General features: G+C 51.4%; 4 protein-coding genes across 6 annotated transcripts in view; 2 read left to right on the forward strand and 2 right to left on the reverse strand.

Moving 5' to 3' along the window:
- Positions 1-23240, forward strand: part of TSPEAR (thrombospondin type laminin G domain and EAR repeats) — an 87399-nt gene extending 64159 nt beyond the window's left edge. Inside the window, exons 8-12 of the mRNA XM_032772486.1 lie at positions 2503-2689; positions 11390-11619; positions 17397-17584; positions 21441-21542; positions 22976-23240. Of these exons, the coding sequence (XP_032628377.1) occupies positions 2503-2689; positions 11390-11619; positions 17397-17584; positions 21441-21542; positions 22976-23129 (861 nt within the window). The 3' untranslated portion in view covers positions 23130-23240. The remainder of the gene's footprint in view (positions 1-2502; positions 2690-11389; positions 11620-17396; positions 17585-21440; positions 21543-22975) is intronic.
- Positions 23241-37397: 14157 nt separating this feature from the next.
- On the reverse strand, positions 37398-41392 carry LRRC3 (leucine rich repeat containing 3). The gene is made up of 2 exons (XM_032772484.2): positions 41196-41392; positions 37398-38328 (listed from the first exon to the last, which is right to left on the reverse strand). The coding sequence occupies exon 2, from the start codon at positions 38184-38186 to the stop codon at positions 37404-37406; it is 783 nt and encodes a 260-aa protein (XP_032628375.1). The 5' UTR covers positions 38187-38328; positions 41196-41392; the 3' UTR covers positions 37398-37403.
- Positions 41393-49039: 7647 nt separating this feature from the next.
- On the reverse strand, positions 49040-109438 carry TRPM2 (transient receptor potential cation channel subfamily M member 2). 3 transcript variants are annotated; one of them, XM_032772462.1, is made up of 33 exons: positions 109302-109438; positions 99563-99811; positions 96865-96950; positions 94098-94266; positions 93170-93350; positions 87895-88061; positions 86350-86530; positions 85498-85559; positions 84891-85091; positions 84032-84134; positions 81908-82029; positions 77375-77725; positions 76101-76238; positions 74616-74745; positions 73512-73657; positions 72679-72791; positions 71276-71489; positions 68054-68172; positions 67559-67691; positions 67205-67376; positions 65415-65595; positions 64205-64386; positions 63850-63982; positions 59639-59726; positions 58911-58998; positions 57804-57955; positions 56726-56802; positions 56389-56490; positions 54397-54483; positions 53556-53661; positions 52762-52863; positions 51319-51435; positions 49040-49335 (listed from the first exon to the last, which is right to left on the reverse strand). In XM_032772462.1, exons 2-33 carry the CDS (start codon positions 99737-99739, stop codon positions 49210-49212), a joined length of 4506 nt encoding a protein of 1501 aa, XP_032628353.1. In that variant the 5' UTR covers positions 99740-99811; positions 109302-109438; the 3' UTR covers positions 49040-49209. The 3 variants fall into 3 exon arrangements, with proteins under 3 accessions (XP_032628353.1, XP_032628358.1, XP_032628357.1); XM_032772467.1 differs by lacking the exons at positions 73512-73657; positions 74616-74745; positions 76101-76238; positions 77375-77725; XM_032772466.1 differs by lacking the exons at positions 49040-49335; positions 51319-51435; positions 52762-52863; positions 53556-53661; positions 54397-54483 and adding an exon at positions 54496-54958.
- Positions 109439-129519: 20081 nt separating this feature from the next.
- On the forward strand, positions 129520-138445 carry CFAP410 (cilia and flagella associated protein 410; the record flags this gene model as incomplete). Its single annotated transcript, XM_032772461.2, has 7 exons — positions 129520-129563; positions 129648-129666; positions 130665-130711; positions 134540-134769; positions 135640-135811; positions 136305-136398; positions 137218-138445. Coding segments are annotated over 7 exons (735 nt in total), but the record flags the coding sequence as incomplete, so codon positions are not given.
- Between the last annotated feature and the right edge of the window lie 3272 nt (positions 138446-141717).

Raw genomic sequence — 141717 nt, forward strand, 5'->3', positions numbered from 1 at the left:
CAGTCCACAGACTATTGTTTAAAGAACAGGAGTACTTGTGGCTGTGACGAACTGGGAATGTTCTTAATGTTTTCTCTGAATACGGTGTTGGTGCCTCAGGTTCCCCCATGCAGTTCTTAATTATCTAGGTGGTGTGATAAGGGTGTATGGTTGCTACAGAGCAAAGGGACAGGGTACCTAAATGCCTGACACTCTGTCTCCTAGCAACTGATGGCCTGGGCCCCTCCTCTGCAAAGGTGCCAACTGAAGGTGTTGGAGACAAAGAGATCAGGTGACCTCCTGGCCTGGGAAAGAGAAAAAGCCCAGAGAAGCAGGGGCTAAAGAGGGGTTTCAGTTTTGAAGCTGGCTGGAAAATAGAGAGGGCTGCCCCGGCAGGGCTTGGGCTTCCCAACGGGGCTGTGGCCTCCCTGGGGGCCCCAGATGGACCTAACCTGCTGTCTGTGCCTGGAAGACCTGTCTTGGACTGTGTTCCTGTTGTCCAAATAAACCTTCTGCTTGACTGGCTGGCTGAGAGTCATGGTGAATCGCAGGAAGCTGAGGGTGCAGGGCCTTCTCTCCCCCAAACTCCGTGACAGTGGCACCTTAGAGACTAACACATTTATTTGAGCATAAGCTTTTGTGGGCTACACCCCACTTCATTGGATGCATAGAATGGAACATATATTGAGGAGATATACATACATACAGAACATGAAAAGGTGGAAGTAGCCATATCAACTCTAAGAGGCTAATTAATTAAGATGAGCTATAATCAGCAGGAGAAAAAAAACTTTAGTAGTGGTAATCATGATGGCCTATTTCAGACAGTTGACATGAGGCATGAGGATACTTAACATAGGGAAATAGATTCAATCTGTGTAATGACTCAGCCATTCCCAGTCTCTATTCAAACTTAAGTTAATGGTATCTAGTTTGCATATTAATTGGAGTTCAGCAGTCTCTCTTTGGAGTCTGTTTTTGAAGCTTTTCTGTTTCAAAATTGCCACCTTTAAGTCTGTTATTGAGTGACCAGAGAGGTTGACGTGTTCTCCTACTGGTTTTTGAATGTTATGATTCCTGATGTCAGATTTGTGTCCATTTATTCTTTTGCGTAGAGACTGTCCGGTTTGGCCAATGTACATGGCAGAGGGGCATTGCTGGCACATGATGGCATATATCATATTGGTGAAGGTGAATGAGCCCCTGATGGCGTGGCTGATGTGATTAGGTCCTATGGTGGTGTCACTTGAATAGATATGTGGACAGAGTTGGCATCGGGCTTTGTTGTAAGGATTGGTTCCTGGGTTAGTGTTTTTGTTGTGTGGTGTGTGATTGCTGGTGAGTATTTGCTTCAGGTTGGAGGACTGTCTGTGTTAATATTATTGTTTATTTTCATAAACATTTATACCATGGTAGCACCTTGAGGCTAACCAGGTTGGGCTACAGTGTGCGAGATATTGTGCAAAGAAATAGTAAATGACAGTTCCTGCCCCAAACTGCTTGCAGTCGGAAAGGATTTCCTGGGGACAATTCCATTAGCTCTGGTCGAGTTGCCCAGGACTGTGGGGAAAGCTTCTGTTGGAGCTGTGCTATGGCAGGCCGGGATGCTGGTGGCAATGCCGAGCGTTTGATCGGGCTGCTCCATGGCTTTGCCTGGTTTTGTAAAGCTAACCTCAGACAGCTTGGAGTTGGATATCAGCTAAGGTGAGTGCCAAAATGAAGGGAAGCTTCTCTGAGCTAGTGACAGATGTCTTGGGTCTGATTGGTCGAGCTAGAAGCTGAAGATTCAGAGGTGGAGGAAACCAGTGAACGTTGCTTTTCTGAACCTCAGAAAAAAAGCTTTATTTGAATTTGGGGTCAAGGCAGGGGGGCTCTTCTGTTACCCGGTAGAGCTCTGCAGAGCAGTCTCACCTTGCAAGGAATTTGGGGTGTCCTTCAGAGTGATACGGTGGTAACTGTTAACTAGAAGAACTCACTTCCCCTCCCCCCCCGTGGACCCAGTAGACATCAAAGATATCATTGACAAGGGCCAGTCTGAGGAAGGAAGGAAAGGTGGGCAGACAGACTAGGCCGACTCTGAATGCCTCCAGCTGGTGCCACATGGATCCATTGGGGCACAAAGCAGCCTTGGTAGAGTCTTTACAGGGGCCCAAACGCTCACCCGTTCTGCTCTGCCTTCCTAGCACTCTGAATGCCCTGTCCATTCTCTTCCACCCCTTCCCTCCATGGCTCTCCTCCCTCTCCCTCCCCTCTGATGCAGGGACAGGGAGAGGGAAGAGAGAGCTGCTCTATGTGGTCAGAAGGGGGTGCACTTTTGCTGCCCAGTCCTTCAGCACCCCTCCTCACCCCCACCCCCGGGAGCAATAGCAGCTCTGCTGCCAGGCCGTGCCGTGATCCAGTGGGAGGTGCCCATGTGCCACACCCAGCCCTGTGTTCCAAAGCGTGCCCCATTTTCACTGAGCCTGCGCTTGAACATTCCCTGTAAGGGGAGAAACTGAGATGTCCTGGCTTGTTATTTTTCAGATCTTCCTAGCAGTGGCTAATTTTGAGCAGAATGAAAGGGGTCAGCAGTTCTCTGTAATTTACAAGTGGAGCTACAGAACAGAGAAATTCTTCCCGTACCAGCGGATCGCCACGCACAGCGCTAGGGACTGGGAGGCCTTTGACATTGAGGGAGAGGCCTTCCTCGCGGTTGCCAACCACAGAGAAGGTACCTCGCCCTTATTCTTCCTGGCAGTGCTTGGTCCAGTGGTTTCCCCAGGAATTGAAATTAGGGAGGGTGTTTGAATTTACGGGGGGTGTCAGGACCAATGAGATATATAAAAGAGATATGAATAAACTAAATGTTTTGTTAGGATTATGCAAATTTAACATAAGGAAAATGCAAGTTACACGAAAACACATAACAGATCTAGATTTCTAAAAAAAAAAATAAAAAAATTGACTTTTGAAAAGTAAGCCATCATGGGATAAGAGGGCAGTCCTGTCATAGATCAGTAACTGGTTAAAAGATGGGAAACAAAGGGTAGGAATAAATTATCAGTTTTCAGAATGGAGAGAGATAAATAGTGGTATCCTTGAGGGGTCAGTACTAGGACCAGTACTGTTCAACATATTCATCTGGAAAAATGGGTAAACAGTGAGGTGGCAAAATTTGCAGATGATACAAAACTATTCAAGATAGTTAAGTCCCAGGCAAACTGCGACTAACCAAAAGGATTCACAAAACTGGGTGACTGGCCAACAAAAGCAAATTAAATTCAATGTGTAAATGCAAATGTATGCACATTGGAAAGCAATCTCAACTATACATACAAAATGATGGCATCTGAATTAGCTGTTAAAACTCATAAAAGAGATCTTGGAGTCATTGTGGATAGTTCTCTGAAACATCCACTCAATGTGCAACCAGCAGTCAAAAAAGCAAACAATGTGGGAATCATTAAGAAGGGATAGATAATAAGAACAGAAAATATCATATTGCTTCTAATAAATCCATGTGACGTGCACAACATTGATTAGTGTGTGCAGATCTGGTCACCCATCCTAAAAAATAATATGGAATTGGAAAAGTAAACAGAGATGGCAACTAAAATGATCAGGGTAATGAAACAGGAGGAGAAGATTAAAATGACTGGGAATTTTCAGCTTAGAAAGAAATGACTAATGGGGAATTATAGAGGTCATACAAATCTTGACTGGTGCAAAGAAAGTGAATGAGGAAATTTTATTAATCCTTAAGTAACAGAAGAACTAGCAGTCACCCAATGAAATTAATACAGCAGTTTAAAAAACAAAAGGAAGTACTTCTTCACACAATATAAAGTCAACCCAGAATCTTTGCCAGGGGATGCTGTGAAGACCAAAACTATAACAGGATTATAAAAAGAACTATAGAATTCCTGGAGAACAAATCATCTGGCTAATAGCCAGGATGGGAGGGATGCAACACCATGCTCTGAGTGTCCCTAGCCTGTTCCAGAAGACTGGAAATGGGCAACAGGGATGGTCACTTGATGACTTATCTGTTCTGTTCATTCCTCTAAAGCACTGGCCTAGACCACTGTTGTAAAACAGGGTACTGGGCTATATGGACCATTGGTCTGACCCACTATAACCATTCTATGTAAAATTAATTATAATATAAAAATGTTTTAGTACAGAAACTCCCACATAATGACCTCCCAAGATAGGAACAATGTGAGATAACAACCTGGCAAATAAATGCATTAAAAAATCTTGGCCATTAGGAAAAGTATTTATAATAAGTTTCCATTCCAGTCACAAATCTAGCATTCTGGAGCAATTGACTAAAATATAGTCCAACAACAAATGTTTACTTAACATGCCCCTCACTTTTCCCTCCACTGCACTCCACCACACACGTGTTGTCCTTTGTCAGTGGAGACTCAGAGTTCAGAGGTGCTTCGTGTGAGGGGACAAGAAGGCACTTTGCTTGTGCCTCCACTGCTCACTGTTCGCTCTGGCCACGTTGTTCATTGTGCCACCGTTCACTCCACTTCTGTTGCCAATGGCCCTGGGCAGTCACCTCTGCTGCACCTGCCACTGTGACCTCTGCGAGTTGGTCTCTGTTGAGTTCCACCAGCTCTCAGTTTATCAGTCTGAGCTCTCATGGCGGAACATCGTCGCTGCTGCAGTTCAGTCTGTGAGTCTCTTACACAAAAACACTGTACCCACAGGAACACTGTCCCCACAACAGGACTAAGCACTTAGACCTGATTGGCACTGATTTCAGCTGCAGTGGTCACTTAACAGAACAAAAGACTATCTATGGAGCCTAATCATCTCTGTCTTTAAACAGTGGAGAGGGACAGGTCCCCACCCTCTCTCTTGATGCCTATTGCAATGGATTCAATGGATGGGCTGCATTATGTGGCTCCTCAGAAGAGTTTTAAAAAACAGTACTTCTCCTGGGGAGCAGTGAAAACACACTTGATTTCCCAATGGGTTAAAGTAATCTCTGAAATTACATTTCCTCTTACACAGTCTGCATCTCCCGTAATAGCTTGCTAGGCTTTATACTGCACTTTTCATCAGTAGGTCTCAAAATGCTTTACAAAGGAAGTTGGTATCATTCTCCCCATTTTAAGGGTGGGGAAACCAAGGCCCAGAGAAGTGATCTCCCTTGTTTGGTTTTGGCAGAGCCAGGAATAGAAGTCAGTTCTTCCACTGAGTGCTGTAGCCCCCATTCTATGCCCTGTGTCTGACCACCAGGCAAGGACCGGTGGGGCCCTAAAATGAAAGCGCTGTAGTAAGAGACACCTGCCAGGTGAGAGAGAGCCCCACAATCCCAAAGTCTACAGGCTCTGTGGGCTGCAAGAGTAAAGACAGCAGTTGCCTATGGAAAACCTAGAGCTAGCAAATATGGGAGGGTGAATCTGAACGATGGATCCCGTGTTTGTAATGGGGAATCAGGGACGTTGAGGACTTGAAGGAGACCTTGGGAGCCATTCATTTCCAGGGAAAGCCTCTGTTTCCCAGCCGGACTCCTCAAGACCTCACATCATGGTCGTGATGTGAGGGAGGTGCAGGGTCTGGTAGTTAGGGTGTTAGACTGAGCTGTGGGAAATGTGGGGTCAGTTCCCTGCTGTCACAGACTGCCTTTTGGACTTTGGGCAAGTCATTTAGCCTCTCTGGGCCTCAGTTTCCCCACCTGTAAGGTGAGCATAACAGCCCTGCCCTACATATGTTAACTACTAGGAAGTGCTCAGGTGCTGTGATAATGGGAGCAGATAATTACCATAGGTAGACTCCAGCTGTCAATCATTCTCCTCCCCCGGGGAATGTCTCTAGGTATAATGCCTGTACACCCTTTCGCTCCTCAGAATGGGGGTTCCATGGGACTTGTGTGCCCAGACTTTGTGCTGGCTGTGCATGGGATGAACATCATTATTTACATATTATTTCCCCAAAGTGTTCATGTTCCTGTCACATCATCTCTTCTCCCTTGGCCTCTGAGAGCAGCCTGGTCTTTCCCCATGTGTCAGCCGCGTCTCCAGATGTCATCAGCTAAGGGCTAGTTTTCTCAAGCACTGGGCATGTTTGATACCGTGAGGTGCTGACCGCCAGCAAGCACTTAAACACGTGCTTACCTTTAAACTTCAATGGGACTGTGCCTGGGACTTGGCTTCAGTGACACTCCTCACAAATTTCAAGCCCCGCTGGACTGAGTCCCAAATGCTCAGCACCTTGCAGGATTGAGCACTGATGGTCTTCAGCTCCCACTGACTGCTAGCCTGTGTCCATACTAACAGGATGCAGGAGTTTGGACACATTCCACATGCTGAGGCTAGCCACAGAGTTGCAGTGCGCTGCCACCCAGAGGGGAATGTTAGTATAAAACCACAACACATCTAAATTATTTAACACAAAAGGGCTGCAAGTAATACAGTATCTCCTCGCTTAACGTTGTAATTATGTTCCTGAAAAATGTGACTTTAAGCAAAACAATGTTAAGCAAATCCAATTTCTCCCTAAGAATTAATGTTTTTAAGGTCAGGCTTGACAAAGTGCTGGCTTGGATGAATTATATGGTGATGGTCCTGCTTTGAGCAGGGGTTGGACTAGATGACCTCCTGAAGTCCCTTCCACCCTGATATTCTATGATTCTCTGATAAATTGGAGGGGTTAGGTTCCAGGGAAATTTTTTTCACCAGACAAAACTCTTATATATACACACACAGTATAAGTTTTAAACAAACAATTTAATACTGTACACAGCAATGATGATTGTGAAGCTTGGTTGAGGGGGTGGAGTCAGAGGGTGGGATATTTCCCAGGGAATGCCTTACTGCTGAATGATGAACTAGCACTCGGCTGAGCCCTCAAGGGTTAACCCGTTGTTAATGTAGCCTCACACTCTACAAGGCAGCACAAATGGAGGGAGGGGAGACAGCATGGCAGACAGAGACAGAGAAACTTGCCCTGTGTGTGAGAGAGAGAGAGAGAGATGCGCATTGTCCTTTTAAGTATGCTGACCCCACTCTAAGTACACTGCCTTTTTAAGTAGATCAGCAAGTTGAGACAGCAGCTGCTGCCAGTAAGCTCCCTCCATCCTGAGCCCTGTTGTGTCCCCCCCCCCGTTCTATGGAGATGGGGCAAAGGGGGGGCGGGGGAAGGGGGACACCCTGACATTAGCCCCCCCACTCACCCTCCAGCAAGCAGGAGGCTCCCAGGAGCAGCTACAAGGCAGAGGGCAGGAGCAGCACATTGCAATGGGGGGAGGGACAGCTGAACTGCTGGCAATTGATAGCCTGCTGGGCGGCTGCAGAACAGGGAACTTAGGGGAGTGGGGAGCTGACAGCTGGTCTGCTGGTCCACCCTGGTTCCAAGCCCCCACTAGCCAGCTGCAACGAGCTGTTCTTTCTGCAAGCAGTGGACAAAGCAGGCGGCTGCCAAACAACATTATAAGGGAGCATTGCACAACTTTAAACGAGCACATTCTCTAATTGATCAGCAACGTAACAATGAAACAGTGTTAACCAGGACGACTTTAAGTGAGGAGTTACTGTACTCAGAGGTTTGGCAAAGGTTTTGCATGTAAAGCAAAACGAGTGACTAGCCACTTGGTTACTGAGTTTCATGAAAATAGCTGAATCTGTCTGAAAAGCACATTGTTCTATTACTAGCGGCACAACCACAAAGAAAAGAGCAGGGTTTGTTAAAGGATTAGGGTGGTGTGAGGAAGTGGTTAATAAATTCATAGGCTGGAAGGCCAAAAGGAACTGTTAGACCATATAGTCCAGTACACCATAGCCCAGAGGCTTGCTCTTAGTGATTTCTGCATCCAGCCCATATCTTGTGGTTGAGCTAGAGCATATCATAGAATCATAGTATCAGAGGGGTAGCCGTGTTAGTCTGGATCTATGAAAGCAGCAAAGAGTCCTGTAGCACCTTATAAACTAACAGACGTATTGGAGCATGAGCATCTGACAAAGTGGGTATTCACCCACAAAAGCTCATGCTCCAATACATCTGTTAGTTTTTAAGGTGCCACAGGACTCTCTGCTGCTTTCATAGATTCATAGATTATCAGCGTTGAAAGGGACCTCAGAAGGTCATCTAATCCAACCCCCTGCTCAAAGCAGGGCCAAATCCCAAAATGGCTCCCCTCAAGGATTGAACTCACAACCCTGGGTTTAGCAGGCCAATGCTCAAACCACTGAGCTATCCCTCCCCCCATATTATTAGAAAGGCCTCCAGTCTTGATTTAAAATCTGATTTCCCCCTGAGACATGATCATGTCCATAACTGAAATCTCCTTGACATCTTTTTCTTGTATATCCGTCACTCTCTCTTTTTATGCTTCTGTAGTAAATAACCGGTACAGCCAACAACTCCAAAATGAGTGATAAAAAATGCGGGTTTAAACTGATGTGCCTGAGAAGGTGTGAATCACTGCACTGCTGCAAATATAAAGTGGAAAGATTTATTTCAGCCTTCAGCCAAGGAATGGAAAGGAGACTCAAAGAGCTTGGCTTGTTTAGCCTAACCAAAAGAAGGTTGATGGGGGATATGATTGCTCTTTATAAATATAACAGAGGGATAAATATTAGGGAGGGAGAGGAATTGTTTAAGCTTAGTACCAACGTGGACACAAGAACAAATGGATATAAACTGGACACTAGGAAGTTTAGACTTGAAATTAGACGAAGGTTTCTAACCATTAGAGGAGTGAAGTTCTGGAACAGTCTTCTAAGGGGAGTAGGGGGGGCAAAAGACATATCTGGCTTTAAGACTAAGCTTGATAAGTTTACGGAGGGGATGGTATGATGGGATAGCCTAATTTTGGCAATTAATTTGGAAATTGACCTTTGATTATCAGCAGGTAAGTAATCCCAGGGGTTTGTGATGGAATGGAATCTGAGTTACTACAGAGAATTCTTTCCTGGGCATCTGGCTGGTGAGTCTTGCCCACATGCTCAGGATTTAACTGATCACCATATTTGGAGTTGGGAAGGAATTTTCCTCCAGAGCAGATTGGCAGAGGCCTTGGAGGTTTTTTGCCTTCATCTGCAGCATGGGACACGGGTCACTTGCTGGAGGATTCTCTGCAGCTTGAGGTCTTCAAACCACAATTTGAGCACTTCAATAACTCAGATATAGGTCAGGGGTTTGTTACAGGAGTGTGTGGGTGAGATTCTGTGGCCTGCATTGTGCAGGAGGTCAGACTAGATGATCATAATGGTCCCTTCTGACCTGAAAGTCTATGAATCTATGAGTCAAACATCCAACCATCCTGTGTGACCAGCTGTGCAATAATTAGGCACAGAACCACAAGAAAAAGGAATCGGAGATATTGACTGGCCTATGAAAACTATCAGCCCTGTACTTGTAGGGGCCCTCCACTACCCACGTACTTGTAAGAAAAGAAAATTCAGGAAAGAGACTTGTTTTAGCTCAATGACAGTATGAAAATCAAAAGGATCAACTTGTATTTTCTATTATAATAGATCATATGATACAACATAAAGTCATTTCAAAAGTTAAAACTGAAAATGTTTCATTATGAAAATGCTGAGACAAACCACTGGGATTGCTGGAACTGTTTTCCCTCTGTCTCTGAAATGTTGGTGAAATCGACATGATTTTGTGACGTGTTTAGATTTTGATGGAACTGCATGTGCGATGAAACACTGTTAGGCTATATTTTTTCAGACCAGCTCTAGTCCTTACGCATGCATTAGTAAGCACTAGGCTGTGTCCTAGAGGCAGGCTGGAGTGACTCACACGTTCACCAGGAGACCCTGGGGGTGCGAGCTGAAAGGCAGGGCTGCCCAGATGATTCAGGGGATCTGGGGTCTTCGAATTGCCACGAAGACCGGGTCCCAGGGTGGAAGGACTCCTCACTGCGGGTCTTCGGGGCACTTTGGCGGTGAGTCCCGGAGCGGAAGGACCCCCCGCAGCCGAATTGCCACCGAAGATAAGGAGTGGAAGAAGCTCCAGAGGCCCTGGGCCTCGCAAGAGTTTTCTGGGGCCCCCAGAGTGAGTGAAGGACCCAGCTCCAGGAGCACCGAAAAACTCTCATGGGGGTTCCTGTGGGGCCTGGGGCAAATTGCCCCACTTGCCCCCTCCCACCCCAGGCGGTCCTGCTGAAAGGCGCGGGCTAACTCCACGGAGGAGAGATGAAATGGAAGTCCAAAAATCAGGCCACCCAGGATGTTCCTTTGGGAAGTGAGGAGGATGGAAGGGAGGGTAGAGAGCTCTATTCTCAAGTGTTTTGCTGGGAAAGGGAAAGCTGGCAATGCAGCCAGTGTTAGTGTTTGGGCCAAACAGCATTTCTCCATTGTGCACAGCTGTGTGTCACCTCCAATGCCTGGTCACAGCATTAGCACCTCTCACTTTTTCTCCTGCGCGGTGGGCTTTGGAACGGGATTTGGTATTTGGGAATGAAGTTCTCTTGCTTTTGCATGGGGCTAGTGCCATGGCTGCAGCCCAGAGGCACTTAGCACAGCTGAATCCAAAGGTCACTTTCAGCAAACTTTGCATCAGGATGGGGCTTGTCCAGCCCCTGGCATGACTCAGAGCAGACTCAGGGCTGCTCTGTGTTATGTCTATCTGCCCTCAGCCCTGAGGAGTTATTCAGTCAGTTAAGGAGTGCCATGGCATAGGGATAGCTTGGCATGAGCTGCACGACGGTCTAGCTGCGCCAAGTACATGACTAGGGTCTCAGATGGTGGATAGCCCTTCCCACAGCTCACGCTGCCGGGCTGCATTCTATTTTCAGTGCACTAGCTCAAGGAGAACTAGCAGAGTATGTCTCTGCGAGCTGGAAATCACACCCCAGCCCAAAGTGTAGCCACACCCTTAGATGTGAGAGCTGGTAAAGCCCATTGGGGGGGGGGAGGTGTGAGAGAGAGAGAGAACAGGCAGGGTTACACTGTAGTAACTGATTGCCTTTCTGTTGATCCATCCTGGGCAATCTTTCCTCAGGTCTCTCGGAAGCAGCAAGACTGGTCCAGTCTCACCCAGCAGTTATCCAGGGCGAATGGCACATCCCCAGCTGCCTGGAGTAGCTAGGACATTCCCTTTGAAGTGCAACATTTCAGTGGTGCCCACACACCAAACTCTGTAGCTGCACCCCTACTGAGCTGCAGAGGGCTCAAGGCACTGTTAGAATTGCCCCCACATGTCCAGGAGAGGTTTCCACTTAGGTATTACTCTTCGCTGGCCTTGCTGGGTTAACGCTGCCATTGGCTGAGGGGAACTGAATTGGTAACATCTACTCGTTTACTTCTTGGGAAGAAATTAGTCCCCAAGGGACAGACAGCTTAGTTGCTTTCCCTCATTTGTATATTTCCTCTGATCTGTCCTGTTTCTGTCTCATTTCTTTTGATCACCAGACTGCATTCCGTTTGCTAATGCCCTCTTCTTTTTCTGTCATTCCCAGGGGATAATCATAACATCAATAGTGTCATATATCGGTGGAACCCCAGGACTGGACTTTTCGAGGCTAACCAGACCATTCCTACCTCTGGAGCCTATGACTGGGAATTTTTTACTGTTGGACCTTACTCTTTCCTGGTCGTGGCCAACACATTTAATGGCACATCTACGAAGATTGACTCCCACATCTATATCTGGCTTGGTGGCTCGTTTCAGCTCTTCCAGTCAATCCTGGTAAAAAGTTGATATTAGTCAGATTTGACTTCCCTTTCACACTGAGTAGCTCCCAGCTAAGTGAGGCCAGCCGGATCTGGCTTCAGGAGGAAGTGCATGGCTCACGGGAGGCCAGTGGGATCTGGCTTTAGGAGGAGGTGCGGTTCATGCAGGCCAGTGGGATCTGGCTCTAGGAGGAGGTGCATCTTTTGGGGCCAGTGGGATCTGACAGTAGGAGGAGGCACAGTTGTTGGGACCAGTGGGATCTGGCTGTAGGAGGAGGCACGGCTCCTGGGGCCAGTGGGATCTGGTTGTAGGAGGGGGTGCGGTTGCTGAGGCCAGTGGAATCTGGCTGAAGGAGGATGCGCGGTTGCTGGGGCCAGTCAGATCTGGCTGTAGGAGGAGGCACGGCTCCTGGGGCCAGTGAGATCTGGCTGTAGGAGGAGGCATAGCTCCTGGAGCTAGTGGGATCTGGCTGTAGGAAAAAAACTGGTTACTGGGGCCAGTGGGATCTGGCTGTAGGAGGAGGCGCGGCTTCTGGGGCCAGTGGGATCTGGCTGTAAGAGGAGACATTTTTGCTGGGGACAGTGGGATCTGGCTGTAGCAGGAGGTGTTTTTGTTGGGACCAGTGGGATCTGGCTGTAGGAGGAGACGCGGTTGCTGGGGCCAGTGGGATCTGGCTGTAGGAGGAGGAGTGGTTGCTGGGGCCAGTGAAATCTGGCTGTGGGAGGAGACCCGGTTGCTGGGGCCGGTGAAATCTGGCTGTGGGAGGAGACCTGGTTGCTGGGGCCAGTGGGATCTGGCTGTAGGAGGAGGCACGGTTGCTGCCGCCAGTGGGATCTGGCTGTAGGAGGAGACACAGTTGCTGAGGCCAGTGGGATCTGGTTGTAGGAAGAGGCACGGTTCCTGGGGCCAGTGGGATCTGGCTGTAGGAGGAAGTACGGCTCCTGTGGCCAGTGGGATCTGGCTGTAGGAGGATGTGCGGTTGCTGGGGCCAGTGGGATCTGGTTGTAGGAGGAGGCGCGGTTGCTGGGGCCAGTGGGATCTGGCTGTAGGAGGAGACACAGTTGCTGAGGCCAGTGGGATCTGGTTGTAGGAAGAGGCACGGTTCCTGGGGCCAGTGGGATCTGGCTGTAGGAGGAAGTACGGCTCCTGTGGCCAGTGGGATCTGGCTGTAAGGAGGAGGTGCGGCTTGTGGGTGCACATGGGATCATGGCTGTAGAGAAGGTGCGGTTGCGGGGCCAGTGAGATCTGGCTGTAGGAGAGGTGCGCGGTCTTGCTGGGCCAGTGGAGATCTGGGTGTAGGAGATGGTGCGGTTGCTGGGCCAGTTGGATCGGTGTAGGAGGAGTGTGCGGTTGCGGGGCCAGTAGGGATACTGGCTGTCAGGAGGAAGGTGCGGTTGGGGGCCAGTGGGATCTGGTGTAGAGAGTGCGGGAATGGATCGGCTGAGGGTCATGCATCTCCTGGGGACAGACCAAGAGCCTCTTCTGTTTTGTGCGATGACTGGCGAAAGAGCGATGAGCGTGCTCGAGAGTGCCCCGTTTATTATCCTGAACTTCAGAAGTCCTTTCATGCCCACCAAAGACATCAATCAAGCATATAAGTAATTCAGTGCTTCTTCCTTCTAACAAACCTTATACCTTCCCTGGTTTGTCTCCCTGTCTTTTGCTACCTTGAGTTAATACCGAAGTCTTGTCTCCTGCTCCCCATCCTACCGAACTGTTGTCGGCTCACCTCTCTGCCCCTTCCTTATTCATACACACCTCTGCCTCTCAGCCTGGGGTGTTCCAGCCGTTAGGCCAAGCCAGGACCTGAACATCGATGGTGAATCTCAAGCCCCTGAAGTTATGAGAGTTTGAACATCTGACTTAGTCACCTCTCCCGTTGATGGAGCTCTCTGTTAAGTTGCTGGGTTTCTTCTATCTCAGGAGCTGCCTTCCACAGCAAGACCACAGAACACCGATAGTTGACCAGCTCCTGAAGCTTCATCTGCCAACCCAGTCCACTCGTTTTGAAAAGCATAGTTCCAGTGCTCGGGTGGTTCTCCTCACCCAGTTGAGCTGCAGCGCTGTAGCTCTCGCAAGGGTGACTGCCAGGACACAGCTACCAGGGCTAGCTGAGCTAGAGTAAAGTCTGCCTACTGCTATAATAGCCTGTAGTTCCTTAAATTGCACAGTGCCATAAGGTGCCAGAAAAAAAGACTTCACCTAAGGTACCTGCTTATCCTTCTGAGTTAACCTATCTGCCCTCTGAGTTGGACCAAGCACAGGGCAGGTTCAGTTCATCCAGGGGTTCCATTTCAATAACAAGATCCGACATTGGGGTGCATAACCTGGCTCGTGCCCACCACCAGTGACCTGGGACACTTACATACCACCCTCTGGCGCCTCTAGGAGGCAATACTATTCCCTGTCTCCAAGCACGGAGTTGAGTGTAGCGAAAGTCTTTTAATAAAAGAGGAATCAATGTGACATCCATTGGAAAACCACAACAAGTTATAACACTCAGACCAATACCACCTACCGCACCATAAGTACTTTTGGCAATGTCCTTTTCCCCTAGGTTATAGGGTCTTGATACTCCAACAGTCCCAAACTGTCACACCAAAGTCTCTGCATACTGCAACAACCAGCATTCAAAGTCTATCTGTAGAGGTCCTCCCCCCAGCATGGGTGAAAGGGCACCTTAATCTGATCGGGCAACTGCCCTGCCTCTCGTAGGGATTCTGCTTCCAGCCTTCTCGCACGAACTGGCTCCCTACCACGCTCCTCCAACTGTGCTACCTCGGGCGCCAGTCTCAAAACTGTCGCTGCTACCACTGCCTCGTGAGCTGCTCCGTCTTGTCTCCAGCAAAACTGCTTGGCTCCGCTCGCTCTGTGGGCTGCTCCACACACGCCCATCCAGCTACTTTCCGCTGCCGAGCCGCTCATGACCACCGTCTGTGACGCCGCTCCCATAAATCTGTCCACTCACCACGCTCTGGTTCCACAGTATAGCTTCAGGCTCCCCACTATTAGCACAGCACTCAGTGTCACCAGCTCAGTAATTTTCAGCTCTTTTGTGATTCAGCTCTTAGTGATCTAAGCATAGTAGGGGATAGCCCAGTGCTATTGCACCATTACCCAAAGTGATTCAGCTCAGCAAACCTGTCTAGAAGTCTTAAGGGAATAAAAAATCAACTCTGACATTCCACAGTGGAGAGAGGAGGAGGTGCAACTGATGCTTCTAGCTCCACAAGGAGCCTGCAGACCAGGCACAAATACTGTCCCAACCTCTCTCCCTTCACAGGGTTTTGGAACCCATGTCCTTTCTAGCAAGTACCACCAACTGAGGTTGAGTCATTCTGTCACACAAGCAGTCCCCAGCTTCGGCAGTCTGGGATGGGTTAGGCGTGCCTATGCAAATATTTGAGATTTTGCATTCCAGACATTCTTTCCACACTTCCCATACTTCACCACCAGATGTCAGGGTACAGCTCATCCTGACTCTGCTTACATGAGTAAACAACTGGCTGAAATCAGCAAATCACTCGCCTGGTGGCATTGCCACACCCCTGCACAAGGCTTCTTGGAAGGTTCATTATTTATACAGTTTTGCCTTCCCTCCCTTCTGGGTGACTTTTAAATCCACAATGACGGTGCTGAGGTTTCAGTCCCTGGAGGCCAGGGAAACGAGTGTTCTGAGAGGAAATCAGGGCTTGCTGGAACACTTTGCTCTGGGAAAGAGCCACTGGAGGATTCAGAAAGCTGCCGCTTTCTGCTAGTTACCAGCAGCAGGACTTGCTTCAGGCCATAACAGCCATTTCCTGTGTGGAAGTTGCTTTTGGCAGGGCACGATTGCCCTCTTGGGGTATGCGCTCTCTTTCATAGAGGAGTATTTAACAAGCTCCAGGTTGCAACCAGTGAAATGTGGCAGATACATTCCCACAAGTCAGAGATGCATTTCAGTCCTATTTCTGCTCCATGTCTGGAGAGCTTGGTTTCTTTTTAATGGGAAATTGCAAACTTCCCATTTGATTTTTAAATTTACCCTTAAGATTTGTGAAAATCCCTATCCTCCCTAAAGGAACAGAAAGTTCAGAACTGGAGCTAAGCAAACTATGGCCTCAAAATCATATTGCCTGGAAATTGATCTTCCTAAGCGTGTCGTTCTAACAGGTAGGGCTTCCTGTCTGTTTCATGTTGGGGGAAGGTTGTCACCCAGAGACTGTGCTAGTGTGGGGGAGGAGAACCTGTGTCCCAAAACCCTGTCCTGAAGCTGCCAAAATCTCTTCTCTTTCACAGCTTTGCTCAGATTATTTAGTGACAATTGTAGCCTCTGGATCACCAACTCTGAAATAGCGTGTACAACAACTGTTCCTGATACATGTATAATAGCATCACAGTGTGAAGCTGCTGGGGATGAGAGGTGATGCATTGTACAATGCTTTGGTCCTCCCATCAACACCATGCAGTTTCTCAAGCCTTAAAGTTCTGCATGCACTGGAAAGAGACTTAGCACATGCTCGAAGTAAAGCATGTGCTTAAATGCTCTGCTGAAATGTGGCCTAAAATGGGTATATGCACGCCTGTGTAATAGGTTTGAGACCTCCATTAAAAATTATTCATTGAATCATGGAAATGTCGGGCTGGAAGGGACCTCAAGAAGTCACCAAGTCCAGTCCCCTGTATTGTCACAGGACCAGCTAAACTTAGACCAGTCCTCACAGGTGTTTGTCCAACCTGTTCTTAAAAACCTCCAAGGATGGAGATTCCACACCCTCTCTTGGAAGCATATTCCAGAGTTAACTATCCTTGTAATTAGGAAGTTTTTCCTAATATCTAAATATCTAGTTTCCTAAATTTCTAAATCTCTTGCTGGAGATTAAGCCCATTACTTCTTGTCCTACCTTCAGTGAACATGGAGAACAATTGATTGCCTTCCTCTTTATAACAACCCTTAACATATCTGAAGACTTTTATCCAGTACCCCCTGAGCTGTCTTTTCTCAAGACTAAACATGCCCGTTTTTTTTAACCATTCTTCATAGTCCAGTTTCCTTAACTTTTTATCATTTTTGTTGCTTTCCTTTGGACTCTCTCCAATTGTCCACATCTTTCCTAAGTGTGGCACCCAGAATAGGACACAGTATCCAGCTGGGCCTCACCAGCGACAAGCAGAGCAAGACAATTACCTCCTGGGTCCTACATATGACGCTCGTGCTAATACATCTCAGAATGATATTAGTCTTTTTTGCAACTGCATCCGTTGTTGACTCATATTCAATTTGGGATCCACTATCAACCCCTAGTCCTTTTCAGCAATACTACCACCTGGCCAGTTATTCCCCAGTTTGTAGTTGTGCATTTGATCTTTCCTTCTTAAGCAAAGTATTTTGCACTTGTCTTTATTGAATTCCATCTTGCTGATTTCAGACCAATTCTCCAATTTGGCAAGGTCATTTTGAATTTGAATCCTGTCCTGCAAAGTGCTTGCAACCCCTCCCAGCTCGATGTCATCAGCAGATTTTATAAGCACACTCTCCAGTCCATTATCTGAAGTATTAATGAAAATATTGACTAATACCAGATGCAGGACTGGCCCCTGCAGGACCCCACTAGGCACACCCTCCATAGCAAACCATTGATAACTATTCCTTGAGTATGGTCTTCCAACTAGTTGGGCACCCACCTTATAGTAATTTCATCTAGACACCTTTTCCTTGGTTTGTTTATGAGAGTGTTATATAGGACAGTGTGAAAAGCCTGACTATGATCTAAAGAGATGTTACCCATGTTCACTTCTTCATTTCATTCTAGACTTTTGGTGCTGCCGACTGGGAGGTCTTTCACATTGGAGACAGAATCTTCCTTGCTGTGGCTAATAGTCACAGTTATGACAGTGGAACCGTAATGCCGAACAACTACTATGCCATCAACTCCTCCATCTATGAGCTGAACATCACGGCACAGATGTTTGTCAAGTTTCAGGATCTTCTCACCTACAGGTACCAACTCTTTTTTCAGTGCAAAAACATCTGTACTGGGTCCCAGAGAGTTCCCAATTCAATGTCCTTTCCAGTGATCACAGAGTCAGATATTCATAGATTTTTCAGACCAGAAGAGACCGTGACCTCCTGCATAGCACAGGGCAGAGAATTTAATCCAGGGATTCACATAATATCTGCATCTGCCAGGAATTGCACTCACAGATGTAGTTTGACTGCTATAGTTGGGGGGGGGGGGGCAAAGCGCACTCATGTACAGGCACACACATGTGCATGCTGAAGCCAGTCCCCTTGGTTCACTGGCTCTTCCCGCTCCCCCCAGTTGTACCTGGGCTGCTGGTGCTGGGGGGGACAGGACGGCATAATGGGAGAGCCCCAGTTGCTGCTGGCAGCCACTCTGGCACCGGCTGTTGCAGCTATTTCCCAGCTCTACTGCTGCTGCGATTGCCTCCTTGGTGGGGCTGCTGCTGCCCAGGGAACGCCACATGCTGGGCTCCTGCTTCCCCTTGTCCATTCCCATATCCCCTTTTCTTCCTCATCCCCTCCATCTTCCTCTCCTCTTCTCTTCCCCCTGCCCCATTCGACTTTCCTTTCCCACTGTATCTTCTCACCAAACACCCCTTGCTCGGTCCCCTGCCCCCCATGGGCACTCATGGTTGTAGAGGAGTCAGATTGGCGCTAGGACCCAGGAAAAGCTGCTCACTCAATCCTGCTCCATCCCTTCTGGGAGCTGAAATGAGGGCAATGACAAAGCCTCTTCTCTCCCTGGCCCCCAGGCTGAGCAGAGCAAGCCCTGCAGGGCAGCTCAGCACCCACAGAAATATGGGGGAAGGAATGGCATGTGACCCCTATGCCTCCCCTCTGTTTGTGGGGACAGTGTCCCCAGAGGCCCCCCCAAACTACACCTATGATTACGCTCCTCGTCCCCTTGGGAAGCATGACAAGAGGTGTCACTACGTAGGAACGCCAGGGTCTATACCCTGACCTAGCTTAAATCAGTCGACTTCCATGGACTTCAGTAGCTGTACTGATTTACACCAGCTGAGGATCAGGCCTCAGATTTGGAAATTGAGGTATGTTCCCACTCAAGCAAAGGAGGGAGACTGATGACTGGGGCTGGTTGGGGTGCTCAGAAGAAGCAGAGTCCTGTGTCTGTTAATGAAGATTCCACCAACGTGTCTGTTCCCATCCTGTTCCAATGAACCACATTGTGCAAGAGGAGGACATAGTTGGCTACAGTGGTTATCTGATGTTTAGCAGTTGGGAGTGTAGGCCGAACAGCTATCTAGATATTTACTCTCTTTGAGTTCTACTAGCATAGTTCTGGGAGAAGGTGGTTAGAGGAACCTCCCCCGCCCCCACTTTGGGCCCAGTTTTCCCCTCCCCACACTGGATTTCAGTGGCAGCATTATACGTCCCCTTTGCACTATGTAACTGGCTGCCCAAGGTGCAAGGCAGAGGAGAACCAGGCCCAGTGTCCTTTGCAGAGCTCAGTTACAAAGTCCGTATCACCAGCAAAGCCAGACAAGAAAAAAGAAACACCCCTTCATTGTCTCTGTCCATTCCCTCGGCCCTCTGGGCCCAGTGGGGACCCACCGTACCCAGGGCCCATCCAGATACAGGCACTTCACTCTGCTCCACACATTTCTCTGTGCTGAGGTGGATCTTTCTGGCTGGGCTAGTGGGGAGGCCCAGATCCTTCTGCTGGCAGGGTGTGGGTAGATTTCAGAGTGCTGATCCTGCCAGAAGCTGTGGATCAGGCAGACTCAAGGCCTGGCGCTGGAGCTTTGTGTGTGCTGAGAGTGGGTACAGAAGGGAGTGTCAAGAGGCTCTTTGTTGCTCAACGGAAAGGAAGCTTCTCCCCATTTGGTCTGAGTGCAGACCCTAGGGGGATGGATACATCATAAAGCCTGGTTGGCAATGTCAGAGCCCTGGGCCAGGCAGGACTGCTCTCCCCTCAGCCAGCTGCTTCCACATCAGAGTCTCTGCAATAAACTGAGCCCAAACAAGCCTCCCTCATGAGTACTGCCAACCCTCTGCATTGGCGTAACACCTGCGAGCCACCTGCACCTTGGCAGGTCTTTAACTGAACTCCTCCTCCTGTGGGAAATCAGCCTTTCCAAGCCACCAGCACCGTGGCATAGGTGAGCTACTTGGCTATCATTTGTCAGCCTGCTCAGACGGGGTCCTAGCCCAACAGGACCTCAGCTGCTCAAAGAGAAGCATGCCTCTTTTGGCCAAGACCAAAGCGAGGACATGTGTTTCAGGCCCCCACCGTAGCTGGCTGTATCCCGTTCCTTCTCACAACCAGCAGCCGTTACGGAAAAGGCAAGAGGGTGAGTCCTTGGTGCTTTGGCCTGTGCATGAGCAGCATCCTACTCTGTTCCCCAGAGCAAAGCACTCAGGTCAACTTCTCTGGAGCTGTCTGCAGGACAGGTGAGGTGCCTCATGAAATCTCTGCCAGCCAATCCCACTGCGGGTGGAGCTTGGAGCATGGCAATAACAAATAGTGCCAGTCTGGCTGTTCTCAGCCACTGGTTTCGAGCCACTTGGCTAAGGGCTTTAGCCCTCTTTACAGGTAGGGAAATGGCAGCAGCAAGCTTAGTGGCTTGATAGTCCAGGCTGCCCAGCACCCACAGAAGTCAACGGGAGAGGAGGTTGCTCAGCACTTCTTAAAATCAGGCCCAATACCAAGCACTAGCAATGTCTGTTGTGTTCTACCCATGCCCTGTCCCAGGGATAATCAATGGGCAGCCTGCAGGCCAAATCCAGACCTCCAGCTGCTTTTGAATGGACCCCAAAATCTTGTTATTTATTTCTTATCATTATTGTTTACGGTGTGAAAAATGTTTCTCTGGAGTCCGGACCTTGACTGTACCTTGGCTGAGAAATGTGGAGCTTGACAAAAAATAACTAGCTATCCCATTCCCTCTCCACTGACCCATGCTGGGAATTAGCTGAATGGTAGCTGGTTCTGGAACATGATAGTCAGGAACTAAAATGTGAGGCTCAATTGTTGAAAAGTTTCTTTTCAAAATGTCTTATAACTGAAGACAGCTTGGGGAAAACCTGCCTCTACGTGGGAATAGCTGCATTCCCCTCAGACTGACATAATTTTTGTAAGTCACTTTTAAGAGAGGGGTGATCTTGCCTCTTCTGTATACAGCATATGGGCCCAGTTCTGCCCTGTATCAGTTCCTCTGAGTCCGGACACTCCAGTGCAATTTGACCATGCTGAAAGGAGGTAAGATGTTGTCACTCATTCAACTCTTAACCTCCTGTAGTGCTAGATATCACAGTACAGCCGCAGCAATGACCCTTACCGTCTGTGTTTGCCAGGCTTGGTGTATGATGGCCTTCACCTGGCCAGGGCTGACATGACTCTGTGACATGTATAACTCATGCCCACATATGGACCGACCACAGCTGGCTGTTACTGGAGGTCAGGCTTGCTATGGATGAAGTGCTTGTGGAAAGGGTTGAATTAGCAGCTATTTATCCACAAAACAGGTGCATTCTGGGCAGTGGTACAGGAAACTGTCCCACCAATGTGCCTTCACCCTGACCTGGGGAGACCATCCCTGTTTGAAGGAGGGTACTTTATATCCATCATCCCCTTCCACTGCTGCGGCCACTCCACACCAGTTGTGGTCATGGCCTCTCTCCCGGGGACACTAGGAACTGGACTGGAGCCACCAGCTCATCACAAAGCCCAAGGAATGGCTAGCAGATGGTAACAAGCTTTGTGTTTCTGTGCTGTCCTGGGCCGGATGCAGGCTGGTGTCCCAAAGGGACCTGGTGAGCCTCTCTAGGGATGGTCCTAATGACCCATCTGTGTGCTTGATCCCTATCACAGTGCTCTGGACTGGGAGTTCTTCTCAGTGGGAGAAGATTATTTTCTGGTGGTAGCAAACTCCTTTGACGGATTCACCTTCTCTGTGAACAGTATTATATACAGGTAATGATGCCCATGCAGCGTGGCCACATCTTAGAGCCACAGGCAGTTGGAGAGGGACTGTCAATTATCTGCAGTCAAGGCCCAGAGGAAATGCAGACAGAGACGGCTCAGAAGGCTGGAGTGATTCACTTCAACCTGTCACCCTGCTCTGCCTCCTCAGGATTTGGGCTGCTCTGCATGGGGACAGGTGGCCCAGAAGCAGAGCAAGCAGGAAATGTACAGGGGAAGTTATTCCACCCTTTCCTTCTACTCTCACTACCCGACTGCAGATCCATACCTCTGAATGGGCCCTAGTGCAAAGCAAGCATCTTTCTAACCCATGCAGAGCTGGGCCATTTCAGCCAAAAGCAGCAAAACAAGGCAATGGATCCGAAGGAGGAGACAGGGAGAGAAGAAGCAACACAGCACCTTCCACTGCTCTCTTGTGGCCAATAGATGTGTTGGGTTCAGTGCCCATGGGCAGTGATTAGAGGGGACCACGCAGAGGCCTTTCCCCTCAGGCTTTTCACAGTGGATGCAGAACTGGTAAAATGTACCCGAGTGAGCATCCTGCAGGCCTCTGTTGGGCTGGGGACCAGTGCTGTGTGGGCAGCAGCCCCGTGATTTCTGTGTGCTGCCCCACTGCAATCTGATCGGGAGGTGCCACCGCCAGGGTGTGAGCCTCCATGGCTGGGCTGTCCATTGACCTTTGCTGAGCCTGCCCACCTGCTCTCAGTGACCTGGGGTGGTGCTGACCCTGTCCACTAGGGTCTAGACTGAGGTCACCAAATCCATTTCCCATAGGCCACCCCACCCAGCCATCAGGTGATCATTCTAGGTCACTACTGGGTGACTTTTCAGCCACCAGCCTAGAGGGAAAAGGTTCAGGATCTCATGACCAGTCATCAGTGCCTCATCGTCTGTAGGGGGGCAGAGCTATGAAGCTATTCAGACTGGGAATGAATCCAGTGTCTGCTTCTTTACAAAACATCCCTGATGGGAGAGGCCTACTATAGCACCTAGCCTCAAGCAGTGGGATCTTCCTCTAATTCTGTTCCAGTCACAGCCCTTCCAGATAAGGAAGCTTGCAATGGAGTGATGGGGGCTGGGAGGGGCATTTCTCTATCTAGCCAATGTATCTTTGCGGGACAACATTTCTATCAGTTTGAACTAGCAAGGGTCTGTCTAGGCTGCAGTCAGAGGTGTGACTGCAGCACGCATGGACATACCTGAGCTAGCTTTGATCTAGGTAACTTGGCCCATTCTGCAGTGGCTTCACTGCTGCTGTTATTGGAGCTAGCTAGGTCAGAGCTAGCTTGGGTGCGTCTACACCTGCTGCAGTCCCACCGCTGACTGCAGTGTAGACAGCCCTTCAAAGTCTCTAGTGTGGGGATGTGCCCCTTGGAGATGCAAGCCCATGCTGTGGGTATTAACGCATATCCTCTGTGCTGCAGGTGGCAAGGGTATGAAGGCTTCGTAGCGGTTCATCGTCTTCCGACGTTTGGCTGTCGAGACTGGGAAGCGTTTCACACAACGGCGGGCTCCTACCTCATGTACTCGAGTGCCAGGGAACCACTCTCCAAGGTGCTGAAGCTGAAAACCGTCTGATCAGCTATTCAGTGATGTCTGTTTGCTGCCAGGAGCGGGGCAAACCCAGGTAAAGAAGCAACTTGTCTGGCTCTGCCCGGGCTAGTTATCCCCCTGCAGGAAATACGCCAACTCAGGAATGCTGGGAAAGTCTGAAGCCAAGCCTCAGCGCCAAATCCCTGGGGTTGGTTGAGCTATGCTCTGTGCAGGACCAGGACAGACAGAGGAAAGTGGTTCTACGGCACCTTTCCCATTCCTCGATCCAGGAGCTGGCCAGGGCACCATGGAAGACCAGCTATGGCTTGAGCCAGATGGCAGCTGTCAAGCTGGTGCCGTTCTGAGCTCGGATAACAGGCAGCAGTGGAGTTGGTCTGAAGGCACCATCTAGACCTATGTTCAAACCAATCCTAGGCAGCCATCTCCTAGCTCACTCTGCAGCAGACCCCAGTGGGTGAGAACACCAGCTCTGAGGAGTGTCCAGCCTCCAGTGGATTGGTCTGATGCACAAGCCTTGCATAGTTATGTCCTCCGATAATGCTGCCCATGTCCTCCAAGACGTATTGATTCTTGTTTCCATGCCCACCTGCCTGTAATCCTGAGGCAGCGAGCAGTGTCCGTCTAACCTCCTCCCGTTATTGTCGCTGTTTCCAGTCATTTCCTGTAAGTGACGTGTTCATATTGCGGAAATCAATAGGTATATTTTACAACCACGCGGGGTAGATTGAAATGTAATGATTTTATCCTCTACAATGATGGAGGCAGTGGTGGCAGTTCCACAGTTACGTCTGCACTGAGATTTGCACTTAGAGAGATTTTAGTCATTAGAGTAGCAGGGCAGATCTTCAGCTGGTGGAAACCACCCTTGCAGCATTGGCCCCTCGCCCCCCAATCTAGTGAAGTCATTTTCCCATGGAATCATCTGTTTAATTGTTTTCGTAAGATATTCACTCACAGTCACAGAGGGAGTGTTGCAAAATGCTCTAGTTGCAATTTTGTCCTGTTTTTCTTGTCCTCCTTTGGGGTCCTCTGCTTAGCCAACCAGAGGCCTACCAAACTGTTGGCTCAGAGAGAGAGAGCCCCCTTTGAACCCTGAGCATGCATGGAGTTATCGCCAGTATTAATCACAGCCCTAGCCGGCCCGCCCCGGCTCCCTTGGTGCACCAAGCAGCAGCTCTGGGAGGCTGAGCACCAGGAGAGGCGGCATGCGGCACTAGGGGCTCTGGAACAGCCAGCCGGTTTCCTTCGGGGGGCGGGCTGCATGGAACCACCTGGGGATGATTTGGGAAGAAGCTGTGTATGAACATAAGACCAATGTCCTCCCCCACATTGGCAAGTGCTTCTGGGGGAGCCCCAGTGTGCTCCAAGGGGGGGATTCCCCTAAAGCAATGGGAGCACCAGGAACAGAGATTCTGATGAAGGAATCCTGACGAGGGGACAAATACTGCAGAGAAGATGGGGCAAGACTAAATAAGAAGGAGCCCCTGTACCTCTACTGCAGGGCAGAAGGGGCTGTGCCAGGCCCAGGCCCGCAGTGTGTGGGGAGAAGAGGCTGTGCCAGGCCCCGGCCCCCAGTGCATGGGGAGAAGGGGCTGTGCCAGGTCCCGGCCCCCAGTGCATGGGGAGAAGGGGCTGTGCCAGGTCCCGGCCCCCAGTGCGTGGGGAGAAGAGGCTGTGCCAGCTCCCGGCCCCCAGTGCGTGGGGAGAAGAGGCTGTGCCAGGCCCCGGCCCCCAGTGCGTGGGGAGAAGAGGCTGTGCCAGGCCCCGGCCCCCAGTGCGTGGGGAGAAGAGGCTGTGCCAGGCCCTGGCCCCCAGTGCGTGGGGAGAAGAGGCTGTGCCAGGTCCCGGCCCCCAGTGTGTGGGGAGAAGAGGCTGTGCCAGGCCCCGGCCCCCAGTGCGTGGGGAGAAGAGGCTGTGCCAGGCCCCGGCCCCCAGTGCGTGGGGAGAAGAGGCTGTGCCAGGCCCTGGCCCCCAGTGCGTGGGGAGAAGAGGCTGTGCCAGGTCCCGGCCCCCAGTGCGTGGGGAGAAGAGGCTGTGCCAGGCCCCGGGCCCCAGTGCGTGGGGAGAAGAGGCTGTGCCAGGCCCCGGCCCCCAGTGCGTGGGGAGAAGAGGCTGTGCCAGGCCCCGGCCCCCAGTGCGTGGGGAGAAGAGGCTGTGCCAGGCCCCGGCCCCCAGTGCGTGGGGAGAAGAGGCTGTGCCAGGCCCCGGCCCCCAGTGCGTGGGGAGAAGAGGCTGTGCCAGGCCCCGGCCCCCAGTGCGTGGGGAGAAGAGGCTGTGCCAGGCCCCGGCCCCCAGTGCGTGGGGAGAAGAGGCTGTGCCAGGCCCCGACCCCCAGTGCGTGGGGAGAAGAGGCTGTGCCAGGCCCTGGCCTCCAGTGCGTGGGGAGAAGAGGCTGTGCCAGGTCCCGGCCCCCAGTGCGTGGGGAGAAGAGGCTGTGCCAGGCCCCGGGCCCCAGTGCGTGGGGAGAAGAGGCTGTGCCAGGCCCCGGCCCCCAGTGCGTGGGGAGAAGAGGCTGTGCCAGGCCCCGACCCCCAGTGCGTGGGGAGAAGAGGCTGTGCCAGGCCCCGTGCCCCAGTGCGTGGGGAGAAGGGGCTGTGCCAGGCCCCGACCCCCAGTGTGTGGGGAGAAGGGGCTGTGCCAGGCCCCGGCCCCCTGTGTGTGGGCAGAAGGGGTGTGCCAGCCCCCGGACTCCTAATGCATGAACAGAAGAGATTGGACCAGACACCGGGCCCCCGATGGGGCAGAAGGGGCTGTGCCAGCCCCCAGGCCACCAATGCACAGGTGTGCACATTTGTGCTTCACAGCCAAACCCAGCCTTCCCCTTAGCTGCCCGCTTTGGAATCTAAACTGAAGCATGTATTTTGTGCTGCTGGGGCACAGTGGGGAGGTGAACGCGGCTTTTGGCTCAGACCCTGCCCCTGCCTTGCTCACATCACAAGTACAAACGCCTTCTCCTGTGCCTGCACCCAGCACCTGTGGACTGCAGGTGAGGCTGGAGGGCTCTTGGCAGGGTTACGTCTGGGCAGCCGGTGCAGCAGCTGCCTGTGCTTGGCCCATATTTTCACAGCTCCTCGTCCTGCCTGCAGCACTCAGCCGACAATGGCTGCGGGAAATCACGCTGAGAAAATAAGCCTTGACTAGCCCAGCTCTCCGCTCCAGATCTCTCGTGGTAGCCCCCGCCCTGTCCCAGCTGCCTGGCCTGCTCCAGAATACCTGTGATACCCATTCTACCCGGAGTGCAGGGTCTGTATAATGAGTGACAGGACCACTGCTGCTGGTTGCGCTGCTAGAACCTGGAAACCCACTGCCATCTTAGCTAGGGCCCCACTGCCAAGTGCCTGCCTTGCCTTCACGCGCTGCCACGTGATTCCACGCCTGCGAAAACTGACCCCACATTCATCCCTTTTCATTCCCCCTTCATATGCTCCAGCCCAGCCAGCGGGTGGTTCCCCCCTCTCCTGCCTGGAGCTGGGCTACATTTAGAAATGAAATCACCCTAGCTCCAGTTCGCAGGGCAGTGGAACGAGGTGTGCGGTAGTTCCAGTGACCTAGCCGCCGTTCAGCTGATGGAAGGATTCTTCCATTGACCTAGCTCCTGCCTCCCGGAGAGATGGAGTAACTGCATGGATGGGGATAGGACATGTCTGTGGTGCTATAACAGCACAGTCGCAGCACCAGAGCTGTGCTTAGCGGCTGTAGTGTGGACATGGCCTTAGCCTATAATCCTACCCTGTCTTCTTCCCAGGGGTCGGACACCCACCGACAAAGCTCGGATACCTCCCCAGTCTGCTCCTTTGAATGCTTCTCTGCCCGGAAACTCCAGCCTCCTAAGGGCTACCACATGAGGAGAGAGATCACTCCGGTTCAGTCCCTGAGCTGTATCTCTCCCTCAACTATGTCCCTATCGCCTGGGCAAGGGAGAAGAGCAGAAATGGCCAGGAGGGAGTCCAGGACTTTGGGTGAGGCTGGATCCCAATGTGTCACCGAGTGGCTGAGTCAGGCTTTCCTAAGCAGTAATGTCTGGTTTAGAGCCGTGCTTTTCAGCCAGCTGCAAAGAACATTTTGAATGCTCCAGCTGAGAAAGCACTGTCCTCAAAGCATGCAGCCCACTGTGCCCACCTCCCACTGCTCTCCACAGCACACTCCCCACTTGTCCTTCCCCCGCCTCCAATTACCATCCCAGAACAACTCATGCAACCATTTCAACTGGCGCCAAAGCTCAGTGCCCTGGTTATATTTCATCCTCCCTTCCCGCCCCTGACAAATGGGCAGACTGTATTTTACAATCCTGCCACAGGGACAAGACGATTCAATTAGCAGACGCAAATTGAATCCAAGGGAACGGTTTGGGTTCAGCTCACCATAAAAGCCTGATGCTTTTGCCTTGCTCAGACAGTGTAAAAAAAGCTCAGACATGTTTTCCCTTGGTTTTCCACTGATTATTTTCCCACCTCCTGGGTCATAGTGCCGCATGGGGCTATTTCATTGCTACATGTAAACTATGACTGTGACAAGCGACTGTGTCTGCAACTAGCAATTTGTCTGACTCCAGGTTTTAAAGTCTATTGCAATTAGATGCTGTGGATCCTGAAGATGAGTTGCCCGGAACATGCACTAGCTAAATTGTTACAGAGGCAGGGGTGTAACAAAGGGGTGGGGGTAGAGGGCTCAGGTCCCTCCGTTGACCCTGGACAGGAGCTGGAAATCTGGCTGGCCACTCGGGGCAGCTGGGCCAAAATTGAGTGGCATTGCACCCCCCCTTCTGCCTGCTTCCCTCACCTCTCTTTGCAGTCCTGGCACCTGTGGCAACTTCCAGACCCTGGGGAGAAGTGGGGCAGGGGGCACCAGGACCATCCAGCCCCTGAGAGGGGTGGGTCCAGCTTTTGGTGCTTCCTGGGGAAGCAGAGGTGCAGAAGGTGTCTGGGTTGGGGGCTCCCAGAACTGCCTGGCTGCTGGTGGGAGTGGTGCTCTTCAGGCTGACTGCCTCCCTTGTGCTCAGGTCTGGGCGTGGCACAGGGCTGGGTGCAGGGGGCGCTCAGAGCTGGGTGTGGGGCAGCAGGAGGGGAGTGGTTTTGGCTCTGGGGACGGGGCAGAGTGCTGGTCAGAGGGTGAGGGGAGGGGCTGGGAGAGAGTGTGGGGTGAGAGCTGGATCAGGGCAGGGGAGGGAGAGTCCTGAGCCCCCTCCATAGGAGCCTTCTGGTCGAGTCCCTGTCCAGAATCTATATGAGATGACATAGGATCCAGAACCTCAAGCCACCCCCTGAGCTGCAGCTGCCCCCCATTAATGCCCTCCAGCCTGAGGGGCTGATGGTCGAGCTGGCCCCGGAATGACGGGTGCAGAGGGATGGACAGAGGGGTGCTCTGCTCCAGGGGATTGGCACAGCTGGGACTAGAACGCAGCCCTTCAGGCTCCAGTCCTGTGCCCTCAGCACTAGGCCAGACTCCCTTTGCATGTACCTGTCACCAGCTGTTCCTGCCATCTCAGTGCTGCCTGGGGGTACTTTGGCCTAGAGCGTAGCATGCGGGGGCGGGGGGGGGTGGGCATGCCCACGTAGACCGAGAGCCGGCACTGCTACATTGCTTGGGCTGAATGGATAAGAGCGAGAACCCCTCCTGCTGCAGGCAGGCCCAGGGCAAAGAAATGTGGGGCCTTGTGTGCTATGAAAATTGGGGTCCCCACAAGGAAGGTCTAGGCAGAATGTCATCGGGATGCCCGTGCCAGCCCTCTACCAGTCGGTGTCAGCCTTTGGAGGTTAGTGCTTATGGTCAGGGAGGAGGGGGGCAAGCACCAGGGCACAGCACCACTCAGGTTTGGCCCAGCCACCCCTCTCTTGCACTCCTGTATGCCCTCCCAGGCCATATACCCCAACAACATCCCTCAGCCCCCCAACCCAACCCAACCCAATCCAGCAACCCAACACTGCAACCCCAGCCCGCAACCTCTTCCATTGCCCTCACAATACTCCGTCAGCCCCCAACATCCCAATTCTCCCCACAGCCCACAGAACTCACCCCATCAACCTTCTCTCACCCAGCCCCCGCTTCCACAGCCCCACAAAATCCCTCAGCCACCACTTCTCCAATCCCCACATCCCCCACTCACCCCTACCACTCCACCACCCTCTTGCACCTCCAAACCCCGACTCCACAGTCCCCCAACATCCCCACCCCACCATTCCTTCAATCCTCACTTCACAGCCCCCCAACATCCCCTCCACTCATTCCACCACCCCCTCACACCTCCAACCACACCCTCCACCGCCCCTCAATGACCCGCACCCACCACCCCTCACACAACAACCCTCCACTCCACAGCCTCCCAGTGTCTCCCAATCACCCCCACCATCCACTCACACCACAACCTTCCACTCCATAGCCCCCATCCCATCACTCCTCCAACCCCTCACACTACAGCCTCCCAATATCCCCCATTCACCCCCACCACCACTTCTGGCCATTCATCACTGCCTCAGCTCTCTGCTCCAGTCCCAGGCTGGGGCTGCCCCTGCCTGGCCCCCCTCCACTAGCACCCATGGCTCATCCCGCACTCCTACGGCCCTGCACCCACAGACCCCCGCACCACTCGTGGGCTACTGGGCCAAATTGTAGTGAGTGGCACCCTGGGGTCATAGCACCACTTGGGTTACTGTTTTTCCCCAGCAGTCTGGGGACATCAGATGGGAGCCCTGAGCATGGGCAGTGAGTGCCTGTTGATTAATCCAGGCCTGGTACCAGGTGAGAATACAGCCCCACGCTGGCTGAGGTCAGCAAGATGTTTGCTTACTGCTCAGGTTAGTCCCCAGTTAAAGTGGTTAATATATGGAGATGTACCTATCTCATAGAGCTGGAAGGGACCCTGAAAGGTCATCAAGTCCAGCCCCTGCCTTCACTAGCAGGACCAAGTACTGATTTTGCTGCAGAGCCCCAGGTGGCCCCCTCAAGGATTGAACTCAGGCCAGTGCTCAAACCACTGAGCTATCTCCTCCCCTGAAAAGGTTCTTGTGCCATCTTCAAATGCAGCTGGCACTGACCACCAGCACAGATGGGACACTGGCCTAAGGGGCCTTGAGCCTGAGCCGATTTGCAAGTCTTATGTGCCTGGCTCTGGCATGTTCTGCCCTGTGAGTGCGATGTGACGATGCTATTAAGTACTAGCCAGTAGTCTAGGCTTAGACCTGGAGGTCCCATGGTCCTTCCAAACACGGGATGCGTGCAAGGGGGGTCATTGCACAGTTCTGCCAGTTTCACACTTGAGTCGGATGCTGTGGTGACATGAGGGTTCCTGGCACCTCTGTAGTGGGTGGGAGTCCAGGGATAGCTGCTCCAACCTCACTGCCTCAACTGCGGGGCCAGGCTTAGCTCATTGCTCAGAACTGGCAACTCTCCAGTGGAACAGTTCTCAGCATGCCCCAGGGAGTGACCTCCAAATGGCTCCATCCCCGCTTCATAAGCCCCTGGTCTGTCTCTCCCAAGCAGAGTCTGAGGGAAGCCTAGGGAAGCTGACCACCCTTTGTCTCCATCCAGTGCCATATTTCCTGCAGCTGCTGGCAAAATAGTTAGTGTCCCCATTACCACGCCCACATAGGACACCATCCCTTCCCCCATGGGGGAACTGGTTCTTCCTTTCCCAGACTGGGACTACTCACACACCCGGAATTCTCTGCTGGAATGAGGGTTACGTACATACTTGGCGCACACAGCATGGTCCAGACCCATGGGCATACAGCACTGACCTGGCAGTCAGGGCACCGGGGTACTCTACAGGCACTACTGCTGATCTGCTTTGTGGACCTTGGGCAAACCATGTCCTGCCTCTCTGCCGGGACCATCTCTCGCTAGGTGTCTGTGCTGCCCCTAGCACAATGGGAACTGGATCTTAGCCAAGGCACTGGTGTAATGAAAAATGTAATGAACCTAGGCACTGCTGTAAGGAAAAACAACTCCTCCAGCAAACCTATTTCATACAATTTCTGTATGAAGCTGGAGTATTACAAAACTCCCAGCCCCCGGGGAGGCACTGCCGCAGTGATAACTGTGTGTGCGGGGGACATTTTGGAAATCCATGAAAACACCAGTTCCCTCTCTGTTAGAAATACAAGCCATTTCCACCTCACTTGCAGAAACAATGTATCTTAGCCTCCCTTTAGTATAGGGTTGCAGGTCTTGAAGCTTTCTGACCGGGACAGCGTTTGCAATATGTCAGAGAACAAACTGCCTTTGCAAAGCTGTAGATGGTATGTAAAGTGGGTTCAGCTGCCGGAGTTCACTGATTCCTCCATTTAATTTCCTCCTCTTGGTGGAAATAGACAATCTGATTTTCTCTCCATTACTACGAGTCAAGCACAACAGCCCTAAATCAGCCCCAAGTAGAAGGAAAGGCAAGATAAGGAAAATGGACAACTGCTGGGTAACGGCCTGGGAGTGAGATATGGAAATATGGTTTAACATGCAGAGAAAAATGTGCCTGATCCAGGATGTATTGATTATACCCCTTCGTACTCTGGGCACTAAAATCTCGGATGGATGGATAGATAGAAGAATGCAGAAGCTGTAATGTACTGGAACTACAGTTAATAAACTGATTAATCAACCACATTTGTGTCCTGCTCAGTCCTTGGGCTGTCTTGCTGCTTTTAGTCTAACATATTCTGTTCCTTCTCCCCTGATTTTGCTGTCTTGAAAACTCCCCCAGAGGGCCGTGCCCCCATATATCCTGGGTTAATGGCCTTGTGAAGGCAGGATGTTGCTATCCTCTCGACAAGCCTTTGAATCTTGCAGTGAAATGAGAAGGGGGTTTGTGCTGATGAATCCCTCAATGTGTATGAGACGCTCACACACTTCGGAGAGGGGCCATAGAAGGACCTACACAGCTAGACAGAGTAAGAGGCTAGCCAAGATGATCACTGGCCCAAACCAGAAGAAGGAGGGGCTAAAGCATTGCCTAGCAACACTGAGCTGCCAGAGAAATAGTCCGATTGTGGGGTCAGTGGCTTGCTGCCATGTGGGGAGAGCGGGCGGGGTTGGTGGTTGGCCTGCCTTGTGTATTCCCAGCTGGGGGTGCTGCGCTGAGCCACGGCTTGCTGGGATCGGGGAGAGGAAAGAGAATGTGTCTGGAGCTATAAAGCAATGCCCAGAACCGGCTGGGCCAGCAGCAGGCCCGTCCAGTGCACACTACCTCTGTGTGTCTCAAATGTCTCCTCTTGGGACCCCGTATTCAAAGCCCTGACCCCTTTACACCTACTATACAGTAAGAGTAAGGAAAGCGGCTGTGACTGGGTGTTAATATTCAAACTCCCAGTCTCCTTGTGCAGCCAGTCCCAGTTTCTCTCTCCCCCTCCAGTCCCAGTCTCACCAGACTTCTTGTCTCAAACTACTCTTCTCCCTTCCCCCGATCCGGCTTTTGTCCTTTCTGCATTCAAATCAGATGGCTTCCTCCACTTTGCCTGGGGGTTATTGGGGAGGTCACTGAGCGACTCCCTGCCCTCAGTTCCTATGCCCGGCCCCATCTTACTGTAGCTGGAAGCAGCAATGACAGGAAAAGGCCTATCTGCCCCGTAGCCGTAGGCTAAAGCACGCTCAGTCACTCTGTGAGGCTGGTGCACGCAGTGTGTGGTCAGCACTTTGAAACGCTAGAGTGGTTCCAAGAAAAGATCACCAGATTGCATTTAATATGAGCAAAACGATGCATTTTCCCCGAAGCTCATTCTTGGGAATGGCTGAACTGTTTTGGCTGAAATTTTCCAAAGAAATTCAGCCTGAGGCAGCCACGCGGCTGCCTTGGCAAGGAAGATTTCAGGCCTAACCACTGAAGTTTGGCAAAGTTATAAAGAAGTGAAAACAGGGTCTTGTAACGGGAAGTATCGGGCAACCTTAATCATTGGTAGCACTGCTTACATTTCCACAGACCCTTCTTTTATCATGCTTCAGTAACTTGCCTGCCCCATAATCAGTAGACACCCAGCTGCTCGGCACAGAGCATTTAATAGCAGGCTGATTTTTAGCTCCAGATCCAAAGCCCACTGGGCTGAATGGAAAGACTCCAGTGAGTTTTGGATCAGCCCCATAAGGAGATCTGAGCTTACAAAGCCTTAATCACTGTAGCAAAATAAAGCCTGACCAGCTTGCTGCTCTGTTGAGCTGCTCCTAGGTTTTTCTGGTAGTGCTATTCACACATAATGGAGGCGCGGAAGTGTTCTCAGCACAACTAAACTCCAGCTGGGGAATGAATGAAGCCGATGGTGTGAGGCAGCAGCAGTCGTTAGCTGTGTGTGTTGCTTTGCTCATTTAGCCAGTAAGCTCATTGAAGCTGGGAGTGTCTCGTCCATGTGTTTGCACAGTGCCTGGCCCAATGGGGCCCTGACCCAGGCTGAGGCCACTTGAGTCTCCTGCAGTAATCATATTTACAAATAAGCAAGGGGGGCTTGGGTGTGCGTACAAACTAGTGACGTTCTAATGCTCTGCGCAGCTAATCCCCATTATTAAAGGCCTTTATTTTACCTTCCATTTTTCTTCACAGTTCCTTTCCTTGGGTTTGCATTCTTGTTCCCACTTCCTCTTGCTTTTATTCCTTCCTCTTGTGCCACCAGCTCTTCTTTGCTCTCTCTCAACCATCATATTGGCTGGCAAGGCCAACTCTTTCTTTATGTGCCTTTCCGGGTCGCCCTTGTTAAGACAAAAGACTCTCTCTCCTCATGGCTTCATAAAATTTAACAAACACCATCATCAATTCTATTTGAAACCACGGCACCCGAACTGCAGCTGCCTGATGCTGAAAGGTCACTGTGCACGCTCACCTGGTGCTAACTATTGCTACGTGCAGCCATTGCCCAGGTTACAAATGCACACCATTGTACAGCGAAAACTCCTTTGTGAGCACTTCACGTTCCCTGTCCCAGGGATCGGTTCCAGGCTGAGCATGGGCCTTAGACTGAAGAAATGCACTTTCAGCTCTGCTCCATTGACCCAACTACACCTAGTGTCTGAGACACTTTAAAAGACACTGCACAGCAAACTTCAGGCTTTTTTGCTTTTACTGTACCCTTGGCCATTGTGTCCCATCCCTTCCACGTCCCACAAGGCCCCTCCTCATTCCTACACGTGACGTGACACGATGTGACCCAAGCAGCTTGGCAGTTCAGTATGACTTTATTGAGAAAGGAGAGGTTAGAAAAGCAACAGCATTTTGGTGCCTGCCTGAGGTGCTGTATGCAGAGCAGAGGAGGCACTTGGGTGGGAATGTAAGAGAATGGCCCCTTTTCCGCATGCTCTGCTCACTAACCAAAGCCATCCGTCATTGGAGTGGAGTGTGAACACCATCAGAACAGCCACCTTTCCATCAACAAAGGCAATGGAAGGGGATCAGGGGTTGCACCCTATTTCTGCAGCACGCATGCCCTTTGTTAGTTCGTTCCATCGTTAGTTCATTGGGGACGTAACTGAGAATCTAGTAAAACTGTAGGCAGGTGTGAGGGCCAGCTATTCCCTTTGTAGCCCAACCATCTCTCATTATCCATAGCTGCCTTGGGGAGAATCCTTCTCCCAGAGCCTCTCCTGGGACAGTGTCCAAAGGAGGGGATGAGCCGGCCTCCTGCACTGGCTCCCCATGCACAGCGCTGCTGGGGGAAAAAGAAAACTGCAAGTGTGGAAACAGGAACTTGCACATCCAGAGTGAAATCAAACAATGACAACACAGGTCCCCTATTGTACTTGACGTCCAGAAAGCCTGTACAGACAGTAACTAGCTAACCCACCCCCCAGACAGACAGACAGACAGACAGTAACTAGCTAACCCCCCCCCAGACAGACAGACAGTAACTAGCTAACCCACCCCCCTAGACAGACAGACAGTAACTAGCTAACAAACCCCCCCAGACAGACAGACAGTAACTAGCTAACCCAACCCCCCCGACAGACAGACAGTAACTAGCTAACAACCCCCCCCCAGACAGACAGTAACTAGCTAACCCACCCCCCAGACAGACAGTAATTCGCTAACCCCCTTCCACCCCCACGAGACAGACAGAAATTAGCTAACACTCCCAGACAGACATTAACCAGCTAACCTTCCATCCCCAGACAGACATTAACTAGCTCTAGGCATTTTGCTGCCCCAAGCACAGCAGGCAGGCTGCCTTTGGTGGCTTGCCTGCAGAGGGTCCACTGGTCCCGTGGCTTCAGGGGACCTCCTGCATGCCTGCGGTAGGTCTGCCGAAGGCAGCCTGCCTGCCGCCCTCGCGGCGCCGGCAGCACGTCCCCCCGCGGCTTGCTGGCCCAAGCACGTGCTTGGCATGCTGGGGCCTGGAGCTGCCCCTGCCACAGACAGACAGAAACTACCTTCCCCCAGCCCCAGACAGACAGACAGTAACTAGCTAAACTGTCCAGACAGACGGCTGGTCAATAACTTGCTATCCCCGCAGCCAGGTGGTCAGTAACTAGCTAACCTGCCCAGCCAGTACCTAGCTATCGCCCAGCAGTTCTGGCTCATCCCCTCCTGTGACCAATGCCCCATGGGGGGGCTCTGGGAGAAGGACTCTCACAAGGCTCTCCTCAGGGAGCTGCTCCCATTGGGGCAGGACTCTCTCTTTTACAGCCCTGCCCTCAGACTCAGTAGATCCCCAGGGAGTGCAGGTGTTGCTGTGCCACTCCATTGGGTCTGGTCCCCTTCCTGGTAGCATCCCCTGGCTGCAGCTGCTCCAGGGCCCTGAGAGGTTTAGGCAGGAGGTGGGAAGCAGTGCTGAGAGCTGCTGCAAGAGGCAGGCAGGGCTCTGCCCCCCTCCCCTTAGGAGCTAGAGGAGTCTTGGGCTGGGGCAGAGGCTGCCTCCCCCTGTGTGCTTGCACGCACACGCACACATACACGAGAGATGGCAGCACTGTAACTATCACACACACAGATACACACGCACACATACACATACACGCATGCCCACACAGAGATACACAAACACGGGCAAGTTGGCAGCACTGTAACTATCATGCAGACAGATACATGCACACGCAGACACACACACACACACACACACATACATGCATGCGCGCACACACAGATACACACACACACACGAGCTGGCAGCACTATAACTATCACACACACACACACACATACACACACACACACACACACACACGGAAGAGCTGGCAGCACTGATTGTCACACAATTTTTTTTTTTTCATAAATCCAAAACTAGCCCAAACCCATCCTTGCACTCTTTAAACCAAAACCCTCCTGATTTTGGGGCTGCTTTCATGATTGGTGGGGGGTCTGACTCGTGACTGGGGTGGGCAGGACTGGGAAGGGCTTGGGCAAACAGCTCGTTTTTATCCTCTCATCAGGGAACGTTGCCCAGGAACAGAAGGGGACAGGTGGGGGCAAGTCAACCCCATTGAATGGAGACCCAGGTAGGAAGCCCCAGGGCTGAGCGTGTGTCTCTCTGGCATGACAGAAACTGAGGATGACCCACTGATCTCCCACTTCTGGGGCGTTCTCCCTAGCTGAAGGAACCAATATGTGCTGGTTTGGCTTGTGCGCCCATCTAGCTACCTGACCATGGATGCTCCCAATGCAGGGCCCCATATCAGGGCCTTCCACCCAGAGCTGCCAGGCTCTTCTATATACCCCAACATGCTCGTGTGCAGAGCTCAACCAGTACATAGCATGAGCAGGCAGCTCCCCGGCCTGCCCCCTCAAGCCATTCTCGCCTGGGTGGGGCAAGGAGGGGCCGGCGCTGCAATGGTGGCTGACCCCCTCTATCAGTGCGGCGGGCTCCCTCTAGCAGGGAACTTGGGGTGAGGCAGGGGAAATGCAGCCTGGGGCAGTTACTGATGTCTTAGGCTCCAGGCCCACACGACTCTGTCAGTTGCAGACACAGCCCTGTGTGTTGGTCTCATGCTGATGGTGCTGAGCAGATGCTGACTGCTCAGCGGCACACCTTAGGATCCCTGCAATCGCTCCAGACGTTGGAGGCCTGTGATCTCTGGCTGCACATTCTACTCTCTGGAACACCACCCTCTGGAATGACAGAGGCAGACAAGACTAGGGGTTCTGCTTTCTACCTTCTGCAGCGGCCAGGACATATCCTGTTGTGTCTTAGTTAGCAATGAGTAACCCGCCACGGCATGGGATGTGACGTAAACAGGGGTACTGCTGTTTCCCTACAAGCTTGTGGCCACGGTTCAGTTAATAACAAAATACATTTTCATATTTCTATCAAATGTCACATAAAAACCTCATAGAAAAGCTTGTGCAAGCAGGTCAGAAGCAGATTGCTTCCCCCGAGGCGTTTCTTGACATGGTGCTTGGCATTACAGGACCGTGGTGATGGTCTCTTTGGGGACCTGGGTGCTAGGCAGTGATTTAAGGTACTCCAGGTGCTTCCTGGCATCTTCCTGGTTGTGTCGAACGTAATACACCACATAGGTGATGACCATGGTGAACCAGCCGAACATGGTGATGAACATGGCGACATCTGTGGTCTTTTGATGGATGTTACAGAAATTGACGCCAGAGTCCAAGACCTGGATCAAAGGTTTCCCGACATATTCTTCACGCACAGAGGTTTGGCAGGTGATCTCATTCACTGACTCAGGATCTAGCTTCACTTCCCAGAGCACCTCCTGCAGAGCGCACTCACAGTGCCACGGGTTATTAGACAGGCGGATCTTAGCATTCAGTTTGACTAAGGCTTCCTTGGGAATACTCTGAATAAGGTTATTGGAAAGATCCAGCGTCCGCAGCCCATCTGCCACACCTCTGAAAGCTGCCATGTCTATCTTCTCAATGGCGTTTCTGGAGAGGTCCAGCTCTTCCAAGTGGTTCAGGTGTTTGAATGCATTGTTGGGGATCTGGGTGATTTTATTTGCATCGAGCTTCACAAACACAGCATCTTTGGGAATGTCCTTTGGGATTTCATCCAAATGCTTTGAGCTGCACAGCACAGCCACGGCTCCCGAGTGGTCTGTGCATTGGCAGGACTGGGGGCAGGCGGGCCACGCAGGAGGGATGCACAGGAGGAGGCAGAAGAAAAAGCGGGTGGAGGACAGCTGTGCCAGTGAGGTTGCCGGGTGTGCCAGGAACATTCTGATCATCGTCTCAACGGGGCACACTTCTGCATGGCTGCTGGGGAAATGTTAGTCTTTGCCAGCTAACCTCTCCAGGTGTGCAACAGGACTAGCTGGAGGCAAGTCACGTACTCTCCTTTCTTGTCTTTCAAAGTGCGCTCTTTCCTTTCTGACAGCAAAAAGAGGGAGGGGAAATTGACATTATTTTTCTTGACACTATGAAACACTTAGATCTCTCAGTGTGTGATCTACATTAGCAAAGCAAGCACTGGGTTAATCTGCTAACTCTGTGCGCCAGCCCCTAACAAGGTCATCTACCATCTTCTCTGATAGGATCAATTCAGATGAAAGTTATTTCTCTGCATTTTTCAGATTTTTAAATGAAAGGGTCAGTTATTGAGGGCCAGAGTGTGACACAGATACACATTGGCACAGGGAAGTAATTCCCCACTCTATGCACCGCTGTGGAGCCTTCCTGGCCCTGGGGACCAGGTGCACAAGTGCAAGGATGTTGCCGCTAAGTAGTGAATGAAACAGGTGGAGCCCCATCACAGAGCTGATATTGTACGAGAGATGTTATAATCTGTTGCTGGGACAATCTTGCCAACCTCAAGCGTTAAAAAAAATTGTGAACCAGACCATCCAAATTTGTGAGATTGGCTTGCAAATCATGAGATTGTAACAAATAATCAAAGCAGGGTTGTTTTCATTTGCCCTCTAGTGTGTGAGCCTTTGGAGGTCACAATTTCAAGCTTTTCTTTGCAACCAGGACAATTAGAAAGTTACTTTAAAAAAAGGAAAGCCGACATTATGATGGGATAACATGACTCCAAGAGCTGGAGCTTTAAGGAAAAAACACTAAATATCACCTAGGATTGAGAGAGATGGCAACACTGAAATTAACACACACACACACATATATCTACATGCCTGTTCTCCAAACAAATGGTGATTTCATCAGTATGGGACTTGGGGATGGGAGTTAACACTAATCTGAAAACAAAATAAAGCCCAATATTAGGAAAGATGAGGAGAAACTGGAGAGAGTCCTGAGGAGAGCAAAAGATATGATAAATGATTTAGAAAACCTGCCCTGAGAGGAAAGGTAAAAAAACTGGACATGGTTAGTCTTGAGAAAAGGAGACTGAGGGGGAATCTGAGAACTGTCTTCAGATCTGCGAAGGGCTGTTACAGAGAGGATGGTGATCATGGATGGCATGTATAAGAGGCCAGGGGAGGCTGAGCCTCCCTCCAAAAGGCCAGCGATGCAGGGGGGAGAAATGCCGCAAATGTGGCGTGGGTCACCCCTCCAGAGGCGCACTGGCTCGCTGCTGCCTTTGGGCACCAGAAGCAAAGCCCCATAGAATTGGGGAGCCCCGCCCACGCTCTGCTCCATCTCTTCCCCTGATTCCCTGCTCTCACTCTGGCTCTTCCCACCTCCGCTTGGCCTTTTCCCCTGAGGCCCCGCCCTCTTCCTGTCCCTGCTCCGCCTCCTTCCCTGAGGACCCCCCCACTCACCTAAGGCAGAAAAAAGTGATGGTCCCTTGGTGGCCCACCCTTCTGGGAAGGGAGTGGAGAGGAGCAAGCAGCGGGTGAGGGGAGTATCCGGGGAAGAATCAGAGAGGAGTGAGCAGTGGGCAGTCAGAGCCTCAGGGTAGCGGGCATAAGAGCCAGTACAAGGGCAGGGCCTCGGGGGAAGAGAATGACTGGGCACGGGGCCTCAGTGGCAGGGCCACGGTCCAGGTGCAGGTGACCCCCCCGCCCCAACTTCTAGGGAGCTTCTGGCACTTGTGTGTGAGCCGCCCCAAACAGAAGACTCATGTGCCACCTCTGACAGTGATCAATGGTTCCATGTCCATTGAGGGTAGAACAAGAAGTAATGGGTTTAACTGCAGCCAGGGAGGTTTAGGTTAGAGATTAGGAAAAGCTGCCTAGCACTCCGGGTAGTTAACTCTGGAACAGGCTTCCAAACAGAAGTTGTGGAATCCCCATCACTGGAGGTTGCTAAGAACAGTTTGGACAAACACCTGCCAGGGCTCGTCTAGGTTTACTTGGTCCTGCCTCAGCGCAGGGGGTTCTGAGTGAGTTGGATTAATACACTAATTAGAAGGATTCCCTGCCCCAGGCTATGGGCATCCCTGCCACAAAGTACAAGAACAAACAACAGCATCGGTCCAGACCCAGCAGTGCTCAACCACAGCAACTCCCCAGCCTGCCCTGCCCAGCCTAGATCTAACCCCACACTTTCTGCAGCAGCCCCCGCACATAATGCAGTGTGTGCAGACTGGCAGCTCTGCAGGACCCTCACGGAATTCCTCTGTTGACCCCAGAACTGGCCATCCTGGCATGGCAAGAGAGGCAGGGTCTCCACTCAGCAGGTCTCAAAGCATTTAGGTCCCAATTCAGCCAAGCACTTTGTGCTTAAATACTCTCCTAAATAGGGATGGATTAAGCACATGCTTGAAGTTAAAGTATTATGCTGAATCAAGATCTTCTGGCTTTATAGGTCAAAGCCAACTCCTTCCATTCGATCCAGAAGCCATTTCTATGAATAGGGTTCCACAGGTGTAAGATCAGTGCAGAACTTAGCCTGATAAATCCATGTTAAACTGGCTTTCAAAAACTGAAGCGAGGCACTGAGCTGAAAGTTTGATTATCCAGTGGGGTCATGGCCATGCCAAGCAACAGGGAACAATGATTATGCCCAGCTTCATTTCACTAGGAAGCACAATTTTACTACCAGCCTGTCTGCATCTTCGTCAGCTGCCTGGCAATGTTTGGAGCAAGAGTTCTTTCGTTACAGTGAATGCCAGTGCGGCACGGCTTCCAATCGGACCCATTTGCAATATGCTCAGTCACCTAGGCTGGGCAGGGTACTTTGTAGCTAATAACTAGTGAAAGGGCATATTTCCTAACAGCCCGCTTTCCTCTCCCTGAATACAAGCCTGCTGCTTCGGTAGGGTGGGAGATCACTAGAACCCTGACCTGCTAATGGCACTTCTTGTTTGCTAAATCAGCAATGAAAAGGCACCTTACCTGAGTTGAGGTAAAACCATTTGGCTGCCGTTCAGGTTTTGTTATTCTCCTCCTTCAGCTGCCAAGCGTGTAACCAGTGCTGTCCCTGCAGCCCGGTATGCCTGAGTCTGGGTGAGATCTGGCAAGGCTAGCGGGGTTTAAACCCCATCCACCACTTGTTGCTGTCTGTTCAGTCTTCATGTCTCCATCTCTGTGGTCCTCTCCTTTGCCTCGGCATACACACAAGCCACACACCATGCAGATGGGCTGTAATTGGACAGCATCTGCCTGTCACTGACATCCTCGCTGCACATCCTTGGATTTTTTAAAGGGACAGCCTAGTAATAACTCAACCACATAAACAACCTCAATCTCTTCCCCACACGTCCTGTGTCATGCATGCTGGCAGGCGCGTATGGCGCAGTAGGTTCTGGGCATGATTACCAGGCAATCAGTAATAGATGGGGAGAGGTGGAGTAGCAGCTCTCTCACGAGTGCTTTCAAATTCCCTCTAAATTTCTCTCTTCAGCGCAGTGTCTTCTGCTGACAGGAGGGTTTTAAATTGCTCCCAAGATGCTGGATCTTAGCAGTCACTGGCGTTGGCTGTGGCTCTCCTTGTCCCAGGGATGGGCCAGCCCTTCCCGCTGGAGACACAGTGGCTGGCTGCATTGGGTTCTGTCCTTGAGGGGTGAGCGGACGAGTCCACCACTTGAAATGAATCCAGCAGCCTCACAGAAGGGCGACGCTCGCTCCATGTGTGGTGAGAGTTGGGGCAGGGTTGTGGTGCCAGCCCTGGCTGGCACTCAGCAGATCTGGGGTCTAGTCTCAGCCCCACTGTCACCTCTGGGGGTGAGCCATGGGGGTGTCTGTGGGTAGAACGTCCTTCCCTACCTCCCCTTGTCCCCACAAAGGGAGAGCTCCCCAAGTGCCACACTGGCTGGGCGAGGTTAGCTCTCTCCTGCATCTGACCCCGCGCACCCCCTCTAATGTGCCCTGCAGACTGAGCCCTCAGCTTACCTGCAGTGCTTCCCTGGGGAAACCTGTGCTGTGACTGCCCCATCCTGTGGCTGCATACAGGGTGTCTCCCCATCCCCCAGCTCCTAAGCGACCAGCTCCAGGCTCTGTGGGACAGGGGCTGTCTCTCAGGGGCTCTGAGCTTGGATGGAGCCTCAAGGTGCTGCCCTACTGGATAATCACATTGTTTTCTGGGTCTCCCATTAGCCCTGACCCACTAGCAGCCACTCAGGGAGCAGGGGCCAGGGAGACATCTCTGCTCCAAACAGCCCAGTAGATCAGGGCTGCCCAGGGGGGCAAGAGGGGCAATTTTCCCCAGGCCCCGCAGAGGCCCCCCACGAGAGTTTTTCGGGGCCCCTGGAGTGGGGTCCTTCACTCACTTTGGGGGCCCCGGAAAACTCTCGCGGGCCCCGGGCCCCCGGAGCTTCTTCTGCTCCGGGTCGTTGTCAGCAATTAAATGATGGGGGGTCCTTCTGCTCCAGGACCCGCTGCTGAAGTGCCCCAAAGATCTGCGGCGGGGGGTCTTTCCGCCCCGGGACCCACCGCCAAAGTGCTGGGTCTTCGGCAGCAATTCAGTGGCAGCGGGACCCCTGCCGCTGAAGACCCCAGGCCCTCTGAATCCTCTGGGTGGCCCTGCAGTAGCTTGCATGAAGGAAACCATTTTATTGACAGCAGGGTGATCCGCACTGCCTCAGGCCTGCCTCTTCCTGCCCAGGCTAGTCACTTTGCACTTGTGCCAACTGCGCAGCATTCGCCAAGGGAAGTGTGGCCCAGGAAGGGTTGTGGCCATGCTGGGGCCCGCCCTGGAGCTGTCACCCAATTCCTCGGGAGCCATCGCAAAGCGGGTGAGCTCTGCCCTGGTACTGACAGGCTCCCGGCTGGCCATTGCACGGCGCTGCCTCACTAGCCCAGCACGATCCAAAGCCCTTGTGCTCTCCCTGCTGAGGCCAGGCTCACTTGGGGCAAACTCAGCCCCCTAGCATGAGCCCTGCTGGAGGAGCATGCAGTGAAGGAGGCCAGGTCTCAGGGCTGCACAGCCAGACCATCTCCTGCAAGCAGGGGCCCTGGCCTGCCAGCAGCTCCGTGGCTTTCACAGAGGAAGAAGCCTGTTACACTCATCAGTTTAAAGCTGCACCTTCGGCTCCCTCTGAGGGAATGTGGAGAGTCAAACCCATCGGGATTGCACTGGTCCCCATCACAACTGCTCAGAGGCTCCTGGTACTGAAATGTTGCTGAGCGGTTGGAGCCAGCACAGGGACCAGCCAACTGCTGTTTCCGTGGCATTGTACCGTTTCTGCAGGGTATGTTGGGGGGGGGGTTAATAACTGCATTGCTGATGTGCCCAATGAGCTGTGTGACTGTACACCCCCCCAAGCACTCATGTGCCCCCGAGGACACCCCCAGCCATTCAGCTTCCCTGTAGGGACAGGACGGGCTTAGCATCTGTGATACTACTTGCCCCAGTGTCAATGCCATGGCCCTGTCTCAGGAGCTGCAGAGTGGCTGGGTGATGGGCAGATACAGAGAATACAGTTACTTCACTGGGAGCTGCTGATACTTGTGAGAATATTAACAGCTTCGACACGGGAATGCGCTAGCCCTGGGATGGCCAGAGGGCTAATTCCATTGTTAATTATGCTCTGTGGGTCAGCGTATTAATTTAGGACTAAACACTCCCCTCAGCCTGCAGAACTCCCAAAGATCAAGGTTAGAATGTGGCATTTACGTAGCAACTAAACATCTAGTTATTATCCCTTAGTTGTTCAGTACCTTTGTGTCACAATCAGTGGGAGATATGCTCGTAAGGTTTACAGCACTAATTCTGCCTCTGTTCTCTCCCCCTTTCCTGTCTGTTCCTCCGTCTGCTGTTCCTTCCCTGCAGCAACACCCCCTCACCTTGCACCAGATATAGCGATGAAGTAGTTAATGACAGGGGAAGTGTCATCACTGGGTTGTAAGGGTCTCACTCCAATTAGATGACTAGCGGATGGGAGAGGTCACAGCTCAGAGCTGTTGTTTCAGGCTCTCTGCAGACTCAGGCAGAGAGCACTGCAGTGGTTTATACTCGATCCATGTTCAAATGTTTTTCTTTACAAGTGCCAGGGCTAGAAATGGACTTGTTGGTTTCAAACAAAAGCTGAGCTTCTGTACAAGCCAACCTGTCTTGTGATGCATTCAAATGCCTCAGCTGGGCCGGATCTGGGACACCCCTGCTCTAGGCTCAGACACGCATTTCTGTCTTTTTAGCCTAAGCTGGACATTATTTACCAGTCAACACCCCCAGATACAGGCAGAGGAGTCCAAAGGTCAGGCAGAGGATGGTGGCATCACTTCTAGGGGGAATGCTGTACAGACAGTGTACTTTCCCACATGGCCTGCAGGCCTTCAGCCCAGACACGGAGAAGGAGACGGGGCAGTAGATGAGCAAGGCCTATGTGTCAAAGCATGACTTCATGCCAGGGAGGCTGGGGTGAGTTCCCTCTAACTTATAATGATGTAAATCAGGAGTAGCTCCACAGAGGGCCATGGAATTACACCTGTGCAAAACCTGTGTATGTGCAAGCAGAACCAGTCCCATTCTGCACATGGCAGATAACGGGCCAGATCCTGAACTGGCAGAAATGACCACTAGCTATGCCAGTTTCTACCAGCTGAGGATCTGGCCTAAAGCATATTGCATGGGTAAAGCCATCCCTTGAGTGCTCAGTGGCCTGGTGGCTACTAAGGACTAATTTCCCCCCAGACACAGGTATTTATTACAAATGTATCAATGGCATGAGAGGACACTTACTGAATTAATTCTCTATGTCCTTGTTAAGTGTGCTGGGATCTCCTCAAATGCCAAGAAATCCCAGGCCGATGTGGAAAGGCTCCGCTCCAGGCAGAAGGGAAGAAATACGATCAAATGGTGGTTGTAGGGAAAGCCATTCCAGATCGGTAGCAAGCCAAATAAAGCAGTGGTCTGACAATGCTAATCTCGTCTAAATACGGTCTCAGATTTGCTGCAAACTTGCCCAACCATTTCTGTACTGGAGTAAGCTAGGGGCTGTGGCCTAGGAATTTGTCCACAAATTGTTTGGGTATTGGGGCGTTTATGTTTATGACTAAATTAGGCTTAAAATGGAAAGCCAGCTTCTAGCACAACAACTATGCAGAGCTAATATGACTGGCCCTAATGCAACTCATGCCATTAATGCTGGCCTAGTCACTGCTATGTGGAGGCGAAGCAAAGCTGTTTATTTTGGAAGCTGCAGCCCTTCATCTCGGATCCCATTAACATCCAGAACTCTTGCGGTGTATTTTTATTCGGTGCAGCTGTCTAAATCAATGAATTCCAACATTCTGAGTGTGTAATTACACATGGGAACAGATGCGGCCCTAGCGCGGAGGGAGTTAAGTTCCGTAGTGACCATTTACTAAAAGGACATCATATGCAATTGGTCTGTATTGTTAGAATTACTGAGTTAAGAGAGGCATTAAATAAAACATCATTCCGTCCCCTTATGCAAACACTGACGCCCACTTTGGTGTGTCATTGCAGGCAAGATGCTGTTGTTCTCCCTACACTGCTCAGTGTATTAATGTGGAAGGAATAGTTTGATTGGGCAAAGACTGACTAAATGACAGGAAAAAATCCCACTGAGACCAGCCATGGTCATCAAGGCCTAGCTTCACAAAGGGACTTAGGTGGTGGGACTCTGAGTATTACCGCACTCATCGGGGATGGGGAGAGTCCGTGCTTCACATTTCCCCTATGCCTGAGGAGGAGGAGGGTTCTGAACAGCGACCTGTCACCTCATAGGTGCTGGGCTGTGGGGTTCCCTCAGCCTCTCTGGTTAAAGCTGTCCTACAGCGGAGAAGTGAGGAAAGAGCACATGAGAATGATTGTATAGCCTGCTGGTTAGAGCACTTACCCAGAAACTGAGACTCCCAGGTGCCAGTCACCCTGCTCCAATGACACTAAGTATTTATCCACAATTCAACAGCGTCAACTGGAGAGACTGAGGGAAGAAGGTCACTGCAGAATAGCTAGAAATCCCTTCTTTTCATCGGATGGAGGGGGGGACACGAATGGGGGTCTCCTACATCCCAGATGAGTCCCCAAATCACTGGGCTAAAACATAGGAGGGAGATCCTCCTCCCTCAGCTGTTCTGTGTAAACTCACATGTGGCGCCTGACCCAGTAAGCATGCTTAGGACGCACCCACTGGATTCAGTCCCACATGCAACTTAGGTGGGCAAACACCTATCCCCTCCTCATCCACGAGTCATGCCGGGGCTTAGGTGGGAGACAGGCAGCTGGACACCATGCTGGAGGCAGCCGGGCACATGCTCAGAGGCAGAAACTTTGGTACCCATGGAACATTTTACTGCAAAAAAGGTGACTTGAGGCAGCCACAGGCTTCGGAGGGCGTTTTGTGGAGCCTACAGCTGGGACTTAGATGCCTAAATCCCTTTGTGAACCGAGGCCAAAGTGCTAGAGTCTGGACCTCTTCCTGCCCCATAGCTAGCTAATAGACTGAGGGGGCTCGACAGATGTTCTCGCTAAGCAGGTTTATATGCAAACTTTTTCGTAGCTTGTTTTGAACTGTTTTTGATCTGGAGATCCTGGTTGGCTTTCCTGGGAGCTACATGTGACTGGCTGGTGAGACCATGCTGTTCATTTCTAGCGATGAATTGTGTCAGGGTTGGAAATCAAGGATCTGTGTCCAGTGGTTTCGTAAGGAATGGGAACCCCGAGGTGGATGTTTGGGGGCTGTACAGGAATCCAAAGGAAGAATGACTGGAAAAGGGATCTGCAGTCTATCTTCCATGGTACTACTTCCCTCACAATGCCTGGTCCAGACGTGCCTATTTGCGACGCTGACACTTTAACAGCAGCTATTTCAAATTCAAACCCAAATATGCAACCTCACTCACCTTGTCTCCATAACCTGGCTTTCCTGAGTCATCCCCCTTGTCCTCTAGAACCACCCACCAGCCGTGTTTTACTGCTCTGACCCTGGAGGGGATGGCAATGGCTGGGGGCACAATTTAGGCCCTGACGGCTTGGTGCTTTCTGCCCAGGCCGCTGGCATGCTAGCAGCTAAGGAAGGTGCCCAGAGCTGGTTCAAGGAATAAGCTCAGATACAATATAGTTCCCAGCATATTCAGGGCCAAATATGAGGACTCTGGGCTTTAACGGGGGTGCCAGGGACACAACCTAAGAAACAGAGCAAGAAATAAATAATAGCAGTGGATGCTCAGCCTAGTTTGGGGTTAATTCCTTTATAACATGCTGTCCCATAACCCCACTTGGGAGTCAACATTTTTACGTCAAACCCAGTGAGAGGGCAACAAGACTGAGTAGCTCGCACACACAGTATAGACACTTCTAGTCCAAAAGATCCCAAAGCACTTTACAAATAAGTTTGTAGAGGAGCCACAGCATTCAGCATCCTCTGGATCTAAGGTGAGTGACGTGAGTGTGATCGGGTGCAAGGGAGGGGTCTGACAGCCAGGTCGGTGCCTCTGGCAGAAGTAGAGTAATGACATGAGCTCTGGGAAACCCTGGGCTCCGGAGTGTCTTCCAGGCACATGCCCTTCAGGATGTCTCAGCTCAGGGCTACGAGTGAGACACATGAACTGGCTGATAGGGGGAAGGGAGACATCTCCTGCTCCGTATTCCTTGAAGCAGAACCAGTGCCAGCCTAGAGAAAGATCCCTGCTGTTCTCCAAGCCCCAGGAGAGCATGACCATGGCTGACATACACAAGAGCAGCCAAGATTCAGAATAGGAATCAAGAGAAAAACGGAGGGTACCTGGAACGAAAGGGAGGGGGCAGTGGGAAGACCCCGTATGGACTGGCCTAGGAGTGAGGTGCTGGGCTAAATCCAAGCTCAGGTGCCCCTAGGAGTGGGGCGAGTGTGGTGGATGGAACAATGCCACTTAGCTAGAGGCTGTATGGTAGCCCAGACGCATCAGCAGCAGAGTGAGGGCAGCCATGGGATCTGCTGCCCCTTCCCGTTAGTGTTAGCTTATGCCATGATAGTGGGGACTGGGGGCCCCAGCAAAGATGAGGCACCCATTGCGCTAGGCGCTGTACATAACACAGGGAGAGACAGCCTCTGCTGTGCAGAGCCTACAAGCCCCACAGGCGAGCCAGAGGAGCCATGGTACCGACAGGAAACTGAGGCCTAAAGCAACTCGGGCCCGGAGTCACAAAGGGACTTAGGCGACGTGATGTTGGGTGTTGCGGAGCCTACCAAATCACAGGCTCACACTGGGATCCACAAAGCTGCGTTCGGTGCCTAGGGTCCCTATACAATGCATGGGGAGAGATGGGCCTGAGACTGTGCCCCGCAAAGCTGGCACACTAGGTGGGACCTGCCTAAACCAGCCAAGGGGAGGTGCTGATACCTAAGAGAGGGGCTCCTCTACCTATGAGACTTTGAACTTTTGTGAGTCCCTCCCTAAGTGATGGGCCCAAGCTCCCCCAGGGAGTCTGTGGCAGAGCAAGGAACTGAATGCAAGTGTCCTGGCCTGATACTAGGTGGCACCACACATCAGCAGCCTTTCACCTGTACAGACGTGGGTGGAAAAACTGGCCTATGAGTTAAGTCTCTTTCCAGGTCCCACTTGTGCACATCCCAAACCCACTGCTAACTCAGCCAAAGCGTCAGGCTCTGCCCAGGAGAAAGCCAAGGCCACAACAAAAGGGGAAGTTGCCAGCTAAATTTCTTGTGCGTTGGCAGAGCTGTGTGGGGAAGCTCCTGCAAGGAGGAGGGCCTGGCACAAGCTGCTGCCATCTGTGACTCACGAGAGTGTAACCTTCACTCGCAAGTAATGACACAAGAGAGTGAGAAGGAGAGTCATGTAGCATGGCGTGTTATCCACGGTCTCGCTGAGCCTGGAGGGTTAAGCCAAGGTACACACCCAAAGCCCCAGTCTAGAGCAACAGGAGATAAGGGGACCGGGCAAGCAGATCTCCATGATGCTTCTCCCAGCTCCGGAAAATCCATCCCAGGTGGCAGCCATAATATCAGTAATAGGCCCCCAAAAGAGTAGTCACCTTCTGCAGCAGTTCCTTGTGGTTTGTGTACAGTGGAATTCTGTTGTCCGCCAGCTGCCACCGGACACACGGCTCTGGGTCCCTGCCCTGGAGAAACTGGGAGCGGAAATCCAAGATGTTACACTCAGGCTGACATTGCCACAGAGGGTGTGTTTCCAGCTGCACTCCGCACGTGGCTGGCACAGCAAAGCCTAGGATGGGATGGCTCAGGGGCGGAGGAGCTGTTTTCCCCAAGCCTTGATTACCTGACACTAGCACAAGCACTAACTACTGGTGTTTTAACAATTGGACTCCAACGGCGTTGAATAAAAGCTAGTTCCCGGGGCTATGTCCTCCCCACTGATGAGATGCCGTTCCTCCCCCAGGACACAGCAATGGCCCGGCTGCTCTCCCTCAGTGCTGAGCGGAGGCGAGCATCAGGCAGGTAACAGATTTCAAATGAAGGAAGTCATTGAATTTTCCTGGGGCTTGGTCTCATGGTGCCTGCTGGTGCATGTACAGTCCTTCCACACTAAACTTAACAGCATGCCCTGCTCCACCACTGTGCTTCTCCCTGGCCTAGGGTTGCCAACTGTCTAATCACACAAACCCAAACACCCTAGCCTCGCCCCCTGCCCTGCCCCTTTCCCAAGGCCCCGCACCTGCGCTACCCCTTCTCCGAGGCCCCACTCTCCTGCTTACTCCAGCCCCCCTGCCTCCATTGCTCGATCTCCCCCACCCTCACCTGCTTTCACTGGGCTGGGGCAGGGGGATGGGGTGCAGGCTTTGGGCTGGGGGATGGGGCCGAGGGGTTCAGAGTATGGGAGAGGGCTCCAGGCTGAGCCTGGGGCAGGGGGTTGGGGTGCAGGCGAGGGTTTGAGGTGTGAGCTCTTGGATGGATCTTGAGTGTAGGAGGAGGCTCAGATCTGGGACAGGGGGTTGGGGGGCAGGAGGAGGCTGGGGGTGTGGGCTTTGGGAGGCAGTTTGGGGGTAGGAGGGGATTCTGACCTGGAGCAGGGGTTTCAGGGTGCAGGCTCTGAGAGGGAGTTTGGATGCAGGAGGGAGCTCAGGGCTGGGGTGCAGGAGGGGTTCAGGGTGTGAGCTCTGGGAGGGAGTTTGGGTTCAGAAGGGGGCTCAGGGCTGGGACAGAGGGTTGGGGTGTGTCAGGAGGTTCGGGGTGCGGGCTTTGGGAGGGAGTTTGGGTGCGGGAGTGGGCTGGGTCAGAGGGTTGTGGTGCAGTAAGGGTTCAGGGTGCAGGCTCCAGCCAGGCGGTGCTTATTTTGGGTGGCTCCCACAAGCAGCAGCATGTCCATCAGCTGCTCCTAGGCTCATGGGCAGCCAGGTGGTTCTGTGTGCTGCCCTGCCTATAAGTACCGCCCCCACAGCTCCCTTGGCCACAGTTCCACGTTCCCAGCCAATGGGAGCTGCGGAGTTGGCACTTGGGACAGGAACAGCACGTAGAGACCCCCCCCTGCCCCGGCCGTGCCTCTTCCTAGGAACCGCTGCCGGACATATCACTGCTTCTTGGGAGTGGCGCAGAGCCAGGGCAGATAGGTAGCCTGACTTAGCCCCTCTGCGCCACTGGACTTTTAGTTCCCTAAGATCTCCTGGATTGGCTTCAGTAGCCTCCAGGAGATCGAGCCCGATTCCAGGAAACTCCCAGCCAAACCAGGAGGGTTAGCAACCCTACCCTGGCCTCTCCTCTCTCCCCTCTTTCTCTCCTCTTGCAGCCCCTTTCACTCTGTCTCTCCTCTGCCTAGCTCCATTTCTACACCACCCCCATTGCTATCCAGGAGGCCTCTCTCACCTGCTCCTTTTCTGCATTGTCCAGGCTGGGTCCCCCCCACCTGCAGGCAGAGAAGCAGGATGGAATGGGACCACAAGACATGTGAGCACACCACCACGCTGCTGAGATCTGGGCCATTCCCCGGGCTCTGCAGCTTGATCCCACACCCACTGAAGTTGGCACGAGGCTCTTCATTGACTTCAGTGAATGCTGGCTCAGGCCCTGCAGAGATACCTGCTCAGCCCTGTCTCAGGGCTGAGGCCTTTCCGCATGGAAGTTAGTGCTTTGTGGGACAGAAGGCAAAAGGCATTTACCAAGTTCTGCCGCTTCATCTGCACGTCGTTCTGATCTTCAAAGTGCACGTTGATGGCCACTGTCTCGATCCAGGCATTGTCCGTGTTCCTGGGGTCATCAACGTAGCCTTTGTATACCTGAGAGATAGAGAGGGCAGTGGGGAAGGGTTCCCTTTGGGTTTCAGTATATTAGCAAAAGGTCAGCTGTCACCTGGCTCAGGAGTGCCAGAACAGGAAGGCCAGGGGGCCATGGCACCCCCACTTTTTACTCCCATTAGCAGGGCAGATGCAAGGAAGTTTCACGTCCTAGCCAAAACTTCCACCTTGCACCACCCCCGCACCCTGCCCCCTTGTGGCAGCTAACCCAGCCCCCCCCCCCAGGGGATCCCGCCACTTCTCCCCATGTGGGGGAGCCCCCCCACAGCAGCTACCCCTTCCTCTGCAGCTAATCCCACCCGGGGAGACCCCCCTGGGGCAGCTAACCCCCCCTAGGGAACCCCCCCCCCCCCGCGGAAGCTAACCCCGCCTGGGGAGACCCCCTCTGTGGCAGCTAACACTGCCTGGGGAGCCCCCCCAGCTCACTTCGGCACCTCTTCCTCCTCCACTGAGCACGCTGGTGTTGCTCTAATTCTCCTCCCCACCCAGGCTTGCGGTGCCGATTGGAGAAGACTTAGAGCTGGGCAGTGTGCTCAGCGGAGGAGGCAGCGTGGAGGTGATCTAGGGCAGGGAGCAGTTCCCCTGTGCGCCCCGCCCCCCCCCTCGCCCCAGCGCACCTCCACTCCACTTCCTCACCTGAGCGGGCTTTTAGGTGCCCCCAATCACTAGGTGCCCTAGGCGGCTGCCTAGTTCGCCTAAATGGTTGCACCGGCCCTGCCCGTTAGGGTGAGAGAGAAGGGGAGAGGGTGGAGAGGAGTGAGCAGGAGATGGGTGTTGCGAGGAAAGAGATGGCATGGAGGCAGGGCCTCAGAGAAGGGGTGGCATGAGTGTGGGGCTTCTAGGAGTAGGGGTGGTGTGGGGGTCGGGTTTCTGGGAGAAGGGGCAGCATGGGGGACAGGGACAGGGTTTGGGCACTGGTGGTCCCGCCCACGCATAGAGAACTTCTGCCACTCCTGGTGACAGAGTGGGGGCTGTGGAAAAGTCCTGCTTTCACATACACCATCCTGGTCATGGGATGGTACTGCAGCCAGTGGTGTCCCAAGGGAACTCTGGCACTTTGCCTGGGAACTCTGCTTAACCACAGCAAGTCCCACACGATGGTGGTTGTGACTGGCAGGACAATCCCGGCTTGTTCTACCATTCCTCCGCAGACCACACCAGTGTCATATACACAGAACTGCCGCCCGGGCCCATTCTGGGGCCACCCTGTCCTGCATGGGAGGAACTGGCATGTTATCATCATGGGAACGTGCGGCTGACTCTTGTCGTGCTTCCCAAACATGGTGCCATGCGGCGTGCCCAGCATACCTCTGCACCTTGATTCAGCAGGTTCTGGAACTGTGGCCAGAACTCCCTCCTCAGGACCCGCTTCAGCTTCAGTGGCAGTGATTCCCCTGGCTCCAGTGATCCCTGCACAGAACCAGACCATCACAACCGGGCACTGTTTGCACAGACAGCTGGGACTTCTCCCTGACTGTAGCAAAGAGAGCAGGCCCCATGCTTGCTACTAAGGGAGCAGGAGTTCCCAAACTATACACTGCCCCAGACGGGGGAACAAGCATGGAGCATCCCACAGGTCTGCTCTGGGCAAGGAGTGAAGGGACACCCATGGCAGAAACTCCTTAGGTGTGCGTGAAAATACAGTTTTGCACATAACTTAATTCACCTCTGGAACTCACTGCCACATGATATTTCTGAGGCCAGGCTTTGAGCAGACACTCTTGAGTCAGAACTGGCTGTTAAACTAACAAGGAGGAAAATGATACAGACTTTTAATCACCTGCTAGGCTGGGGGACGATGAAATGCCACTTGTAGTATCGTATTGCATTATAAGGTGCATTCTGCACTGGACAGGCTAAGGCCAGATGGACAACTGGGCTGTTCTGGCAGAATTATGAGACCTCTGGGCATGGGGGGATAAGATGCACTGAGTCCCAGTTGAGGGCAGATTGTATCTCCCTCCTGCAGTGACCCACAGGGCCTGTCTATGTTTTACATTTTGGCAACATGGGTATAGCTTGTGATGCCAATAACATCTCTCTACCTACATTTTCTGAGCCTTTGAAACCTAGGTCAGGTCGATGGGCTCCTTAGCACTTACCCCTGGCAGAGCCCAGTGATCTGACACAGGAGACTTGACAACTAAGACCTCCAGCATTTTCTTTAGGCTCTTTCTATAAATGGATCCATCCATATTCCTTCTCCAGCTACAAAAGAGAAATGTGTCATGCTGTCCTGGGAGCTGGCTCCTCCGGTACCTCCCCGTGGCACGACAGTGAAGATCAGTTTCAGTGCTCAGGGAGGGCCATGATGGACTTTGCTGGAGACCCCGGGCTCTCATGAACGTCACTAAGGAGATTGCACACTCCTAGCCTTTACATCTGTTAGAAAACAAGCCAGTTTCCCAAGATCCCCCAGCCCTGTTTCCAGGACGACAAGGGGAAAGCACGGCTCCTGAGACAAGTGGTTAAGCGTGGTCGTGGGCCAGACAGACACCAGGGACTTCTGGAGTCTAATCCTTTCTCTGCTCCCAATTCACCATGTGGCCTTGGGCTAGTCATTTACCTTCTCCAGGGATCTAATACTTCCTATCTGGGTGCAGTGAGCATCAGTTAGCTAATGACTCTAAAGTGCTTTGAAAGCATTAAGTGGTGTTTACTGTAAGTGCTAAGAAATAACAGACAATTATCAAAGATATAATTGCTACACAATAGCACCATGGTCTATGAAATAAGAACAGGCTGCTCTTTATCTAAAACAAAGAACAGGAATCGTTTTAGCAATACATTTCCTTCTGTATGACAGAGGCCTCTGCCCCGTGCGTTACAGACATAACGTTCCTAGCTCATCCAGTAGAGGGTGCTGCTCTAGTCCAATAACTGCCACGTGCCAGGACAATGGTCCCCAGACGTGCAAGCCAAGATCTCACTCACTGTACTCACCATGTCACTATGGGGTGCAGCGCATGGTTCGGTCCAAAGAAGCGTAGGCTTCCTCGGCCTCGTAACCCCGTCCTGCCCATAGGATTCCTAGCACAGAAAGAGCCAGAGAGGCATTGGTATTCCTTCACCAGGATTATTGGCTTGTTCAATCACGCCGTCGCTCATGGAACTCAACGGCCAATGTCACAGCGTGATGCTGTGTTTGTGCAAACAACAAAGGTGCTGGAAATGTTTCGGCACAGCCCTGGAGGAAGACACATTTCCACTCCCGTTTTCGCTTCTTGGAGCTTCGGAAAATTCCAACCATCAAAGGATAATTGCTCAACTCAGTTTCAGGAAATGAACATAAACGAACATTCCAGACGCCTTCACCAGGATGGGAGAAGTCACAGTGGCTTCTAGTTATGAGTGCACAGTGGAGTTACCTAGAGCAGTAGGGGGCGCACTGGAAGGTGGGAATGCTTCCACCAGGATAGAAAGGGCCATGTCTCTTGGTTCATGTTCACCATCCCATTTCCCTGGGAGCCATTGGCTGTTTCCATTTCACTTTGTCATGAGGCTTCTAGGCGACAATTGCATGGACCTTTGATTGGTTTAGGATCAAAGGCACTATTTTCCGCAGTGTCAGAGGCACCATCAGACACATAGTCTGGTCCCCATCCATGGAGAGAAGTTTACAGAGTGACATTGGGTGAAATGTTTGCTCCTGTAGAACCTGCTTTGACACATTAGAGTTTCTTTCCCTGGACTTTCCCCACACCTCAACCAGCTGACGGCTTGGGCTGGCTGGTGAACCAGGGTGGCCGGCGGCCAGGAATAGCTTAAGCCGGCCAATGGCCAGGGACGGCTTGGGCTGGCCGGTGGCCTACGGGTTGGGCTGGTGCTTGGGCCAGCCACAGCCTGGGATTCTGGGTGGTTCAGCCAGGGCTCCTCTGGCCACAGGGGGACGGGAGCTCAGGGCTCTGGTGGGGGAGGGGGCGTGGCCTTGGGCAGAAGGGGCAGGGCTGGGGGCTACCAGGGCCGCCCAGAGGATTCAGGGGACCTGGGGCAAAACAGGGCAGTGGACATAAAAAAAGGCACTACCTGCTGCGGCGTTGTACTCACTGGGTGGCGCTCTGAGTCTTCAGCGGCGGCAGGACCTTCACTTGCTCCGTGTCTTCCGCAGCACTGAAGGACCTGCTGCCAAAGTGCCGCCGAAGACCCAGAGTGAGTGAAGGGTCCGCCGCTGAAGACCCGGACCGCCGCCGGTTGAGTAAAAATTAAAAAGGCGCCTCTAGCCAGGGAAGGGATTCTCGGCCAGGGCTCACAGGGCCTGGGGCAAACTGCCCCACTTGCCACCCCCTCTGGGTGGCCCTGGACTAGCTCCCCAGTGGGGGTGTTCACATGCTGCCCATGAGATCTGAGTGACTGTGCACTGCACTATGAGACCACAGGAGGCACATGTGGCTTGTGACTGGTCTGAAGTTGGGCTGCCCTCTTCTTCCCTACCCCTGGGAGCAGAGGCGGCTCTATGGTTTTTGCCGCCCCAAGCACGGTAGGCAAGTGGCTTTCAGTGGCGCGCCTGCGGGCAGTGCGCTGGTCACGGGGATTCGGTGGTGTGCCTGCGGGTGGTGTGCTGGTCATGCAGATTCGGCAGCGTGCCTGCGGGCGGTGTGCTGGTCACGTGGATTCGGTGGCATGCCTGCGGGAGGTCCGCCGATGCCGCGCCATCGGCGTCCCCACTGGCGAATTGCCATCGAAGCCATGGGGCTGGCGGACCTCCCGCAGGCGCGATGCCGAAAGCCGCCTGCCTGCCGCCCTCACAGCTACCGGGCAGGCAGCCCCTGTGGCTTGCCGCTCCAGGCACACGCTTGCTGTGCTGGTGCCTGGAGTCACCCCTGCCTGGGAAAACGGTATCACTAAGCTGGAGCCAGAGCACCAAGGCACCAGAGCCAGTTTGCTTTGGCAGCGTTTGTGTGAGAAGCCCACCCCTCCACTCCCTGTCTCACTCACAGCGGCAGCCTGTTCTGGATGGCGTACGTGCCATGGAAGCTCTGCCGGTTGATCAGTCCGTCCATCGCATTGTAGTTTATCTTCGAAAGAGACTCCAGGGAGCTGGAAGACAGAACAGAGCCCCTGTCTTCTTCAGCTCACGGCACTGGGGAGCAGCTGCAAACACCAACGGAGCCAGCCAGTCGGCCTGGGAGAGAACCGGGGCTGGGCAGAGAGCAGGAGAGTGCCAGCCAATGGGGGAGATGGATACACAAAGGCAGGGGGCTGGAATTGAGGTCGGGGGTTCAGAGAATGAGACAGAGAGAGAGAGAGAGAGACTATCTGGTCCCACACTCACTCTCTGAGAGGATCCAACGCAGCCACCTCCTTCCTGTCTGCAGTGTAGAAGGGAGGGTCATAGATCTGGAACTCCACCTGTAGAGCACACAAACCACTTCACACACGTCCTGCCGGCCCAGGGGCACAGCGCTCCCGCCAATGGCTCCAGGACGGCACAACCCCCTCCCTCCAGAGAGCTGGCAAACCCTAAGGTGGCCCAGAGAAACTACCCTCCGAGGAAGATAAAGACTGGCCTCCTTGGTATCCTATCGGAGCCCAGCCCTGGAGCACTGACACTGAGGAATTCTGCTGAAATTGATGAGGGTGGGGAGAACCACATGCCAAGTGAAAGATGGGCTCTCAGAGGAGAGGATTCATTGAAGGCCTGATCCTGGGCTGCTGAAGCCACGGCTCCCCTGAGCCCCTCTCTGCCCTCCCCATTTCACTGAGCCTCACATGGTGTCTGTTCTTGGCACAGCTGGTCCCTGAGCTCCGAGTTTAGTTCAGCCTTCCCTGGGATCCCCAGGGAGCGGGCCGGCCTCCCAATGGGATGGGGCAGCCCCAGGCCCAGCACCGCTAAGGCAGTACAGCCCAGCCAGCGCCCTCTGGGGAACGTCCTCAAGTGCACCCAGTGCCGCAGGAGTCTCACCTGTCTCCAGGAGGGATGCTGGCATGGGGGTGGAACCTGCAATGAATACCCGACTCACTGCTGGAAACGTGACTCAGGACAGCACAGACATGGGCACGGCAAGGGAGAGCCCGTCATCCTCCGTGGGAAGTGCCCAAAGTGCAGTGTTTAATTCCGCAGGTAGGTTCGTACTCCCCTTGGCCTGCTGTGCCAAGCTGCTGAGCTCCCTCCCCAGGCCACGTGGCCTAACGATGGCTGGAGCCCCCTCGCTTGACATCTTAGGCTTAGGGTCACCGAATGAGGCAGCATCAGAGCTGGGCACAGGGGTTCCTGGCTCTCAGCTCTGTGCTCTGCCCACTGGACCTGCATGCTTCCATCAACACACCCCAAGCGTCACAGGCTACAGCCCCTCTCCTCCGGGCAGGTCTCCCATCCACAGGCCCTGCTCCCTGCAGCAGTGCTCTCCTACCTCCCAGGGCACCTTCTCGTCCGGCACTGGGAAACGCACTGTGGAGGAGCTGGGATAGAGGAGGTTGCGGGCGCTCACATGGTACGGAGCTGTCGTCTCCTCGGGCTTCTCCTCCGAGCAGTACTCCGTCAGCTTCGGGGCTTTGCTGGGGACTGGGAGACAAATGCAAAGAGCCGAGACCCCCATGGAGCAGAAGAACGTGATCTCTGAGAAGAGTTGGGGTGAAAGCAATGGGGTTCGTGCCACCTGCTGCCAGGGTTAGCTGGGTTTCCCCATGAGAACGGCTTTGCTTCCCCACTCTCTGGGCCTGACCCAGACTCTCTGGGCCTGGGAACACTGTAAAGTCTCCTGCTAGGGCCAGTAGGCTTCAGACCCTGTGCCCCTGGCCACCCCCTCAGTGGCAGGCATTGTCTGCACAGGACATTGGATGCTGAAGATTTGAGCCTAGAACTTGCAATTTGTTGCACTGCCCCCATAAAAGTGGGTCTGCCTCTCCTCCCTTCCCCAGCACAGTCACACATTTGCCCCTGCCCCCTCCCCATCCCGCAGCCCTGCTCCCCCTGCACAGATCCCGAGGGCCCGGAGAAGGAATCCAGCATGGGAGGGAGGTGGGGCAAGTGGAGGTGGGGAGCTGCAGGGAAGGGGTGGGAAGGACGATTTCCAGTACAGTGGGGCTGGAGATGGGGAGGGAAATTAGTAGGAGTCTGCTGCACTGCGTAGCACCCAGCTGCCACGGCACACCATATAGGATATGCAGAAGCTGGCAGAAAACCTCCCAGCCTGGGCACAATGCCTGCTGCCTGCCCTGGGAACAAGAGCAGGCCCTTTAAGAAAAACCTCTCCTCTCTTCTCCCAGCTCAGGGCATCCAGGACTCTCTGTGCTCTTTCTGCAGTGGGGCAGGGCCTGCCACTCAGCTCACCCAGGAGCCTCTTGCCCTGTCCTGCTCTCAGCCCTGGCGGCTGCACTGGCACCAATCAGGCCTGCGCTGGAGCCAGCAGAGTGACCCTGGTGGGAACCCTGGAGAAGTGAGAGGAGAAACGGGTCCTAGAAGACAAAGGCTGGTCTTTCGTCTCACACGCTGGCAGCCGGAGACTGGCTGGACTTACCCATGGTGGGCGCGTCCTCCTCTGAGCCAAATCCATTCCCACGCAGGGCCCGCACGATCCAGGCCAGGGTCTTGGCTGTCTGCGACATCTATCCAGAGCAGGGCAAACCATCAGGGAAAGCCACCTCCCAGCAGCTCCTGCCCAGGGCTCAGCTTGGACATGGGGGTGGGTGCGTGGATGCCCCGTTTCCAGGTGTAGGGATGTGTTTGGATTTTGGTTTAGCTCAATTTTACCATGATTGTGAGAGCCAGAAGGGGCATGGCCCCGCTTTGTCAGGACAGTGGCTGGAGCACCTCCCTCACCCCCGCAGGAGACGGTCTCAGGGAGCGTAACCCTCCAGTTAATTCCTCTGACCTTGGGACTGAAATCAGTGCCCAGTTCTGCTGGGCTTCCTCTGCTGCAGGGGTCTAATGGAAGAGGAGCTGAGGCTCGGGGGTAGGATGGGACTATATTGCTCCCCAGTAGTGCAAGTCTTCCCAGAGTAGTTGGATGAGATGTTTTGCCTGCTCGATCCTCACCGTGACCCAGTCTCTGGCCTCTGACCCATTCCCGGCCCCCCCCATGAACCCCTCATCCTGAACATGGCCGGCTGCCCAGGCCCCAGACCAGTCCCCACTCCCAATCCCAAGAGCCCCTTATATAGCCCCCAATCCCAAATGCCACCCACTCCACGCAAGCCCATCCATGACAACATCTGTCCTCTCAATGCACCGCGAGCTCTGTCTCACCTGCTCTTCCAAGCCAGTCAGCCTCTGCTCCACCAGTCCGGTCCTCTTCACCCGATCCAAATCCAGCAACTCCACCAACACGTCCACCCTGCAAGCAGGCGAAAGGAGACAGGAGCCTTGGGGGATGAGACATAGACCAGGCGTCCCGTCCAGCGGCATACAGCCAGCGAGGTGCTGCTCTGGGGTCAGGGTAGCCTGCATACCTTCACGCAGCGCTGCCCACAGACATCCTGCCCCTCGCGCCGCCTGCTAGCTCAAAGTGCCAAATTCCTGCCTTTGCCTTCCCAGCGCCCCCCACTGTTTGTCATCCCTGGTGGGTGCTGCTGATGAGGAGGCAGGGTGGAGTTGCCCCGGGGCACCTCTGCAGAAAGTTGTGCCTCAGTGTCCCCCGCTCCCTGGAGTACAGCTGAGTGTGCACGCAGCACATCCCTTGGCACAGCAGCACGTCCTATCTCAGAGAGGTCCGCACCGCAGCAGCCGTGCTGGGGGACTGCTCCTCCCTGCCCCTGTGTGCACACAGTGGTGCAGGATGCATGGAAGTAGGGCCAGCTTCTTGCCCTCTCTGCGCTGGCAGCAGGGCCAGTCTGGTCCGTACTGAGAGGTACAGCACACGCAGATCACACACACTAGCCATGCAGAACTGCTGCTCAGGAGCTCGCTTGCTGCTGCATCTGGCTAGTGATGTAACCTTTGGTTTGCCGCCGAGTCCCATTTCTGCAGATCACATAGACAGCGGAGGCCACAGTGCAAGAGGCGGGATGCTGCAAGCTCACCTCGAGGTGTGATGTGGGCTGGGTGACGGCCGGCACACACCTACCTGCCTTCTGCTTGGCTCTGCCCAACGCTACCAGGCACCCAAGCCGCACTGCGTGTCTCACCCACACGCAACAACCTACCATCTCCCCTGCCAGCAGCTCTGCCACGGCAGACAGCAGGTTTAGCGCGGCTCTATAGACCTGCAGAGAGCGGGCCACATCCTGCTCTCATTGACACCTGTGCCAGCATAGGAGTGTCTGGGAGCCACTGTGCCAGGAGTAACTGCTAGAGCAGGCCTGCACAACTCGTAAAGCAGCGAGGGCCATATTACTTCAAAGAAAACAGCTGAGGGCCGAACACCCCCCCGGCCCTGCCAAACATCCCCCCCAGTGCCGCCGGAACCCCCACCCAGTCCCCCTGAAACACAACCACTCCAGCGCCACCCGGCCCACGGAACATCCTCCGCCCCCAGCTCCGCCCAGCCCCCTGAAACATCCCCCCCCCGGTGCCACCGCCCTGTAGAAACAAACCCTCCTTCCTCAGTGCTGCCCCACCGAAACAGCAGTATTGAACCTTGGTAATATGTTATAGTGGGCCCCTAAGGTAGTATAATTAAGGTAAAAGAAAACTGTCTTTTTGCTAGAAGTAGAATAAGATCTTTCCCCAACTTTGTAATCAATTGCCCTGTTGAATGAATGAGGTGTTGTCATAAATAGATAGCTAAGGGTTAATGTTTCTTTTACCTGTAAAGGGTTAACAAAGGGGACCAAACACCTGACAAGAGGACCAATCAGGAAACCGGATTTTTTAAAAGCTTAAGGGAGGGAATTTGTGGGTCTTCTTTGTCTTGGGTCTGTGTCTTTTGTCTGTCTCTCGCTATGAGAAGTCTTTCTATATCTTTAATCTTCTTTTTCCAACTTGTAAGTACAGGTAGAAAAAAGACACATATTAGGCTTTCTATGTTTTGGGTGTTTTACATGTGCTGTAACTGCTGGAATGTTTAATTGTATCTCTTTTGAATAAGGTTCGTTTATTCATTTTTTTCTTTAAAGATATGATCCGTGTTTTTGTTCATCTGATGAGCAGAGAATTTGATGGTCTTTTTCTTTCTTCTTTTTTTATATAAGTCTTTTTACGACTTTCGTGTTGAGTTTTTCTCTCTGGCTTAGGCTAAGGAACAAGGGTGGAGGGAATTCTCTTTGTGTTAGATCTACGGAGGATACCTCTGCGCACCAGGGAATTATGGGAGGGGGAAGAGAGATAGAATCATTCTGTTTCCTTGTTTTGGGGTTCTTTTTGTGGATAGAGGAGACATGCTGTTGTGGTATTGGATCTGTAAGAGATTGCATCAATTATCTCAGGTTAGCCCAGAGAGGAAAGTCTGGTCGGGAGAGGGAGGGGAAGAGAAGTAAGACTTCTTTCCTTGCCAGTAAGCTCAGAGCTTCGTGTCTTGGGGGTCCCTCCAGGGAAAGTGTGGGCGGGATCAGAGCGAGGCAGGGCGCTGTAATTCCTGTCTGGTGGCCGCGAGATAGCTCAAGTGGGTAATTAAGCTTGGAGGTTCATGCTAAGCACCCAGATTTTGGACGCTAAGGTCCAGATTTGGGAGACAGGCTTATGATAGGTGTGAATGTGGAAGGCAGCACCTTCAGACAGCTGCAACCCTTGGAGAGGGGCTGGGAGCCAGATCAGATCAGAAGAACAGGTCAGCCACTGACTCCTCGCTTGCCTCCTCAGCCCCCCTCCCCAGCCACCAGCTCACCTGCTCCCCCTGCCACTGCCCACCCTCTTGCCTCCTCAGCTTTCCCCCCTCCCCCGGTCACCTCCTCAGCTGCCTCCTCCCCTGCTGCTGTCTCACCTACCCCCCGCCACTGCCTGCCTGCTCACCTCCTCAGCCACCGGCTCACTGGCCCCCCTGCCACTGCCTGCCCGCTCACCTCCTCAGCCCACCCCCTGCTCGCCTACTCACCCCCAGCCACAAACCGCCTGCTCACCTCCTTAGCTCCTCTCCCTCACCCGCTGCTTGCCTACTCACCCCCCGCGGGCCGCTCAGTGAGCCCACGTGGGCTGCATGCGGCTTCCGGGCCGCATGTCATGCAGGCTTGTGCTAGAGTGTGAACAGGGCTCTTCACAGAGCCTCAGGTCCAAGCTGCTCCCTCACACCCCAGACGTACCCTCTGGATGTGCAAGAGCTCAAATCACTCCCACACATCCACCCTATAGCTCCGCTGCTGCTGCAGAGGGGCTTCCGTTGGCCTCGCCGGGCCCCCTGTGGCCAGGGCCAGAGAACTAACAGCTTGTCTCCAGTGCACCTGAGCCCTAATAATCAGACTGCTCTCCTTCACTGACCTATCCCTCTGCTCCGGAGTTCACTTCGAGCCCATTGAGTCAACAGGAGGAGTCACTCCAGAGGGATGCTCGCCTGCTCAAACCACTGAGTGCACTGCCCCTGCAGCATCCCCAGCCGGTGCCAGCCAGGGACCCAGGGAGAGAAGCCTAGTGCATTGCAATGCACCCTCAGCAGGGCTCAGTGGCCATTCCAGTGGCAGATACACCAAGTGCTCGGCTTACCTTGGGTTGAGTCTGCACTGTGAGCCCCAAAGCCACTAGTCATTGATCCCTTGGTCTAGTGCTTGGAGCACTGCAGAGCCATACATGCAGCCCCAACGGAAAAGAGAAGCGTGTCTCACTCTGCAGTGGCCCCCTGATTGAGGAGACAGGTTCTGGAGGGAGCCCCAGCAGCCTGTTAGCGCGCTGGGGGCGATGGGAATGGGAGCAAAACAGCTGGTTTATAAGGAAAGGGGCTGCGAAAGGCAAACGAAGATTACTGATCTATTGTCCCAGCAGTGTGATGAGTCCCCCCACAGACTGTCACACCTGAGCCGGATGCACTGGATGGGAATGTCCCTGGGCTATCCCAGCTCCATATGTGGGGGCAGGGTATGATGGGTTGGTAATAGTCTGTGTCGACCTGGTTATTGGCATGTTACTGTGCAAACTGCTTGAGTTTAGTTTAAAGGGTGCTGTCAGGAGAAACAAGCAGGAAAGGATAAGCCACTTCTCCACAAACACTTGAGGGCTGTTAAGGGACAAACGCCTGGATGGGGAAGGCCCAGGAACACTGGAGCACCAAAGAACTACAGGGGGGGCCTCTCTCTCAAGAAAGGGGAGTAGCTGTTTGGGGGAACCAGACTGACACAGCCCCTGTTGGGGCGTGTGAAGAAGCCAGGCTTACCTGGGTTCCCATCAGGAGATGCCGGGGCTTGAAGTACATGAGATATGCATGTAGACGTGGATGTTTTAAAAGCCTTTTTTCTCATCGGCTTCAAGGGGACTAGGAAGGGGGCCCTGGGGACAGCTGCCCAAAGCCCCCCACTCAGAGCTCCCTTCGTGACATCAGAGAGCACTGACACTCACAGGTCTTTTCCAGGGGAACGCGGGGCAAGAGCGGCCGGTACCTCTGCGCAACATCTCGGATCTTTTGCTCCATGTTCTGCTTCTCCTGGCACTGCTGGTGCTGCAGGTAGTTCTCCTTCAGGTACATCTCCCAGGAGAGAAGGGCCGCTTCCTCGTTCTTCTCCAGCTTTTCTTCTGCAGAAGAAACCGAAGAGCTGAGACCCAGAGGAGAACCCCCAGGTCCCTCAGACCCAGGCCTTATTCCATGCCACTCACACCCCAGTGGCACTATGTTTCCTCCAGATCCCAGTCTGGCCTGGAGAACATCAGCGCTTCCCCATAGCCCTTCGAGCCAGCCTAACGGAGGCAAGGCCCCACTGCATCACAGCTGGCCTGGCCTGGAAAGGAACTCCTTACTGAGCTGTTTGTGCCGCTTCGCTGGCTGCCGGAGCAGGACCCTCTTGACAAAGAGCTGCAGGTGGTTGAAGAGGATGAAGGGTGGGGGAGCAGAAGGCCGGCCGTGATACTCCTCAATCAGGTCGTGCCGCTGGAACTTCCAGATCTGGTCGGTGTGCTCCTGCACCTGCTGAAACGTGTAGCTGGGAGGAGGGCCCAGGGGGCAAGGGATTAGCTACGGTCATGCCAGTGGGTGCCAGGCAGGGGGTCTGCAAGCCAGCACTGGGCACCACCCCAGGCACTGCACTCTGCCCTTCTCGCTGGCTTCCAGCCTTGATTTTCTTTCATTCCTCGTCTCCCTTCCTGCTGCCTTGCAGAGCACAGGGGCTGGCCCTGGCACAGAGGGGTGGACGGGCTCCCAAAGGAAGGTCAGGTGGACCTTACCTGAGGGCCTGACAATGCGCCTGCACCACAGCACCCAATCAGCTCACCAGGTTCCTCACCACTTTTGGCTGGTATCTCAGGCTTGCATCTAGAGCAGGTCATCTGACATCTGAGCCAGCATGCCCAGGAACTAGCCTGCATGCCAGCCAGTGCAGCTGGGACCCACATCCACTCCTCAAGCTGGTCAGGGCACCCAGGATCCCCAATCCACAACCCCAGGAAGGTCAAGGCAGCTGGGACTCCCCAATCCACCTTCCCAGGCATGCCAGTGAAGCTGGAACTGTCCATCCACCCCCCAGACAGGTCAGAGCAGCTGGGGCCCCCAATCCACACCCCTCCACATAGCCAAGTGCATCTGGGGGCCCCAGTCCATCTCCTCACACACAGCTCAATGCACCCAGGGTCCCCAATTCAACCCCCCTGACATATAGACAAGTATATCTGGGGGCCCCCAGTCCACCTCCTTACACACATAGGTCAGTGCACCTCGGGGCCCCACAACCTCTTCCTCTACACATCAGTGCACCTGGGCCCCCCCAATCTGCCCCTCACGCAGGTCAGCGCACCCAGGGCCCACACATAGAAGTCAGTGAACCTGCAGCCCCCAAATCCTTCCATACACAGGCAGGTCCGGGCACCTGCTCCCCTCAAGTACAGGACAGCGGGATGGATCAGCTAAGCAAGACACCACAACTCCCCATTTACAATAGCATTAATTCACCCTCGCTTTGCGCAATGGCCCCCCACAGGTGCAGTGAGCAGGGGTGGGGTGCTGGGTCTGACTCACTTGAACATGGCGATGAGTAGGTTGAGGAGGAGGATGTTTGTGAAGAGCAGATACAGGCAGAGCAAGATGACTGTCAGCCATTCGGGGAAGACAGGCCGCTTGTCCTTATTGCTCTCAGGGCACTTGGGCTTGTAGGGGTCTGTTCCATTCGGGCTGCACTGATCAAGATTGAAGTTAACCCCTGCAAGAGAAGAGACCAGGGTTTCACAGTGGCAGGCTCTGTCATTGCCCCAGCTGTGTTTTACATGCTGCTGATCTGGGCGGCTCTGTATGGACCCAGCAGCCCACCTTAAACAGACCAGCTTAACAGCAGCCCTCTTCGGTCTGTAACACTACTTTGTTCCTGCCTTTCCAGGCCAGGGAGTTCTGTGGGGTCCTCAGACTCAGTCCCTGCATGGCGCATCTGCCTCCAGCTGCCTCTAGGACAATGGAGCAATAGATGCTTGTAACTGACTGGTCGTTTCTTAGCAGCTACTCACAGGTAGGAGAGCGGCTGGAGCTTTTTTCTCTGCTCTGCCCCGAGGCTGCCAGGTGCAGTCGCTAATCAGTGATGAGTTACCCTCTAGACTTGGTAGAACAGCGTTACCTGACCCGCCGATGAGCGGAATTCAGGCCTGTCTTAGAAGGGTGAGTCATTCACACTGCATTCCCAATTCCGGAACCTGGCCTTTGCATTTGTCATAGTTCCCACCCTCAGGATGGCTCCCACTGCTTTATTCTAACTGTCATTTACAGCATGTGATTGGCCATGTGGTGGTGTTCCTGCTGCCTGATTGGGTCAGGGTAACTCTTTAAGAGGGGAGAAATGACTAATAGCAAACCTGGCACTTCCCCTGCAAATGTGCAACCCCTTCAGGAGTCCGAATATTTCCATGGAAACCAGTGACTGTCATGTGACTGTGCATGACTAATGAATGGCAGCACCCCACCCATGCCAGCAGAGCAGTGGGATTGAGACACTATTTGGGATGCACTTATGAAGGAAGTGGAGAATGCTGGGAGAGAAACAGTCAGGCAAGGGTCCCTGCTGCTCTTGGTCCTGATCCTTAAAGGTGCTGAGCATCCTCAATGCTCTGACAGCAACAAGAGCTGAGGGAGCTCAGCCCCTCACAGGATCAGGCTCTCTGGGTAACTTTAGTTTTAGTTCTCCTGTCTCTGCTGACATCTCATGCTGCCCTCTCCTACACAAGCACTGAGCTCAAGTCTCCACTCCACGACACCAGTTTGATGGGTGTAATACTCCACTGGCTTCAGTGGGCCCAGACCAATTGACACCAGCTTGTGATCTGGCCCATTGACTTGGAGGGAGTTGCCACTGCATGAAGCAGGTGTCCCAGAAGCGATGTGCTGGCCCGTCGTGTTTTAGTTCTACACCTTCCTCACAGCGGCATGAAAGCAAGGCAGGGGCTCACGTCCTTCTGTGATGCTGGTGTGAGCTAGGGTGTGCATGGTAAAGGACACAGCAAACCAGCTCTGGGCCCAGCCCCAGATTCACTCCTCTCTGCCCTTCGCGCTCTCTCTGTCTTTCATGTTTTATTTCAGTTTCATTCTTTCACTGTGAGCCTCATTTCCTGCTGGTCTGTGTCAAAATCTGGAAGCCGAGCTGCTACTGGACCCCTGCTGGGAAGGGACTGAGCTGTGTGGAGCCCCTGCACGCTGGCAGGACTAGATTGGCCGTTTGAGCACAGGGATGCCTCTGCACTGTAACAAAGACATTCAGCTTCAGAAATCTCATGCCAAGCTCTGTCCTGGCCCAGCCAGGAGCCTGCGAGAAACCCTGGGTTCCATACCGTCAATGTAGGAAGGGATCTGCCCAAAAATCGTCAGGTAGGAATGGTAGACGACACCCCGGAAGATCCAGTCCACACGCTCCTCATTATGGATCAGGATAGCTTGCTTGGCTACGCCGAAGGACACAACCCAGACAGCCAAGAGGAAGAGGAAGAAGAAGACGTCCTTCATCTGCAAAGCCATGAGACAAAGCAGGAATGAAAAGGTTCCCCTCAACAGATCAGATGCAGAGAATTACATCCTCTCCCAGAACAAGTGCATGCACAACTCCTATACCCGGATCACATTTCGCATGCAGGCCCCACTCTGCTCCTACTGACATCATGCCATCTGCAGGGAGGAGTAGCTCTTACCATTCTCTTCACTATGATGATCTTGGGCCCCAGAGTTTTACTGACTGTGAAAATGTGCATCAGCCGCAAGCAGAAAATAATAAAAGCCAGAGACAATATGATCCGTCCTGGATACAAAGTGGATGGGATCCATCTGACACAGACAGGGGAAAGGAAGACACATCAGTGCATTGTCTTAACCAATGTTACTGCCTTTTTAAAACAGAAAAATTTACAGCTTGCTTTCCTGGGGAACAAATAAATCTATCTCTAGAGTCCCATTTGAGAGAGGGATACAGCACAAAACCTATCCAATGGAGTGACACAGCAGGTGGGGACTGCACAGAGCTGGGCAGAATGATCCATGTTTCGATGAAAAGTTTCATCTGAATTTTGAATGTAGATGTTACATTGAAAAAATTCCAACCACCTCTTTTGCAAATCCCCCTCCCTGGTTCTCCAGCAACTCCAGCAAAGAGCAGTTTGATACTGTCCTACAGAATCCCTCGTACTCACCGGCAGGTCAGCCCTGCTATAAAGATCAAGATGGCACAAACATCCAGTTTGTTCCAGAAATCACTGAAGTACAAGGAGGCCATTTTCAGTAATCCAAAGCCATCGGGGTCATAGAACAGCTGTTAGGAAAAGAAGTGGTTTCGGTATTTCAATAAACAAAACATAGGCTGCTTCTATGCACTTGAGACAGCAATTGTGGCACTGGGTCCCAACAGGAATCTGAGCTGGATTTGGAGGAGTGGGAGGAAATGGGGGAGTGGGCTTCAATTGATAATGAATTTCCCTGCCATGGTGATTTTGGTGCCAGGAGACTCCTCAACAATCCCTGAGACTTGGCCCTGTGGTGTTCTTCAGACGTCATTCTCCCCTGGTGACCAATCTTCATTTAAACTACAGAGGCTCTTGGTGTTGGCAGCACTCACCTGTTTTATGTCCTGGCCTAAACCTCTGAAGAAGGTAGCAGGTCCTGTTCTTAGATGTCCTGTAAAATATTTGCTAGCTCATTTGAGAGGCTGACCTAGAACTCTTTTTTTGCATAATAGAGTGAGGCTGGGAATCTGACCACAGTTATTTCCAAAGGGACCGGTAGGATCCTTGCATACACCCCCATGGCTGATTCATTCTTATCGTTTTCCTTTTGGCCAAACTCTGAGGTCATTTCTCAGTGATCTGAGTAACAAAAGGGCAGTGAATCTGCAGTATCACATCTTGGAGCACGTTGGAGCTCTCCTAACCCATGTTCTAACATGGCCTGACTGCTTAGCTATGAGAAGTGGGCCAGATTCTCAGCTGGTGCATAGCTCCACTCAAGTCATGTAGACCACCTGCCTGGAAGTCAGGGGCACTTGTGCTATTGACACCAGCTAAGTACCTGGCATTTTCTGTGATTCCATGTCAATGAGTTATGAATCCTTGCTGGTGACGATGGCTCTTTGTCATCCTGTGGGGTTACAGAACAGATCTTGAGTTCGCCTCAGCTCTGGGACAAACACACAAGGACAGCTCTTCCCACAGAAATAATCCCTGACTTCCCATCTTCTTATCTATACTACAGTTATGAGACAGTTTCTGTGGGAAGTTGCAGATATTCCATCCACACATGCTGAGAAGATCCCCTCCAGGCTCCTGACCAGGTCTCCTGGAACCACCCCAATATATCCACGCTTGGTTTTACAGGGGGCTCAAAGCATGGTGGCACAGGCTGCTGGGAGATAACCCTGGGTCTATAAAGCTTCCAGTTCCTTATTTCAGTACTGAGCCTTAGTGCCTTCATTTAGGAAGGTCTCAGTATCTTGGGCACTTCTCCTCCTGCCCCTGACTCAGCCCAGCAGTATCCACAAGAGCAGTTGAAACAAAACCATGGGAGGGAAAGGAGTTCTCATGCTTTCCCTTGCCCATTCAGCACCCATCCATCCCTGGTCAGAATTTATGAATGCCACCAACTTGCTCTGCGGGTACTGGGGTCTCCTGCACTATCCCTCCAGTTCAGTCACCCCAGCATATCAGTGACTCTCTCTGTAATCGCTACAAATCACCAAAGGACCCCTGCTAGTCCCTCACACCATGTCATGGATTTGGAAGGGTAAGTCGGTCTGACAAGTAGAGGCAGACTATGAAACACTGGAGATACCAAAGTTTTCTCCCCTGACTTGGGTTAGGCCTATGCCCGCAATCCTTCCTAGTAAGCATGGGAGAAAATACTTGGTGCTAAAGAGCTCTTTAATCTTGGGGGAAAGACAGAACAAGAACCAATGGCTGGAAGAGGAAGCCAGACAGATTCATACTGGAATGAAGGCCCATGTTTTGAACAAAGAGTGTGATCCCATGCCATCTTCAGCCAGCTTACCTAGGTATGTGCTCCCAGCCAGCCAGAGCAGACCTGTGGCCACTGGTGATTGCTAGGGCTGCAGTGCTAACCCTGGGAACTCTCCCCAGCCCCTCAGGGATGGGCAGCTTTTCCTGGCCCAGGGCTGCTGTTACTGTCATTGGGGGGGCGGGGGGGCTAAAAGTGGGAGGGCTATGCCTCTGTAACTTTAAATGAAGATTGATCGCCGGGGTGGAATGATGTCTGGAGAACACCAGAGGGCCATGCGGGAACAAAATACCATGGGAGGTGGTGGATTCGCTGTCTTGGATTGACTAAAGCACATCTTCCCAAAAGGCGCATGGACACAAGTGACTGAGCTCGATACTGGCATGGCTGGGTGAAATTCTCTGGTATATGATGTACAGCAGGCCAGACTACAGGGCCAGCCTTAGGAGTGGGCCATTCGGGTGACCGCCCAGGGGCGCCATGGGCAAGAGGGTGCCATGCGGCAGTGCAGAGGTGCGCGCTGCTGGTGGTAGTGTCAGAAACTGCTCCTGGCTGGCAGGGAGCATCACTTTGGGGAGGTGCCCAGATGTCTCCCTGCTTCCTCACATTGGAGGAACATATGTGGGAGCAGTGACACACATACTGCTCGGCCCCCCATGTTCCTCTGTGCCCCCCAGGGGGCTGTGAGGAGGGGAGTGAGGAGCAATGCCAGGGCTCCCTGGATCAAGTAACTTTCCGCATCCGAGGTGTGCTGTGAGACATCAGGGGCTGCTGCTCTCCTGCCCTTCCTTTACATAGCCCAGGCGGGGAAAGTGACCTGGATGCTGGGAGCCCTGACATCGCTCCTCCCGTCACAGCCCCCGAGAGGTGTACAGAGGAGCAGCGTTCAAGGGGGGAGCGAGCAGCAATACCAGCCGCTCTGTGCATCCAGGTCTGTTTCCCGATGTGGGTGCAGGGGTTAGGAGCGCAGGGGACTGGGGAGTCTGGAGAGCCTGCGGAGGCCAGGGGCAATGTGGGGGGCACCCACGGGAGCCAGAGGGGTTAGGGGGCTCTGCGTTCACAGGGGCCAGAGGTGCCAAAATACAAGTTCACCCAGGGCGCCATTTTCCCTAAGGCCAGCCCTGCCAGACTGGATGGTCTGAAGGGCCCGTCTGGCGAGAACCCTGTAAGTGTGGTGTGTGAGAGTGTGCGGCCGACTGATGGGTGCAACATCACCATTTGGCTGGAGTAATTGATGGGATTGTTGTGGGAGCACATGCAGCAGTGCAAAAACAGGAACGGCTGCTGCCCTTCCGAGAGACCCTGGGGCGGGCAGCCCTCGCTGACTGAGAGACGCCTTGCAGAGCCTGGATTTCACCATCACCACCATCTCCCCTGCCCCCCATGCCTTTGTTGAGCCCACCCGGTACCTGGCGGGTCTCCTCACACACTAGGGAGAAGAGCCAAAAATAGATGAAGTACTCCCGCCAGGACGGTGTCTCCTGGAAGTCAATCATCAGGACATAGGCGAAAAGCCAGAGGAAGCTGAAGTAGGAGAGGATGTTCAGGTGGAAGATGACAACGGGGGCCGTGAAGAAGGCGCGGGTGCGTGTCAGGCTGCTCATGGGCTGCAGCCTCTTCTCCCTGCATGGGGAAAGGAAGCAGGAAGGAACAGCTGACTCAGCTGTCAGAGGGGAGCTGGACGCAGCTGAGCAGAACACGTGGGCTAACTGGGAGAGGCCTTGCTCTGAGCAGATATAGTGCAGCTAGGGAACCCTGGGACTCTTCCCAGCCCCTTGGGGATGGGCAGGTTTGCTTGGCCCAGGACTGCTGTTACTCTCATTATACTGTGCTATAAGACCTCTCATCTTTTCCCATCGCAGCTTGCTAGGTCAAGCAGTGCCCTGCCAGGAAGATGTTGGACAGGGCACTGCTTGGCCGGTGTCTTGCAAAGGATAGAGACCAGCTCTGACAGTGTCCTGGCTTCCCCCAAGGCTCACCAGTGCCCACAGGCCTGTGCTGGCCGGCTGGGAGCACGTTTCTGGTAAGCTGGCTGAAGCTAACGGCAGAACGGGAATGCTGCTGCTAGCTGGCACAACAGCGTTCAGCGAGCAAAGTGGCCGGGGCCTTTTCTCCCAGGGAGGGAGGGGTAGATCAGCCAGGCTGCCGGGGCATGAGCAGTGCAGTTTGGGAAGGTAGTGGGCATGGGCAGTGGGTATTGCAGGCCACTGGAGCCTGAGCCTCCCCAAACAGCCAAGCATAGTCCTGTCCATGCTCTGCCCTGAGCCCCCCTCTTGTTTCCCATTCTTCCCCCTGGCCTGGGCTGGGGCTAGGGTGGACCAGCCTGAGGCCCAGAACTCAGGGCAGCTGGGGCCGGTGCTCAGACCACCTGGCGATGAGCCAGCCCACCTGGCACTCCAGGTCTGGTGGCACTGAGGCTGCCTGCGTGGCGCTCCGAGGCTGTGTGTGCTGGGCCAGCCCGCCTGGCTCTCTGGGGCTGGGGGCGCTCAGGCAGCCTTGAGCTGGGGTGAGGGGGGCAGTGACCGTGGTGGGGAGCTCTCATGGGGGGAAGGGTGTGGTGGAGGGGAGGACCGCAGGCAGAAGGGGCAGGGCCAGGGCTAGCCTCCCTGACTGGGTGGTTCAAGCACCGCTGATGGCAGTGGGAGAACTATTCACACCACTGGCCAGTACGGGGATGCAGCAGTAGCACAGGGGAGAGGCAGAGGAGAGATGCAAGCACTCTGCAGTCAGGGAATGCGAGTCCTACAGTCTGACTCCCAGCAGCTAGGGCCGGGGCCACATGCCAGCTCCATCCCAGGAGCACTAGGGGTACCTGAAGGTGACGAAGCTGGTGTAGATGAGGGGGAAGAACACCATGCACAGGATCACCCTCCAGAGGCCGTTGTCCACGCACAGCTTCCCCCACCAGACTTTGGTCAGGAAGGCCTGGGTGTGGGAGAGGAAGGAAGGAAATCAAGCTCACATGGAGCCCAGAGCTGGCCCCCTTCACCTCTAGCTCCAGCATCACTGATCTCAAACGGAAATGTTAGCGTGGCCCACCCTGTTCCCGGCCAGATCCACACCCCTCGCATGGATGGCTCAGTGAGTAACCCAGGGCCTGCCCACAGCTGTGCCAGATGGAAGCTGGCAGAGACTGGCTCGCTGAGTAGTTCACTAGTCTGGATGGTGAACAGGGACCCCCCGTGGCCAAGGATCAGCAAGTGGCCACCAAAGAGTAGAGGAAATGGACTGCGGGCAATGACACAATGTGGGCAGCCAGTGAGTGCTGGGGTGGGGCGTTCAGGGCAATCCAACAGTGTGTGTGATCTCCTGTGAGGAAAGCACGGGTGTCCAGGGAGCCCGCATGCCACAGCATGTCCCCTGCCTCAGACAGCAGGTACATGGCCTCTGCCCTTCCCAGGCAGCATGGCACGGGATCTATGCAGGTAATGGGTGCAGGCACTCTCAGAGCACCTGGTGGAGCCCGAGCTGCCAGACATGCTCCCCTGGCTGAGCTCAAGCAGTGGGAGACAGTGCTGGGGGAGCCGACACAAGGCCCTGGCAGTGGGGCACCCTCCTGTGAGCCCCACAGCTAGGAAGCGAGATACTGGGCCCTAACATGGGGCAGGGAAGAGGTGAGTGCCTCCTCCCAGCCTGGAAACACACCTGGATACCTCCGTGGGACACAAAATTCATGTTCTTGGCCTCCAGCGCCAGCTGTAAGCAGGTGGTTTTGCCCCAGGCCTCCGAGACACGGATGAGGAGCTTCTGGGCTCTCTCCTCGTCCTTGCGGTAACACTCTGTGAACACGCCTAGCAGGGCAGAGACCAGAGCCAAACGTGGGCAATGGGCTGAAGAGAGGCTAGTGCCCAGTGTGACTCTAGGACACCACTCAGAGAGCCCTGCACCGTGGAGACAGACCGTTCCTCAGGATGCGGCCAGAGGCAGCGCGGTTCAGCTCAGCCCGAGAGCTTCCTGTCCTTTGCAGGGCCTTGCGTTGGCCCAAGCTTCAGGTGCAGGATTTGTGCACCTGCTAGGCTGGAGATCTGTCTCTGGAGTTAGGCTACTCTGTCATGGCATGTCCAGCTGTGCTCTGAACCGATTCCTGCCAACCTCTGAGCCCAGGACTGTTCACAGGTCCAGCCATTATGCTGCACTGTGGCTTCTGCTCTAGCCTCTCCTACCCGGTACCAGACACATTTCCCAGCCCCCAAGCAAGAACTTTCCAAACAAATGGTCCGAGCCCAGATGTGTGTACCAAACACCCTGGTCCAGGAACAGCACCCCCCACATCCCTAAGGCCAGCCAGCCAGGCATGGCTTTGTCTCACAGATGCCCAGAAGACAACTATCCCCCTCTGTGTACCAACGCTCTTAGCCTGGGGGTATCCGGCACCGGTACACAGCACTGGAATAGTCAAGGCCCACAGGATCCCCCCTTGCCCAGCCTGGCAGCTGGACTGTGGAGCAACATTCATCATCAGAAATCACCAGACATTGTCCCTGGCCAGAGGGAGGGGAGGTGCCTGACGCCAGTTGGAACCAGGGAGGCACCAGGAACGAACTCAGGAAGGGAGCAGTGGCTCCAGACAGAAGAAGGGGCCGATAATGCGATGCTGTTGTTTCTGGTGAGCTGTTGGGAGCAGAGGTTGACCCTGGGATCTCTGGAGCTAGATACATGAGCTGCAGCTGCCTGAGCTAAAGGACCCGCACCCCAGCGGTGGACAGAGCACTACACTGAGAGGGCACGGCCTGTGGGAACAATGCTCACCGATGGCTCGGTGCTCATACTCCTCTGCCAGGGTCAGCATTTCCTCCATGCTGTCCGTGTCATCCTCCTCCTTGGACAGCTCCTTCAGGATCTTGCTGCAGGCCAGCGCCCCCGCAATACAGTCCTGACTCTGAGACAGCAGGGCACAGATTAGCCAGAACAGGGAACTCCCATCCTGGGAAGCCAGCAGAGCCCCATGTGTCAGCTGAAGAGAGAGAAGCAGGGCATCCCAGGCTGAGCGCCACAGAGAAAGGCCAGCATTACAAAGTAAGGCTGGTAGTGACGGCAAATGGGGCTCCTGGCTAGGCAAGTAATTCCAGCCCCTGCCCAGGCTGCAGTGTTCCCTCGGACCAGGGCCAGGCACTGCTGTGCCCTTGGGCTGTCCAGGTCTTTGGACCATTGCTGGGGAATGCTGCAGTGGTTTGTCATTTAAAGAGATGCTCTTTCCTGCCCAGAGCTCCTTCAGCACAGGAAACCCTCCATGTGCCCCTCGCCCTGTCCATGGGCATCCCAGTACCTCCTCCCTTCCTGCCCAGAGAACTGGGAGCACCCTGAGCTGGCCCAGGACATGTCACCACCACCCACACAACCTGCTGGGAAGGGATCTCTCCCTAAGGCCTACGGCTGGCTGTTGCTGATGGTCTTGGCCAATTCTACATGCAGCGGCTGCACTAACACAACTTAGGCTGGGAGAGGGGGACTCTCTGTCCCCTTGCAGTGGCTGCTACTGGTAAGAGACTTGCGCTCGCTAAGGTTCTCAGGTAAAGACCTCCATTGCTGTGGGGCCTCGAGCTAAGCAATCACGTGCCTTGGCCTAGCTTGAGAGCCTGGGCACAGTCCGAGCTGCAGGCGTGGCCACTTGCTGCCATTACTCCCTGTGCCTGCACTGGCACGGGCCCCACTCGAGAGCACATATCCTGTGGGTCCCAGCGCCACAACTCACTGCGCTGCTCTGTGCTCACTTTCATGGGGCATTGTGGGACGGCCTGGCTGTCCCTCTTGGGGATTGTGAGTGCAAAAGGTCTAGGCCCAGGACATTCATTTCCTGACCAGACCCGAGCTGATGAGCTGTAACCACCCAGTGCTGGAAGATAGGGGTCCCCCTTGTCCAAATGGGGACCGACTGCTGCTTGGTTTGATGGAGGCAGCGTGTTCCTGGCGGGCCTCTGCTGAAGCTACAGATGGTGGTGGGTTCAGAGACAGCCTTTTGCCCTTGCTCTTACAAGAAGGAGGCCTGAGCCCAGCTGATTCTGCTCTCCCCTACAAACCCCGCTCCTTCCGCACTAGGTCACAAGCTCAGGGTGATGATGACAATGTGAGATGATAGCAGTGGGCCCCAAACTTGCACAGGAGGGAAGCAGCGTTGCTGGAGCTGGGAGTCTGTGGGCTCGTGGCAGACACAGGTGGTCAGCACTGAAGGACCTGGGTTCAACTCTATCATTGTTAACAGTGACCTTGGGAAGTTATTGGGAAGGATCCTTGTACCTGAGCCCAGATGATTTCTGCCAGCTCCTTGCGACTCTGGACAATAGCCCAAATGAGGAGGTCCCTGACCGGGTCCATGGTGAAGGTGACCCGGCCGGATGAGCGCTTGTAGAGGGAGCGGAGACTCACTCCCTGTACCTGGGGAGGATGGCAGAGTTAGACCAAGACTTTGCAAAGAACTGATGCTCGCTCAAGGGCACCCTGCTGGCACAGCAAACTGGAGCCCTGGTAAGGGGGCAGGAAGGCTGCAGGCCATGGAGAAAGGAGAGACCCAGTGACAGGGGACCAGCAATCTGGTGTCAGTGCAGAGGCAGCTAGCTAACTTGCTCTCTCAGCTTGTGGCAGCTGCTCCATGCAGCTCCCAGCTCCCAGTGTGAGACCCTGCATTAACAAATGCAGAAGCAGGGGAGCCAGGCATCTGGGGAAACCACACGAGTTCCCTCTGCAGCTACCAGGATCTCCCCTCCCTGGCCCGTGGACTTGTCCTGGAAACACCTGGGGTTTCCCCAGTGCATGGATCCAGGAGCACCTGACGTAAGGTGTCTCCCCTGCCATGCCCCTTGTTGGAACAGGGACAGCAGTGCCATGTGGGTGGGACATGCTACTGCTGCAGAAGGGTGTGTCACGACTAACCCGCTGTGCAAGGAGGAAGACCATGGGAATCAGGCTCCAGGAATGGGCCAGGCAATGATCTGCCTACAATGGCCATGTCTGGCTTTCAGGTGATTTCCGTGGGGACTCAGAGGAACCCACTTGAGCTGAGGAGGGGTTGAACTTTTACAGGAATTTAAACCTGTCTTTAGCTGGAGAGGAACAACCAAACAAATACAAGGGCTTGTCTAGAGCAGGATAGTTTACACCAGTGGAGCTCCCCAATGTACCTACCCCAGGGCCAGCTCCTGTGGTCCACACATGGCCCCGGGTCCAGGTAGGCGTAGTTACACCATGCCAACCTGATAATGGATCGAAGAGTCGTCCTTCGCACCAGTGCTGCATTAGGAGTCAGCCCTGGTTGGAGGCACACTGATACACTCCCACCAGTGCAGATCTCCCCAGAGCCTTCAGTTGGCTGTTCCAAGGCCGGGGTTTCTCAGGTGCTGGCCAGTGCAGAGATTGCTCAAGTGCCCAGTTTGAAACCTGCCCACAGTCCTGACCTCACCAGCTGGAGTCCTCTCCCAGCAGGTCTACCCTCTCAGCTCCCCGCCATCTCAGCTCCCCACCCCCTCAGCTGCCCACCCCCTTAGCTCCCCGCCCTGGCACAAGGAGACCCATACATTGAGCTTGATGTGCGGGACGGCGATGGAGAGCCGGTGCCGCTCAGCGTGCTTGGGCTTCGGGTACAGCGGCTGTGTAGAGTCGCCCAGTAGCTCCCTCAGCACCTGGGACACATGGTGCAGTTGGATCACCGGCACCTTGGAGAAGGCCGAGCACTCCTTCTCCTCCACCAGCACCTTCTGCAGCTTGCTGTGGAAGAGGCTGGAGGGCGCCATGTTCTCGTAGAGGTAGATCAGGGTGTCCCAGGTGACGAACTCCTTCAGGCGCACGCCCTGCTCCAAGAACAGCTTCACGAAGTCCGGCTTGTTGGCGATCAGGGCAGCGGCCATCACGGGGTGCAGATCTGCAGGCTGGCAAGCCAGAGACAGCGCTGTCATTGAGTGACGTGACGCCGCCCTGCCGATCAGTCCCAGGGCAGGGTGCTGAAGCAGGTAGCAGGCATGGGGCACCACAGCAAGCCCGGGTAAGGGTCACTGGAGCAGAGGAAGCAGCCAGCAGGGGGAGGCAGCGAGACGGGGAAGGCATGGACAGGTCGACGCAAGCCATGCATAGCACACATCTCCACTGCCCATAGTAAAGCAACATAGTTCTGCCCCCTTGGGCAGAGTTCCACTCCTCCTCTGCCCCTGAGCCACTGGCCACCTGCCCCTATCCTCTCCTCTCAGAGGCACCGTGGCTCAGGGGCTACTCAGCCCCACCTGGACAGCAGTTAGGCAGCACGGTCATCCCCTTCCCTACCCACCACAATCCAGTGGTGTGGGGCTGACCAGCTCCCTCTGGCCTTCCTCCCCTCCCCCCAGGAGATAAACACTTTTTTTCTGCCTCTCTCTCCTGCCCTGGGGCCCTGGCAGGATCAGCTGCCTGTGTAACCCAGCCCGGATCCCATCTGTACTGGGGGAGCTGTTACAGTTGGCCAGGTATTTCCCGTCCTCGGGGCCAGATTCTTTCAAGCTTATTCACGCTGAGTAATACCCCTCCAATGCGCACACCTGCCAAATTCAGTGGGACTCCTCAGGTGAGGAAATGCTGTGCCATAGTGTGCACATGAGTTGCAGGCTGTGGTGATTTTGTTAGGGCATGGAATCCTCTAGCTATAAGGGCTCTGCAGTGGCCATCCATCCCCGGCAAGACATTAGACCTACGAGTGGCCATGCTTCCATGGTCAGAAGGTTTGGCACTCTGGAAATCTGCTTTCCTGGCTTTTGGTTCTTCAGTGGCTGAGATGGAAGCCCCTGAAATTCTCTGATGCTTCTTGTCATGCAACTTCAGACGTTTCCATGGAGAAACTCATGCCACCCTCACGTTTTGTTTTCAGGTATGTGTGTGTGTCCTTTGTTTAACCACTGCTTGTCTCCAGACCACGTGGAGTGGCATGTACAGGAATTTCTCAGTTTGATGGGTTTCTCACTAGGAAATTCCAAAGCATCAAAATTGAATTTTTGTGCAGGAACGTATGGGTTTTGACGGAACTTGCGTAAGGAAGGTTCCTCATAGCTAGGATGGAATCCCTGGTCCAACCCAGAGAACCTGGTGAGTAGGGCACTCACCTGGGATGTAGAAGATCCAAATTTAAGTCCCTCTCTTCCTTATTCAGAGAGAGACTCGAACCTGGGTCTCCTATATCTCATGTCTTAACTATTCTGGGTGCTTGGTTGCTCTCTGTCTCATGTTTTTTTCATGAAAAATGTTGAAAGGTCTCAGGTTTGTTCCAATGTGGAATGAAAACAGATTTCAAAATCTCAACATTTTTGCAGAATGGAATTCTGAATTCCTGGCCAGCCCCCCTCCCATCTCTTGGGTCCCACTGGGCAGCTGAAGCCTTCCGACAAAATATTTGCCAACACGTCAACCTCTGTAAACTACTTCCAAGTTCCAGTAGAATCAGAAAAATTAAAGGGAAGACCCAATTTTGCCGACCTCTAGCTTTCGAGCAATAAGATTGCAAAACAGATGCGTGAGAGAGGAGCTGGCTTTGCTTTTCCCCTCCACTTCTCTCCACATGAATGTTGTGACATTGCTGAGTATGTCAGCGGGAAAACGCACAGCTCAGAGAGCTGGGACGAGTACGTCAGCGGGAAAATGCACAGCTCAGAGAGCTGGGCCTTGCATCCAGCAGACTTGCGATGCATATAACTAAGTGCACAACAGGACTATGGCATCTGCGACAGATTTCTTGGCAGTGGAGAGGTAAATCATTTGTAAAAGACAGCTATTTAGACTCTGGAATACATTCCCCCTCAGTCAGCATTTAAAGGCCAGTCACATTTTTGCCTGAGCAGGTTGCTATTAGATCTATGGATAGGGCCCTTCATTTTTTTATTTTATTTTATTTTATTTTTCCTGGGAATTTATCAGTGGTTATTACTGCAAAACAGCAAAAACAGGTGAAAATCGGTGGAAAAAACTATTAATAATTTTTCTGGGTAAATACTGGGTTTTGTTTTGGTGGATGGAAGAACAGGGGAGAAAAATATTCTGTACATTACTGCTTTGATGAATGGAATTCAGTGTGGTTTGCTGCAGAACTAAAAGAGAACTCAAAACACAATGCTACCTCTGAGTTTAAGAAAATGATCTCTCTCTAATTAAGGATATGGTTTTGTCACGGAGTTCATAGAAGTCATGGAATCCGTGACTTCCAAAGACCTCTATGACTTCAGCCCTGGCAGCTGGGAGCTGCAGGGTACTGCTGCCTCCTGCAGCAGCAGAAAGCTGTGAGGTCCCCCACCGCCTGAGGCAGTGGGGCCCCCAACCTCTCAGCTGCCATGGACAGCGGGGGTACCTTGCAGCACCTGACCACCGCCATGGGGCAGAGGGACCCCTGCAGCACCCCATCACCGCTGCAGGGCAGGGGGACCCTGGCTGCTCCCTGGCTGCCATGGCAGGGCAGGGGGATTGCCACAGCTTCCCACTGCTGGGGAGGGGGGAGGGGGACCCTGCAGCTTCCCTCCACCGCTGGTGGCAGGGGGACTCTGGAGCTCTGAGCCCCCACTGGTGGGGGTGGGGCCCAGAGCTCCCAGCCACCCCACAGCTGCCCAGACCCTTCCCATTTTATCATGGATATTTTTAGTAAAAGTCAGGGACAGGTCACAGACTTCTGTGAATTTTTCTTTGTTGCCCATGACCTGTCTCTGACTTTTACTAAAAATTTCCATCACAAAATCTTAGTCTTATCTATAATCCCCAAATACACTTTTCATTTGAATAAAGAGTTTACTGTTGTAGACTTAGAATTATTAGCCTATAAATAGATACATTTAATAATTGAGCCACACCATTTGCGGCTTATGCGCTCAACTTCCTCCTTTTCTCCTGTTTTTTTTTTTTTTTAACTTTTGAATCCTTCCTTGTGTTCTGAAACGTATTCTGATACAGATTTTCGTTTTCTTCCCATTTTAGTGTTTCAGATCTTTAAATTTTTATCTGCTAACAGCTTGATATGTGTATGTGGTGGGTTTGAGTTTCATCAGTATGTTCAGATGCGCGCACGCACTTCAAAGCTTGTGTGTGCCCATTTCTTGTGTGCGTCTTCTAGACTAATAGCCTTTCTTCAGTAGGGAGCTTTGCATATATGCACAGAATAATGTATTCTCATAATACAGATACCTCATGCAATGTACTGTATTTTCTTAATAAAACAAGTTATTTTTTATATATTTGAATGATACAAAAGTAGGGTGAAAACCAGAAAAAAACAATACTTTTTGTAAGACCCAGGATTTTTTCTGTAAAAATCGGTTTCAATTGAAAACGAAGGGCTTATCTATGGAAAAACAGGGCATTACAAAGCACTGAATCCTGTGTTCCCCACCTGTAGTTCAGACTCACACCTACAAGGTTTGAACAGAGTAGCTGCTTCTGGCAACAGAGGGCCTTAAAGTGGGTGGAAATTGACCCCTGAGAATGCTCCCTATGCAGGGGGCTCCTTGGCCAGTATACGAGGCCCTGTAGTAGCCCTGCTGCCGACCCCCAGCATAGGGGACAGGTTGGAGGTACTCTGGAGGTGTGCTGGACCCAGGCTGGCACACATTGAACTACGACTTGTCTCTGCTCCTCAGGGCAATCAGGAGATAGGAAAAGCAGAGTGTACATTAGAGCAGGCAGCCCTGCACTGGCATCCTGACTAGCCTTGGCATGACTCTGGAATAGGAAGGAGCCAAGGTGGCATAAAGCCCCCCTTAGATCCCACCCCTCCATCCCTGCCCCAAGCAGCAGGGCAGAGACCTTGGGGGCTTTTTGCCTTCTGCAGCCTGGGGCATGAGTCACTTGCTGGTTTGAACTAGTGTAAATGGGGGATTCTCTGTAACTTGAAGCCTTTAAATGAAGATTTGAGGATGTCAATAACTCAGCCAGAGGTTCGGGGCCTACTACAGGAGTGGGAAGGGAGATCGCGTGGCCTGCAATGTGCAGGAGGTCCGACCAGATGGTCGTGATGATCCCTTCTAGCCTTAAAGTCTAGGAGAATACCTGAAAATCAGACCCTCTGCTCCCCACCTGCTGCTGAAGGACAGGCACAGCCAAGTGCGTCTCACCTTCCATTCATGGTCATCTGTGAAGATTTCGCTGCGAGCAATGTCCACCCTGTTCCAGGCCACTGCCAGCTTCAGCTGGTGATCCCAGTTCTCGTGGCCAAAGTGGTCGCGGTTTCGGGAAGCTGCAGCCAAAGATACATACAACAGAGTGAACTCCAAGGCTGGGCTGGGATGGCCACATCATTCTTACCTCTCCCAGAAAAGCAACATCCAGAGCCGGGCCCCTTGATGGAGAACCAGCCAACTGACAGAGCAGCCTGCCCACAGCACATCGCAGTGAGCACAACAGGCCAGGGGAAAGGGAGGCCAAAGAACCCTGGGCGAAAGACACCAGAAGACATCCCATATTGGCTCTTCTATTGCCATGGCTGCTGGGGTTCTGCCCTCTTGGTCTGTTGTGAGCCATTTGCCAGGCCACTACATCTCTCTGACTGCCCCACACATCTTATGGGTGTGAGATTTCTTGATGGGAATCCAGTGCATGTGCAGAGGAGAAACAGCACAGTCGCTTTGTTCTGAGAAGCGGGGACTGGTACAGAACTATGTGCCAGGAGTTCTCTCCTTATCCCTGCCCTGAAGAGCTGTCAACCTAAGAAACAGTAGAGAGCAGCTGGAAGAGCATTATGGAAACTGGCCCGAGAAGGAGCTGCTTGGATCCCCACAGACACTGGCGCAGGATGTCCCCCACCAGTGAAGTAACCAATGACGATGAGCCAAAAGGGAAAGGGCAGGGACATCAGGTGACTCTGCCCTGATGTGGGATACACAGGGGGGACTCTTCTGACCAACAGAAGAGCATGAAAGAGTGTCGATTGTCTCATGAGAGATCAGTGGTTGTTTTAACAGCGATCCCTCCAAAAACAGGGTCACATGTTCCCCTGAGCCTGCTTGAGCAAAAGGCAGAGAGGAACGGATTAGTGTAACAAGAGAGGGCTGGATGATCAGTGCACGGCACTAGATAATGACTGGGCAAATGTCTTCCATTCAGACAGTGCTAAAGCATCTCAAAGCGCCTCACAGCCTTCCTCTGGCGAAATGGTGAAACAGCGCCTCATATGGGGCGAGACGCAGCAGTACCCCACAGGGACAGATGCTCTTTGGTCATGCTCAGTGAAATCACTTGGGAAATGAATTGACAACATCCCTGCTCCATCCTGTAGTAGTAAGAGAGCCTGAGACACAAGCCCTTGTATTAGAGGCCTGGTATGAGGCCTGGGCTAAAGCAGTGATCAAAACTTTGCTGATAAAAAAGCAAAAATTAGACTGTGAGCTAGAGGCAGGCCCTGCTCACAGAATTTGGCAAGAACAGGGCTGATATTGCAAAAACACACATTCCTAAGAGGTGCTAGGCACAGAGCACTCACGCAAATACATTCCAGAAGGGTGGTACCAGAACATCCAGATATTAAGGATGCTTCAAAAACATTCCCCAAAGCTAATGGGAACACACTGACCCCTTTTAAATGATACGGTCAGGATGACAGTACATACTAGAGATGTTTTGACTGAAGCAACATGTAAAAGATGATTGCTGATAACTAGCTGTGTTAGGGGGAAGTAACTAACTATGTTAGAGGAGCAATATGTAACTTGTTTGTATTAGAGTATAAAGATGTATTTTAGAGGGAGTGTTTTGTTTAGCCCAGGAAGGAACGGAAAATCCTGCTGTTCACTGAGCTGGTCCATTGTTACAGGTATACATGTATTAGAGGTCCAGTACAGTTTGCGGGATACTAGTACTGTGCTTTGTTGACAATAAACTTGGCCTGGTGCCTTCATACCTTAATGGATTTTGTGGTCATTGGGCGGCTCGCTCAAGGTCTGCTGTGCCAACTTTCTGCGCAGAGCTGGGACTGCACACAGGGAGAACACACACGCAGCCAACATCTGTCCACACATCCCTTTCCTCTGCATATGCCTCACACTCCCCCACGCAGCCCAGAGACACTGCACCAGGGAGTGACAGCCGGTGCACTCAGCACCATGGCCACTAAGGAGCAGCTCAAGCACTGCTGAGCCCATGGCCAACTCTGGTGTGAACTGGCAGCATCCTGACGCCTGGTGGCAGGCATGTGACTGCCTGTCTCCAGAGCAGAGCCAGGTAATGCCTGCCCTGCCCCTCACCTTTGAGCAGTGCCTGAAGAATGGCCACGTCCACATCTTGCTGGCCATCTTTGCCCTCCCGGAAAATGGTCAGGAGCTGCCTGCTCCGCACTATGTCTTGGATCTGCAAGGAATGGCAGAGGATCAGATGTCCTGCAGCAGTAACATCCCCTGCCACGCCACCCAGCTCATGTGGGGTTAATGCTCTTCCTGAAGATTCTGGCTGGACCGCCCAGTGCAGTTAATACCTTGCTCCTGCCTTGGGATCTGCGGCCCCTTGTAGCCCATTTGACGTTAAATCCCCATCCACCATGGACACCTGTTACCCCTCCCAGCCCATTGGAGGTTAATTCTATGACTTCCATCCCAGCCACCAAACTGCAGGCTGAATCCCTGTCCTTGGACTGCACAGACAGCCCGCTGCTTGCTAGAACACTGTGGGTTAAATTGTGATCCCATTGGAGTCGATGGCAAAACTCCCCCTGGCTGCAGTGGGACCAGGATTTCACCCCATGTATTCTTGTCCCCAGCAACTCTCCTGCCCCCTCTAGGCACACTCATCTTTCATCCTCTGGACAATTTGCACAGTGCACATAGTCGCTTTGCTCACACAGATATCCACTTGCACACACAAACAGTGGGGTTTTGCAGGTGCAGCCAGGGTGAGTGGTGAGTACGAGAGATAGGCTCCCTCTCTCCCAACAGTGGGGTGCATAGCTAAGATCTAGAATGCTTCCCCAGCATCAGACATGGGGTCCCACTCCTCAGTGGCTGTGTGGTAACTGCAGATCCCAGGAGGGGTGACGCATTGCCCTCTCCTGGTATCTGAGTGCTCTGGGAGATGTCAGCCAGCGTAGCAGATAGGGTGTGAGCATCTCACCTTTTTGGTCCACTCTACAATCTTGCCCTCGGTGAAGAGCTCGTAGGTGTCCCGGAAGAGGATGCTCAGTTTCTTCTGGATCAAGGAGATGGTTATCTCTGGAACAGGCCGATTGGCCACCTGTGCAATGACATCGGCCACACGCCCGGACCCCTCCACTATCACGCATGGGGTGCCATTGGTGATTGCATTGTAGATTGTCTGCAACACAGAGGTGCTGGGCTAGAAGGGCTGACCCAAATCCACTTCAATCAATGAGAGCCTTTGTGTTAACTCCAGTGAGTTTTGGATCAGGCCCGAGGCACCCATGCTTACACACAGTCCCCCATTGGTGGCTTCTCTGCATCTCCCACCACTGATGGGCTTCGAGCACCCCCTGTGGTCCTCCTCCACTCAGGCTAAGGGAAGCACATGGCTCTCTCGGCTTGTCTCCGCGCTGGGGATTTCCAGGGGGAGCCATTCCCACAGTGTTTGCTCCGCTGTTATTTGGAAGTCACTGGGTACAGTCATGGCTTTAGCTTCCCCACACCCTAGCAGTTCTGATTTCCTGCCTGACCTGTCTGGGAGGAGGAAGCTGCGCTTTTCCCCTTCTCTCCCATGTACTTACATCAAGCGTCCCGGGTCCTCCTTCCAGCACTACACAGACAATTGGGATCTTGATGGCGACTCCTGCAAGGAAGCAGGGGCTCAAGTCAGTTCCATTTGGACACAGACCTCTCACAGATCAGCTGCCCTGCTAAGACAGGCCAGCAGGGATCTCCCGAAAACAGCTACAAGTAGAAGACAAGCCACAGGTATTTTCAACCCAAGACAGCTTGCAGAGCAGCTCCCAGAGATCAGCTAGCAGGAAGCACTGGCCAGAAGGGCAGGAATGGTTTGCAGTCACTTCACCAGCAAAAATATTGCCTTGACTTCTGCCACTGACCATGGGTGGCACGTGAACCACTGGCTGGGGGATGCTAGCCCCCAGACCCGCCCCTTCTGCCCGAAGCCCTGCCCCCTCCAGCCCACAGCCCCCCACCACAACCGCTGACCCCCACCCCAGGCTAGCGCCCCCAGCGCTGGGAGAGCGGGTGATGCAGCCCCAGAGAACTGCATAGGGGGAGCTGGAAATTGGAGGGGGAGGTGGGACTGGGGGCAGAGCATGGGTGGGGCCATGCCTGGCTGTTTGGGGAGGCACAGCCTCCTCCAGCCTATGATATTCTCCTCCAATGCCACTGGCGAAGCCTGTCAGGAGAAACGTTATCCACTAATGGAGCTCCTTCTCCAAAGCCTCTGTTCCCTGGACTTCCTGACATCACACACCAATGGTAAATGCACTGATGCTAACACGTGACTCCCTCCTCGCCAGACGCCAGAGAGATCTAGGCGCTTGCCCACGCCCTGGTGCCAGTGTCTGTCGGATCTCATGTCTTTCACTCCCTCCGCTCCGGGGCAGGCTGACCTGTGCAGCCATTACCTTCTTTCACCTTAGTCTGCTCGGAAATGAACTTCTCCAGTCTGGTCCTCAGGGAGATCTCCACACCATATCTGCCATGGGTCCCATCATCCACCAGGATGAAGTGGGAGTGGTTGCTGTCCAGGCAGGACAGGTTCCCCTGGCTCTCCTCATCCACCACGTATTCAGCCGGGAAGCTGCCCTGCAAATGGCCAGAGGAAAGAGAGACAGACCAACAGGGGGATTTTGTTGGGCCCTTCTTGCTTGGACAGCTACATTAGCAGAGCAGGTGGCTGTCCCCTGGCTGAACACCAGAGGAACAGCCCCAGGGAAGCAGACAAGAGCACAGGTGGTGGCTGGCAGATGTGGTGAAAAGAGCAGAAGTGCAAAGGGGAGTCCGCACACGGGGTAGGAGAGGAGAGATGGAGGACAGTACTGACTTGGGTCAATGAATGATGGACAAGATGGCCCAGTGTAGTGACAGAGGCAGAGCCAGAAAACAGAAGGGGGCGGGATCTGGACTGGGCAGCAATCTTTGACAAATAGCCATCCCGGCCCCTCCCAAGCTGTTTCTCACAGAGACTGTTACCTAATCCCCTCAGCTCAGCAGCTCGTGCAGCACTTCCTGCACCGCCTGGCTTTGTCCCCCTCTTTCCGGGCCCCTCCTGACGCTTTACGGAATCGAGAGGGGAGAATCGTTCGCTCAGAAATACACAAAGGAGGGATTTGAAATTGCTATCAGCTCAGTTAGCTCAGTGATTCGAGATGCACTCTGCACAGCCCAGAGGCCAAGAATCTCAAACAGGGATGCCTGGAGTTAGGCTCCCAAGTCCCAAAATAAATTATCTGATTTTCCAAAGTGTGAAGTTTCCAACAGCTCTCAGTGCAATCAGTGGGAGTGGAGGATGCTCAGCCCTTCTGAAAGGCAGGCTACTTATCTAGGCACCTAATATCTTCCCACTGTCTCATTAGACTCGAATGTGTCTGCCTTAGGTATTCCTGAAGGGCCTATCACTGTAACTACAGACTCTAGCCAGAGTTCTGCAGCTATGGCAGGCATTCTCCAGTGTGTTTCCTTGAGACAAAAGCAAATGTGTCACAGATTTGGTTAAATTCTGAGAGGTTTGGGGGGATCTACATTATTTTAGAATCAAAAGCACCCTAAAATGTGTTTGCAAGGGGGAGGATGTATTTGCCTCACCCTTGTCATAATATGGCCCCTTCTAACTTTCTTGGCTGTCTATTTTTCTCTTATCACTTCTGAGATTGTGTGAAAATATCTAACATGAAATGGGCAAGGTCAGGAGTTCCATTTGCATGCTTGGTATTTTAAATACATGGTATTAACCAACAATCATGAATTCCTTCTTCGAATTCCTTCTCCTTGTTTCTTTCTGATGCAAGATTTTCAAAGAGGTTGGGGGATAAGTGCCTTTACCTCTCTAATCCTCTGAGGGTGCGTGAGATTCAGGGCATGTCTACAAACACAGTCCCCCACCCCAACTCTGCAGGCATCGGACCAATCAAACACAGAGGCATCACCCCCCGCAAAGGTTGGAAGCTCACCATGGGGCAGATGAGGCTACCACGGTTGTACACGGTCCCCCAGGTGGCTATGCCGATGGTGACAATTTCACCCTCTTTGCAGCTGCTGCTCATGCTGAAGTCTCTCACAGCTTCCCCCACCTGCTTCATCACACCGGCATGGGACCCACCCGTTATGATCCAGGCACCTGGCAGACAGAACAGGGGTTGGCAAAGTGAATACGCCACGCACAGTGGCTGATATCCCGGCCTCTCAGAGACCTGCAGAAGTCCCCCTTCCACCCAGGTTTTGGAGATTCTGAGGCCTGTGGGGTGCCCATCCAGCATTCTGCCCCATCAGTACCTTGGGGTGTCGAAGCCCTCTGTGAACTGAGCCCACCTTCTTTGAAACACAGGTCTGGGACTTCTCTGGGCTTCATGCCCCCCTGCCCTGGACTTTGTGCAGGCTCTAGGTGAGGAGAATGCTGCTATTGTGAGCGGACTGTGCTCTGTGCAGGCGCAGACAGATTGTCTTGTGGGTGTCTTCACATGGGTCAGGCTGGGATGCAGAAGATCTGGATTTGGTTCCCTGTTCTCCCGCAGACTTCCTCTCTGACCTTGTGGACCTGTGTGCCTCTATAACGTGGGGATAATAACTCTTCTTCTTTCCACCATTGGGCTGTTCAGACTGTGAACTCTTCAAGGCAGGGGACTGTCTCTCACCATGGCCTTAATAGCCACGTCTTCACTGCCAAAAAGGTGTGTTTTACAGAGGGATAACTGTCATACAGCAACCCCTGTTTGTAAAATCCTAGTGGAGACACGGCTTTGTAGCTTTTGCTGGAACTAGGTGAAGTTAACCACAGCTGTGGGGTATAGGGCAGACCTGTCTAGCTAGAAACTGCCTGTGCCTTGTCTCCATTAGGATTTTGCAGCGAGAGAGCTAATTTGCATTAATTCTTTTGCTGTAAAAATAGAAACTGCCTGTGCCTTGTCTCCAGTAGGATTTTGCAGCGAGAGAGCTAATTTGCATTAATTCTTTTGCTGTAAAAACATACCCGATTTGGCAATGAAGACACAGTTGAAGATGTAAAAGCGTGAGGCTAATGTGTTAACAAACACCTTTTACAAGTCTAGTCTGGGCAAGGCACACTGCCTTTAACTCATGGTAAAGGGCTCCGGTTAAAGGTTAAAAGTCACACACTTGTCTGGAGACCTTTTAAAAAAAAACATCAACATTATTAACACATATAAACGTATGAAATCTCATCCTTCCAATTTTACAAACAGCCACATATATCACCTCCTGATGCCACCCTATTTAATCTGCAAAGAATCAAAAGAGTTTTGGGATAGTGACAATGCTGATACTTGGTTTAGAAAGTCTAGTTTATAGCCCACAGCACAAGTCCACCGAAAGTTTTTCCAACCTCCAGACATTTCCCCCCTTCTTCTATTGCTTTTCCTTGGAGAGAAAGGGGTATTTTCTGTAGTATTTTTATAATGCCTATTTGTGCCTCAGTTTCCCCTATAGATGAGGTGAGAGAAGGACTGTTTGCTCTTAGGGAAGGCTGGGAGACATAGGTATGAATGCTGACCAGCCGTCTGAGCCTGGCTGGGTATAAAAAAGGACTGGCCAAAGCCAATCCCATATCAATGGAGGAGCCAAGAAGATAATGACAAAGCCAATCGCTAGGACATTGACAGCGACCCAGACGGAGATGGATTTCCCCCCTGTCCCAACCCAGCAGGGAAGCTGAGCACAATCCCCCAGTTTGAGAACAAAGGACTGGGGAAGTGTGTGGTGGGGATAAGTGCTGGCTGCTGGAAAGAGTCAGGGCTCTGACCTGGAAAGCGACCATAGAGGTCAGACTGAGAACCTGGACAGAGCCTGAACATGGCGGTTCACTACCGCTTGGCTGTGCTCTGGGCTAACCAGCATGGTCTCTGCACTAACCTTCATTTCTCTGTGCTAATCTAAGGATTTCCTATGCTGTGTCCAGTTGACCAATAACCCCAACTGTTTTGACAGCGCTGTGGGAGTGTCACTGTGTATGCTGGGTGCATTAATCCCTGAAGAGGGGACAAGTCTCTACCAAGAGTCTAGCTCATTTGGACTCTCTGAGCAGCGCTAATGGTGTGAAGTAGGAGTGCTGGAGCCCCAGAGGTTCAGTCACGGAGGCAGTGAGATAGCTTGGCTTACCCTGGAGGAAGAGTGAGACCTTGTGGGGGTCTGGCACATTGAAGGGGAGCCTCATGGAGGCTGTTCCAAACTGAGGGTGTCACACCAATCCTGTGGATCCATGACAATCAAACCAACTGATCAATAGGGAATCATTTGCCCTGCCCCATGTCTGCTTATTCTCCTGTATTTGTCAGCTTTAGAAGGCTTGCTTGTGTTTGGTCAACCTCCTCCCATTGTCTGTCTAGTTATTCAAATGCCCAATGTGGTGACCATACATTGTATAATCTGCTTGATCCCAACAGCTTTTTGTTCTCTGCAATGATTTCTAGTACTTAGCCTGGCTTTTATAATGTGTTAGTTACCATGTGTCAGCTAATTTGCTCTAACACCACACTTTAAATCCTAGTCTAGACAAGGCCTGTGTATGTGTACAGCATCAGGTAGAACGGGGCCAAGGTTTCTAGAATCTACCCTAATACAGATAATAACAACAGCACCAGGGGCAAGGCAGTGAGGAATCAGTCCCAGTGCCTAAGTGTCATTTGAGACCTGTAGAGTTCTAAAGGACCAATGGGTCCGTCCAGATTGTCTTCTTTCTCTTTGTCTGAGATGGGCCTGAAACACAAAGTTTGGATCCTGATCTGAACTTTTCCAAAGTCTGAGGAATCCTGGCATGAGGTCTGGATTCATTCCCATCTAGAAGTGGGTGACGTTTTTTGGCCAAAACTCTTTGTTGCCAAAAAAAAAGGCACACTTGGGTTGACAGATACATTTTAGGAATTCACCAAATTGTTTCCACTGAAAAAAAACAAAATAAAAACTCTGGAAACATCTAATTGTTTTGAAGTAACATTTTCCAACCAGAACGTTTCAATTTTTTAATTCAAGATAAAAAGTCATTACGAAGTTCCTGCAGCTTCATTAATTTTTTTTTTTTGAAGTTCAAAATTAAAACATTTTGTTCTGGGTCAAACTCAACATTGCATCTAGCTGAAAATAATTTTGTATTTTACTACTTTTTAAGTCTCTGAAAATTTTGCTTTGGGTCAACCTGAAACTATTTTAATTATTTTTTTCCTGGAACTGCCAACAACCTGAAAAAAAAAAAGCATGTGTTCTCCCAGCTCTACTCCCACCTGATTCAGATGTTCAGAATCCAGATTCTTTGCTCAGTATTTACTCTGGCTATCCCTTTTCCAGCACTAGCTCTTTGAAATAAGGACTCATGGACTGGCTCCTTTCGCTGTAGTTTATTGAAATGGCTGTATGAATAGCCTCTGCTGAAGCTTTTATTTGTCACTTCTTGTGGCAGAATCCCAACACAGATCTCGTGGTCTCCTGCAGCAGTCAACATTTGGGCTGGCCTTTCCCCACCGTGTGGGAGAACACCAGGCTCACAGAGCATGAGCTACCCCAAGCAAGGACTGTGCCTGGACCCCAACACAGTGTTACTTCCCATAAGGACCCCTTGGGTAATATCAGTAAGGGCAAAATTTGGCTCAGGATATTTCTGTTTGTGGTTCAGAGAAGGCTAAGAGGTGATTTGATCAGAGTCTATAAGTATCTGGAGAGAAGACTTCTGACGGCACAGGGGTCTATAAACTAGACTCTAATCTAGAACAAGATCAGAGAATCATAGACTATCAAGGCTGTAAGGGACCTCAGGAGGTCATCTAGTCCAATCCCTTGCTCAAGGCAGGACCAATCCCCAGACAGATTTTTACCTCAGCTCCCTAAATGGCCTCCTCAAGGACTGAACTCACAACGTTGGGTTTAAGCAGGCCAATGCTCAAACCACTGAGCTATCCCTCCCCCCTCTGAAAAAAAAGGGATGGGGGGGAAGCAGATGGGGCAAAAGATTTATACCATCTGAAGATCCAATGGCTGGAAGCTGAAGCTAGATAAATTCAGGCTAGAAACAATGTGCCCATTTTTAACATTGAGGGTGATGAACCGTTGGACCAGCTTACTGAGCAAAATGGTAGATTCTTCACCCCTTCAAGTCAGTACATCAAGATTGGATGTCTTTGTAAATAATGAGCTATTGCTCAAAGAGGCGGGACAGGCCCCATGCAGGAGTCATGTTGGCCTGCATTAGAGGATCGTAATGACCCCTTCTCGCCTTAGCAATGGACTCTATGGCCCACCAGGTGATTCCTGGGATTGCATTAATTTTCTGTCTGAGGCATCTCTGCTGGTGTGCAACTGGCACTGTATTCCCAGAGATGCCGAGCCAATCAGCGTGCTAATGAGAGGCTCATGGCGTCAGCATTGCTGAAAGAGGACAGTGAGTGACTGGCAGCTGATCAGCAATGGAGGCATTTACTAGAAAAGGCTGGTGCAAGGGTCCTGGTGAGATACAGGGCAATGCTAGGGCTGGAACACAGGAAGGGGTTAGTGCTCTGTGGTATGTATATAAGAGAACAGTGTGCGGGTGGTGGAGAAGAGAGGATGGCAGAAGGGAGAAAGATTCACAGGGCTGCAATGAGCTGAGATGACAGTGCAAGAGGTTTCTCAGCCTGAAAGCAACATTTCAGCTCCATGGGCCCCACCCAGAAATGGGCACTCTGGGCCCCTGCACCCCACCCCAATCACTATGAGACCGTACAGCAGATCTGGCAGGAAAGCTGAAGGCTTTTCCCCCAGAGCACGTGGTATATAAGCAGAGGGCAGGCAGGCGTGAGTGGGGAGAAGGAAAACGCTGGCCACAAGGGAGCAGGAGTCCAAGGACTCATGGAGGGTCACTTACCAAAGCTGCTCACTGGCTCTGCAGAGCTCTGGTAACTGACTGAACCTGCCTGTCTCCAGAGCCCCTGCAGAGGCTGATCTATCGGCTCGTTGTCTGGAGAGCTGTGGTTTCTAGCCAAGGTCACTGCCCGTCATTCAGGCTCTGATGAGCTCGTAGGCCAGGGATGATGTTCCACAAGGAGCTGGCACCTTCTATACTATTCCATTCCAGTTCTGACACCACCCTCACCACCATATTAGCTGAGCTCCTTTCCTAGCACATTATCCCCCAATGGGAACACCCTAGCGCTTTTCCCTCAGGGATATAAACAGGGCTCTTCTCCAGCGCAGCCCCAGGAATGCTCTGCCCACTCTCAGGGACTATGTACCACTGGCGGGTGTTACCTGTTGTCTGGGCCACCTTGACCAGCCCCCGTCGGAAGATGTTCTTCAGCCTTGGCATCATGTTGAAGTTCTTAGCTCCCCCAGTCACAGAGATGAGCAGGTTGGGCACGTCGAGGCCCCAATGCTGAGTCATCAGCTGGTAGATAACGCACGGAGGGGTGTCCGCTGAGACACGCACATACTGTGGGTGGTGGGTGGTGCAAAACACAGGGAAGGGAGGGAGTAAAACTCACTGCACCTACTCAGAGAGCAAAGCCAGCCAGAGACTCATCCTAGCCAACACGGGAAGAATCAAACTTCTTTCCTCTAGGCAGCTCCCTTCTCTCCTCACCCCAGTTCTCACCTTCCTGTAAGGATCAGACCTGCATGTAGAGGAACATCTCTTTCCACTGCCCCATGCATCACCTCAGGGCCAGTCCAGCCTGGCAGCTGACTCTGTCACCGCACAGCATCCCCGAAGAGACAGATTCCCCCCTCCAAGAAGAGGCTGAGATGACAGCGTGATATATGCTATTGCTGTTCTAGTGCCAGGCCCTGGGAAGTGTGAGGTTGACTCAGAGCTGGATGCTGTATCTGTTCCCTCTCACTTCCATGAGATTCAGACCCCCAGGAGTCTGAGGCAGGAGAAGTGGAGGCGGTTGCACACTGAATCTTGGCCCACCAAATGGCTTCAGAGGAGGCCTCAGATTTACTTGTCCTGGTCCTGGTCCTCCTCCCCTCTCCCCAGAGCTGCTCCAGCTGTTGGCAAGGTGAAGAAGGTGACCCCATCTGCCCCCTCCCTTTCTCTGCTGGGACCAGGGCTGCCTTTGGGGCCTCTCCCCATCTAGCATCAAAGGCAGGCAATACGCCCATTCCATCAGCTGTAAATGCCGAGCAGCAGGGTTTCAATATGGGATCCCTGTCCCCTAGACACTAGGAACTGACCCACCTTTGCCACCTTTGGTCCCAGACCCGCAAAGCTGATATCACCAAATGCGTCCGTCGGCATTTCTTGGATGTGCCTCTTGGGGTCCCATTCTTTCCCCAGGAAAACAGATGACTTTGTAGCCTCTTCCAGGTGCTGTTCCCTGGGGTAACCACACTCACACATGAGCCTCCTGCAAGAAAACAGCGTCAGCAACCCCCAGAACTCAGAAGGGGAATCTCTGGCAGTTACAGGCAGATGAGTCCCTTGGCAATCTCAGACTGGAAGCAGCGGCAGTGGCTTACTTTGAAAATGCCCAACAGCAGCCCCTACGGAGGTTAAATCTCTTGCCCAGCTTGCTCATTGGCCATTGGCTATGGAGACAAAATCACTGTGAGGAAGAGATCATTGTGCATGGTAGAGCGCAGCAAAAATCAGCAATTCCATCCTGCAGGACATTTCAATATCTGGACATTGTTTTCACCCCAAATTAAGCCAAAATATATTTTAAAAATTGTGGAACAAAAAGTTCTGGAAAATATTAATTCAGAAATGGCAAATCATTTTGTTCTGAGACAGTTCAATGTTAAGCTACACATCCCGGTAGTGCTTTGCATTGCCTCTTGGGAGGTGTAGTTCTGGGTGCTTCATGTCCCTAATAGCAGGTCTCCATGGCAAGACTGCATCTCCTTTGATGCACTGTAGTCAGTTCCCATGATGCACCACACAGGTCAGTCTGAGGGGATGCCACATGCTGCACCATGAGACATGTAGTCCAGCCCTGGAGCTCAGAGCATAGGGGGAGAATCACTGGAACTACACCTCCCATGAGGCAATGCATCACCAAAGGGAAAAGCAGTCCAATGGTGAATGGACCCAAAATGAAATAGTTCATGAAATATTTTTCCATTAGGATATTGAAAAATTGAGGCAAAACAGAAATTTTCTCATAGAAAATTTTAACTTTGCAGAAACTGCATTTTCCATCAAAAATTCGTTTTGATTGAAAATTCCTAACCAGCTGTAGTGCAGAGTGCTTTGCACCACTGATCTGTTAAGTGTGGCAGAAGCTCACTAATCTGCACCAGTGTCCAGGAGACTTGGTGCACACTGCTCAGTGCTGTGAACTAGTCAGTAGGTGAACAACCATAATCAGGAGCCACACTTGCATTGCAGAAGGAACCCAGGGTTTCATATCATTACAGCTGACAGTGCTTCATAACAGTGTAACAAGCCAAGGCTTGTGGCTAAGCATTGGACCGATACCCTGTGCGAGCTCAAGCCTCAGCTCTGTGGATCTCAGCTCCACAACTACTAAAAGGGGATAACGGCTTTTCCAGTCTCTGTCTATTTGGCTTGTCTGCAATCTGGGGCAGGGGCTGTCTCTTACTATGTGCAGCGCCTAGCACAATGGAGCCCTGATCTCAGTGGTGCCTTTAAATGCTACAATAGTAATACATGACTATAGTATATTTTCCTGAAGTAAATACAACCTCACTACAGTCATCAGCAATGCGCAGTGGGAACGCTGGAGGTTTTATGAGGATTGCTTATGTTTGCAACTTTGTACAGTGAGACTTAGCACAGTCCTACTGTATTCATTAGCTAGGATTCAAGCCTTTCCCCTCAGCCCCATGTTTAGAAGCAGTCTCCTCCATCTCCTGTTGCCTGAGAGAGTAGCTGCTCAGATTTTGATCCTGACATTACATTAGAGCTGCTCAACAATTTTGTTGGATTTTTGACTAAAATAATGTTTTTGTGAAAGCGTCTGCCTTCTGCAGAAAAATTCAGTTTTCTGTTCAAACACAGAACACACAAAAAACTGAAATGTTTTGGCCAACCCCCTCACAAAATTTTTATCTGGAAATACTGCTGCAGAGCTTCATTGGAGTTGTAGTTCAGTTTCTTTATATCTCCATACACTTGTATGGGTGGAGCTCCCCAGCTGGACTACACCTCCCATGGTGCACCATCACCTGGGACTCATGCTGCACCAGCTTCCCTCTCCAAGGAAGGAGACTGTGGTGCGTCATGGGAAATATCCAACCAGACAGCTTAGCCTATAAATAATAATAATTCCTATAATGCTTAGCTGTTTATACAGTGCTTGCCATCAGAAGATCTCAAAGCACTTTTCAAAGGGTCGTAACATACGTATAAGTATACATTGTCAGTATAAAGAAAGGGAGTGAGGGTAGCCACTAATGCATTCCCAGAAAACATGGTACTTCTGGGAATGGAATGGACCCACCACCGCTGACATGACCTTGCACTCATGGTGAGTGTAAGGTCACACCACTTGGAGGACATCATTTGGAAGAGTATGCCACTCCACCCCCACCAGTGTGACCTTGCACCCAGATGAATGGCCTGCCTGATGGGAGTATGAGGCACCGGAATTACAACTCCCATGAGGTATCATGGCTGTATTTGCAAATCAAAATATATCCGTTTTCAAATTTCCACCAAAAAAAATCCCAATTTTCTGTAGAAAATTTAAACAAAAACTACGTTTTTTGTTTTTGTTTCCATCAAAGTTTTCCACAGGAATAAGAACAACATTTTTCAACCAGCTGTGCTTAGCTTCGTAGAATAAGCTGAAGAAATGCAACATTTCTTCCCCAGGAAATCTGTCTCTGTATTCTCTTTGTGCAGTTCCCAGACCATCATTGCACTCCTCTCCTTGCAGCAGAAATGGGCTTAACACTGGATGTTGACTCTAATTTCCTGCAACATGGGTGGAAAGCAAGAAGCAGATAGAAGGGGGAAAACATCAGTGCATTTGACTTACCCAGTATCTGACATTTGGGAACTTTCAACAAAGTACACACACTCCTTCTTCTTGATGTTTTCAGGAATCCACGAGCTGAGATTCTCCTATGAGGTGGAGAGAATAAGGGAAACAGCAGGCCCAAATGGTTTCAGACAAAGACCAGATTACATAGGTTCCTACAACTGATCCACAGACAAAGGGGCACATCACAGATTCAGCGTGCAAGGCCTCTCAGCCAGTACATAGAGAAACAAAGGTCATAACAGCAAGAAACCCAATGGGAATTTGACACTTTCAGTTAGACAGATAGCAGAGTGAGGACTCTGCCAGCATACTCTGTACCAGACAGACAAACGTGTGCCCAAAACTGAGGATGGCGAGATACGAAGGAGCAGTGAGGGTTGAGTCTAATAGCTTATTCACACTTTGAATTTGTTGCAGGGTTAATTTGAGTTATTTCATGTTAAATTGGTGGCAGGGCCAGCTTCAGGCACCAGCGAATGAAGCAGGTGCTTGGGGCGGCCAATGGGAAGGGGCAGCATGTCCGGGTCTTTGGCAGCAATTCGGTGGCGGGTCATTCAGTCCCTCTCGGAGCAAAGGATCTGCTGCCAAATTGCCGCTGAGGAATGAAGCAGCACAGTAGAGATGCCGCCAAAGTGCCACGAATCGCGGCTTTTTTTTTTCTTTTCCTTCGCCGCTTGGGGTGGCAAAAAAGCCTGAGCCAGCCCTGATTGGTGGGGGCTTTGTCTGGTCAAGCAGGAAGAAAGGAGTTGTGGCTCCTTTAAGGAATACCCCCTCCTTAGGGTTGGAAGGTGGGCAGAGGGATGGGGGATCACCTGATCTGGGGGTTGGCCAGAGGCCCTCAGGTGAGCCACTGATCCCTGCAGACAAGGGTTAAGGAATGTGAATGCCCTACCCTTTCTCATACCAGAAGCATCAGAACCATGGGAGGCAAGTTTGTAGAAATTTTGGTGGTGCCCAGAACCCGCCCCCCCAACTCTGCCCCCTCAAACTCTTCCTCCACCTGCCTAAGGTTCTGGGCGGGGTTTCAGGGGGGAGTTCTAGGGTGCAGGTCCTGGGCTGGGGATTAGGGTGCAGGAGGGATGCAGGCTTTGGGAAGGAGTTTGGGTGCTGGGTGCAGGCTCCGGGCTGGGGCACGGAGTGGGTTTGCAGGAGGGGATGAGGGCTGCAGGCTTTGGGATGGAGTTTGGGTGCAGGCTGGGTGCAGGCTCTGGGCTGGGGGTGGGGGTGTAGGAAGGGGTGAGGGGTGCAGGCTCTGGGAGGGAGTTTGGGTGCTGGGTGCAGGCTCTGGGCTGAGGGCAGGGGTGGTGTGCAGGAGGGGGTGAGGGGTGCAGGCTTTGACGGAGTTTGGGTGCAGGCTCGGCTGGGGGTGGGGTGTAGGAAGGGGGAGGTGGTGCACGCTGGGGCAGAGGATCAGGCTGCAGGGGAATGAGGGTTGGGGCTGAGGATGAGGGGTTCGTGGCTCAGGCTGGGGCAGGGGATTAGGCTCAGGGCTGGGGGCAGAGGATTAGGGTGCAGGGGGATGGGCTCTGGCTGGGGCTGGGGCAGAGGATCAGGCTGCAGGGGAATGAGGGTTGGGGCTGAGAATGAGGGGTTGATGATGTGGGGGGCTCAGAGCTGAGGCAGAGGATTAGGGTGCAGAGGGATGAGGGCTCTGGCTGGGGATGAGGATTAGGGTGCAGGGGGATGAGGGCTCTGGCTGGGGATGAGGATTAGGGTGCAGGGGGATGAGGGCTCTGGCTGGGGATGAGGATTAGGGTGCAGGGGGATGAGGGCTCTGGCTGGGGATGAGGATTAGGGTGCAGGGGGATGAGGGCTCTGGCTGGGGATGAGGATTAGGGTGCAGGGGGATGAGGGCTCTGGCTGGGGATGAGGATTAGGGTGCAGGGGGATGAGGGCTCTGGCTGGGGATGAGGATTAGGGTGCAGGGGGATGAGGGCTCTGGCTGGGGCAGAGGATTAGGGTGCAGAGGGATGAGGGTTGGGGCTGAGAATGAGGGTTTGGGGCATTGGAGAGGCTCAGGGCTAGGGCAGAAGAGTAGGGTAAGGGCAGCCTGCCTTGCCATTAGCTGATGGCAGGCGCTAGGACCCTGGGGCAGCAGACAGCAGTTCTGCTGGGAGCCGATCTGCAAGCAGGCAGGGACGCTGCGGAGGGGGGACGCAGGGGGAGGGGTGGAAGGCGGAGGCCGGGACCCGCTCCAGGCAGGGATGCGGCGGGGCAGGGCGGTGGGGGGAGATCTGCGGGGGCCGGGGCCCGATCCAGGTAGGGCCGAGGGAGAGACCCAGCTCCAAATATTGCTGGAGCAGGGCACCCAGCCCTGAATATTCCTGGAGCCTGGGCACCTCAAGCCCATATAACTCGCCGCCTGTGATCAGAACAGCTCTGGGACTGGGAGTGATGCTGTTAGTGGGTTTGTTTTCACTTGTGTGAATGGGATCGGCAGAACGGTTCCCCTCCATGTGTCCACGTCTCCCAGGGCACTTTGTCTGTCTCCCTGGCTATTGGAGAAAAGCAGGTAATGACCCTAACTACTACCTCCTCCAAATGATACTCTTCCTGGACTGAGAGCCCCTTTTAGCCTACTCCCACCAACCCACATCTGGGCTCGGAGCATCTCCTGGTTATGCCTCTGATTCTTACACATGGTCAGTGTGTTTGCTGGCCTCCCCCTAACCTTGGCATGGTCTAAACTTGCCTTTTCATTATTGCCAGTGGCAAAGTGAGCCTTCCTCTTGCTCTTACAGAAGCCACTATTGCTGTGTCTGAGATTGGGAACCATTTCAAGGTCGCAAATCTTAGGATGCACAACGTAGCTGTCTCCCTCATCAGGGCAGACTTCATTCAGCTCTGGGCGTTGCATTCTGGTTTGCATGCCACTCCCAGCTACAGGCAGGTCTCTTGTCACCCTCAACGCAGCCTCTCGAGTTTGTTATGCCGAGAAGTACTGAAATGCAATGAAACAGAAAATACTAAACATGCATCAGAAACACGAGGACACTCGAGCTGGCGCTTGCTGCTAGGAGAACACCCCTCACCATGAATCCTCTCCCTCCAATCCCAGCATGCTTTGGGATTTGTTTCAGATGTGAACTAGACCAGCTATGCATGTCATGCAGCACAGACTTCTAAATTCATCTGTTGTTTTCCTACAACAGGCCCTGAACGAATGATCACAGAATCATAGAAATGTAGGGCTGGACAGGACCTCAAGCGGTCATCTAGCCCATCCACCGATCAAGTAAACCTAGACCATCCCTGAGAGGTGTTTGTCCAACCTGTTCTTTAAAACCTCAAATGAGGGGGATTCCACAATCTCCCTAGGTAACTTGGTCCAGTGTTTAACTATTCTTATAACTAGAAAGTTCTTCCTAATATCTAACCTAAATCTCCCTTGCTGCAGATTAAGCCAGTTAAAATATGAGATAGGGAAGATTTTAATTAAAAAAACAAAACAGCAACATACACTGCATCTATATGTAAGTGTTCGTATCAATATGTATGCCTAGTTGTGGGCTTATATCTATATCATCAACAGCTGAGTTGTTAATTTTTTATCTATCACCCATGGCCTATGACCCAGAGACACAACCACAGACCATTCTCCAAGTCAGACATTCATTATTAACCATAGATACTGCCATCTTCTTTGTTACCCTCCATACACAGAGCAGAGATTCAACTCCTCACTCAGCTCAACACCTCACATCTCCCACACACAGCCCAGAAATGATACCTTGCTCACCTCAAGCCATTATTCCACCAAATGGGAAAATACCCAATCTATCCAAGCCACCCTCTCTCTATAGATTAGAAATCCCATGTCTTCCCTATTCACCCTGCTGGGGTGGGTCAAGCACCTTTCGGTTACCCACCAGCTATCCACCTTCATCCAGCTCGCTCTCCACATACAGACGAAACCCTCAGTTACCCCTGCACCACACCCAGCTAGTATGTTACTTGTCCTGTCTTTAGAATGTCAGGCAGCCCGAGTGCATGCTCCCTCCTTTCAAAGGGTGTAGCACCCTCCAAGCTCACCCTGACTCCCAGATCCCCGGGGCAAGATGTAGGCACACTGTCCACGGGAGCCCTGCTGGACTGACAGACTCCACCTGTAGCTGTGGTCTAAACCCACAACTGCACCCTCAGTGCCATGAGGCTAATTTCATTCATGTCTGTGGAGCACTTTAAGATCTTCAGATGGAAAATGCTCTAAAAAGGCAAAGTGTTATGATTATTATTTATTCATACACCTGGCAGAACGATTCAGCCTCCACCACATCACAGTCTGTCTGGGTCATGAGCAAATAAGCCAGTTTTCCGGCAAAGGGATAAGATCAAATGTTGTGGTCTTGATGTACAATTGTTTTCTTAAATGTGCTAATTTTTTTGTCTCCGTCATTAAGGCCTCTGAGATGCTACCAGATGCTTCTGCTAACTCAGTAGGTGGCACAATATGGGACCAATGCCCCAGTATGGCACTAGCTGGTGTAACTGTGCTGCAAATGCCATATTTCACATGAAATATTGTTGTAAAAATAAGTTCCTGTCCTCTTTTGCTCTCTGGCACCTTCCATAGATTTCAGACCAGAAGGGACCACTGTGATCATCTAGTCTGACCTCCTGTGTAACACAAGTCATGGGACTGCCCTGAATTTACTCCTGTTTGAACTAGAGCAGATCTTCTAGAAAAACAAATAACCATTCAATCTTGATTTAAAAATGGCCAGTGATGGAGAATCTACCACAGCTGTGGGGAAATTGTGCTAATGATTACTTACCTTCACTGTTACAAATGCATGCCTTTTTTCTAGCCTGAATTTACCTAGCTTCCAGCCTTTGGATCTTGTTACAACTGTGTCTCTAGACTAAAGAGCTTCTGATTATCTGATTTCTGCTCCTCATGGAGGCACTTGCAGACTGTGAACAAGTCACCCCACAACCTTCTCTTGGTTAAGTGAAATATACCAAGTTCCTTGAGTCTATGTAAAGCCCAGTGGGTCTTAAACCTAGCCCTGCAGAGCTGCTAGGCAGCAAACAACACCATGCTACCACCCAGCAGAAGCTGTAACCAGTTCCAGCTCCACTACCCACAGCCAGCTGTGGACACAGCCCCTGGGAAGTCCCACCTCAAGGGAACAGACAGGCAGCAACCTCATGGCTCCTGACCGGCTCCCTGCCATATATAAACCCCAGGGATATTCCAGGAAGTCTCTAGGTGGCAGTGTGGATCTCCTATAACTGCTATTACCATATCTACTTCTGAACTCCCGGCTTTGGCTTGATTTGGGCCTTGCCTCCTTACCCAGACCTTGACACCTAACCTTTGGTATTGACCCTAGCCTGGAACCTGACTACAGACTCCTCTGCTATTCTCCGCTTCAGGTTTGACCCAGCTCTGACCTTTATCCTGACTACCCTGGTTAGGGTCCTGACCGCCTATCACTATAAGGCATGTTTTTAATCCTTTAATCATTCTCATGGTTCTTCATTGAACCCTCTCCAACTTATCCACATCCTTCTTGAATTGTGGGCACCAGAACTAGACGTGTTCTGGTAACAGTCACACCAGTGCCAAATAGAGAAGTAAAATAACTTCTCTACTCCCACTTGAGATTCCCCTGTTCATGAAGGGTTGCATTAGCCCTTTTGGTCAGATAGTTGCACTGGGAGTTTGGGTACAGCTGACAATATACCATGACTGCCTATTCTTTTTCAGACTCACTGCTTCCCAGGATAGTCCCTTGTCCTGCATGTCCTCTGTTCTTTGGACCTAGATGTATGGCTTTATATTTGGTCATATTAAAATGCATGTTTGCTTGTGCTTAGGTTGCTCTGTATCAGTGACCTGCCCTCTTTATTTACCACTCCCCCAGTCTTTGTGTAGAATAGCTAATTTATTAACCTCCGAGTCCTGGTCACGCTGCTTTCTGTCCATTGTACTTACACTCCCCGTGCATTTCCAGACTGCACCTTGTATCCTAAAGTGGTGCACAGCCTTGCTGTGAACAGTTGTACAGGTGCAGTATTCCACACCAGAGGTAGCTGCAATGCATCCCGGGGGAAGTGATTCCTCTGTGGTTGTGTCTGATAATCTCAAAGGAAATAGGCTGGATGTTGAGAGGCAAAGACTAAGAAGGAAACAATAGTTAATCCTTGATGGTATTATACCTTGATAGTAGCACCTCCTATTACTAAGCTTGCCTAACATTTCTAATTATAACCCCAGGCTGAATTGCTTTGCTATGCTTGCTCTCTGCCTCAGGCTGAATTTTCTTTTGGAAGAGTTCAGTCATTCTGCCACAGTTGGGAATAGAATCCTGGTCTCTGCTATCCTATCTTTGATAGGATAACAAGTCTTGTGGCAAAGGGAAAAGTGGTGGATGTGGTATACCTAGACTTTAGTAAGGCATTTGATATGGTCTCGCATGAAATTCTTATCGATATACTAGGCAAATACAATTTAGATGGGGCTACTATAAGGTGGGTGCATAACTGGCTGGATAACCATACTAGAGTGAGTAGTTATTAATTGCTCCCAATCCTGCTGGAAGGTATAACAAGTGGGGTTCCGCAGGGTCTGTTTTGGACCGCCTCTGTTCAATATCTTCATCAGTGACTTAGATGTTGGCATAGAAATACGCTTATAAGTTGCAGATGATACCAAACTGGGAGGGATTGCAACTGCTTTTAGGACAGGGTCATAATTCAAAATGATTTGACAAATTGGAGAATGGTCTGAGGTAAACCGGATGAAGTTTAATAAAGACACATGCAAAGTGGTCCACTTAGGAAGGAACAATCAGTTTCACACATACAGACTGGAAGAGACTGTCTAGGAAGGAGTATGGCCGAAAGGATCTACGGGTTATAGTGGACCACAAGCTAAATATGAGTCAACAGTATGATGCTGTTGCAAAAAGCAAACGTGATTCTAGGATGCAACAGGTGTGTTTGTGACAAGACACAAGAAGTTCTTCTTCGCTCTTTCTGCGCTGGTTAGGCTCAGCTGGAGTATTGTATCCAGTTCTGGGCACCACATTTCAAGAAAGATGTGGAGAAATTGGAGAGGGTCCAGAGAAGAGCAACAAGAATGATAAAGGTTTTGAGAACATGACCTAAGAAGGAAGGTGAAAGAATTGAGTTTGTTTAGTTTGGAAAAGAGAAGACTGAGAGGGACATGATAGCAGTTTTCAGATATCTAAAAGAGGTGTCATCAGGAAGGGGGGATAAAACTTGTTCACCTTAGCCTCTAATGATAGAACAAGAAGCAATAGGCTTAAACTGCAGCAAGGGAGATTTAGGTTGGACATTAGGAAAAAGTTCCTAAACTGTCAGGGTGGTTAAACACTGGAATAAATTGCCTAGGGAGGTTGTGGAATCTTTCATCTCTGGATTGATATTTACGAGGAGGTTAGATAAATGTCTATCAGGGATGGTCTAGACAGTATTTGGTCCTGCCATGAAGACAGGGGACTGGACTCGATGACCTCTCCAGGTCCCTTCCAGTACTAGAGTCTATGAATCTATGAACATTTACCCCCAGTTCTCAGCTGCTTAGCCCCACAGCTTCTCAGGCAGAAGAAGGAAGAGAAAGGTGCCACCTCTGCTTGGCTATGTGCCTATGAAATGGGGCTACGCCTGCATAGGTTGCCCATAGTTTCTATAGCCCAGATTTTAAAAGGTATTTAGGATCTAGACATATGTCTTGCATTCCCCTCTCCAGTGGCCGGTCCACAGAAGAGCTCACACCCTTCTGCCACTGGTAGCTAATGGAGTTAGCCCTTAGCTCAAGTGGTGGAGGGCTGTGTTATGGGAGTGAAGACTATGGACTGATAGCACTGTTGATGCCTGGTGGTTTTTTCACTGTTGAAATTGATAGATCATGCATCTTTCTTTTAAAATAACCTGGAAAATGACATACAATAAACTAGATTAACATTCTTCTAATCAGCTTGCAAAATCGAGCACTGAAAAGTTAGGAAACACCAAAATGAAGAAAAATCCAAGCAACCTTAGTTCAGGTCTCTCGTGTATTATGATGCTGTCTTTAATGATCATATGGTATTTCCCTCCCCCCAAAACACTGCCTCACTCAGTGCACAGGCTGGATGGTGCTCCCTGAATGCATTGGAGTTAAGCGGTAAATGAAGCTACAGTTAGTAGAACCCCTTGGTTTTTCACTGCAAAAGTTGGAAAGTGTATCAGGAATGAGACAGAAAACTACAGGTGGAATGAGAATGGGCATGTGGTTAAGGCAGCTGATTACCACCAAGAAGACCTAGGTTCTGGCCTTTGGCCTCCTCCATGCAGATATTGGCTAGATCATCACACCAAATGTTTCCACAGGTAGCCACCGGTTCTGTACTTCTCATTTTCAGCCCGTTTAACCAGAAATACGTCATTTAAGGGCTGAGCGTTCACATGTGGGACTGAAGTCAATGGGTTCTGTGGGTGATCGGCCCCTATGAAAAATCAGCTACTTGAGATAAAATTTTCAAAACTACTGAAATAATTTAGCAACTTACATCCCACTTTCAAAAGTGACTTAGGGGCAAGCAGGAGCTGAAATACCATTGACTTGCAGAGAGACTTGGGCTTCTTCGGCCCAGATCCTCAAAGGCTTTTGGGTACCTAACTCCCATTGCTTCCATGGATGTCAATGGGAGTTAGATACCTACGTGCCTTTGAGCATCTGATCCCTGTGTGCCTAGCGTTCTTTAGAAAATGGAACATAGGCTCCTAAGTCACTTAGCTGCGTATTATTATTCCCAGGTGTCCAATGGGACTGCCAACATCAAAAGCAGGGAAAAATGTACACTGCCTTTTGAGGACCTCACTGATGGGTGTCTCAAGCTAGGCTCCCATAGGTAACATTTACAAAAACTGCTATCTCACAGGGAGTCGTAAAGACAAAGTCACTAATATTTGGGAACAAAGCACTCAGGTACTGTAGTAATAAGCAGGCCCAGAATCTGATAATTCTGTATTTAGTGCCTATTTGGGATGGTTTGCAGTAAATAAGGCCTGAGGGTTACACATTGAATGATGAGTGGAGAGAGAGAAATATTGAGAAGCTGCTTCATTCCCAGTGTACTAGCCACCCTCTGCATGGAATGAGCAGGGACATTTTAGGGGGGAGAAACAGTATATTGGCTGAAGAGGGCCTTGGCCTACATCAAAGAAATCCTCAGCATGCACTAGAGATGGCTGAACACAATCACAGTTAGTTAATATTTTGCTCAGTGCCTCCATCAAACAGCAGAAGGCAATCCCACCTCACCCTCTCTGGTATCTGCTTGTACAGATGTTGGAAAAAGGGATAGCGTGGTGCTGAAAGGGAGTATAGTAACTCACAAAAGGTCCAGGATTGTCCCTGACTCTTTAAAAAGGTGTCCCATTTCCATGTCCTCCACTTCATCAGGCTCAGCACAGCTCCAGCTGCTACCATCCCTGCATGTCACACAAAGTATCCCAGCCACACTAGCTTCACAATTTCCCACTACCCAGGGGAGCAGGGCTGACAAAAATTTGGTCTCCGGGCCAGATAAAACCTCCGAAGGAAAACTCCCTCTGCTGACGATTCCCTGCAAGTAATCAGGGCTTTGCTTGCACTGAGTGGAGAAGTGGGTCACTGCTTTAGGGGCCCCAGTGGCATAGTCCACCAGCACTAGGAGAGACCTATTTGCTCTCCAGGCAGGTGTATTCACAACAGCCATACCAATTCCCTGCAAGAGACACTATATGATAAGAATCACTTTCTAAAGCCATTTGTATCCATCTCCCCCATCTCCTATCCACTGCTCCAGGACTTGCACTCTAGTTCTACAGCCTTATATGCCCTGGGCCAATAAAAGATCCAAGTTCCCTTTGCTGGTGTAATGTCTAGCAATTTGGACTGGTATTTGTGAGGCACCCCTCATTGCTTACAGATCAGGAGCCCGCTGGCTGCAAGGAAGATTCTGCTCTCCAAGGACTCGCTCTGTGCGGCTGGGCTGGCTGGTTACCTGTGAGAGCTCCCCACCTATGCCTGATCTCACGGCGGAACCCTCTGTTAGCTGTTCCGGCCGAGTTCTGGCTAGCCTGGGGACTGTATTCAGTAATCCCATCCATGGGGAAGGATCACTATCATTTAAAGTGCTACAGCCAGCATGTGTCGATGTGGGTAGGGCCAGGCTCTGGCCTGATAACGGTCAGCTGTGGCCACGTAGCCCCCTAAGCCTTGGGCACTTCTCTTTTACCCTGGCTCGGAAGCATGTGTTCCTCAGACTCCAGCTTAGCAGCGGTGATGGCCCCATGCATGGAGCAAGTGAGTTGTAAGCACAGTGGGAGTGGAACACCTTTCATATTAAGCCATTTCCCAGCATGTGTAGGGCACAACAGCTATCAGCCTGGACCCTGACCTGGGTCCCTCTTCCTTGTGCTGTTCACTGAATTGCCACGTGAGGGTGAGGGTTAATGCAGCCATGGGGGTGGAGGGTGGGAGTGCTGAGCTGCCAGCCAGGGGCTGTGAGAGTGTTCACAGCTGCCAGAGCCTGGGTGACCAGGCTGGAGAATCTAGCTGCTGAGGATATGGCTGGTACAGTACAATGCGGGAGGAACATGAACCCTTGCAGGAAGGTCCCTAGTCAGCCAGGGAACGCCATTACACTGCAAGTAGAGCACCACTCAGTATAACGTCAAGAGCCCCAAGGCAGCCTCCAGACCGGGCTGCTCCTACCTAAGTTCCCTCTAAGCTGCACAGCCACGCAGTAGCCTATTAAGCACCACTCCGGCTGCAGCAAGGAGAGATGTCTCTCCCCCAGCCCTGGACCAGCCATGGCTGGGGGAGAGGCACCTCTTCCATGGCCCCAGTCCGGCCTGGACCTGCTGTAGCCAGGAGAGAGGTGCCTATCCCAGGTACTGCTCCAGGGAGAGAGGGCTGGGGGGAGTCCCCACTGTAGCCCTGGGGCAGCCTGTGCCCCAAACCCCTCATCCCTGGCCCCACCCCAGAGCCCTCGCCCCCAGCCAGAGACCTCACCCCAACCCTCTGCCCCAGTCCTGAGCCCCTCATCCCCAGCCCCACCTCAGAGCCTGCACTCCCAACCAGAGTCCTCACCCCCTGCACACCAACTCTCTATCCCAGCCCTCAGCCCCTCAGCCCTGACCCAACCACAGAGCCTGCACCCTAGCCAGAGCCCTCATACCCCTAGACCCCAACCCTCTGCCCCAGCCTGAGCCCTCTTCCCACCCTCCAAACCCCTCGGTCACACATCACCTCCATACTGGTGCACATAACAAAATTCATTCCGCACGAGTGGGAAAAATTAGAGGGAACACTGGTTCCCACTAAATAAAGGTACCTGGTCAGTCAGTCTGTTTTCAATGGCTCCCCACCATATCACCCCTTACCCAGTTCCAGGCAAAAACACCTTCCATGCCTTCAGAGGGCTCCCAAGTCTGTCTCTGCCCCCAGAGCGCAGCAGAGTTCTCTTGGAGTGGCTGCCTCTTGCCCCATCTCACCCTGGGACCACTCCCCTCTCCGTAGTTCACCATTGGCTCTCTTTGTGCAGAATGTTCCAAGACTCGTGGGTTATGGGCACAGTGGCCTTGTGAAATGATGAGCAGTGGTGTTCTAGGAATAGGCTGGAGTCAGCAGCAGAAAGGGCCATGGTAACAATGCATACAGTATGGAAATGCCCAGGTCACCATGGTGAGGAGATCACCATGCAGGGCAGGCTTACAAAAGCCCCTAGGGAACTGTGGTGCACCAGTCCCATTGACTTGAAGGGCCAGATTTTGCCAGCCTGGCCTTCCTTCTGTGCTTGCAATTATTTGTGGGCATCAATGCTACCCTTTATAAGCCTAGCTACGTGTTACGCGGAGGGCTAAATGATGTCATCAAATGTGCCCATTGTTGGTTGCTCCTACAAAATTGTAGGTCTGAAAAGAGAGGCCAGGATAAAACTTAGGCTTGCGGCAAACCCTAAACTAGCCAGTAGTGCCTAGCATGCACAGCGCTCGCTGAAGGGCATTCAGACAGAGCCCTCCAATGGCCACTGTATACACAGGAACCTACAAAGAGAAAGCACAGGTGCATCTTCCGAGGTGGACATGCACACAGCCTATCTTACAGGGAGCACATGTACATGGGAGCACTCATGTGTCACATGCATACATGCACAGGGCATGGTGATGACCCCAACGTGGTTTTGAATGCATGAAAGGGTTCTTGCAGTCTTGCCCTACAGAATAGTTGCAGGTAGCATGATTCCTGAGCAATTTTGGACAGCCCTCAGCAGCATTTCTGTCAGATTCTGTCCTTCTGCTGGGCACTGGGTGCAATTGACATTGTCTGGGACAGCAATTCCCAGCCTTTGCAGCTTCTAGGCCCTGGCTTAAGTTCTTGAAAATCTGCTAAGACCCGACACAGAAACTGTACATGCCAAACAATGTACCTGCGTGCACCTGCTGTGCATCCTCCTCCTGCATTTCCTGCTCAGACGTTCTTCGGTGCCAGGCCTGGGGAAGGTCCCTTTGGCTCACCCTCCAGGCAGGTCATTTGACTAGCTGAGACCCAAGTGATGAGAGAAGAATCAGCTGAGGCATCTCTGAACTGACTGACTGCAGTTAGGAGGAGGAGACAGGGTTGCTGCTGGCAGTCTTCCAGCAAATCAGATTGCAGAAGCAGCCCCTAGACCTGCTAGGGAGCTTTAAGCATCAGGACAAATTCAGAGTTTGCTAGACCTTGGTGAGTCACGCACCCATTGTAAACCGCAGAGGAACCCTTTCCATTCCACAGCCTGACAAGGCACTTTCTTTCTCCTGAGTAGCTTCAGCTTAGCGGTGCAAATTATACTCCAAAATCTGAACCACTCTTCACAACTCTTGATCAGTGGCTGCTTTGTTATATACAAGGGCCCCATTTGCAAGAATACTAGCTGAAAAGAATAGCATATCCACTGCTTAGATGGAGACTTGGGTCCATTTATTTCCAAGCCTGGCAATTCCTGAGTACATAACCAATCTCACTATACTAAGCATTATATTCAGTAAACACTCTACTCTTAAATTACTGTTCATGGCAATAAAGTCCCATTAAACATACATTCCCTCTCCTATTATGTAGTTGTGCTCTAAATGAGGTGTGTACACTGTGTTCTACACTAGGTTAATCTTTTGGGTTCTCTCCCGAATTAACTAAACTTCCATTTAGTTTTCTTTCCGATTTCTTCCCTTTAATGACCATGCCATTAAGCAAAGCTGAGCCAGCAAATGGCACCGTCTAACAGCCAGATGGGTCTCCGGACTGAGCTCCTGCCCTGAGAAAGAGGCAGGGAATACTAGCCAGGCACTAGCTGCCCCTATATTGCAGCTCAACATGCCACACAGGGAGATCTCAGCAGTCCCATCGCAGCGCCATGCTCCTTATTTTCAAAAGGGGCAGATGATTTTTTCCCCAGACATCGTTGTAGCTTCCTAATGCACAAGGCAAAGCTTAGAGTTGCCAACTTTCTAATTGCACAGAAATGAACACCCTAACCCCACCCCTTCCTGAGGCCCCACCCTCTGCCCTGCCCCTTCCCCAAAGTCCAGGCCCCGCTTACTACATTGCCCCTTTCTCAGTGGCTCGCTGTCCCCCACTCTCACTCACTTTCACTAGGCTGGGGCAGGGGGTTGGGGTGCAGGAGGTGGGGAGGGCTCTAACTGGGGGTGCAGACTTCAGAGCGGGGCCAGAAATGAAGGGTGCAGGATGCAAGAGGGAGCTCCAGGCTGAGGCAGTGGGTTGAGGTGCAGGAGGGGGTATGGGCTCTGGGCTGGTGGTGAGGGCTCTGGGGTGGGGCTGGGGATGAGGGGTTTGGGGAGCAGGGGGATCCGGGCTGGGGGGGTGGGGCCCGAGGGTCAGGGTGTGGGGGGGCTCTGAGCTGGGGTTTGGGGTGGGAGGGTGAGGGCTCTGGACTAGAGTTGCAGGCTCTGGGGTGGGGCCAGGGATGAGGGGCTTGAGTTGCAGGAGGGGGCTCCAGATTTGGGGGGCCTTAGGGCTGGAGCAGGGAGTCAGGGCTCATGGTTGAGGCAGAGGCTTACCTTGGGCGGCTCCCGGCTGGCAGTGCTGCGGGTCTAAGGCAGGTTCCCTGCTTGACCTGGCACCATGCTGCGCCCCAGAAGCAGCCAGCAGGTCTGGCTCCTAGGCAGGAGGGCCAGGACACTCCATGCACTGCTCTCACCCACAAGCTCCGCCCCCGCAGCTCCCATTGGGCGTGGTTCCTGGCCAATGGGAGTGCAGAGCCAATGCTCGAGGCAGCGCGTGGAGCCCTGTGGCCCCCCCACCTAGGAGCTGGACCTGCTCCCCATGTTGGGGGCACAGCACAGTGCCAGGAGAGGTAGGAACTAGCCTGCCTTAGACCCGCAGCACCACCAACCAGACTTTTAATGGCCCAGTCGGCGGTGCTGACTGGAGCTGCCAGGGTCCCTTTTCGACCAGGCTTTCCAGTCAAAAACCGGACATATGGCAACCCTAGCAAAGGTGTCTAGTGAAAGATCATGTGTCCCTACAGAACAGAGCTGGGAAGAGAAACATCTCTAGTTACACAGCGTAGGATCACATGGCCTTGCTTTGGGATTTAAATACCATGAGGCAATTCATTTACATTTCTGCTGGGGATAAGCCCTCAGTGGAGGATCAGGCCCTCTGCACCTAGATACTGAGGGTACAATAGCACTTCTCTCCCGTGCAAGGTGTGGGGGCAGGGGAGCGCATTAACACATGGGCAGTGGGTAGATCCTGGGGCTGGGCCAGTGCACGTTCTGCAGCAGGGAGCAGGCAGAAGGGAGTGGAGCCCCCAGAATGTGAAGAGTCCCACAGTTCAGAGCCTGCTGTCCCTTCTACCCCACCCTCCCATGCACAGTGTAGCAGTCCAACCTGTTCCTTTCTCCTCTCTCCCCTCCCAAAACCCCTCAGTACTCCCATGTGTGAAGCTGGCAAACCAGGGGCCAGCTCTTGCCAAGGCTTTAGGCCTCAGCTGAGCACTGACAAATTCATTGCTGGAAACCAGACTAGCTCACCTCTGCAGTATGACTAAGATGGGTATTGGACTTATAACAATGGGGTTAGCCTTTATGAAATGCTTGTATGTTGCTGCATGCGTTAATCTCACTTATAATATCTTTATCATCTGCTATAAGATAATAGTTGCTTTGCAACTGTAACAAATGTTTGGTCAGGAACTAAGAACCTGTCGGGAGGGATTGTCTCCTGCTCATCAGAATGGTTATCAAAACTAAATGGGCCATTGTGGGACATCACAATACGTACAAAGACTTTGTTAATTGCCCCTTCACACCCACGAAGAGTGTGTAAAAGGGCTCATCGCATCACCTTGAATTCTGAAAGAAATATATAAAAATACCTGACAAGAAAATTGTTCATCTCTTTTCTGTTCAGACTCTCAGGGCTGGAGCTAGGAAACAGAAAGCAGAGATTCCCATGGTCATACTAGGTTAGCCCTAAAAGACATTCAGTGCTGCTGACCGATGAATGGTACAGAGTTTAAGGGTAGAAGTTTCTGGTTATCAGGGAATAAAGTACAGACTATCAAGGGGTGCAAAGTTTGGTTTAAGATCGGATGGCGTAAGGAATAAATAATCTGCAATATCCCTGACTGGGGGTAAATGGTTAATGAGTCAAAGTACAGACATTGAGATATGAGGGTATGTTGTTCATATAATGGCTATGTTCAGGTGTGGAGTATAATGAGTGGATACAATGATGAGGATGGATTGCCCCTCATTTGGTGAGATTTAACGTTCAGTGTAGGGTGACCAGATAATCCCAATTTTGGGGTCTTTTTCTTATATAGGCTCCCACCCCCGTCCTGATTTTTCACACTTGGTCTGGTCACCCGAGTTCAGTGAGTTTATGGTTCCAGTTCATATGGTCCAATGGATAAAGTCTCTTGGTCCTTTTCTTGTAGTCAATGCACGATATCACTGCGGCTCACGCCTTCTGGTACTGTCAGTGGCTGGTGATGTGTTCGGTGTAGATGTTCCTGGACCATTGGATGGTGTCTGAGACCATGAGGTGATGCATGAGCCATGTGTAGTGTCGACCGATCCCGCAGGTCCGCAGCACGGTTGCAGGTGTTCCAGGCATCCAGGACTCAGACAATCAGGGCATCCATCTGCACCTTGAAAAAAGAACAGGAGTACTTGTGGCACCTTAGAGACTAACAAATTTATTTCAGCATGAGCTTTTGTGAGCTACAGCTCACTTCTTGGGATGCATACAATGAAACACACAGACAGGAGATATTTATACATACAGAGAACATGAAAAGGTGGAAGTATGCATACCAACAGGAAGAGTCTAATCAATTGAGATGAGCTATCGTCAGCAGGGGAAAAAAACTTTTGAAGTGATAATTAAGATGACCCATAGAAGGTGTGAGGAGAACTTAACATAGGGTATGGCTACACTTGGAAATGTGCAGCGCTGGGAGTTACAGCTGTGTTCGTACAGCTGTGTAGGAACAGCGCTGCAGTGTGGCCACATTTGCAGCAGTTGCAGCACTGCTGGGAGTGGTGCATTGTGGGCAGCTATCCCACAGAGCACCTCGTCCCATTTTTCGCTGGGATAATAAGGGACGGTAATGAGGGGGGTTCAATTAGCTTCTTGTGCCCAATGCCCATTGTGCATCACTCACACATCCAGCGTTCTCGGGCCAATGTGAAGTCCGGCAGCGCGGTTTGTTAGAACTGGAGCCGAGTCACATGAGCTTTGCTGAAACCATGAATGTCGCCAGCCACATCTACGTTTGGCAGTTGCCGCTATTCCTTCAGCTCCAACAGTGACCAGTGAGGAGTTCCGACGGATGATATAGATTCGCCTGCGCACACTAAATTGCTTGTGCAGTAACGGATGTGCCTCAAGCACCGTGGGAACGCCGCCGTTTGGCGCTCGGGAAACAAGCCAGCTGAGTGGTCGGGATCACATCGTCCTTCAGGTCTGGGATGACGAAGTAAGGTGCGGGTGGTCATGAACTTTCGATGAGAAAAAAACCACTTTCATGGGACTGGTCGTGCTGAGCTCGCCCCCACCCTGCGGCGCGTAAGGCACGAGATTGAGAGCTGCCTGTCAGCGGAGAAAGCGGGTGCGCTATTGCAGTCTGGAAGCTGCAAACTCCAGACAGCTATCGACTCGGTCGCGAACCAGTTGGTGAAGGTCGAGCTGTGGAATAGTGTTTGATGCAAGTTCAGGCGCCATTAAGTCTGATGCTGTAGAAAAGAACAGTGACTGAACTGGCAGGACATTGATGGCTTTGCCAAAATGGGTCCCTAACTGAGGAGGGCAAAGATGGATGCATATTCCTATTCTAGCACCACCCACCAGGCATCCGGACTTAATCAGAAGGGTATTTCTCTAGGCTCCAGGCGCTTGTGGATCCACCGTGGGCGTTTTCACGTCACATTTACACAGGATGGCCTGAAAGTGCATGATGCACGCACTTCGAGACAGTGCCTGTTCAGACTGCAGCCGGGACTTTTTGCCAGACGGAAGATCACCAAAGGGACGTCGATATGCCCATGTGTTCTGGAGACCCCGCTTACCCTACATAGAGAGCGCAGTACAGGGCTTCAGGATAGGATGCCTGGGCCAATTTGAGCGAAAGCAACAGTATTGTGGCCTTGCACTGTAGTTAAGTGGAGTGTTACAATGATTTTCCCTTGGTACAGTAGTTTCACTTCTCAATAATAAAACGTTTTAAACAAAAAAATCCGTATTAAAAATTACAGTAAATAAAGGCAGGAGGTAGGGAGAACTGGTAAGTCAGATGTTTATATGTCCGCTGAGTGCTGTGCAATGCCGCTGCCTTCAGATACTATGCTGCAAGTGATGGGGTTGGGTGAGTGTCATAGGTAAGGTCGTAGTTCCTTGGCGGTACGGTGAATACAGTGTGGGGGCAGCTGGTGTGGTAGAACCAGATGCTGGAAAGGGTTTGAGCAAACATGGGGCACAAGGAGAGAGCCATGGGAGGGGGGGTTAGACCGGTAGTGATCTGCCTGCATGGCTACCAGTTGCATACAGTCCGTTTGGTCATATTATTCAGCGCTTGTGCTTTCTCTTAGCCAATTCCTTTTCCTGCGTTTCTGTTTCCCCTCCACTGAGCATTTTCTCTCTCCAGTCCTGCAGACTCTTACTCTCTCTGCATATGATTCATAAACTCTCCAAATCTTCTTTGCTTTTCCTTTTCTCCTCTCTCAAGTTCTGTAGTCTCGCATCAGTATGTGTTAGGGCCAGAGGATTCAAGGACACTTAAAAAAAACAGAAATAGAAGCATTTATTACAGAGGCTGCGTTGTTTATATCACAGTGAAGGATTTGTAGACTTCAGTTATGTAGCATCATTTACACATAGCAAACATAGGCACAGAGAGGCCACAGCAGCGAAGACATGGTTGAGTAATGGGGGAATGGTCATTAATGAATCATGTTTCTGCCGCGATCACACTGGACGGGGAGCTGCTTGAGTCAGGGCTCACTGGAGTTCTGTGCATTGGGAAAGCAGAGACGCTGGGGGAAAGTGCACTGAACATATCCCTACATTTTCCACAGGATTTTATCCTTCCAGATATATCGCTGCTCCGGGTCACCTTGGAAGAGCGGGGTCTCTCCAGCAATGTGGATTCTCCTGGTCCCTAGCACGTTGTTTGTAGCAATGGTCCCCCACCCTCACGGCACAGTGTGTGCGGACGCGTTTCACTGGGACAAGGACCCACAGTAGCTCTCCTATTAAACTTGGCCAGCACATTGCCCACGCTCTGGCTGAAACTTTTGAAGAGATTACAGTAAGGCGAATTACGCGACGTGATAGACAAATCCATGCTATTCCACATCTAGGCATGCATGCATGCAGGCAGCCATAACGCTCCCCCTCCAACGTTTCCTTCCTTAAAATAAAAGCTGCTTACGGGAAGCATGCTCCTCTGCTTCTTCTTACCAACAAGTTCCACCCTGCTGCAGAATGGCTAGCTTCCTTCGGCTGGAGAAGAGCTCCTGGCTGCATGCCTCCTGGGACTCCTGGGGCTTCCACCCCAGTACCTCACTCTGGGTTCCTCCCCTCCTCCTCTCCGGCTCTGAACTGTCCATCGTGGTCTCGGATGGCAGTGGGTCCACCCAAGTATCCATCCAGCATCGTGTAAACGGCAGGTTGTGGGGCAGCACCTTTTTCACGGCTTGCCATGCACTCTACAGCTCCTTTACGTTACCGTGCACTGCAGCGCGTCTCGTTCATGGCCTTTGCAGCATGGACTTTGATATCTGCCCATAGGTATCATAATTTCTACGGTGGTCGACCTTAATGCAGAGCTTCCTCACCCCAAACATGATGAGTCCTGCAGTCGCCATTGCTCCATCTTGGGCTCGTTGGGTGGAGCATGGTCATGATGATGATTGATTGCACTCCACAACCTGGCTGAGCAACAGGAAGGGATTTTTAAAATTCCGGGCATTTAAAGCGGGTACTGAGCCAGGCAGTGGAGCTGAAACGTATGCAGAGTGCCGAAAAGGTATGCTGGTGATACCTCCCTATACTGTGAGCCATACAGCGCTTTTTGGTCCACACTGTGATGAGCAGCGTGCATCACCAGCGCTGGAATCGCTACACCTGAAGAGACCAGGAGTACAGCAGCGCTGACCAGGAGTTGCAGCGCTGGCTGGGCTTTCCAGTGTGTACAGAGATGAGTTCAGCGCTGTAACCCCTATCACCAGCGCTGGCAACTCTCCAGTGTACCTAAGTCAGTAGGAACATAGATTCATTAGTGATATGCCCAGCCATTCCGTCTCTGTTAAGGCTGAGTTAATTGTGTCTAATTTGCATATTAATTCGAGTTCAATAGTCTCTCTTTGGGAGTCTGTTTTTGAAGTTTTTTTGTTCCAAAACTGCCACCTTCAAGTCTGTCACTGAGTGGTTAGAGAGGTTGAAGTGTTCTCCCACTGGTTTTTGGATGTTTGTCCTGATGTCCAGATTCGTGTCCATTTATTCTTTTGCAAAGAGACTGTCCGTTTGGTCAATGTACATAGCAGTATATCTGGCACATGATGGCATATATGCAGTTGTAATGTGCATAGGTGAACGAGCCCTGATGGCGTGGCTGATTGTGATTAGTCTTGATGTGTCATTTATCGTTATGTGAACAGAGTTGGCATCGGGGCTCTTGTTGCCAGGATAGGTTCCTGGGTTAGTGTTTATGTTGTATGGTGTGCGGCTGCTGGTGAGTATTTGTTTCAGGTTGGGAGGCTGTCTATAAGCGAGGACTGGCCTGTCTCCCAGGATCTGCACCTTGTAGCCCTTCGCTGTCAGGGTGTTGGCCAGGGGGACATACTTTTCCAGCTTATGAGCTTCGCGAAAGGCCGGGGTCCTGTTCTCAAAGGAGATCGTGACATTGACAAGGATGATCTTTTTCTGGGCCTTGTTGGTGATGACGATGTCAGGTCATAGCTGGCTGTCAGTACCGGGGAAGGCACACCTCCCCCAGGCGCGGTGCGATGGCTTTCACCAGGCAGTTCTGGATGGTGTTGTGGTGCAACTGCCAGGCTCTGGAGTGGGGCTTGCAGCTGCACAGGACGAGGGGCAGGGTCTCGTTGGAGTAGCTGCACTTCCTGCAACGCTGGTCTCAGTTCCCGTGGTGGACGGCTGCGTTGAGTGGGACACAGTTGAGCCGGGCACGGTGAATGAACCACCAGTTGGTGAAATGGGTGAAGCTGCCCCTGGAGAGGAAGTGGTTGCTGGCATCCCACTTGCTGGTCAACCAGGCTTTACCCTGGTCCAGTTTACACTTCCGGGTTTCCACATACAGTGAGTGGATGGCAGCCTTCAAGGTCCTCTCCAGCCTGCCCTGGCACTCAGGGTGACAATGCTGTTGTTACTACACCTCTCCTTTGTCACCTTTATAACCGCAGACATGAATTTCCTTCCTGCCTGTCAGCGAGGCTGTACGCATGGGCGCGGGGAAAACACCATGCTGGTCCTGCTAGCCCGATCTTCTCCCACAAAGCATCAGTGCTGGTTTTTTTAGATCCATCAGCTGCATCCAACACAATTAACAGAGTTTTGTTGGCAGCAGTTCAGTCATCATTAGCAGGGGACACTGAACTGCTCATAAGTGTGTCCAATCCTTCCTAGCAGAGGAGAGTTTGAAGCAATTGCTCTCCTATGCTGGGGCCCTCTGGGGGAATCCTGCAGAGATCTATTCCTTCACCTTTCCTGTTTCATGGGAGTAGCAGCCGCGTTAGTCTATATCTGCAAAAAGAACAGGAGTACTTGTGGCACCTTAGAGACTAACAAATTTATTTGAGCATAAGCTTTCGTGGGCTACAGCCCACTTCTTCAGATGCATAAAAATGGAACATATAGCAAGAAGATATATATACATATAGAGAACGTGACAAGATGGAAGTTGTCATACAACTCTAAGAGGCTAATTAATTAAGATGAGCTATAATCAGCAGGAGGAAAAAAAAACTTTTGTAGTGATAATTAAGAGGGCCAATTTCAGACAGTTGACAAAAAGGTGTGAGGATACTTAACATGGGGGAGGGAATAGATTCAATCTGTGTAATGATCCAGCTTTTGTGAGAGCTAGTGCTGAGCTGAAAGTGCAGGGTACTCAGAATCCTGACATCCTGCTCATGTCAGACTCAGCTGGTGCTGGGGCAGTAATTGGCCAGGGACAGTACAAGGCTGGGGCATTGCTGCAAGCAAGTGGTTTATGGCCCACACTCTAGAGGAATGAGGGGATGTTGATGAGTTGTGGGAAAAAGTTGTTGACCGTGGGTCATATCTGCATCTGTGACTCCAGAGCTTGTTTCCCTTGGCCTCTCAGAGCCCCCCCGCCCCGATAGCTGCCCATCCTGGCAGGCTTCAGAGTCTGCCTCCTTTCAGGGGCATTTGGGGCAGAGCAGGGTTAGGGCTTGGGGTGCCAGGGTGTGGTTCAGACCTATCAAGTGTACTGCCTCCCTCCCTTCCCCACAATATTGCAGCCTATGACAGTACGCCAGGACAGGGAGCCGCAGGGCAAGGAGATCAGCTCGGTCAGCACAGATGTGGTTCTTAGGCAGGTGATCCCAGCAGTTCCTTAGGACAGCTGCTCTCCTCCTCTGGTGGGAGGTGTTGACAATCTCCACCAGCAATGGATTGTTTTGTCCATGGGTGAGGTTTTTCGCCTGCTGCCCTGCCGAGGCCTGGGCCCAAGACTGGAGGTTCCCTTGGAAGTTAGAGCCACCTTTGCCTTTACGCTGGCCATGGCATTATAGCCCCTCCCCAGCCTGCCCATTCCTCCTCCTGACCAGAGAGAACAGAGACATAATGCAGCAATTCATCTTGCACACCTGCACACTCCGAAACACAGCTACTCGCTGCAAGAGAGAAAGCTGAGCCAGTACTGCCAAAGGAGACAGATGGGTGGCAGTGGACAACAAAACAGCCATGTGTTGGCAATACAGTATGAACAGCCAATAGTTAAGGGCTGAGTTTGTGGAGAAGAGTCACATCACAGAGCAGGGGAGAAATAATTCTTCTCTGTGGAATCTTTCCACCGAGTCCAATAAACATTAGCTCTGGATATAAACGGTTCTGGTGCAACTTCATTGGGAATATTTGGTTCTGTTCTTAGCTCTCATGAAGCATAAGAACTGAGAGTTTATTGTTATCATGGTTCTATGCACCTCTCTGGCTGATCTGGTGAAGGCCTTACTCCCAACTTGATGGCATTTCTCTATCCGAATGTCTGTCTACAATGTGGTAACTTTGGAACACCACATCCAACCAATGCCAAAATTTCAGAGAATTCTTTAGGCATAACTGGACAGAACCCAACTGATTTGTGGGGAAATTGGAAAAACAAAAGGGGGAGAAATGGGGCCCCTGCCATCTGATTAGCATAGCCACAGCTGCAAATACCTGTGCAATTGTCTATAGATAAACTAATGGCACCAACTGACACTTTCCAGCATAACACTATTCCCAATAGAGTTTCATCCCCCCAATAGCATTTATTACTTAATACTCTGAATGATTTATCACCCAGGTGGAAAGAAGATGATGGGGGAGCAAGGTGAGGAATGGAGCTGTGCACACAGCCTCTGGCCTAGGCAGGGAAGGAGAATGCAGGATCTCAGTATGGGGGGTGCGGGGAGGAGAGAATGAGGAGACACACAGACTAGGGTTGCTAAGTGTCCAGTTTTTGATCAGAAAGTCCAGTCAAACAGGAACCTGTACAGTGTCCAGTCAGATGTACTGACCAGACAGCAAAAGTCCGGTTACTGTAGGGGGGGTGGGGGTAGGAGGAGGTGTGGGTCATCAACCCACACCTGTCCCTGCTCAGCCAGGACCACCTCCTATCTGCATCTCATGAGCAGGCAGGCTTTGTGTCAGCAGCTGCAGTTCCCCTCCCAGCCCCAGAGTGGAGGAAGACCAGCTGGTGGTGGGAGAGAGGTGGAGAGGAGGGAGCAGCAAGTGTCAGGGGAGGGGTGGAGAAGAGCGAGCAGGGGGCAGGGCCTCCAGATAAGAGGCAGGGCAGGGGGAGGTTCCAGCATTCCTGCTGCAGCCTCCAGTTTTCAGAAATTAGAAAGTTGGCAACCGTAGACCCCCAGGCAAGAGGAAGGTTGGGGGGAGTTGCAGAGAGGGTGGGGGAAAAGGAGGGATACAAGGAGCCTCTGGTATGTGCACTGGGCTCAGCTACACAAGCTATGAAATGTGAGACCCCTAACTTAATAAAACAATAATATCAATAATAATCCTTACCAGAAAGATACTGGAAGTCAAAACCTAGAGAGGCTAATAGCAAGGAGCACAAACTCTGGCAGGTTAAGTGTTAAAGTATAATAAGGCAGGCCAAGAAAGAATTTAAGAAGCAACTTGCTAAAGATGCAAAAACTAATGGTAAGAATTTTTTAAATACATCAGAAGCAGGAAGTCTGCCAAACAAGCAGTGGGGGTATTAGATAACAAAAGTGCCAAAGAAGCACCCAGGGAAGATAAAGACATAGCAGAGAAACTAAATTAATTCTTTGCATCAGTCTTCACGGCAGAGGATGTGAGGGAGGTCCCCACGTCAGAGCTATTCTCTTCAGGTGACAAATCCCAAGTATTCTCCTACACTGATGTGCCAATAGAGGAGGTTTTAGAATAAATTGATAAATTAAACAGTAATAAGTCACCAGGGCCAGATGGTATTCACCCAAGAGTTCTGAAGGAACTCAGATATGAAATTGCAAAGCTACTATGTGTTGTAAGTAACCTATTACTCAAACTAGACTCCGTACCAGGTTACTGGATGATAGCTAATGTAACATTGATTTTTAAAAAGGGCTCTAGATGTGATCCTGGCAATTACAGGCCGGTGACCCTAACTTCAGTACCTGGCAAATCGGTTGAAGTTATAGAAACGAACAGAATTGTCAGACACGTAGATGCACATGTTGCTGGGGAAGGGTCAGCACAGCTTTTATAAAAGGAAGTCATGCCTCACCAATCTATTCAATTTCTTTCAGGGTGTCAACAAGGACGTGGACAAGGGTGCTTCAGATGATATAGAGCAGTTGGATTCTCATGGATCAGTAACAGATTAAAATATAGGAAACAAAGGGCAGGAGTAAATGGTCCGTTTTCACAATGGAGGGAGGCAAACAGTGGGGTCCTCCAAAAATCTGAACTGGAACCTGTGCTATTCATTAATCACCTGGAAAAGCAGGCGAACCGTGAAGTGACAAAGTTTGCAGATGTTACAAAATTATTCAAGATAGTTAAATCCAAAGCTGACCGTGAAAAGTTACAAAGGGATCTCTCAAAATAATACATACAAAATGATGGGGTTTAAATTAGCTGTTACCACCAAGAAAGAGATCTTGGAGTCACCATGACTTCAGCTCAATGCGCAGCAGCAGTCAGAAAAGCTAACGAATGTTAGGAATCGTTAGGAAAGTGATTGATAATAAGACAGAAAATATCATAATGCCACTATATAAATCCATGACACGCCCACACCTGGAATACTTTTTACGGGTCTCATTGCCCCATTTCAAAAAGGAAATAGTGGAACTGGAAAAGGCTCTAAGAAGGGCAACAAACATGATCAAGGGTATGGAATGGCTTCCACGCAAGGAGAGACTAAAAAGATTAGGACTGTTGAGCTTAGAAAACAGATGATTAAGAGGGATATGCTAGAGATCTATAAAATCATGAATTGTGTAGGAAAAAGTGTTATTACCTTTTCCGACAATACAAGAACCAGGAGTCACCCAATGAAATTAAGAGGCAGCAGGTTTAATAAAAACAAAAGGAAATATTTTTCATACAAAGCAACAATTAAGCTTTGCAACTCGTTGCCAGGGATGTTGTGATGGCCAAATGTATAACTGGATTAAAAAAAGAATTAGATAAATTCAGGGTGGATAGATTCGTCAATGGCTGTCAGCTAAGATGGTCAAGGGATGAAACCCCATGCTCTTGGTGTCCCTGAACTTCCAAATGCCAGAAGCTGGGACTGGATGGTGGGGATGGATCACTCAATAATTGCCCTATTGTGTACATACCCTCTGAAGCATCTGGTACTGACCACTGTCAGAAAACAGGATACTGACTAGATGGACCATAGGTCTGACCCAGTGGGGCTGTTCACATTCCTGTGTCATTAAACTAATTCAAAGGAAGCCTGGAGAGAGGTGTGAGGACACCTAAGTTCAGAGTAGAGTAAGAGGAGAGCTCTGTGCTATGTGTGTCCAATCCTTCCTAGCAGAGGGGAGTTTGAAGCAATTGCTCTCCTACCTTGGGGCCCTCTGGGGAAATCCTGCAGAGATATATGCCTTCACCCTTCCCGTTTCATGGGAATCTGTGGCTTTTGTGAGAGTCTGGTTTTGAAGTTTTTTTGTTAGAGTATTGCAACTTTGAGGTCTGTAATCGAATGACTCCGACAAGAAACTGCAGAACTGGAATTAATTTGCAAACTGGACACCATTAAATTAGGCTTGAATAAAGACTGGGGGTGGATGGATCGTTACAGAAGGTAAAACCCATTTCCCCACGCTAATTGTTTTTTTCCCCTGCTGTTACTCACACCTTCTTGTCAGTTGTTGGAAATGGGCCATCCTGATTATCACTACAAAAGTTTGTGTTTTTTTTCTCCTGCTGATAATAGCTCACCTTAACTGATTACTCTCGTTATAGTTAGTATGGCAACACTCATTTTTTCATGTCCTCTGTGTATATGTGTGTCTTCCTACCACTGCATGCATCCGATGAAGTGGGTTTTAGCCCACGAAAGCTTATGCTCAAATAAATTTGTTAGTCTCAAAGGTGCCACAAGTACTCCTGTTCTTTTTGCTGATACAGACTAACACGGCTGCTACTCTGAAACAAGTATCAGAGAGAGACCCTGCTCACTTATAGACTCTGGCCTACTTTTCTGCAGGATAGAAAACTTTCCATTATTTTCTGTGTTTTTCCATTCTTCTCAGTGGCTGAGAGCTACAGGCTAGCATTTAATTTCTTGAAAGATTTCAATATGCTTAGAATGGGCTCTGTCCTCCACAACGCTCCGTCGCATTCTTCCATTTAAAGGCCCTTTCCCTGGCACCACTGTTCTGTGTGGTCACCGATGGCATGGGAGTCATCTCTCACTGAAGTTCTGGTATATTGCATCATGTAAATATTTTATAAGATTAACAGTAACAGAAGAGCAGTGCAATTAACAGCCACAAACAAGCTGGGCAGGGCTTACAAGCGTGCTCATTAAAACCATCAAACCTAATCTAAAGGGAACCACTGGGTTTGAGAGTGCTCAGCCCAAACTCCTGCACCAAAATCTGATAGTCTCACTCTCTGACAAGAGGCAACCCAGTCCTAAACTAGCCTTCAGGTCTCCTTCACCCCAGGGAAGCGAAGTCCTGGAGTGTTCCTGAAGAAAAAAATAGCAGAAAATAGGAACAACTAGGAACTTGTCTGCTCATGTTGTCAGCATGCTCCCTAAATGTAGAAAATAGCTACAACAGAAACACCGCAGCTTTGATCCAAACCTCACTGATACCTGTGGGAGTTTTTCCACTGACTTTAATTAACTTTGGATCAGACCCTATGTGAACATCAATAAGATTGTTTTGAGATGTTGTTACAGCTCAGGGAAAGGAAAATCTAAGTGTAATTATTTTTAACATGCTTTAGAAAAAATGGAAAGTACATTATTCCTAAACACCCAAGTCACACAAAGCCAAGGTCAAAGTGATCAGTAGTCTGCCTCTGTTGGCTATTATGAGAGATACCAGAATTGAAAGGGCATTATCCAGGGTTCTAATGAAAGGAAGCAACACGAAGAATTTTGGTATCAGGCACAAAGTTGGGAGGAACAGCCCTCAGTTCAGCTCATCATCTGTAGAGAGCATTTGGAAAATGATCACTTAGGCAAATCTTATTTATGCCTGAGTCTTCTATTAATTATCTTCTTTTATCATGGCTAGCAGTGAGTGTCTGGTCTAGTCATCCCCTCCAGGCTGGGCTGCGAGGTCATGTGACTGCACTGCTTCAATAAACAGGAATATGCAGATTCCAAAAGTTCTTGCATTTTTTGGCACTGCTTCAATAAACAAGAATATGCAGATTCCAAAAGTTCGTTCATTTTTTGAAGGGAAAAGTTGAATTGAATTTGCTGGCTTTTCCTGTGCTCCCAAAGAAACCTTCTCCCACCCATCAGAACTCTCTGTACACTGCTACCAGCAGGATTTTCCTCTGATCAGCTTTCCCTTACCATTCAGTGTGAAGCTGACAGCTTTATGGAGTTATGACAAACTCTCTCAGTATGTTTTAGGTACTAAATTAAGATAGACAAATAAAAGGGCTTGTAGGCAGAAAGAAGAGGGTTGGAGTTAGGGTAGGCGCTATTCATGGCAGTTAATTAGTGGAGTGTCTTGGGGCTCTCTGCTGGGAGTGGTATTTTAAATGATATTGATCAGTGCCTTATAAACGAATGCAATATGTACAAATTATTAAATTTGCAAGGGACAGTAAAATAAGAATTGCAGTTAAGATATGAGAAATATAACTATTTTATAATTTACACACCATATACTAGGCAAGCAGGGAAATCCATTTATTCATGACTGAATATCAGTGACACCATAATACAATTTTCTGAAGACTTTGTTAGCCATCGCTAACTTCAAGTGTTCGGCAGCTAACTTTGCAATGATCTTGCTGCACACTGTCCATCCATCTCCTCGCTGGTTGTCCTCTACTATGAAGTCCCTTCACCATTCCTTCAATAATATCTTTCTTAAGATTATTTCCGGCTATAGGCGTAATGTGACTAAAGTATGTAAATTTGCCTCTGTTGATTTCTGACATCAGGGGCTGCTTCTCTCCAGTAACATTCCAACATAGGCGTTGGCCCTTTTTTCCATCCAGGAAATATGCAATATCTTCACCAGCACCGTATTTCAAAAGCTCCAAGTTTGTTTTTTTTGTCAGCAGCACTAACTTCCTGTGATTCACATCCATAAATTGCTATGGAAAAAACTAGGCTTTGCATCAGTCACAACTTCATACATTACAAGATGCCACAGTTTTCCCAAACTTCTTAAAGAAGGTCACAGTTGAGTTAGCAATCCCTAGTCTTCTTCCAATTTCCTTTGAACAGCCTCCTTGGCTGGAGATATGTGATCCCAAATCATTAGATTCATCTACTGCTGCTACAGCTTATCCCTTAATTGTGACATCCACTTACACCCCGTTAAACGAAGAGAAGTTAGCTAAGTGCCTAGATATGATGTGAGGCCCTGCAGTAAGCATAGTTTATGCCAGCTGACAGCAGTGAGAATTGCACTCACGTTTGACAATTGCCTTAGCTAAACTCTCATACAGAACTGAGCAATGATCTTCATTTGTCCAAACTTGAGGCTTCTGGGGAGCACCCCTTACAGCGGCGGGGGGAAAGGGGGAGGGACATTTTGGAGGTGCTGAACCAGGCATCCCCTCCACACTGTACTGGGGGCACCCCATACACCACTACCTCGAGCAGCACTTTTCCCCTATATTGGGGGCACCCCAACACCTCCATCCAGCTTCTCCCCCCTATAATGGGGGAACCCCATATACCACCACCTCTGCACTGGGCAGCCTCTCCCCCTCTAAAGGGAGTGTGACACTTTCACCCCTCACCAGAGCATGGATGGGACAAGCCCAGGCCAGCCTCACAGGAACAAAGGACACTGGCCCAGGCAGCAACAAAGGATCTGTTGGACTCTCCAGTGAGTCACCCCTCTTCCCTTGGTCAGTTTGGGACTACAATGAGGTAATGCTCACCTGACTCTGAGGGGGAGAAGGGGAAAGCCAAGAGGGAAGAAAGAACATGATAAAAGGGAGAGATGTTTGCCATGTTCTCTCTTTTCCACCTCCATCTACTGACATCAACTGAAGCACTAATCAAAGAGGAGAGTCTGGCTGAAGGGCAACCAGTCAGCCTGCGGTGAGATGCATCTAAGTTTGTAAGGGCATTGATGGTGTTAAGATCAGCTTAGAATGTGTTTTGCTTTTATTTCATTTGACCAAATCCAACTTATTATGCATTGACTTATAACCACCTACAAGCTATCTTTCATAGTTAATACAGAGGTTTGTTTATTCTACCTGAAGCAGTGCGTTTTGTTTGAAGCATGTCAGAGACTCCCCTTGGGATAATTAGCCTGGTACATATCAATTTCTTTGCTAAATTGACAAACTCATATAAGCTTGCAGCAACCAGTGGGCATAACTGGAAACTGCAAGATGCAGGGTCCTAGGGTTGTGTCTGGGACCGGAGATATTGACTGGTGTCATTTGCTTGCAAGTAGCTGGGAGCAGCTTACATGCCAGAGGCTGTGTGTGACGAGCCCAGGACCGGGGGTTCTCACAGCAGAGCAGGGTAAGGCTGGCTCCCAGAGTCAAGGATTGGAGTGACCTAGGAGATCACCCATCCAGATAACACCAGGGGAAGGTCATGGGGCACCTCAACCTCCCCTGCACCAGACAGCCCCTCCTCTTTATAATAGGGGCACCCCAAACCCTCCCACTCCCTGCACCAGGCAGCCCCTCCCAGTTATACTAGGGGACACCCATACACCGCTATCTTCGCCTCGCAGCAGCCCCGCCCACCCTTGAGGGCAGCAGTAGCCCCGCCCCTAGAGATTAGTAGCGTTGGCCCCGCCCCTGGAAACACTGGTTCTGGCCCGCGTTGCGGATGACCCTCTGCGGCCCCCGTCCCGGCAGTGGGCGGGACACCAGAGGCTGCGCAGCCCAGTCCGCTGCCAGCCCCGGAGACCGGAAGCGGGGAGGCGGCGGGATGGCCGCACGCGCCCGCCCCGCCCCTGTGAAAGAACGCGTTCCCCCGCGTTGCCCGCGCCCCTGGAGGACGCGGCCGCGGCCGGGACGGGGCTATGAAGCCTGTACGCCGCAAAGGCGGTGCCTGGGCCCGCGCCAAGGGCTACCGACCTGGACAGTTCCGCAAGTCACTGCTCCGGCCCCGCCCCGCCCCTCCCCTCCCCCCCCCAGAGGGGTGGGGTAAGTCGGGCTGGGGGTAACAGGCTGAGGAGGGGCCCGCAGGGTGGGGGAGGGGACTGGTCCAAGGGCTGAAGGGCCGTTCGTTGCCCCCGTGGTGTGTTGGCTGACCCTGAAGCCGGCAGACTCCATTTGCAGGGTGGCTGGCTGGTTATTCTGGGGCATTGCTGGAGAGGCCCAGCAGCAAGCCCAACCATTCATGCTCTCTGCCAGGGTGGGGATGATTCAGTGTCCTGACCAAATGGGGTCTCATTCTGAACCCACGCTTGCCTGTGCTGTCAAACCCTTCCCCTGGAGCACCCAGCCCCTCTCCCCAGGGCTACCTTGCACCCAAGAGGTTGACGTTTACCCAGCAGTGTTTGTAAAACATGTGTAATACAACTGGCATTATGGGAATGATCACACTTGTTTGGCTGGCTACCAGTAGTTACTGGTCCTAATTCGGCAATGTTTTCCTCACAGAGTGCAGACCCAGGAGGATATACACATTTCCTTCACTCACACTGACATTCTTATTTATCTTCAATAGAATAGTTCAATAAATGCATCATAAATTATATATGTTCAGTGTTAAGCTTGAGTATGTAATTGCTTACAAGTAAAAAATTGTGGTCTGGGAATTTTTGGGGTGATGTTCAGTGGCCTGTGTTATACAGGAGGTCAGAGTAGCTGATCACAATGATCACTTCTGGCCTTGGAATTAGGAAGATAAGAATTTAAAAAAAAAATTCCATAGCAATGTTGGCCATGTTTCCATGCTATCTAAAGAGACACACAACAGTCAGTCTAAAGAAACTGTTGCTTACCAGTGCAGGATAAGCAAAAGCCCAAATCAAATATGTGAAATGAAAGGATTTACTGTCAGTGAAACTAATTGCTGCTCTGTAATTAAATAATCCTAGGTACATTGACAGCCTGGTAGGTTAAAACAGAGGCTTAAGTGTATCTTGCTTATTTTTGTTTAAATTCAGTCATTGACAGAAAAATGAAGCTTTAGCAGAATGTGAGCTGGACAGTGAAAATTCTCCTCTGGCTACACTAGATCAATTGCATCCTATTTTGTACTGTGGAGAGAGTGCATGTGATATGAAGGCAGGTTTTATTTGGGACAATCATAGTTTGTCACACTCTATAATCTGAGATTCAGATTTTCCTTGGACAAATTGCCTTTGAGGTTTTTAAATGTATTAAATTCCCAGCATAACCGCACAATGAGTAATCAAGAAATGCTTCCTTTGGCTGACAATGTGGCTGACTCAATGTTGCTGAGAGAATTGAACCTTAACTTTAAATGTTCCTGACTTTGGGTATTTAATACAATTTAAAGATTAAGAGTTAAACATGGAGTTTTGCATTTAGAATTCTTGGGTTTCTATATCTGTGTTTAGTGTTGCCTTAGCTGGTGCAATTATCCCACACATGAAATGAAACTCATACTCGGTTCAATGCATACTGCCCAAATATTGTATGTGGGGAAGGAGGGGAAAAGTGCCTCCTACATGGATCTCCTAACAGTAATTAAACACAACCCCCACTGAACTCTTTGGCCAGCTGCTGAGGATAGGACCAAATCATGATGAACGCAGCTTGGTCCTATCCACATCAGCTGATCAAACTGTATTATAAAATGATTTACAGAAAACAGTTTAAACATGGCTGTATGATCAGAGCTGGCAGGGTTCACGCTTGCTGACATGACAGATGGTTCTGAATTGTCTTAGCAGTCTGAAAGGAATGTATTTACCTTCAAGCCACATGTTATGCTCATAAGGAGATGGAGTAGCTACTGAGTGTGTGGAAGCATAGTTTTATGCAGCTGAGAGCAGCTGAGACTACAAGGGAGAGTGGAAGCAATAAAACTCATGCCCCATTTGGGCTTTTGCAGAATCTTTATTTAGTGCCTTATGGAATAAAGCACCATTTGAGCTTGCATCCCATGTGGTTGAAGGACAGTTGGGGTGGCAGAGGTTCCTTAAGGGTCAGAATTGGGAGGAGGGACAGGAAATGTTGTGATACCTGGTATCCCTTGTTGCTCAAAAAAATGAAGACACCTCTGAGAATCCAGTTCTTTAAGATAACGTACATTTTAAAAACACACTCTTACATTCAGCCATGGCTTTTTCCATACATTGCATCTTTTCACTCGGTGTAAGGCCTCTCTTTAAAATATTTCTAAATTAATTCTCTCCTTTCTTGTCACTATTCAAAGTGGTTTATTTTTCTCTTGCAGGGGCAGCTGCCTCACAGATGTAAGTACTATTCTTGCAGTTCTTAAAAACACCCCTTCCCCAAACAAATTTTTAACATTTCCGTAAAGTCAGGTATGATTAAGACACATTCCTTGAGATCTAGGCCCCTTTTTGTTGGTAGAGCACTGGCCATTGATACATTGCATAGCAAATTGCTGCCAAGTGTTGGGGTGGGCTCTGCTGCCTCACTTGGGAATGGAGGGAGCCAAGTATCCCTTTTGTGTGCTTGGGAGTAAGAGAGCTCGCTAGTCTTACACTTCTCTACAGCTGTGAGAGCTTGGGGTCTAATTTAGGGTACATCTACACTGCAATGGGAGCATGCTTCCTGGCATAGGTAGACCCACGTGCTAGCTCTGCTCGAGCTATCTCACTAAAAATAGCAGTGTGGCCATGGTGACTCAAGCTACTGGCCCAAGTACAAACCCATCCAACATGCTGGGTCACCCTTTGGTGGCTAGCCCAGGCCACCACAGCCACATTGCTATTTTTAGCATGCTAGAGCTAGTGCGTGCTGTCTACTCACACACAGAAGCACCCTCCCACCTGACATACCCTGAGGGTACAGATCCTCTTAGTTGGGAAGGTCATGTGCGAGGAGAGCTGAGCCCTTTGTGTGTGTATTGGTGGGGGATCTGACAGCACCAAAAGCGTTATCAGTACAGTGAATACTTGTCACATGTTCTGAGCATTTGCAGGAGAGGAACAGAACCATGTCTTATTTTCAATGCACAATGTGAGCGTCTGATTATCTGTGTTTCTGAGCATGGTGGGAGAAGATGGAATAGATGCTGGCTACACTGTGCTTGGGAACTGAAAAATGGAGTGGTTGGGTCCAGAAAAAAGTCCCTGTGTACAATCAGGTTCGACTGATATTGACTTAAATCCATTAGAGTATCAAATCAACTAGCACGTTAGTGGAGCTATATGAATAAGCACCTGATTATAGACTGACATCTTTAGAAAAAGTACAGTTCTTTATTGCGTCTTTCTCTGTCTAGATTTCAATATGCCTTGAACTACCAAACATTGAAGTGATCACATTCAGGTGGGTGTCAAACTACCAGCCTGAGAGCAGCAGCTGATAGAAAAGAGGAAATCCGGTGTCATGCAGATGGCGACAATCTAGAACTCTGCCTTTGGTACTTTACTCCTTATTGACCTTGTGACCATGCCTCTGCCTGCCTGATCTCCAGTACTGAGTAAGGCTGTGTTCCCTCAGGGACAGAGGTGCAGAGTGCATTTATTTCCAAGACTATCTGAGTCTTTCCTGGCATTATGTAAACCTGCATTCTGTATTGAGTGGGTGGGGAGCGAGGATTCATTTTGAGGGGAAATAATTCTTGAGGTGCAGTGTAAAGCTTCATAGTCTCTGTGATGGATTCGGTCACAGAGATCACCTTGGGACTGTCATCTGATGTGCTGAGATGATCTCTGAGCCTGTTTTTCCTGCCAGCTTGGGACTCCAGAACCCTGCCTTGTTGAACCAGACACGCTAGCCGGCTGCAACACAGACCCAGGTCTGGTCCATGCCCCCAAAGCTGCAGACTTTAATCAAAAACTCCTTAGCAAGTCACCTATCTCCAGCACCCAGACAGCCAGCTCCCACTGGGATCCAAACCCCAAATAAATCTGTTTTACTCTATATAAAGCTTATACAGGGTAAACTCAGAATGTCCACCCTTCTATAAACACTGGATAGAGAGAATTGCCCCGCTGTTTGCCCCAGTATTTAATCACTTACTCTGGGTTATATAATTTATTAAGATATAAAAAGTAGATTTAATGGTTCTCAAGTATAACCAGACAGAACAAGTAAAGTCACCAAGTAAATAAAGCCAAAAAAACATTGCAAGTCTAAGCCAATACATTTAAAAAAACTGAATACAGGATAAATCTCAACCTCAGAGAATGTCAATAAGCTTCTTTTCCAACGAGACTCCTTCCTATCTGAGCCAGATCCTTTCCAGTGGGCAACTCAGTGGCGGGGGCAGGTGAGCCAGCGGCTTAGAGGGGGTGAGCGGGCAGGGCGTGGCGGGGGCATGTGAGCCAGCGCTGAGGAGACGTGAGCGGGCAGGCCAGTGGAAGGGGGCAGATTGAGCAGTGGCTGAGGAGCCGTGAGCGGGCATGGCGTGGCGGGCGTTTAGGTTGGCACGGCTAGGAGCATTTGAGCGGGAACAGGCAGTGGCAGGGGTAGGTGAGCCCGCTGATGGGTGAGCGCGCAGGCAGTGGCGCGGGGAGGTGAGCTAGCGGACTGAGGAGTAGCGGGCAGCAGTGACAGGGGTAGGGAGTGGTGCAGGGTGAGGAGGGGCTAAGGAGGCGAGCCGGCTGTGGGGGGCTGAGGATCGAGAGGTCATGGCAGTGGCGGAGGAGGGCAGTGAGCCGGTGGCAGGCGGACGGGGGCTAGTGAGAGAAGCGAGGAGTCAGTGGCTGACCTGTTCTTCTGATTGTCTGGCTCCCAGCCCTCTCAAGGTTGCAGCTGTCTGAAGTGTTGCCCTTCCACGACCTTGTCATTCATTTCAACAGGCAATTGATTACGATGTTGGGGAAGATCGTATTCTACCTCTAGCAAGAAGACAGTTTTCTTTACCTTATTATTCTCCCTAGGCGGCCCACTATAACATATTACCAAGTTCAATACTGCTGTTTTGGCTGGGGCAGCACTGAGGAAAGGAGGGTTTGTTTTCAGGGGATGGGGGCGCTTGGAAGGTTGTGTGGGGGTTCCATGGCAGGGGGGGGGGGTTGTGTTTCGAGGGCTGGTGGCATGGGGGGCAGGTTCCAGCGGTGCTGAGGGGGTGTTTGGCCCTCAGCTGTTTCCTTTGAAGTAATATGGCCTTCGCTGCTTTACGAGTTGTGCAGGCCTGTTCTAAATGGAAAAGCACCAGGTTTAAGATGGATTCCAGGATCATGTGACATGGTCACATGTCGTGTGAGACCCTAGCCTTCATTCTTCCAGGGCTGGCCTGCACAGCCCTGGAAGGTTTGCAAGTAAACAAAGCCATTCACAACCAATTCTCCTAGTCAATGGGAGCCATCAAGATTTGAAGCCACCATTAATGGCCCACGCTTTGCATGATTACAATAGGACTTCAGAGTAATACTTCATTTTTCTCGCTTCAGGTAGAGGAATGATACATTCATGCAAATAGGTTGAACAAACTCAGTAGATTATAAGCACTGTAATGATACCTTACAAGAGACCTTTTGTATAAAGCATATTCCAGTTACATTATAGTCACACTGATAAGCATATTTCCATAAACATGGAGTGCAACGTCACATTTTCCCTTATACCTAAATCCTATTCCATGTTCCTGACTGAGTTCTGTAGGTCTGCTGGCCCCACATGGTGTCATGAAACTTGTACCAGGTTGGAGAAGGTTTGTGTTGAAATTCTTCTGGATTCTCTCTCAGCTTCTTGTGGCATCTTGGAATATAGATCTTGCAAAATTATGCTGACAAAACTGTGAAGTTTCTAAAATCTTAACCTTAAAGCCGTTTGGTGTGTGGAGCATGCAGGAACTGCTCTTGGGTGTGTATGAGGAACTTCTGCAGAAAGAGGATATAACAACCAATAAATGGTTGTAGTGAGCAAGAGCTGTTTACAGAATTAAGCGAGGAGCCAGGAGTCTGCTCATCTCTGTAACCCTGTGCCCCTTTCACTATTTCAAAAAGAAAAACCTCTTGGCATTTTAATTCAAAGTGCCTCATTAACATTAGCTGCTTATTGCTGCTTTCCCCCTCTCCCACTGACATACTTGCCTTCTTCTTCAAAACAGGTCTCTGGCTCCTGCCAAATTAGCGCCTGCCTTTGGGTCTCAGCCATACCTTGGAACAGTGGTGGGCAACCTGTGGCTCACAGACCACATGTGGCCCGTCAGGATAATCCACTGGCGGGCTGCAAGACAGTTTGTTTACACTGACCATCCTCAGGCATGGTTGCCCGCAGCTCCCAGTGGCCATGGTTCGCCATTCCCAGCCAATGGGAGCTGTGGGAAGTGGCGGCAGCCAGCACGTCCTGCAGTTGCTATTGGCCGGGAATGGCGAACCTTGGCCACTGGGAGCTGTGTGCGGCCATGCCAGCAGACGGTCAGTGCAAACAAACTGTCTCGCAGCCTGCCAGTGGATTACCCTGATGGATCGCAGGTTGCTCACCACTGCCTCGGAGTGTCTGCATAGCTCCACAGCCACCCCACTCAGTGCTTGGGTCCTGAAGCATTCCATGCATTGAAGATGCCTGCTGCCATGGCTCAGGGGAGAAGCTATAAAGAGAAATAAGAGCAGGATGAACATAGTTCCTTCTTGGAAACTGCTTTTCTCTTTCCCACTGACCTGTCCCTTGGAAGCAGGAGCCTGTGAAGCCCATCTCAGCCTCCATGCTCAGGAGTGCTGTCTCAGCAAAAGTGTCTTTTCAAGACCAAGAGATGTGAGTGTTGGTGCTGACATTAAAAGGAAAATACTGGAGGGAGAGGAGGGGAGGAGTTCCAGAAGCAGTGTGATGAAGTGGAGCGTTCAGAAGGGGAAAGCAAGCTGGCCATGTTTATGTGAACCTGTTTCTGCTAGCTGACTACTGGATAGTATTTAAGGCCCTAAAAGTAGCACAATTGGCCTCTCTCTGGTTGGTAACATTTGGTAACAAAAAATAGTTTATCTCAACCTATTTGTGTTTGGCATCTAGGCACCCAGAATGCACTGCACCATCTTGGAGGAGGCTTTCAGGCTCCCACTGTAGGGATGATGCAGAAACGGGGACTGAAGAGCTGCAGTGTTGCAGAGGTCCTGCTTCTGCCTGAAAATTATATTGAGGGTGGAGCTGGTAATTTTTAAGGCTGGAAACCAGAGACTCATTTCTGAGGTCTGTGTAATCTCTCTTCAGTGTGAACAGTATCTCCATCCTGGAACCAATGAGTCAGTGCCAGAACCTGAGTGAGCTCTATCTGAGGAAGAACAGCATCCTGAGTCTGAATGAGCTCTTCCATCTGAAAAGCCTGCCCCGGCTGAGGGTCCTGTGGTTGTCTGAGAATCCCTGCTGTGGTCCAGACCCCCATCGCTACAGAATGACAGTGCTGCGCAACCTCCCCAACCTTCAGAAGCTTGACAACCAAGGTGGGAATCTCAGAATAGAGTCAGTGGCGGAAAGCTTCAGAAATACCAGGGTTCTGAACTGCCCTGACCCTTCGGGAGAGTCTTGGTTGGGTTTGTTGGAAATTCAGTGTACACACCCTAGAACAGCTGAGTACTTTACGTAATAAAACTCTCTCTGTTGGCTCTTGTGTGGGAAAGGACAGCACAACAGTAATCCCCTCAGCAGTGCTCTGTGCAGAATGGCGCCGGTAGCTCTGCCTATGTTTTCAGCCAGTGTTTTCAAACTGTCCTATCCTTTACGCTCTCTGCACAGCATAGTTAACAATACCACACAGGGAATTTGTGACCAATGTCTTCACAGTCATTATCTTGGATACTGTGCCACGAGCTAGTTTGTTACAGGACTCTCGTTTGCTCTTCCAAAACACAGATGCTGTAACTGGCTCTGCTCCCACTGTCAAAGAAAGTAGGACATGTTGTTCTGTTTGGTAAAGGGATTTTCTGCTGTCAAAACAAGACCTTATGCATCCCACAGTCTCTACCTGCAGATCTTGCTGCTGGGAAAAAAGGGGGAGGGCTCCAAGAGACCCCTGTGAAACCTCTCCTTCAGTATCCCTTTTTATATGGAGGAGGTAGGACTGCCAGAGACTTCCCCCTTAGGCTTTTCTGCAGAAGAAAGGGGGAAATGAAGACAGGCTGATAGTTAGGGGTTATCCCTTATATCCCTGCTCTCGTACAAGCTGACTGTCCGTGCTGTCACATGTGTAGTTTGTTATACTACTTGTTGCAGTAATACATTCCAAATTAGAATGATGGTCTGTTTTCCATGGTAATAGAATTCCCTAGAGCATCAAACTAGGCTTCTAACATGTGCTTGTATGTTTTTGGAAGCTGTGACAGAAGAAGAATTGTCACAGGCCCTGGTAGATGGGGAGGAGATCATTGCACCCCCAGCTAAGCAAATTCTGGAGAATGGCTGCCCAGAGGCCAATGAATCAAGTACCACTGAGTGCACAACGGAGCCAAAGAGTGAACATCTGAATTTCACCCTGGAGGAGACAAAGTGAGGGCTCGGTTATTAATTGTTGGGATTCCTTTGCTAAACTTGTATGTCACATGGGGATCCTATAAAAAATGCTCCTGACAACCAACCCCAACATACCATGGGCCACAGCTGGTCAAATCCACATAGCACTGCTGAAGACAATGGAGCTGTGCTGATTTTACACTAGCTGAGAACCTGGCCTTGTGCATGTGGAATAGGTCCTTCCAGAGGCTGCTTCCTATTTTGCAGTACATCAGCTATGTGTATGCATGAAAGGGGAGGGATCTTCATATTGAATTGTGAATTATGGTCTATCTCACTTACCCTTTTTAAATGTGCCATCTGTTATCCAAATGTGCAATGTAGACTCAGGTCTGTGGTCCCAGTTAGCATCACTCCTCTAGTTCCAGCATCGGGAATTGGTTTCTGTCATTCCAGACAGTGCTGGGGGCAGGCTCTTGCTGGCACTGGGTGCTCTCATATTTTGTGTACTGCCTTTTTCCCCCCACAGCAAGATTCGGGAGCAACTTGGCATGAAGCCTGTTCCCAGAGATAAATTTTCCTCCTTTTCGCCCAGGGAGACTGATGGCAGCAGGAAGAAGAGGGTGAGTGTAGTTAAAGACTAAAGATGCTGCTTTCTAATGTGTCAGGCAAATTTAAAGAATAAATCTCTGGATCCAGAAAATGCACAACTTTGTACTACCAGATTTGGGTGCACCCAAAGCTGCATAGAACTTTCCAGGTGGGAAGTGGGTGCTGGTCGCATGTCTTTAGGATAAGTGTCTTGCAGGCTGTTGATTTGTGGCAGAAGTGCTGTTGAGCTGTGACTAGCTAGTCCCTGAGATCCATCCTTAGGTGTTGGAGGGAGCATACACTGGAGATTAGCCTGTGAATCTGTGATACTGTCATGCCAGTAATAAGAAAAAGGGTCAGGACTGATCCCATTGGATAACCATAGGTTAATCTCTACTATCGATTTAATAGCCATCTTTTGTATAGAAAATATGGCCTTGATTTTCCTCACCAATTGTGGCCAGTGGGTGGCAATGCTATGCTAAGGGAGTAAGTTTCACAGAGCACGTATCTGGCCTGGATGGGACTGAGAGTGTGGCTTGGCCTCATGGCCGTCACCTCAGGGAATAAAGGAAGGTCAGAATGTGTTCTACCCCTGCAGCCTGCTGTGGTCCTTGTCCACAGAGCTGCAGATGTCTATTCCGCAGGCCTTGGATTTGGCACCCAAAGGCAGTGGCCTTCTCAGCAGAAGGGCACTGTCTTCCTACAAATAGGCAGAGGAGCAGATAATTTAGAAGGGTGCAAAAAGCAATCTAGTAACCGTTGAAAATCAGCCCCTAAATGACCCATCAGTTTGCTGGGTCAGAGTCTGTACCACTGTAGTAGAAACAATGTCCGTCCTGTCTTGACAGAACAACATCCTCAATGCTATCCTGCTGCTCATGAAAGAGCTGGACACAGAGGGCCTGGAAATCATCCACCAGACAGTGGGGAAGAGACTCCAAGCCTTACAGAAGAAGGAGCTTCAGGAAGAGCGATAGTGCCCATTGCAGAATTCTCTAAAGCAGCTACTTTCTGGGGCCACAGAACTGGAACCAGATCGGCAGCACCAGTTCTGCCCACACGCACTTCAGGCTACAGTAAAATCCTCTCTAGAGCCTGCTGCACTTTATCTGGGGTGGACTGGGAGGGGGTGGTACTGACCATAGGAAGAAACCAACTCTTGTAACACATGACATCCCCCTTGGCTGTGCATGCCATGCCTGTGCTGGGAGCTTCTGAGCCAATCTTGCAGCATGCTTTCATCCCGCATAACAGGTTCTATTGTGCTCATAACTCACATGGCTGAATCCATGCAGTCTAACTCAGTGCTCCCCTAGGACTCACAAGGGAGTCGGAAAACAAAGGTGATCTGGGGTAAAGCAACCAGTGAAGAAGGGAGGAGAAAGATAGCTGTGCTTGTGCTGATGAAAGGGAGTGGAGGAGAGACCTGCCCAGCAGCTACAAATGCCATTGCTATTAGGTTTGTTCCAAGAGTGGCTTTATCAGAGTAATGCTTGGGCAAAGCCCTATAGCCTCTGCCTCTCTGGTAATGTAGTATCGCAGCGAGGGCTTATGCCATGCCTTCAAGATGAGGGCAGCTTCTGCCAATAAAGATGAGGTTTCACAAAAACAGACTTCTGAACAGACATCCTAAAAAGAATCACTAACTCTTAAATTTTTGGTGCAGTTTTGGAAGCTCAGTGTCAAACTGTTAGTTTATTTTCAACTCCTACCTTTTTCTAGTCAGCAGCTTCTTGTCCAGTCAAAGGGGTAAACTCCAAAGATTATCTTGTTGCAACTGAGCCTAAATTCAAAATTCCGAGTGGTAAATGACTCTCTCCTGTGTGCTGAAATTTCTCTGCTTTCCATCACCACTCACTCCTTCAGTCATCAAAGCAGCTAAGAAGAATTTACAACTAGTGCAGAGAAAGATAGCCCAGGTGTTCTGACCGTGGTAGCAATTGAGACAAAAACAAGCTGGGAATGTTTGCTGGGAGATCTGCTTAGATGAGGGTTGAATTGTTCTTTACTGACAAGGCTGAACTTCTTAAAAGTGTACAGAACCATTAAATGCTAAATAAAATGCTGTCCCTATTAGAGGTAGTCTGTCAAATCATGTCTGGCGCTATTTAGGGTATTTGGAATAGGGATGATCAAAGTGAGTCTGTTAAGCAGTACACATACTAACCTCATTCTGCATCTGTGAAGGGGAGAGGATCCAGGCAGCCTCAGCTGTGCCCTACCAACTTGGCCATATAAATAGCTAACCCTGTTGTTGCAAATATCACATGCACCTATTACATCTATATAGTGCTGAGCTGCTTTGATTATTTCTCAGGGTTGGAGCAGAGAATCCTGCTTTAACACCAAGTGCAGCAACCGGGGGTGAAAGTAACTTACCGGTAGGACTTACCGGACTCCAGAGTCCTGAGCAGGGGGCGAGGCCTGAACCAGAAGAGGTGGGGCCTTTAGAGCTGGGCTCCGGCTGCGGTAGTAGTGGGTGGGAGCCCTGGGCTCTTCAAATCACTGCCAAAGCTACCAGCTGCAGAGGCAGCTGGGAGCCTTGGGGCTCCGGCTGCTGCTGCCATGGCAGAGCCCAGGGCCCTTTAAATCGCTGCTTGAGTCCTGCTTCCAGAGCCCTGAGGTAGCAGTGGTGGCGGGGGCTCTAGTGGTGATTTAAAGGGCCCAGGCCTCCCATCTGCCGCTACCGCCCCGGGCCCTTTAAATCTCCGCTGGCTCCGCTAGTGGGCCTCTGGTGGCAATTTAAAGGGCCCAGGGCTCCAGCCGCTGCTAGGGGAAGCTGGGCTGATCCTATGTACTGGCTCTTGCCAGTACCCTGTACTGAGGTGTATCAGCTTACTTTCACCTCTGGCTGCAACTCAGTCTAATTGGCTGGCTGGAAAAAAGCTGAAGCTCTTTCTCTCTAACACGGAGCTCAAGGCAGCAGTTGTGTTCTTCTACCTCATGCCAGGGATGCCACCCAATGGAGTGAGGGGCTGACTTAATATAATTTGTGTGTTCTTCTAAGTGCGACGTCAGCCCCAGCGCCACATGGGTACCCTCTCTTTGGGACACACATCACAGGGTGCTGAATGCTCAACGGATTACAGACCAGCACGGGGTGGGCAAACTTTTTGGCCTGAGGGTCACATCGAGTTTCGTAAATTGTATGGAGGGCTGGTTAGGGGAGGGGGTTGTGGCCCAGCCCCCACCTCCTAGCTGCTCCCCTGCCAGGACTTCTGCCTCATCCAACCCCCCCCCATTCCTTGATGGTCCCCCAGGGACTCCTGCCCCATCCACACACCCCTGCTCCCTGTCCCCTGATCACCGCCAAACCCCCACCACCCCATCCAACCCCTCTCATTCCTGACAGCTGCCCTGGTACCTCTGCCCCATCCACACACCCCTGCTCCCTGTCCCTTGACTGCCCCCTGCTGCCCCATCTAACCCCCGCTCCTCCCTGACTGCGCCCCATGGACCCCTGCCCCCATTCAACCCCTTGTTCCCCCCTGACCACCCTGAATCCTATCCACATCCCGAGCTCCCCTGTTCTCTATCCAATCCCCCATGCCTCCTTACCATGCTGCCTGGAGCACTGGTGGCTGGGGTGCTATAGCCGTGCCACCCGGCTGGAGCAGGGCCATGCCATTGCCACCACCACGCAGCACAGAGACTGGGTCAGACCGGGCTCTGCAGCTGCGCTGCCCCAGTAGCTCATAACCTCGCCACCCAGAGCATTGTGCCGGTGGTGGAGCTAGTGAGTTGCTGCCGGGGAGGGGCCAGGGGCTAGCCTCCTGGGCCAGGAGCTTGGGGGCTGGGCAGGATGGTCAGCCCATGGGCCATAGTTTTCCCACCCTGGACTGGCACAACACTTGCAATGTGAGCTTCGCTAATACCACTCTGCTCCTCCACAGCAGAGTTGGGGTCTACATACTGCATTGTTCCATTGGCCAGACCTCACCACAGTAGATGTAGCATGGATGTCCTCCCGTGTCATTACCAGGCTTGGGGAGAGGATTCTGGTCCCCAGTGTCAGGGAGGTCCCTTGCACATGGCCTATTAACCTGGCCTTTGTATAGGAAAACAGTGTTTGACTTTGCTAATCTAGGTCCAGATCCTCAAAAGGTATGTAGGGGCCTAATTCCCATTCATTTCAGTGGGGGTTAGGCCCCTAAATACCTTCAAGGATCTAGGTCTTTAGTCCACACTCCTGCACTCTGTTCTCAGGGTCCATTCCAAAGGCTCCAATCCTGCACTTCCATTTTTTCAGTGCTTTTTCCTGCAGAGCTGAGCAGCATTTCTCAATCTCCTTCACAACTGTCCTATAATCTGTGCAACTGAAATCAGTTCTGTTATTTCTCTCCCTGCACTAGGAGAGTCTGAAACAGCTACAGGTCAGAACACATGAGCCATAAAATGATGCTATCATCTTCTTTGTAATTCTCTAAGTAGCCAAAAAGTTTAAATTCTCTTTTCTAATTACTGCTGTTCATAAATATATAATCGTCTGTTCTATGGAGCCTAGTGTTAATGGTGCTTTTCAAAAAAGAAAATCCACAGCTCTGCAATAAAAACTTTCCAGCCAAGCCAGTGTCACCCACCCCTTTCCAGCTCACTGCTCTGCACAGCTTACTGCTCAGCTGCTTTGGCAGATGATACTGCTGAACTGGGGGGCATGTGTGCATGGGATACTGTAAGCTCAGAGGGGCCTTACTGTGCAGAGTGCTGTACTCTAATGAAATTGGCCAGTGCTCTGCAGAATTTGACAAAACTCTTGCTATGGCATGCGCTGTGTTCAAAAGGCAATGGCATTTTTCATCTGGTTTAGAGGAGTCCTTTCCAGGATGTGCCATGGGGTTGAACGGTGTGTGGGGATTAATGCACTGACTTTTCTCCCCAGTCCAATCTATTCTATCTGGTTTAGCAATCGGATGATGTGAGTAAGTGGAATGATGCTCCAGCTTTGCTTATCTCCACCCATTTTCCTCCCCCCCGAATTCTAACAGCAAATAGCCCTGAGTGGTAATGTACAGGGCAAGTCTGGAGACGGGCTCTATTCCTGACTCTGCTTGGGCAAATCACTTTGCTTCGCTGTGCCTCTGTTTTTCCTCACTCTGGGTTTGTCTTGTCAGGTCCCGATAATTTCCATATGAGTTTTAAAAGAGCTGGCAAAGGAGCTTGCTGGATTATTAAGGTTGCTTTTCAATGACATTTTGGAACATGAAGTTCTAAAAAACTGGAGAACTAAAGTTGGGCCAATATTTAAAAATAGTAAACAGGATGGCCTGAGTAACTATAGGTCTGTCACTCTGACATCAATTCTGGGCAAGATAATGGAGAGGCTGATACAAGAATCAATAAATAAAGAA

Source organism: Chelonoidis abingdonii, chromosome 8, assembly GCF_003597395.2.
Source record: "Chelonoidis abingdonii isolate Lonesome George chromosome 8, CheloAbing_2.0, whole genome shotgun sequence".
NCBI classification, from domain to species: domain Eukaryota; kingdom Metazoa; phylum Chordata; order Testudines; family Testudinidae; genus Chelonoidis; species Chelonoidis abingdonii.

Coding starts and splice junctions, on each gene's coding strand:
- LRRC3 (XM_032772484.2), bottom strand. CDS start 38,186: ATGATCAGAATGTTCCTGGCACACCCGGCAACCTCACTGGCACAGCTG.
- TRPM2 (XM_032772462.1), bottom strand. CDS start 99,739: ATGCAAACCAGAATGCAACGCCCAGAGCTGAATGAAGTCTGCCCTGAT. Junction 96,951..99,562: donor CCACTGGCAATAATGAAAAG/GCAAGTTTAGAC, acceptor TCCACCTCATAG/GAGAATCTCAGCTCGTGGAT. Junction 74,746..76,100: donor CAGAAATCATCTGGGCTCAG/GTACAAGGATCC, acceptor CTGCTGTCTCAG/AGTCAGGACTGTATTGCGGG.